This window comes from Narcine bancroftii, chromosome 1, assembly GCF_036971445.1.
Source record: "Narcine bancroftii isolate sNarBan1 chromosome 1, sNarBan1.hap1, whole genome shotgun sequence".
Taxonomy (NCBI): Eukaryota; Metazoa; Chordata; class Chondrichthyes; order Torpediniformes; family Narcinidae; genus Narcine; species Narcine bancroftii.
This window is the reverse complement of record NC_091469.1, coordinates 217937599-218064162: the sequence shown is the minus strand read 5'-3', so window position 1 is coordinate 218064162 and position 126564 is coordinate 217937599. Positions and strand designations below refer to the sequence as shown.

The following is a 126564-nucleotide window of genomic DNA, read 5'->3' as shown; positions in this document are numbered from 1 at the left end:
GCGCTGGCGGATGTTCCACGTTAATAGGGGGGGCTTCTTTCTCTGAGATGATACAGAAATATATACTAAAAAACGTTTCTTGAAGACGAGAAGGCGTTCGGCCAGGGCACGTTTTTTGACTGAAAGCAGGTGTTTGGCCAGAAACAAGTTGATGGAGGGACCTCGTGTTGGCCATGGGCTAGTCTGGAATTCTGAATGTTTGTCCCCGAAGGGCCAGCCCGCTGCAGAGTGGATACTTACTGGGATCGCAGGGTTCCAAAGAAAAGTTGTCCTCTCTCTTCACAATGGTAAAGCAGTATTGCCCAAATCGCTTAAAGTTGTTTGTTTCCTTCTGTCCATGCATTGGTGAAGGGCATTCAGTTCCCGCCATGTGACATGGGTGGATGTGGGGAAGGTGAATAAAGAAAAGGCGTTCAGGCTTGGCGCTGTCAGTGACCCAAGTAATAGATTATATCCACAGAAGGTGTGTGTCCTGTTCACGGGCGACAAGTTGGAGAACACAAACTTCCCATCCTCCTCTTTCCATTTTATGCTTTACTCCTTGTAGGCTACTAGCATCGAACCACACAAGGCAGAGTATAGGTAAAACACTAGTTTTAATAGACTGGTATACATCTAGGGTTTGAGGCCTTGATCTTGCCTCTGGACAAGCCTAGGCAAGAATGAGGGGGATCCCCCGCTTATATACATGTGGTGTAATGACATCATGCATGACATACCACCACACTCCTCTCTGCTCATTATTAACTATATATATATGAACTATTGAGACAGTTTCCATGGCTATATTATTTTGAAATATAACATTTTCTAGTGGACACTCACATTTGGAGATCAGAAAGTGAAATCACTGTGGAGCCCGTGTCTTCTTCCTTCTCTCCCCCCAACAAAAAAACCCATCTGAATGGATTTGAGAGATTCATCAACAGTGTGGCGCACACAAGATCTTCAGCTGTTCAATGAAAGGTCAGGTGAAAGTTCGTTGTCATTCACATTAAGTTCAATGAAATTCTACACGGGTAGGCAAAATACACAAAGAAACATAAACACAAATTAAATGACCACACAAGAGAAAAAAAATAGATGGTAAATAGAAAAGGACTGATACATATGCACTGTTCAACAGTGTCCATTGATTCCTCAATTTGCTTGGGTACCTGATTGATAATTAACATTAGCATTACTACAATTATTAGCCAAGAATTTCTTGATGTATTGTTATGCTTTCATTAGTAACACCTTAAGATTTTGAATGGATTAAAAACAACTTTAAAAATTGATTGCATATCAATTGGAGCAAACCATTTAATTGCCCTTTCAGAAGTGGGAGCATGAAAAGTATATTGCCCTAACCTTCTCTATTTCTTTCTTCTTCATTTTGGCCTGAATATTCTTTTAAATAGAGCAAAAAACAATGGAGGTAGAAGAAGCTGCAGTAGTGGCAAATGAGAGAATGAATGTTATCAAGGGAATACATGAATATGACACAAAGGATGTGAAAGACTGCACAGTTTTCTTTTATACATAGTTTCATTGTGAATAAAGTTTATTTTTGAAAAGAAAAACCCACACAATTACAAGGAGAGGAACACCCTAGATTGAAATGAGCCAAACTGAGTAATGAATGTCAGCCTAACATAAATGAGTCATTGTTATTGACACATAGTCATGTTCAAATGCCATCTCACTGGCTCTACACAAAGCCCTGGTACACCTGGACAGCAAAGATGCACTAATCAGGATGCTTTTTATCAACTACAGTTCGGCATTTAACACCGTCATCCCCTCAAAACTGATCAGCAAACTCCAAGACCTGGGACTCAACACTCCACTGTGTAATTGGATCATGATTTTTTTCATTTCCAGATCACAATAATTGAAGATTGGTGAGAGCATCTCCTCCACAATCTCCACCGGTACCAGAGCATTACAAGGCTGTGTTCTTAGCCCCTAGAGATGACACTTTCCTTATTCTAATATATTCTAATTTTAAAGTTTCTTCTTCCAAAAGCATGAGCTATGATATTCTGAATTTGGATCTGTTTAATCCAATAAATCAAACTCTATGGCTGTAAATTTATGCAGTTTTAATTCATTGATAAAACGTATAAACATTTTGCATAACTTTGCATTAGGACTTTCATAATGATGAATAACAAAGCATTTACTGTATAAAAGAAATATAAAACATATAAAGAAGCTCAAACTTTAAAAGAGATAGATAATGGTATTTAAAGAAATACACAGAAAAGTATTTAAAGAAAATTTTCTCATGTTCACGCTTAACATGTTGTCGAATAATGAGCAAGTCATAAGTCTGGGTGGATATTACAACATATTACATCATAGTCACTATGGTAACACTACAAACAATAGTTCACTTAAAGAGACACACAAAATTAACATGAGTTAGAAAAAACACAAGGTTTTAACCTTTACTGCCCTCTACTTTACTAACTTTACACTTAAAATTGTGTAGCTCGATATACGGTGGTGGGTTGTATAAAGGAAGGGGATGAGTCAGCATAAAGGATGGAGATTGAAACGTAATTTCATGTTGCCTTTCTTCTCAGTTGAGTGCGTGTGTTTGACTGCTCCGTGGCCCCATCGGATGCTGCTGCCAATGTTTGGAATCATTACAGTTGGGGCAAAAGGTAACTTAGAATGATTAATTTTTCGCGTCAATGCGGGTTTGAATCAGCCCAGGGCTTTTCCTTTTGGTGATGTCCCTCCTTTGAGGGTGTGTGGTTCCGGACCCGCGGGGACTCTCTCCTGTGACATAAAGATACACCGCCAGGAGAGATGCTGGGCTCGGGGATACGCCCAACTCAAATCGAGAATGCTCAACGCTCGCCAAATCTCGAATACAAGATGAAATGCCATGGCTAAATTGAAAATACGATGCACCTTGAGCCTTTTGTAACCTCTCTTGGTCAATTATGAAGTGAAGGAGAAGGCCATTTGCACTTCTGTGTTGTAAAACTAGACCCCCCCGCCATATTGTTGCAGAAGAGCTTAGATGTGCAATTATTATACTATATATATTTTTTCTGTTCAAACAAGCTAGTGGATGTGTATTTGGATTTTCAGAGGGCCTTTGACACGGTAGAGCACATGAAGCTACTTAACAAGACAAGCGCCCATGGTATAACAGGAAACATACTAGTGAGGGTAGATTGCTGAATGGTGGAAAAATCATAACCGGGCACCTTTTTAGACTGCAAGTACCTGAGTGCAACTGTCCTGGGGGTTGGACATGCAGTTGATGATGAGCATCAATGAATTTTTCCAGTACAATTTACACTGCAGGCTTCCTCCAAAAAGTTGCAGGATAAATCGCGGTGCAGGAATTGACTCAAACTTCCTGCACATTCCTTTCAAGTCCTCCTGTGTAGCGGCAAAAATTCCTGGATTGTGCTGTTGCATGCCTGTAGTCTTAAAAACCATAACTGGCTGATTGGCAGGAAGCAGATAGGTGGTGTAAGGGATGGGATTATATTCTGGTTGGCTGTCAGTTGCCAGTGGCATTCCACGGGGGTCGGTATTGGGGGCCACCTCTTTTTCTGTTCTACGTTAATTTAAAATAAAAGGCTTTGTGGCCAAGTTTGCAGATGATAGGAAGGCAAGTAGAGGAGCAGGTTGTGTTGCGGAAACAGGGAGGTAGCAGAGGACTTCGGTTGGATGAATAGACAATGTTGAAAAGTGTATGGTCATGGTATGGTAGAGAAAATCAATTGGGAGATTACTTTCTAAATGGGGAAAAAATTGAAAATGCCCAGATGCAAAGGGGCCTGAGTGTCATTGTGCAGGGTACCCTGAAGGTAAACTTGAGTTGGTGATGAAGAAGGCAAATGCAATGCTGGCAATCATTTGAAAAGGAATAAAATATAAGAGCAGGGATGTGATGTTGAGGTTTTATAAAGCACTGATGAGACCTCACGCGGAGTGTTGCGAGCAGTTGGGCTCCTCATTTACAAAAGGATGTGCTGATGTTGGAGAAGATTCAGAGGAGGTTCACAAGGATGATTTTGGGAATGAAAGGCTATTCATTCTAGGAGCTTTTGGCATCTCTTGGCCTGTACCTTTTAGAATTTAGGAGAATGAGGAGGAATCTCATTGAAACATTTTGAATGTTGAAAGGTATGGACGGGATAGATGTAGAAAAGTTGTTTCTTATGGTGGAAGAGTCTAGGACAGGAGGACACACCTTCAGGATGGAAGGGCATATACTAGGAACAGAGTTGTGGAGGAATTTCTTCAGCCAGTGGTTCTCAACCTTTTTTCCCCACTCACATACCACTTTAAGTGATCCCTATGCCATTGGTGCTCTGTGATTAGTAAGGGATTGCTTAAGGAGGTATGTGAGTGGGAAGGTTGAGAATCACTGATCTAGACCTCGATGAAGGGCTCAAGCCCGAAATGTTGGTGATCTTCACCTTTGCGACATAAAGGCACTGTTTGACCTGCTGAGTTTCTCCAGAATTTGTGTTTTTTCACTTATCCATGATGTCCACAGAATCCTGTGTTTTACCACTGCTCTAGACCCAATTGTTAATTAAATATTTTGCTTTAGAAAAATTGTCATTGGCCCATTTCCTTTGGAGTTATGAAATCGTGCACATAATGAGTCAATTAGGTACAATTAAAACAGTGGTTGCCACCATTTTCTTTCTACCCACATAGTAATCCCTTACTAATCACAGAGCACCTGTGGCATAGGGAATACTTAAAGTGGTATGTGAGTGGAAAGAAAAAGGTTGAGAACCACTGAGCCAGAGGGTGGTAAATTTGTGGAATTTTTTGCCACGTGGTTATGGAGGCAAAGTTATTAAGACAGAGTATTTAAGGCAGAGATTGATTAGTTATGCGTAGAAGGCTATACAGTGCGGCTGAGTGGGGAAAATTGATCAGCCTCGTGATTAAATGATAGGGCAGAATCGATGGGCTGAATAGCCTATTTCTGCTTATGCGTCTTATGGTCTGTTGTCATTTAATGTAGACTTTATTCAAGACATCTATCAGATTTAGAGATTCTACCTTTTTATGTTAAATTTGTAGCTAAGAAATATACAATTTAATAAATAAAGGGAATGGCTTTATCCAGCGAATCAACTTTAAACATTTTTAGAATTAACCATCTATTTGCTCCTTTGGATATCAGAATTAAATATAGTTCATCACCTACACTTGATAATTCATTGTGGGGCTGACTTCACAACCAAATTAAATCAAGCAAATCAGATCCTTGTAATTGATTGTTATGACATATGACATCTCTCTCACTTAAAGTACACTTAAAACTCTGGAACATCATAATGCAAAAAAACAATGATGCATTAATAGGGGAGGGGGGTTTATGGGAATCCCATAGCTTTTTGCTGGTCCATCTCTGGCCACACTCTCCCCTTTCTCGATCGCTGTCTTTGTCGCATGAGACAAACTCTCTTACCAACATCTCCTAAATTTCCTGCACATCTGCCAACCCCTAGACATCTGATTCCCCTTGTCCTCACCTTCCATCCCACCAGCCTCTGCATTCAATATTATCCTCTGCAATTTTTGCCACCTACAACATGATCTCACCACATCTTCCCCTCTGTTTTCAGCAGGGACCGCTCCTTCCAGGACTCCCCTGTTGACTCTGTCCCTTCCCATGAATCGCTTGCTCGATAGCTACCCCTGTAATCACAAAATATGCTACACATATTCCCACACCTCATCCCTCACCACCATTCAGGCCCTAAACAATCTTTCCAAGTGAAGCAACACCTCATGTGTGAATCTGCAGGAATCTCAAGCATGCTCATTTTGGCCTCTCTACATCAGAGATACTGGACACACACAGGGAAATTGTTTCATTGGGCACCTTTGCTCTGTCCGCTGCAAATAACAGGGACCTCCCAGTGGCCAACCATTTTAATGCCCACGCTAACATGTTTATACATGGCCTCCTTCACTGCCAAATCAAGGAGGAACACTTGATATTCTGTCTAGCACTCTCCATTAATAAAGGCATTAACTTTGATGTCTCCGGTTTGTTAAATCCCTCCTCTCTCTCCTTCCCTAACCTCTGACTCCAGCTTCACACTCCCTTCCATCTCCATTCTGACAGCTACCCCCTCCCCATATCACCTCAGCTTTTATCTCTTCTACCCTTCCACCTAGATCCACCTATCACCTTTTCCCTTTTGGCCATGCTCTTACCCCTGTCCCTTCCTCCATCTTCTCTCCTTATTATTCAGGGGTCTCCCTGCTTTTTGTTCATACCTTGATGAAGGGCTGAGGCCTGAAATATTGGTTACACTTTACTTCCTATAGATGCTGGGCGACCTGCTAAGTTTCTCCAGCACTTTTGTGCATTACACTACAATCGCAGCATCTGCAGATGTTTAAAACCTTTAAAAAATCCATGATTATTATCAGGAACATGTTTGAGTTGCTGATAGAAAGAAATAACACCTATATTTCTCAAGGTCTATTCTTGATTTCAGCACCTTTTAATGATTTGTGAAGTGGGAAGCAAGGGGGACATTGACTGAAACAGAGGGTGATGGGTATATGGAACAAACTGCCAGAAGGGCCTATAGCCACGGTTTCAATTACAAATAAAACATGCTACATGATAGGAAACATTTGGAGAGATGGCCAAATGCAAGCAAATACAACCAGCTCAGGCAGACAACTTGGATGAGTTGGGCTGAATAGCCTGATTCTGTTCAGAACATTCTTTATATAAACCCTTGACTATGAATCTGTGACTCTTCTACCATGTAGGTGCTTGGTCTCGATGTGAAGAGTAATCAATAAAGTTGTATTTCTCTTCTGGTAGTTGCAATTACAAAATACCATTAATCCTAGTCCACATCAATTTCACGCTTCCCTCCCTCGTAGCCCAAATCCATCTATTTTTCTTACATTAATGCGCCCAATCTGGAGAACTTGTCTGATGAGGAAAGGTTGAACAAAAAAGGGCTTTTCTCTTTGGAGCAACTGAGGATGAGAGATGGCTTCACATAGGTATAAGGAGAGACATGGATAGGATGGGCAGCAATGGCCAATCCCAGAGGGTATGTGTTTATGCTGAATGGAGGAAAGTTTACAGAAGATGTCAGAGATAGTTTGTTATTTTTTTTTTTACACACAGAAAGTGGTGGGTTCCTGGAATGCATTCCCAGTGTTGGAGGTAGAGGCTGATGCAATAGGGACATTCTATTCCTCCAGACTACAAAGAATCTTGCCATTACCCTTAACGTTTGATCTTCCAAAGTTTATCCTTACACACTTCTCTGGATTGAGCTCTATCTGCCTCTTTCTCAGCCCAACTTTACAAGTTCAAGTTTATTGTTATCTAGTAGAATGTGTACATATACTGTACAAATTGATGAAACAGCTTATCTTCAGACTATAGTGAATATAGGCACTGAGAACACCCTGCACAAAAATGACACATGTTCCAGGACATCGCAATCCAATATATATATATATATATATATCTTCTTCTTCTTTGGCTTGGCTTCGTGGACGAAGATTTATGGAGGGGGTAAAAAGTCCACGTCAGCTGCAGGCTCGTTTGTGGCTGACAAGTCCGATGCGGGACAGGCAGACACGGCAGACACAAATATATAAATAATTTAGAGGCTTCTAGGATTGTTCAACAGACGCATCACTTGCAGAAGAAGCTGTTTCACAGCTTGGCAGAACTGATTTTTATGCTCCTGCACCTCTTCTTGAAGGTATTGTCTCAAAAATACAGCGTGGTTAATGGCAAGGGTCCTTAATGATTCTGTGAAGTCCTCTTTAATCACTGGTCCCTGTAGATATTGTTGACAGAGGGAAGGGATAATCCCAGTGATATTCTCAGCAGTTTTAATCACCTTCTGTACTGACCTCTGATTTGATATTTTGCAGATACCACCCCACACTATCATGCAGCCAGCTGGATGCTCTCTTTTGTGCTCCTGTAGACCATTAAGATGGTGGCTGGTAGCCTTTCCTTCCTCAACCTCCTTAAGAAGTGTTGGTGATGTTGTATCTTCTTGACATGTTGTGCATCCAGGATAGGTTGTCCTTTAAATGGATACAAGGAATTTTGTGCTTCCCCATTCTTCTCTACAATTCTATTTAGTGGGGAGTGGTCTTCATCCTCCTGAAGTTCACATTCATCTCCTTTATCTTATCAACTTTGAGTCTTGAGTTATTACTCTTGCACCACTATACAATTCTTTCAAGCTCCTCTCTTTAACCAGACTCCTCATTGTTGCCTGTTACAACATCAAACCAGCAACCACAAAGAAGGCATATCACACAGGGGTAAAGATGAACAATTACTTTATTAACAAAAATTCACCTTCAAACTTTAATTCAAAATCCCTCCTTTTATAACAATGCCCACTGGTTACTATGCAAATTTGTATAACAGCGTAAAACTAATAAATTCCCAGCCTAAATATAACATATGTAATTAAAGACTAAATTATATTTTCAACCAGCCCACAGAAAAACTTAGACACAAAACACACAAGACTCACAAAACTTTGATCTCAACTGAAGCTAAGATCATAAACAAAATTCAGTTTGTTTGGTAAACTGAAGCCAAAAGATCTTTGAGAGAGAGAGAAAAAGAGAGCACAAAATTCGAAGTTGTCTTCTTGCGTTGGTTGCAGAGAGAGGAACAATGGCTTGGTCCGGATTCTTCTGGTTGCCTTCGGAATGTTCATCCCTTTTAAAATGCCCAACATTCTAAACTGCCTCCCTGACAATGACTTATGCTCTGGGCCTCCTTCCACTCCACAGCACCACCAGTGGTGGTTTATCGTCCAAGTCCAGAAATATTTAGATCATTTTCTGCACATGCTCAGTCCGTCTCCCACTCTCTCAGCAGTCCACCTTCACCTTAGCTCTTAAAGGCAAACTGTCACTTTTTAAAGATAAAACCACACAACACATAGGCCAATATACAACACAGAACTCTGTAATATTGCCAATGAGGGCAACCACCATTGTGTCATCTGCAAACTTGATGATTCTGTTGGAGCATGTCCTGGGTAAACTTGTACCTCTCACTTTGTTCTTTTTAGATTGGTCACAGTGTTCGAGGTACCGAAAGAAAATAGACACCCACACTGAGAGCAGTTCAGTTTCTACAAATGTTTATTACAAATTCAAAAGCTGATTTCAAACTACAATATGCAAGCCCTTCCCAATTATACTTCTCAACGCCTGGACTGGTCCCAACTGCCGAAGCGAGGCAATGACCGCACACTTGTAGTAGGTTGTCGGGGCGCTGGTAGCAGCTTCTCCACCTCCCCCAACCGGGATGTTAGCTGGACTCTAGAAGTTCTTCTTGCTGAGAGACATTTCCACTCCTCAGAGTCTCCACTTCAGCAGTGGGGCCATGGCTTATATTACCCAAAAGTTGTTTACTCATAGCTTATCTCTTTGAATAAATGATTTAATTATCTTCAAGGTCTCCTGACAGTCTGCGACCAACAAAAGACAACTGCATCTCTGGGCCCCATTGTGGAATTTAGATGTGTCTACTAATTCATATGCATCCTGGGCCTCATGGTGTAAATTAGATTATGTCTTCCTATATTCAATTGCATCCCTAGGCTCCATGGTAGAATTTAGATTATGTCTTCTGATGCAATTGCATCCCTTCTTGCATAAGCTGGTCTAAATCCTCCATTACAGAGAAGAACCTAGCAGTACAGCTGTGAGTTAGCAGTGTGGAAAGTAGTGGGCTGAGCTTGCAGTCCTGAGGTGCACCAGTAATGGGGCTTGAGGCTGTGTTGCCAACCCAGACAGCCTATGGTCTTTTGATCAAGAAATCCAGAATCCAGTTGCAGAGAGGGATACTGCGTCCCAGTGAAGACAATTTCTCGACCAGCCTCTGAGGTATGGTTATGTTGAACACTGAGATGAAGACAACAGCATCCTGGTTCACGTATTCTAGGTAGGTCAAGACAGAGTAGAGCATCAGGGTTATTGCATTGCCTGTGGATTGGTTTGGCTGATAGGCAAACTAGAATGGGTCCATTGTCATTAGTTGGGGCACTTTGATGTGTCCCATTATCACCAGCTTGTCTTTGGAAATTATCTAGTTCGGTAGGGTCACAGAGAGATAAGTGTGGACATGTGTTACTATCAAAGGTGAACAAATGAGTGACAAAAAGGGAAGCCATCAAATGATACTCCAATACCAGTGGCTGCCTATCTTCTACACGCTCCTGCATGTGTACACACCTCACAGATGGGGTCTTTCAAACACACTCCCGATTTCCAGTTGCGGCAGGGATGTGGCTCTCTGCAAGCATTGATCTATCGCAGTACTATGCCTTGAGTGTAGTTCACACCTTATCTACAATTCATCCAGTGATGTCCACAGTAGTGATTTGGTGTGGAGTGATGTCTGGGACTTGAACCAAGAGACGGAGAAAGAAATGTGGTGTGCATCGATGTTTTATACTGTTTCTGAGCTGGGAATCTGGCCAATGATGGCACTGGATCATTTAAATGAGCCAATGGTAAGGTGTGCACTAATGGGTGGCCAGAGTCTAACCTTGATTGGCAGGTGATGCAACTTCCAAAAGTGTTTCAGACAGGGAAGTCATGTGACCATCTCCAATCCACAATGTTCCAGACAGACAGGGAGGTCACATATTCCCCCACAATCTGCATATAACACTGATCCAAACACTTCATGATTGTGGAGGTCTGCCATTAGACAGTACTCATTTAATCCAGCTACCATCACTTCTCTTGGGCTCCAGGATGATGATACCTTGAATGGACTGCTGGAGTGATGTTGATATCTCTGCATACTTCCATAACAACTCTTCAGCATATCACAGAGCACCTATGGCATAGGGCTCTAAACATGAGGACTCTTCCAACAAGTTTATCACTGGGATCTCCATGACCTGAAAATGTACTTAACCACTTGACTGCTTTGGTTTTTAAGGCAGCAGTAGAGTGCATGTCATTATTTTATTTTGATAATCCACATTAAACTAAAAGAACCCACATTGCTTCTTTTCCCTGGCATTTTCCACTGGATCTCAGTAAGCTACATCTGATGTCCCGCTTCACATAATCTCTTTTTAACTCAAAAGCTGTGATGCTTAAAGCTTTACAATGCAGACCTTGTGAGGTAATTAATCACTTCCTTCCTTCCTTGATGTAGACGTCCCTGTGTTATTCCTGGCTTTTAAATGACTCAGTTTTTCAGGTTATACTCCCAGTGATACAAGTACAAAGTCATACAAATCTTTTTGAATGTCAACATCTTTCAACCCTTCACCTATAAAAAGAGACGTACTTCCTTTTCACCAATCTGCACATTTCATCACACCTTCACTTCCTTGGCCATTCATTTAACCCGTATCTCCCTGAAGCTACCTTCCTCACACTCAACTGCCATTGCCATCAACTTTATATCGTCAGCAAATTTTAACACTTTGCACTACACTGGATTGTGAACAGCTGAGACCCCAGCATTGATCCCACCAATGAGTAACCATTACTAACAGCCTTCTAACCAATTCTAACAGAACTTAATCAAACATGCTTTCTTTCCATAAATCCAAAATGACGGTTCAATCCTATTATTATTTTCTAAGTGCCCTTTTCCCACTTCCTTAATAGATCCCATTTTGCATACATTGATGCACACCACATTTCTTTCTCTCTGTCTCTTGGTTCAAGTCCCAGACATCACTCCACACCAAATCACTACTGTGGACATCACTGGAGGAATTGTATATAAGATGTGAACTACACTCAAGGCATAGTACTGCGATAGATCAGTGCTTGCAGAGAGCCACACCCCTGCTGCAACTGGAAATCGGGAGTGTGTTTGAAAGACCCCATCTTTGAGGTGTGTACACATAGAGGAGCGTGTAGAATATAGGCAACCACTGGTATTGGAGTATCATTTGATGGCTTCCCTTTTTGTCACTCACGTGTTCACCTTTGATAATAACACATGTCCAGCATTTCCATACTGCCGATGCCAAGCCAACTGGTCCATAGTTTTCTATTAGAAAGAAAGAAGAAGAATGGTGAGAAAGAGAATGAAGGGCTTGAAGAGGGTGAATGGCAATGGGGTGACCAGCAAGGGGACGACCTGCAGCAGGAGGCCCAGCAGCGGGTCGGCCTGCAGCAGGAGGCCCAGCAGCAGCAGACACAGCAGCTGGAGGCCCAGCAAGGATACAGAAGCAGTTCATCAGAAAGAGATGAAAATACACAGATACAGAGAAGAGAAGAAGACACAGACATAGATACAGACACAGAAGAAGAGGAAGAAGAAGACCAATAACTTCAAAGAAAAGAAGAAGGTAAAATAGAAGGACAAAATTTAGATAAAGCCTTTTTTGAAGAACAAATGAGGTCATTAAAAGAGTGGCGAATTTAGATCAATCAAAAGAAAAATGAAAAGAACGCCAAGAATGCAAAGCTTAGAGTAGGTCATGACTGAAATAGGGAAAAGAGTAGAAAATGTGTAGGAATGAGAAGCTGCTGTAGAAATGGAGATAAATAATTTAAGAGGGAAGTTGGAAGCGAAAAAAAAATTAAGGAGACACAAGATTTAGTGTCACAAAAAATTGATGTATACAGAAGGCGAAACAACATAAAAATAGTGAGCCTGAAAGAGGGCGAAGAAGGGTCAGATATGAAGGAATTTATAAAAGGATGGATCCCGAAGGTGCTGGGAATGACAGATTTACATGAAGAAATAGAAAATGAAAGGGCGCATCGAGCACTAGAACCGAAACTTCCACCACATCAAAAACCGAGATCCATATTGGTAAAACTTCTAAGATATACGACGAGAGAACATGCTGGAGCAGACAAGAAAGAAAGTTAGAGAAGACAGTAAGCCATTGGAATATAAGGGACAAAAATATTTTTTTACCCAGATATAAGCTTTGAACTTTTAAAGAAGAGGAAGGAATTCAACACGGCAAAAACAATCTTATGGAAGAAAGGTTATAACTTTATATTAAGACATCCAGTAGTACTCAAAGCATTTATTCCTGGGGAACAGAATAGACTGTTCTTGGACCCAAAGAACGCCCAAGATTTTGCTGAACGTTTGCAGGACAGGAGAAGAGAGGAGAAGGAGTGACAAGAAGGAAGACTGGCAAGAAAATATATGAAAATATGCAATAATATAAAATAATGTATAGATAAAGATTTAAAGATGGAAAAGAGAAGGGGAAGGAGGGGAAGAAGGGGGAAAAGAAAGAGAGAGCACTTTGTTATATGTATAGGAGAATAGTGTTCTCTGGGGGGGGGGGGCTGGGGTTGGAGGACAATGGTCACTGCAAAATCGGTTGATGCTTGCGAGTAAGTTCGCAAACCGAATGGAAAGGGGAGTTGTGGTTGCCTGACAAGGGGCAACCCAAGGAAGCGGGGGGGGGGGGGGGGTGTTCATATTGTTTGTGGGGATTGTTGGCATATTTCATGTCTTAAGTGCATTGTCATATATTGAGATGAAAAAGGAAAACTTAGTAATGGAAAAAAAGGGATGGAGGTGGTGAAGAGGTGGAAAAGAAGTGAAAATAAAGATATAAGATGGCCACATTGAACTACATGACTATAAACATGAATGGAATACATAACCAAATTAAAAGGAAGAAGCTACTAAATTTACTGAAGAAGGAAAAAGTGGATATAGCATTTGTGCAGGAAATGCATCTAACAAGTTGAAGAGAGATTGGGTAGGACACATAGCAGCAGCATCATATTAACTCAAAAGCTAGAGGTGTAGCCATATTAGTTAACAAAAATGTACCAATCAAGATAGAGGATGAAATTACAGATCCAGTGGGGAGGTATGTAATGATAAAATGTCAGATATACTCAGAATTTTGGAATTTGCTTAATATATACGCACCTAATAAAGAGGATCTAAAGTTTATACAAGACACTTTTTTGAAGATTGCATATACGTAAGGAAATATATTGATAGGAGGGGATTTTAACTGTAATTTGGATCCAGTATTGGATAAAACTGGAAGAAATACAAGCAAAAAGAATAAAGTAACCAATTTTATATTAACTTACAGACAGGAAATGAAACGTATGGATATATGGAGGAGACAGCACCCAAAAGAGAAGGAATATTCATATTACATGAGTAGGCATAAAACATACTCAAGGATTGATATGTTTTTGTTGTCAGCTCATATTCAAGGGAGAGTTAGGAAAACTGAGTATAAAGCTAGACTACTTTCAGATCATTCACCCCTGCTATTAGTAATAGAACTGGAGGACATCCCACCAAGAACATATAGATGGAGGTTAAACTCCATGCTACATAAAAGGCAGGAATTTACTTATTTTGAAATAAACACAAAATCTGTTAAAGATAAATTTATACTATGGGATGCAATGAAAGCTTTCATTAGAGGGCAGATAATAAGTTATGTAACTAAGATGAAAAAGGACTACAATTGGGAAATAGAGCAGCTGGAAAGGGAGATAGCAAGTCCAGAAAAGGAACTAGTGAAAAGGGGTGATATAAAGATAAAGAGAGAATTGGTGAACAAAAAAATAAAATATGAATCATTACAAACATACAAGGTGGAGAAGAACATAATGAAAACAAAGCAAAAATATTATGAATTGGGAGAAAAAAACATATAAAATATTGGCCTGGCAACTTAAAACAGAGCTAAAAGAACTGTACTGGCATCAAGGAAAAAGGACAAACAAATCACAGATAACCCAACAGAGATTAATGAAAACTTTAAGTAATTTTATGAACAATTATACCAAACTGAGAATGAGGGGAAAAATTATAAAATAGAAGAGTTTTTAGCTAAAATTGAACTGCCAAAATTGCAAGTAGAGGATCAAGACAAACTGATAAAACCATTCGAAATAGAGGAAATACAGAATATATAAAAAAAGCTGCCAAACAATAGAACACCAGGAGAGGATGGATTTCCAATATAATTTTATAAAACACTTAAAGAGTTATTAATTCCTCCTCTCCTGGAAGTAATGAATCAGGTAGAAGAAACACAAAACTTACCAGATTCATGCAAGACATCAATAATTACAGTAATACCTAAGATGGGGAAGGATCCATTAACACCAGCATCATAAAGACCAGTATCCTACTTAATTCAGATTATAAGATAATAGAAAAATTATTAGCAAACAGATTGGCTGACTGTGTACAAAAAATAGTAAAGCAAGATCAAACTGGATTTGACAAGAAAAGACAAACAGTGAACAATGTCTGTAAGTTTATTAATTTAATTCATGAAGCACAAGGGAATAAAAAAAACCAACAGTGGCAGTTGCTTTAGATGCAGAAAAAGCCTTTGACAGGTGTAATGGAAGATTCTAACCTATTTTTTAACACCTATTTTTTTAACCTATTTTTTATTAATTCCCAGCTCTTGGTTCTGTAGAGCTGAGAACCTTTTTTTTAAAACTTGCAGCTTTGGGTTCTGCAAGGCTGAGAACCTGCTTGTGTTTTAGAATCAGCAGACATAAGCTAAATTTCACCAAGGGGCCAGAGATGCTGTTATCTGACGAAAGGACATCTGTGTATCAAGAACATTTAATCTTCCTGCTTGTTTTGGTCACAGACTGTCAGAGCCTAGCCTTGATGTAGAATAAACCATTGTATTAAAAATGATAAGCTGAAAATTATGTTATTCGGTAATTAACCTAGCATGCTAGCTTGCTTGCTTATCTTTCTTGCTGTGCTGAGAATAGGTGCTTGGGTAAGCAGTTCTTGGGTAATATAAGGCATGGTCCCACTGCTGAAGGGGGTGACTCTCCGAGAGGTGGCAACATCTCTCAGCAAGAAGAAGAAGAACTTCTGGAGTCCAGCCAACGTCCCGGTCAGGGGAGGTGGAGAAGCTGCTACCGGCGCTCTGACAACCTACTACATGTGTGCAGTTGTTGCCTTGCTTCGGCAGTTGGGACCAGTCCAAGCATTGATAAGTATAGTTGGGAAGGGCTTGCATATTGTAGTGTGAAATCAGCTTTTGAATTTGTAATAAACATTTGTATAAACTGAACTGCTCTCGGTGTGTGTGTCTATTTTCTTTCGGTTGCTCAAACACTGTGACCAATCGAAAACGAACAAAATGAGAGGTATAAGTTTACCTAAGACAACAGGGTAAAGTCAAATTACTTACTTAAAGTATTACAGAAGTTCAATCTTCCAGAAAAATATATTAACTGGATTAGAGCATTATATAATGGACCATTGGCAAAGGTAGTGGTAAATGGATATGTATCAAACCAGTTCAAACTAAGCAGATCAACTGGACAAGATGTCCATTATCCCCCTCATTGTTCGCCTGACCAAAAGAACCATTGGCAGAGCTGATAAGAAAGGAAAATAAAATAAAAGGGATAAAAATAAAGGAGAAGGAGTATAAAATCAGCTTATTTGCAGACAACATTATAGTGTACCTAACAGAACCAGAAAAATCAATAAAAGAATTACATAAGAAATTGAAGGAATATGGAGAAATATCAGGGTATAAGGTCAATGCAAATAAAAGCGAAGTGATGCCAATGAGTAATGCGGATTATACAGAACTTAAAAAAGAATCTCCATTTAAATGGCAAACACAATCAATCCGATACCTAGGTATCAGGATAGACAATAACTTAAACCACTTGTACAAATTAAATTATCAGCCATTAATAAGGAAATTACAGGAAGACTTTGAACATTGGAAAGAATTACCGCTAATGTTGATAGGGAGGATGAACTGCATTAAAATGAACATGTTCCCACGGATACAATACTTATTTCAAACGTTACTAATTCCCTTAACAGAGAATTTTTTTTGTTGAACTAAGGAGAATAATAAGGAAATTCCTGTGGAAAGGGGGGAAATCGAGGGTAGCGCTAGATAAATTAACAGAGAGGTATAGTCAAGGTGGTTTGCAGTTACCAAACTTCAGAAATTATTACAGAGCTGCACAATTAAGGTGCAGACAAGAGAAAAAAATCAGATTGGACTAAGATGGAACTAGATAAAAAAGGAGAGGAAGTACCGGAACATATACTTTATAAATGGGATGAAAAGCTGGTGCAATGTAACAGCTCACCAGTATTGCATCATTTACTTAATATATTGAAGAAGATACACGTGGAAAGGAAAAAAAAAATGACCAAATACCAAAAATGCTATTGATGCAAAATCCACTATTCCCTTTTACAGTAGATAACCTTTCCTTTAGAGAATGGGAGAGAAAAGGAATCAAGAGAATAGAAAAGTGTTTTTTGGGAAATAATTTATTAACATTTGAACAGTTGAAGGACTCACAATACAATGTTTGCATACCATCAACTGAAAGATTATTTGAAGGACAAACTGGGAAACAGATTGAGATTACCAGAAGGAAGCAGTTTTGAATATGTGATTACAGACACAATGATAATTAAAAGATTTATAACAAATATGTCCATTAAGCTGCAAGGCAAGGAAAATGATGAAATAAGGTATAAACCCAAACAAAAATGGGAAAAGGACTTAAATATAAAGATAAAGAATGAAACATGGGAAAAGTTATGTTCTGGAACTATGAAGAATACAATAAATACAAAGTTACATATGATACAATATAATTGGTTACACAGGCTATATATCACTCTTCAAAAATTAAAAGAATGGGATCCAACATTATCGGATAGGTATTTTCACTGTAAAAATGAAATGGGAACAACAACACATGCAATTTGGGTATGTGCAAAAGTGAATACATTTTTGGGAAGAACTAAATTAGATATGAAATAAAATCACAAAAAATAACATACCCAAAAATCCAGAATTTTTTCTTTTAAATAACATAAGAAGTAAAGAACTAGGTTTCAAATTGGATAAAGCACAAAAAAGATTCATTATGATAGCCTTAGCAGTAGCAAAAAAAATGTATGTCAACTTGGAAAATGGATGAGAGCCTGAGAATACAGCAATGGTACATGGAAATGAATAAGTGTATTCCATTGGAGAAAAAAAATCACATATAATTTAAAAGACAAAATTACATTGTTTGAAAAAACCTGGGAACCATACATTGAACATAACAGACAGAGCCGGCCTCGGACCTCCACCACCTAAGATGATAAGAAGATAAACACGATCAGATTTAATGTATAAGTAGATGACATGTCTTTCTTGTTTGTTTTTCTTTTGTATAAAGATGCTGTTTTATTGTATTTTATATGTTCAATATTTACTGTTTTTGGAGGGGGTGGGAAGGGGGGGGTAGGGATGAGGGAAAAAAGAGAAAATGTCACTGTGTATATTTCAAGAGATGCATCTGTAAATATTTTGGTTGATATGGTTCATAGTGCGATAAATAAAGAATTACAAAAAAGAAGCATAGAGAGAAGACTGAAAACTCTGGTTCTTCCTGAAATGGGGTAATGCAGAGATCATGTTCTTCCAAGACTTTAGTAATGCGGTGATGCAGAGAAGAAAACAATTCGACATGGTCAAGGGGCAACACTGAGAAAAGAACTGTACCCAGTGATGTTGAGAGTGGACATTTCCGAAGGCAAAAGAAGATATTTTAAATCGAAAGAAGAAAGACTGGTGTAAATAAGATATAAGGACATTCTTTGTGTGTGGTGGTCATCTTAATTGTTATGGTGAAATGTTGAAGTTCTATCCTATCTATGTCTCAGAGAGTTTGGAGAATAGAAAGAAGTTTCTTAAGGTACAGCATGGTACAACTCTGGCTTAAGGGGGTAATGCCGTCAAGATAGCACTTTAGGGTGGGGTTCTTTTTCTTTCTCCCTGAAGGCTTTCACGGGTTTTTCTTCGAGGGGCTTAGGGACTTCCTCTCTACGTCACAGCCGGGGATGGAGGTTGCATGATTTTTAGGGCAAGGTCACAGATCACAAAACAGTTTACATACTTGTATATTTGCATAGAATTTTTAATATGTTATTATGGATAAGTCATTGATGTTTTTAAGTTTTAATGTCAACAGTTTGAACAGGTCAGTCAAAAGGAAAATAATACTCTCATATTTAAAAAAAGATCAAAACTGAAATAGTATTTCTCCAAGAAACACATCTTACTAAAGTGGAACATGTCAAATTGAGGTGATGGGGGGGGGGGGGATTGGGGGGCTGGTCTTCTCTTCCTCATTCAATTCAAAAGCAGCAGGCGTAGCAATTTTCATTAATAAGAACGACCCGATTGCGGTAGAAAATGTCTCCATGGACCAAGCAGGTAGATATGTATTGATAAATGGCAAACTTTACTCAGAATCATGGATGTTAATGAATATTTATGCCCCAAACTATGATGATGAGGTCTTTATGAAGGACGTTTTTAAAAGCTGCAGAGGGAAGTAAAAATATATTGATTGGAGTGGACTTTAATTTTTGTTTGGATCTGATCCTAGATAAATTGGCAAAAATGGTAACAAGAGCCAAGGCAGCTAAATTAACTCTCTCATATATAAAAGATTTAAACTGATGGATGTATAGAGGTAGTCTAACCCTAAGGAGAGAGATTATTCATTTTATTCAAAAAAATATGACTCACATACCAGAATAGATTTATTTTTGCTATCATTGCATCTGAAAGATCAAGTGGTAAAAAACTGAATACTTACCTAAGCTGCACTCAGATAATTCGCCGCTAACCTTGGTAATACAATTATCGGAGAAGCAGGAAAATAAATACAGATGGCCATTAAATATGATGTTACTAAAAAGGGAGGATTTAAAACAATTTATACAATAACAGATTGAACTTTTTTGTGAAACTAATTTGGGATCAATGGACAACAGCTTTCTAATATGGGATATGTTAAAGGCATATTTGAGAGGACAAATTATTTCATATACAAAAAAAGATTAGAAGAGAATTTAATGCGGAAATAAATAATTGGAGATGGAAATAGGGGAATTAGAAAAGGAATATCAAAGGACAGGAAATAAAGAAAAATATAGATCATTGGAAAATAATAAAATCCAATACAACACCTTACAAACATATAGAATACAAAAGACTATATTAAATACAAAACAGAAATACTGTGAGTTGGGAAAAAAAGAGTGCATAAAGTATTATCATGGCAAATGAAGGCTGAAGAATCAGTGAGAGCTATAAATACTATACAAAAGGAAAATGGCATGATTACATACAATCAAAAAGAGATACTGAAGCATTTCAACAATATGATAAAAATTTATATAAATCTGACTTGCCAGGGATGAGGCTGGAATAGATAAATTCTTAGATGAAGTGGAACTCTCAAAGTTGAATGATGAGGACAGACAGGAATTAGATTTACAGTTTACCAAGGAAGAAATAGAAAATAACACTGGGGACACTTCAAGCTAACAAAGCGAGGATGGATTTCCGATAGAGTTTTATAAAGAATTTAAAGAGCTGTTAATTCCCCTGTTTATGGATGTAATAGAACAAGCAGTGAAAACCCAGAAATTACTGGATTCCTTCTCAACAGCAATAATTACTGTGTTGCCCAAAAAGAGCTGAGATCCTATGAAACTTAATTTTATTGACCGATAGCTCTTTTGAATATAGATTACAAAATAATAGCAAAAACATTAGCAAATAGATTGGGACAATTTTTACCTAAATTAATTCACGTAGATCAAGTAGGATTTGTTAAAGAGAGGCAAGTGCCAAATAACTTGGCGCGACTATTTTAAATAATACACTTAGCTCATTCATGGAAGGACACCGATATAGTAGTATCTCTAGATGCAGAAAAGGCATTCGACAGATGTGAGTGGCCTTTTTCGTTTAAAACATTGGAAAAGTTAGGTATAGGACAAGGATTTATAAATTGGGTTCAGAATCTATACCAAAATCCACAGGCAATTTTTGATAATTAATAACCAGATATCAGAAATGTTTCCATTAAGCTGTTCGAGCAGGCAGGGCTGCCCTTTTTCTCCAGCACTATTTGTTATGCTGATAGAACCTCTGGCGGAAATGATCAGGGGTGATCCTCAAATTAAAGGCTTTGAAGCCGGACAAGTTCAACACAAGATTAGTTTGTTTGCTGATGTTATACTGCTGTATATGTCTGAACCTGAAGGTTCCATGGAGAAATTACAGGAAATTTTAATAAAATGTGGGAGAGTATCAGGATATAAAATAAATATGCATAAAAGTGAAATGTTACCAATAACAAACCAAAATTATGAGCGCTTTAAATTAAATAGTCTGCTTAAATGTAAAAACGATGGGATTAAATATTTAGGAATTATGCTAGATAACAATTTGAACAATCTAAATAAATTGAATTACTCTCCCTTATTGGCAAAAATAGAAAAAGATTTGCAGTAGTGGAAGGACCTGGCCGCTGACCTTAATAGGAAGGGTTAACTGTATTAAAATGAAGGTCATGCCAGAGAACCAATATTTGTTCCAATTAATAACAATATATTTATAAAATAAGTTTAAAAAAATAATAAGCAATTTTTATGGAACAATAAAGTGCTGAGGATAGCACTGGACAAATTGACGTGGGACGACAAATCGGGGTTTGAGGCTTCCAGATTTTAAGTAATAATATCTGGCTTCACAGCTGAGGTTTTTGGCATTTTTTAATGAATCAAAATCACCGAATTGGGTACATATGGTGCTACATGCGTTGGAGGAAGCATCACCCAAAGATTTTATTCATAGGTGGAACTTGAAACTAATTAAGAAAGTCTTCTATTCCTATATTGATTCATTTGATTAAAATATGGCAAGACATCAACGACATATTAGCAAGGACAAATGGAATTTCTAGAAAGGCTTCATTATGTAACAATCCACTGTTGCCTATGATCATGGGAAATAGGATTTCAAATATTTGGTCCCAGAAAGGGATTAGGTATATTGCAGTTTGTTATAAGGATGGAATTTTAATGTCATTCGAATAAATGAAGCAAATATATGATGTCCTGAATGGCATCTTTCTTTGCTATCTACAATTAAGAGCTTTTTAAAGAGAAATTTGGGAAAACAATATGACTCCTCTGGGGTTGAGTCAATTGGAACACATTTTATGGGTGGGTAATATACCTAAGTTTATTACTCACATTTATTTTACCCTCCAGATGGATGTAAAAAAGCTCGGAATTCATAGGCCCAGGAAAAGATGGGAAGAAGATTTAGCAGTGAACATATCAGAATATTCCAGGGCTGAATGGTGTAAAGAAGGGGTAACGTCGATTATTAATGCGAGGTATGGTTTGGTGTAATAAAATTTTCTTCATCAATTATATTTCACTCCGCAAAGATTGCACAAATCAAAGCCTGAAATATCCAACAGATGTTTCCAATGTGGAATAGAAGAAGGAACATTTCTCCATTCTGTTTGGTCCTGTATGAAAGTAAATGTTTTCTGGCAGGAAGTGTCAGAAGTGCTATCTAAGATTATAGGAGTCAACTTCCCTGGCAATCCAGAATTATATTTGTTGGGGAATTTTATAGACATCAGTAAACATTTAACTGAGTTCCAAATCTCATTTACTATGATTGCATTGGCGATAGCTAAGAAACGTGTTGACATCATGTGGAAATCAGATACACCGATTTCTCTGAAGAGATGGATATCAGAAATGGACAGTAGTATTCCAATGGAAAAGATTACATAATTTAAGAAACAAACACAATATATTCCTGAAGACCTGGCAACCGTATTTGAACTTTATTGGTGCACAAGTGTAATATTTGCTGCTGTAAATACATGATCTGTCCTCAATATTATACTATTTTTAAATTAGTTTGTTTTTTATATGTATATAAATTGTACTTTTTGTATTTTTATAAGAAAAAAAAGAAAGAGAAGGTAAGTGGTTTGTAAGTGGTAAATAGATTATTTTTGTATGTATATGTAAAGAAGTGATATGTGTTTGAAAACCAAATAAAATATTTTTAAAAAAGAATGATCAGTGCAGATCACCTACTGTGAGCTGATCAACTGGATTCATGAGAATCCAATAGCATCAAGGAGGAAGAGGAAAGAGAGTAAGACAATTGAGAGGATCGTTGAAGAGGAAGAGATGGTCTGGTTTGAGCTGGCCTGGGTGGATCCATGCTGGTTTTGGGACCAGTCTAATGCATGTTCCAATAGTAAGCTAACCTCCACCAGTCTCTTGAGGATGGCCATGGTAGCAAATGCCTCGGGAGGACAAAGAATCTGGAACACTGTCAGGGTTGCAGTCTCTATTCACAAGGGCTCCCACCACCCAGGCCATGTCTTTTCCCTCCGCTACCATTGAGAGAAAGGTACGCAGCCTGAAGATGAACATCCAGCAGCACAAGGACAGCTTCTTCCCCTCTTCTAACAGATTTCTGAATGAACAACCACAGACACAGCCTTACTTTGTCTCTTTCTTTGCCTTGTGCTATTTTATTTGAAATGTTGTTTATAGAAATATTTGTACTGTAACATTGCCGCAAAACAACAAATTTCATGTTATGTTCTTGATGATAAATTCTGATTCTGAAGGCTCTCCATTTTCCTAGGACCTCTTTGTCAGGAAGGTGTTAATGGACTGGTGAAGGACATCTACTGCCTCCAGGACATCGTGCATAACAGTCACTGTGATGTGACCTTCAAGACCCTGATGGGATGGCAGAGGATGCTCCAGGACTTCTCGGAGAAGGGGAACATGACTCAATTTTCGCTATTTAAGGAATAATCACTTTTCACCCTTCCAACGCAGAATGAATGAGTGTTAACGGTGCACATGTTTAACCCATATATGCCAGTTGTGGACATGCTGACCTGCCTGTGTCATTATGTCGAGGAGACAGGTTCATGCATGGACATTTGGAATTTGGACTAGTGTTTGCCATTGGAAGGATGTGCAGGAAGCGCAATAAACCTGGGTAGGTGCAGCCCAATGCAGCACAGTCATCTGTAAAAACTGCAAGCAGGAAGGCCATCAGACCAAGGACTATGCAGACAGAAAGTGCTGCAACCTGTGGTGGGGAAACAGGCCACCTATACAGAATGCCCAAAATACATATCCACCTATGTACAGGCAATAAGAGGGCAAATGGCCAAGATCATCGTCCCCAACAAGGTTGCCACCCCTCAACCTTGACAGAGACCCCAGTAAGGTAGGCAAAGGAACTGCCAAGATGGAGGGGTCAGAAAGGAGGACAATGGATTATGAGAAACCCTGACAGTTGGACGTACGACACTCAGTGACCAACCCCCAGCTCCTGGAGACCAGCAACAATGCAGAGGCCATTGCTCCCCAGCTCCAGGTGAAGACGAATATAGACAACCAGGAGACAGAGAAGAAGGAGTACAGCCAGATCTACCCCTAGCAACTCCTTCAGCTTTGGCTGAGGAGACCCCACTCCTTGAGGAAGAACATCTCCTGTTCCTGAACCCGAAATCAGGTTCTGCGGTTCACCAAAGCAGAGGGGAGTAGGGATCCAGTTCATTGACATTGGACTGTAAGGATTCTGAACTGAAGACTCCTATAAACAACAATGGAGATTAAAATAGCCACCCTCAATGTGCACAGTGTCAAACGCACTATGCGATGAGCAAAGGCCTTGCAATACCTTGCCTAAGTGTGGTAGAAATGGTTAAAACTGGTGTATGATGAGATACTTGACCATTTGTAAGCAAGCTGAATTTAAAACTGTTGATGCAAGTTGAGAGTAGCCTTGAGTGATACGTAGGGTGCCAAGAGATCAAAATAAACAAGACTTAAGTCTGTAGGAATTGGGGGTGGAGGTGCCTGGAGTAACTCCTGGAACCTGATAATACAGAATAGAGAGAATTGTCTCTTTCTTTGGCTTGGCTTCGCGGACGAAGATTTATGGAGGGGGTAAAAAGTCCACGTCAGCTGCAGGCTCGTTTGTGGCTGACAAGTCCGATGCGGGACAGGCAGACACGATTGCAGCGGTTGCAAGGGAAAATTGGTTGGTTGGGGTTGGGTGTTGGGTTTTTCCTCCTTTGCCTTTTGTCAGTGAGGTGGGCTCTGCGGTCTTCTTCAAAGGAGGTTGCTGCCCGCCAAACTGTGAGGCGCCAAGATGCACGGTTTGAGGTGTTATCAATGTGGCAGGCACCAAGAGATTTCTTTAGGCAGTCCTTGTACCTTTTCTTTGGTGCACCTCTGTCACGTTGGCCAGTGGAGAGCTCGCCATAGAACACGATCTTGGGAAGGCAATGGTCCTCCATTCTGGAGACGTGACCCACCCAGCGCAGCTGGATCTTCAGCAGCGTGGACTCGATGCTTGAAAATTGATAATTGAAAAATTTATTGGATACTGAATGGGGGCAATGTAAGAAAGGATCCTGCTAGTTTATCTGTTTTCTTATATAAATAAGAACTTTGTTGCCACTACAATTTAGAGTTGTGATGGGAGTGAAGGTGCTGGTGGACTTTCTGTGATATCATGTTAATAAACTCTTGGAGCAAATCTCGAAGTCTCCCTCCTTGAGTTAATATCTTTTTGAATTTAGACATACAGCACAGTAACAGGTCATTTTGGCCCATGAGTCCATGCTGCCCAATTTATACCCAATTAACCTATACCCCTGGTACGTTTCCAATGGTGGGAGGAAACTGGAGCAACTGGGCAAAACCCACACTGATCACAGGGATTCACACAGAGTCAAATATTCAGAACTGCTGGAAGATGAACTCTTTGAAAGATGCACTTTAGTCTGCCTGAAACTTGTTGGTCTTTCAGTACATGGAGATACAGTACAGGAATGCGACCAAGTGGCATTTTCCAAGCTGCAGAGTGAAACACGAAGGTCTGCAGATACTGTGATTGGAGTTAAAAACACACAGAAATGCTGGAGTAGCTCAGCCGGTCTCACAGTATCCATAAGAGGTAGAGATATTTTATTGACATTTTAGGCATGATCCCTTCTTCAAGGTATAAGCAAAAAAAAAGGAAGATGTCCAAGTAAAGACAAAAAAAGGAAGGTGTCCGAGTAAAGACTGGACACTGGAGAGTGGGAGGGGGAGGAATCCAAACTGAAAGGTGTTAATTGGATATGATAAAAGGAAAGGCGAAAATTGCTTTTGGCTCTGTGAAAGGAGGGGTGTGAGAGAGAGAGAGAGAGAGAGAGAGAGAGAGAGAGCAAGCTGAAGGAAAGGTGACAGGGAAAGAAGGGTGGGGTTAAATGGCAACCGGAGATGTTGATGTTAATTCCATCTGGTTGGAGGGTGCTCTGACCAAAGATGATATGTTGTTCCTCCAATTTGAAGGTGGCCCAAGCTACGAGAGTACATGCTGAGGTAAAAATGGAGGCTTGGTGCAGCTAACATAAAGATGCTGTGGGGAAGTTCCTCAAACAACAGGGGAGGAAAGGGGGGAGTAACGACAAGGTGCCACAGAGATGGCAATGCTACTAAATAGAAATTATGTAACAAGGGACAATTACGGATTCAAAACTAAATGGTTTTCTTTTTGTAAATCATTTATTGTGAATGAAGTCCATTTTGCGTTCTAAAAATGTGAGTGGCTGCACTCCATAATACTTGTTGGAGGACCACCTCCTGGCGAATTTAGTGAAACATGAAAGTCTATAGACTGTCGTGTGACAGAGTATTTTGAGGTGGTTTGGGAGGAATTGCTAGAGTAGCTTGCACACACACATTTTAAAACAGAAATTTGGTAAGACTTTTGCAGAGGAGAAACAAAGTATTAATATACAGCTTGCCTAGGACAGCATGTGATTTTTGCAGGCAGGGGCAGAACAGCTTTGCTCTCAGAGAGGAAGGGAGTGAGAGAGAAAGAGTCACAAAAATCAATTCCAGAGGGACAAGCTGGCAAACTTTGGAAGGCTGCCTGGTCAAAGGAGAAGACTAGAGGTCTGAAAGGTGACCTGAAAGAAAGTGGATAATCTGGAGAACACTGAAGGGGACAAGTTTTGACAGCAAGGCTGATTGAGGAGGAATCAGTTGCGGATGTCCTGGAAAAAAAAAATCTCTCTCTGAAAACCAGCAAGAACCATCCTGAGTGGTAACCATTTGCCTGTTTAGCACCAAAGTCTGGTGAACTTTGTTAATGCTAACTTCTGTGCACAGCACAAGAATTGCCTGCAATCAGTGAGATTGGACTGTGATCCAAAGAACTTTTCTAATCTTAAATATACATTACACACACCTGTGCTTAGTATTAGAGGGGGATTAAGTGGGTTAGGTAGATTAAGTAATAAGTTAAAGTTTAATTCTGTTTTATTGTTCAAATATAATTAAAAACTACTTTTGTTTAAGTAAACCTGTGTTGTGGTGCATATCTATTGCTGCTGGTTTCTGGGGTCCTCTGGACTCTGTAACAGTAGTACGAAAACACCAAAATGCTGGAGGAACTCAGTTGCTCTTTTCAGTGTCTATAGGATTTGACAAAGATATATTCACGATGTTTCGGGTCTGAGCCCTTCTTTAAGGAATGAGCAGCAGGGAATGCAGATGGGGAGCAGTGCGAGAGACTCTCATGAGCACCCTTCAAAGAGAGGACAACTTTTTCAGGGAAGGCATCCCTTGAAGAGATTTTTCAGTGGATCAACTGAACGGAGTGAAACACTAAAGTATGCAGTATGACAGTAGTATAAGAAAAAATGCACTGAAATGCTGGAGGAACTCAGCTGGTCTTTTCAGCAAAGATACATTGCCGATGTTTTGGGCTGGAGCCCTTCTTCAAGGATTGAGCCAGAAGCAAGAAATCTCAGAAAGTCTCAGAATTCAGATGATGCTGTCTGGGGGAGAAATCCAGACCAACAAAATGTGTTAATTAGATATGATAAGAGGAGAGGTGAAAATTTATCAAGTTTGTGTGAAAGGAGACCAGGAAAAGGGAGATAGGTTTGGGTGGCACAGTTGGCGTAGCAGTTAGTGCAATGCCTTGACAGGGATTGGGGTTGAAATCCCGCATTGCCGGTAAGGAATTTGTACATTTTGCCCTGCATCTTCATGGTTCCCCCCCCCCCCCCACCCCCCAGGGGCTCTGGTTTCCTCTCAACGCTCAAAACGTACTGGGGTGTAAATTGGGTGGCATGGACTTGTGGGTTGAAAGGGCCTGTTACCTTGATGCATGTCTAAATTTTTGTTAAATTAAAAGGGAGAGAGGCAGAGTTTCGAAGCTGCCAGGTGAGGTGGTGAATGTGGGCTCAATTTTAGCATTTAAGAAGAATTTGGAGAGGTTCACGGATGGGAGAGGGATGGAGGGCTATGGACTGGGTGCAGGTCAGTGGGATTAAGCAAAGAAAATGGCGCTGCACTGACAGGAAGGGACGTGTTTCGGTGCTGTCGTGTTGTCTGGTTCGAAGTGAAGCCATCCAGGGAAGCCGATGTAAAGGCCATCCGGGTGGAGGTGACTGTGATTGGACGCGCAGGGCCAGCTGCGAGCTACCTGTCAGACCGCGGCCGCCGCTGTGCGCTGGGCCATGTCTTCGATCACGGGCACGGAAGCCGACCTTCTGGGGGAATGGTTCTGGTGCCGGGAGGTGGCCGACGGCTTGTACCTGATCCGCGAACAGTTCTTCGAGGCGGCGAAGCGCGCCAACATCTGGCTGGTTCAGGGCTCGCAGCGGGACCTGGTGGTGGACGGCGGCTTGGGCCTGCGGAACCTGCCCAGCTTCCTGCGCGCCCAGGGCCTGATCGGGAACAAGCCCGTGCTGGCCGTCGCCACCCACGTCCACTTCGACCACTCGGGCGGCCTGCACCACTTCGAGAGGGTGGCGGTGCACAGGGCCGAGGCCAGCGCTTTGATGCGGGGGGACAACTACGAAGCCGTGACCTGGCTGTCGGACGCTGAGATTTCGAGGTCTCCTCAGCCGGGCTGGAAAGCAAATGAGTACAGAGTGAAGGCCGTGGAGCCTTCCCGGGTCCTGGACGAGGGTAAATGTCTGCTCACCCTTCTCGAAAATGTAGCACTGCACCGCGTTGTCTTGTCGGGTTTCGGTGAGCACAGCAGGCCTCTATCTTCAGGGAGGTGCCAGGGGCTGGATACCTTCCTTCACTTTGCAGATAAAGCCAGTACATGGGGCACAGGGGGTTCATGTAAATAGATATATATATCTGGATATATATCTAGATATAGATATATATATATATATATCTCTCTCTCTATATATATATATATCTAGATATATATATATCTATATCTAGATATATATATAAAAATATACACATGAAGATGTATAGTAAGTATGAGAGAGAGATGTATATACATATATGAATATACATGGTATGTGCGCGATATATATGAATATATATGGTATGTGCAATATACATTATATATATATATGAATATACATAGTGTGTGTGATATATATGTGTGTGTATATGCATGAATATACATAGGTGTGTGTGGATATACATATGCATGAATATACATTTCTTTTAGTTTCATTTTTGCTGCTTTGTGACTTTTGTCTTTGTACCTGCTGCTCTTCTAATACTTGGGGGACAATATTTTTTGTGTCCTTTATCCAAGAAAGAAAACAAAGATAATCCAGTAAGTTGTCAGGCAGTAAGGCTCACATCAATGCTGGAGAAACATTTAGAAAGGATACTTACAGATATGAATAATGAACATTTGGAAAGTCATGCTCAGATTTAGGGACATTCAACATGGCATTGTGAGGAACAGGTCATGTCTTACAAATTTAATTGAGTTTTTTGAGGAGATAATAGGTGAGGATAAGGCAGTAGATGTTGTCTACATGGTCTTTAGTAAGCCCTTTCACCAGGCCCTTTGTGGAAGTCAGATCTGTAAGGTAGAGATGCTTCTCTGTTATCTAGTCAGTTCTTTTGTTTCCATTCTGTTTATCAAAGTGCAGATGGATCTTCTCATCCAAGCCCTTCGAGAATAACCTCCCAAACAGAAATCTTTAGATCCCTTCTCTTTCATGTACAAGTTGCCTTCTGGTGACCTATCCAGATACATAAGAAATAGGATTAGGCCATCCAATGTTTTGTGCCTTCTGCGCAGGAATGTGGCTGATCTACTTCAGCAGCACTTTCCTACACTACTTTCATTTTCTTTGATCCCTTAATATCTAAAATAATTCAAACTAATTTTTGATACCACAACACTCTTCAATTCCTTATAGATAAATAAACCTGTCAATGTCTGTCCCTTTTTTTAGACTAGGACTTCCTCGTTTTAGTCAATCCAGCCAGGGGAAACATCAGCTCTAAATGTATCCTTTTAATACTTTTGGAAGTTTTGCTGAGCACTTCTCATTCTACTGAACTGAAGAAGGTATAGGCAAAGTTTGCTTAATCTCTCGTACATTAAATCTGCCATCCTTATAATCTATGATGAAAGCACTCCATTTTTCTTTCATATTATCAACTAGTAATTTTGCTAATCAACTATAAGCAGATATTTGCCTTAATTAAAGGTGGCAAGGCCCAAAAAATGTGGAAAGAATTGGGATTCGGAGAAGAGTTTTGAATTAATGTTATCTTTTGTCATTACCAGCAGTGGCTGTAGAAACAGAATGGATGATATTTTTAAGAGTAGGCAACAGTGACATTTTATCATTTGAAAGGGTATGGGAATAATTTTTGGACTAGTTGACACAAGCAACAGGGGCTGGATACCTTGGGTGCAACAGGGGCTGGATACCTTGGGTGCAACAGGGGCTGGATACCTTGGGTGCAACAGGGGCTGGATACCTTGGGTGCAACAGGGGCTGGATACCTTGGGTGCAACAGGGGCTGGATACCTTGGGTGCAACAGGGGCTGGATACCTTGGGTGCAACAGGGGCTGGATACCTTGGGTGCAACAGGGGCTGGATACCTTGGGTGCAACAGGGGCTGGATACCTTGGGTGCAACAGGGGCTGGATACCTTGGGTGCAACAGGGGCTGGATACCTTGGGTGCAACAGGGGCTGGATACCTTGGGTGCAACAGGGGCTGGATACCTTGGGTGCAACAGGGGCTGGATACCTTGGGTGCAACAGGGGCTGGATACCTTGGGTGCAACAGGGGCTGGATACCTTGGGTGCAACAGGGGCTGGATACCTTGGGTGCAACAGGGGCTGGATACCTTGGGTGCAACAGGGGCTGGATACCTTGGGTGCAACAGGGGCTGGATACCTTGGGTGCAACAGGGGCTGGATACCTTGGGTGCAACAGGGGCTGGATACCTTGGGTGCAACAGGGGCTGGATACCTTGGGTGCAACAGGGGCTGGATACCTTGGGTGCAACAGGGGCTGGATACCTTGGGTGCAACAGGGGCTGGATACCTTGGGTGCAACAGGGGCTGGATACCTTGGGTGCAACAGGGGCTGGATACCTTGGGTGCAACAGGGGCTGGATACCTTGGGTGCAACAGGGGCTGGATACCTTGGGTGCAACAGGGGCTGGATACCTTGGGTGCAACAGGGGCTGGATACCTTGGGTGCAACAGGGGCTGGATACCTTGGGTGCAACAGGGGCTGGATACCTTGGGTGCAACAGGGGCTGGATACCTTGGGTGCAACAGGGGCTGGATACCTTGGGTGCAACAGGGGCTGGATACCTTGGGTGCAACAGGGGCTGGATACCTTGGGTGCAACAGGGGCTGGATACCTTGGGTGCAACAGGGGCTGGATACCTTGGGTGCAACAGGGGCTGGATACCTTGGGTGCAACAGGGGCTGGATACCTTGGGTGCAACAGGGGCTGGATACCTTGGGTGCAACAGGGGCTGGATACCTTGGGTGCAACAGGGGCTGGATACCTTGGGTGCAACAGGGGCTGGATACCTTGGGTGCAACAGGGGCTGGATACCTTGGGTGCTGTAAAAGTCAATTTGGTGGCAAGAATTGTAAATTGTAGTTCTAACAATGCAGTTTTGATTTCATTTTTGTAAACTTTGATACACTCAGATTTGTGGACATTTAATTTCCATTGATGTTTCCTTTCATAAAAGTGCATGAGAAACAAAGGGATATTTTTTCTTTGAGGGTGAGAGGACAAGGTAAGGGCTATTGAAATCGTATGAGATCTGTAGTTTTACAAATACGGAAAATTAAAAACCTAATTTCTATGAAATGAATGCATATAGAGAATATTTATTGGAAAGGTATCAGAGGATTTATTTACATGGAAAAACAATGAAGCGTTGGCCTTTGAGAGAAAGCCTTAACAGGAAATTTATTGGAGCTATTAAAACTGAGTAAATGTTTTTGAAGTTTTGCATTATACTCTTATTAATATTAGATCTCCAGTTTGGGGGTATGTGACAATATTGACGAGTATCCAAAACCTTGACAATGGCAAGGCATGTGGCACTGAGGTTGCACAACAATTTAACAAAAATGCATTGGTTATTAGGGCAAATTATGAAGATAAAGATACCAATGGATCCAAGAATATTTTTACTTGGAGATATTTATGAAAATGATATAAAATTGAAATTGGACAAATACCAAGAAATTAAAAAAAAATATTGCAATAGCAACTCCAAAGAAATGTATAGCGACATCATGGAAAGACGATAGAGAAGTGTAATTAAGTAGATGGTATAATGAGATGCAAAATTGTAGACCTTTGGAAAATATTACATATCGTTTAAGGAATTGATTTGAAATTTTTTTATAGTATTTGGAAACCATTTCAGTCCACCTCTTCTATTTTATCCACTCCTCTTAATTAGTAATTTTTAATAACAATGATTGTATATGCTAATATTATTGTATATTAAATGGTAGGTTTTTCTTTTACTTTTGGGTGGGGGGGATGGGGAGAAAAATATAAAAGTTTTTTTGTATCATTGGTTATGGATATTTGATTAATGTTTTATTCATTTTTTTCCTGTAATGATGCAAACAATTAAATTTTAAAAAAACTGCATTGGTAAAGAATATTGGAGCAGGATGAACGCTCAACCAATTTCTAAGTGTTGGCATTAGCACAACATGACTGTGCAACAGTATGTGTGACCAGGAGGGAAGCAAAATAAGCCTATCTATTTGTTTGCACCTGTTCTACATTTTTGCATGGGCTACTCTTTGCTTACTAGTTTCAAAAATATTAACGTATTGTGCAAATAATTATAAAGCCAACCAAGTTAGAGGATTTTTTTTAATGGAGATGACTGGATTACAGTTAACCCTTTTAAAGATTAACAATTAAAATACTTGCATTTTATGTCGAACATAATTGGCAGGAAAATTTCTGTAATCCTTGAGACCTTTATGCTTTTCATGTTAGGTGACGTTATAGATCTTGGAAACCGTCAGCTCACGGTTCTGCACATGCCTGGTCACTCAAGAGGTTCCATCTGCCTTCATGACCAAGAGAACCGCATTCTTTTTAGTGGCGATGTAGTATACAATGGGGCCATGATTGACTGGCTCCCTTACAGTAATGTAAGTGACTACATCCAAAGTTGCAGACGCCTTATGACTCTTGTGGACAATAACCTGGTGAAAAAAGTGTTACCAGGCCATTTTGAATCCTTTGAAGCTGAGCAACTTTACAGGTTGACATCGAGTTATGTTGCAAATGCTGGTACGTACCACAAATTTTCAATGTTTACTGCTAAGTGCATTGCAATCATAGTCTTGTGGTTGAAGAATTTTCAAAGACAAATAGCTCGATAAGATTACTTGTACAAAATTTAGCACTACATACGATTTCAGACTGAAATAAAGTTACTTTGTAAATAAAAGTATTGTAAGTCAAATGATGCTTATTCTTGGAAAGTTGAGATTAACATTTGTGAATGGGGAAATACAGATACACAATCCTTTATCCGAACATCTAAAATCCAGAAAGATACAAAATCTGGCAAGTGGGGAGAGAGACGGCAGCCCGAGTTAGGCGGGCGAGTGGGAGAGACTGGCAGTGCGAGTTAGGCAGGTGAGGGGGGGAGACCGGCAGCGTGAGTTGGGCAGGCGAGGGGGGAGACCGGCAGCGTGAGTTGGGCAGGCGAGGGGGGAGACCGGCAGTGCAAGGGGGGGGGGGGGGGGCGAGGTTGGAAGGAGACAGCAGCGCTGACTGGAAGGGGTTGGGGTTGGATACGGCAGCACAATTCGGGTGGGCTTAAATTTGGCTTTCGGAAATCCGGAAAAATCCAAAATTCAGAACACACTGTCCCCCAAGGGTTCTGGATAAAGGATTGTGTACCTGCACTGTTTTTATAACTATCTGTGAGAAAGGGATGGTAATGTAGCAAACCTACAAGTAATTGGATGAATAAATTGTAATTTTAAATAGTTATAGATGAAAATAAATGAATATTTGATTCAACAAAGAAAAGAAAATTCATATCAAAGATTTTGTATTTTGAGACTACCTTTAAAGTTTACACTGGGCAACACATTTTTTCAAAAAGTTTGCTTCATGAAAATAAATTGGGGATTATGATAGACCACATGAAGATGAAATAGGAGAAATATTTAATTGACTTTTATTGAATTTAGCATGTTTAATAGCATAATGTATCTCTGAGCCAAGTGTTCAGGTTGACTACACATGTTGCACAACAATTGTGAGGATCCCAAGGTCTTGGTCATCAATTTTGTAACCGAAGTAGAGCTCATAAGCCAAACTTGCTTAATGTAAGAGCTACATATGATAAAGTTCTGATGTTTGAAGGCCTCAATAATCACACAATCGTAGGTACGCCCACTAAAACTACCATTGTGAAGCAGTAGCTCATACGATCCCTGTCTCAGCCAATATACTGTATATGATGTTGTATAAGTCAACTCTGTGTAGGATGACCCAGGAAATTTCCACCTAAAATGGTTTTGAGTGATACCCTTTGATTAAGACGATCCCCAACCAAATCTGACATTTACCATTGACTAGTGGATGCTGTAAAAAAACACAAATCACAATATTTTAACAACAAATTATCACTTAATAGTCTAAATTTCATGGATATTTTAAAATAAACTCCAGTTGGCTCCTATAACAGGCTGCTTAGAGCCTGTACAGAGGCGAAAGCAGTTGGACTGGTTTGATAGACCCTGCGAGGAGCTCTGAGACTTCATAAATAACTAATGGGGCATGCATGAGATTGTGCCGGAGCCAGCAGGAAGATGGCAGTGGTGTTGGAACTTCATTGTCAAGGCAAGTATTCGGCCAAACTTGATTTTAAAGTGAGAATTGTAAGTTTTGCAGATCGTCCTATATAGCGGCATTTATGGTATTGCTGTGAACCGGACATTATATGTCAAAGAACTGCATATGGCTCGCAAGCTATGGTTTGGCCACCCCTCTCATCGGCTTTCTTAGTTAGTGCAGTCGTGTTGCGTCTTTGAGCATTAAGGGTATACTCGCCACAAATGTAACAAAATGTGTCACAGCTTTTGCGGCATTGACGAGACATTTCTGCTGTATTGAATCTTCCTTAAGACAATAAATGCTATTATGCTATTGCCTGAAGAACATGTGGAACACCATGTGTTCAATCTATATCATAGTAATGCACAACATCTATATATGTGAGCTGCTTTTAAAGCCTGCCTGCATCTATCCTGACTAAGCATGCCCAGGCCGAAGACAACAGTGCATTGCACCTGCACTGAGTACATGCCCAGGGTTGCTCTGACTGACCAAAACAGTTTGCTTTGTGGGCAATATACAAGTAGACTTAAAGTATGACAGGAAATCACAAAAATAGATTGTATCTAAAAAAAATGGTACATAATTTGGACATTTTAAGGTGATTTTCATGATCAGCAGCCCAAAATCTATAAAATACACTGTTATAAACCCAGAGGACCCCAAAACCCAGCAGCAGTAGAAATTCACCAAGACAAATGGTCACTTAAACAAAAGCTGCTTTTATTTATCTTTAAACATGAAAAGATCAAAATTTTACTTATTAACTTAACCCCCTTCTAATTCCAAGTGCAGGTATATGTAATGTGTATATAAATTCAAAAAAAGTCATTTGATTCACAATCCAATCTCACTTCTCACTCCTCTATTGGTATCAGGCAATTATTATACTGTGCACAGAATTTAACATTTATGAATTTCACCAGGCTTTGGTGCTTGAAAGGTAAATGGTTACCGCTCAGGAAGGTTCTTGTCAGTTTTCAGATAGAGATTTGTTGCTCATTGAACACCCACATCTGATCCCTTTTGATCAGCCACTTTAGTGTCTTGCTGAAGAAACTTGCCCCCATCAGGGTTTCCAGATGATAACCTCTTTCTTTCAGGTCACCACAGAGTTCCTTTTTGTTTCCCTTATTTCAAGTGAAACATTATGCAGCCAGTCCTCTCCTCTTGTACAGACCACAAGGGCTTTGACCAGGCTGAACTAAGAACTCACAACCCATTGTAGTGGCTACTTTAGTAGAGCTACACAGACACACACCAGGTTAGTCAACATAAGACTAATCTATTCAGACTTTACAAGCTTCTTTTATATTCCCCATGTCACGGGCTCCACGGGACAAGGTGGGACGTCACTACGAGTTTGCTACCAATCCACAGGATGGGCAGGTTTAAATTAAGCTTCATGAGTGTCCCGCGCCTTCTGGCAAAAGAGACTCAGCAGATCAACGTGCCATTCCTCGGCACGCTATACCACTCTTGTGCGGTCCATTAGGTGAGTATTTAGCTGTCCGTATTTATGGTTCCGCACATCCGCAGAACTGAGCTGGTGACTGTTCGCGATACCATGTGTGCCTGCTCGGCCCGCTACACCATCTTCAAAATGGGGTTTTCCACAAGTTTGCCAGCTTATCATCTTCCAGTCCCAGCTGCTGCTGCTGAACCGTAGAACTGTATTTTCTCTCTCTCTCTCTCTCTCAGAGAAAACCACATGACCCTCTTAGAACAGCCAACTGCACTCAGACAGAACTGCGGCTTTGGACCTGATCTTCCGAGTTTGTTCATCTGTTGCTTTCCAAAACAATAATAATTACTCCACAGCATGTCCATTAACACCTACTTGTGAAGTCCTTCTGGACATCCTTCAAAGTTTTTGCAAAGACACCCGAAGCCTGGACTGTCTGGCTTGAGATCTGTTTTGAGTGTTTGTATCTGTATGTGACCTAAACTAAAAAAAACCTGTCACAATTTATCTCCTTTAAAACATATCTATATTTGTCACAACATCCAAAAGTGTTCAGGAAGCAAAATCTTCATTGTCCAGTGTTAGCATTATGACATTTTCAGTGTTACCTGTTTTTAATTGGTCTGTTTAATTTTAGAATGCAAGGTCAACATAACTAATTTTCTGTTAAACATACAATTTAAATATTACCCGAGTTTAAAAGAACACAATTTTGAAAATGACTTAATGCACAATTTTTTCAGCTCATGCTCATCACCTTTTCACAAGTGATGGGAAACTGTTCAAAATGAGTTAGTAAATAGTGATGGACGAGCAAATTTGTGTTGGTATTTCAAATGATTCACATCTTTGTGAATTTATGAACTGGTCCCAGAGGCATGGAAAGTCAGAAATGTCACACACTGTTCAAGAAGGGAGTGAGGCAATAGAAAGGAAATTATAGACTGTTTAGCCTGACATCAGTGGTTGGGAAGATGTTGGAGTCGATTGTCAAGGATGAGGTTAAAGAGTACATGGAGGCACATCGCAGACTAAGCCAAAACCAACATGGCTTCTTCGAGGGAAAATCTTGCTTGATAAATCTATTTGAATTCTTTGAGGAAGTGACAAGCAGGCTGGATAAGGGAGATGCAGTGGATGTTGTGCATGTGGATTTCCAGGAGGCACTTGACAAGTTGCCACATGAGGCAACTTAACAAAATAAGAGCCCATGGTGTAACAGGAAACCTACTAGCATGGGTAGAGCAATGGCTGATTGCCGGAGAGTCAGAATACAGAGATCATTTACTAGTTGGCTGCCAGTTGCTACTGGTGTCCAACAGGAGTCAGTGTTAGGGTCACTTCTCGAATAAGTGGCTTTGTGGCCAAATTTGCAGATGTTATGAAGTAAATGGAGAACCAGGTAGTGTAGAGGAAACACTGAGGCTGCAGAAGTACTTGGACAGATTAGGAGAATGGGGAGAGAAGTGGCAAATTAAATATAATGTTAGAAAGTGTATAGTCATGCTCTTTGGTATATAAATATAAATGGACAGACTTTTTTAAATGGGGATAAAATTAAAAATACCAGATACAAAAGGACCTGGTAATCCTCGTGCAGAATAGCCTGTAGATAAACTTGCATGGTGGTGAAAAAGGAAAATTCAATACTGGCATTGATTTCAATAGGAATAGAATACAAGAGCTGGGATGTGATGTCGAGGCTTTATAAGACAGTGATAATACCTAACTATTATTAAAGTACTGTGAGCAGTTGTGGGCTTCTCGCAAAGAAAAGATGTGCTAACATTGGAGAGGGTTCAAAGTTGGTATAGCCAGATGATTCCGGAAATTAAAGGGTTATCATATGAGGAGCATTTGGCAGCTCTTGACCCACATTTGTTAGAATTTAGAAGGAAGGTGGATTTTATTGAAAAATTTTGAATATTGAAAAGCACAGACTGAGTAGATGTAGAAAATTTTGTTTCCCATGGTGGGAGAGTCTTGGACAAGAGGGCACAACTTCAGGATTGAAGGGTGTCTGCTTAAAACAGCGATGCTTAGGAATTTCTTAAGCCAGAGAGTGATAAATCTGTATAATTTGTTGCCACAGGTGGTTGTGGAGGCCTGGTCATTGGGTATATTTAAGACACGGTTTTTTTTATAGGTTTTTGATTAGCTAGGGCATCAGAGGTTATGGAGAGAAGACTAGGTACCGGGGTTGAGTGGGAAAATGGATCAACTCATGCTTAAATTGCAGGCAGACTTGATGAGCTGAAAGACCTATTTCTGCTCCTTTGTATTTTGGTGTCGTGGTCTTATGATTTAAGAACATTTAGATAAATTTAAGGTCAAATTCTTAAAGTGCCAAGAAATACAGATGGGCCTCCATGCACTTAAAGTTTAATTTATGAACACAACATTAACACTGTAAAATTTTGCAAAAATGATATGAAACTGATTCATCCTGTTTTATCTGCTTGGATATGTATACAATTTTTGGATCCGCTGAAGCAAAATTTCACTCATTTATCATTGTCAAGGTGAAGCATCTTAATCAGATCATAATGAGAACTTTACAGTTGCTGCAAAATTGCACTGAAAGCATAAGGATAAAATAACTTTGCTAACGTCATCAGATAACTTTCTAAATAGTGTTCTGGTTATCCATCCCATGAGACCAACAGTGGGTAAAGATGTGTTTTGAGGTTTGGTAAAGAAATGTGGAAAAGAATTAGCTAATGATTTAATTTTTATACTGGATCTGAAAAATTAAACAAAATCAGTTTATATAGACAGTTTATATCTCCCCTCTTTACTCAGTATCATATTTAATTGTTGAAAACAAACCGATTGCAAATAAAACCACTTTTGCAGTTTGCATAGATTCTTTGCATCAATTTTTTAAAACTTAATTATAACCCAATCACATTTTGAAATTGGAATAAACAGAAAACAATTTATTTCCCAATCATGAGATTGTTTTAATTCACTTTATTGCTTAGTCTTTAATTATCATATATCCTGTTCATTTAAGTCAGCTGAGTTTCTCCAGCATTGTATTTTATTTCAACCATTGTGTCTGTAGACTTTCATGTTTTACTACCAATATTTTAAATCTGCAGTCAAAAGATCATGTGGCTGATAACTTTATTAAATTTGCCACAGCCAACAATTTACCTGATGCATTTATGCAGCACACACTTCCTTCAAGATACAAAAATTAAAAGGATTTTCAGCTAAAATAGTTTTGTTGCAACAAAACATGCCAGCCACTTAATTAATGGTCTTGATCAGATCATTAATGAGAACTTTACAGTTGCCTAATTTCCATTTCTTATATAGCTTTTTCTATTAATTTTGCAGTTCATTATCATCTTGCAGATATTGCAGAGACCTTTGTATTTTTACTTGTAATGCTCCCCAAAATGTTATACAGTAATAGTAGTTTTATTGTACAACTGCCACACAAGAAGCTTGGAGATCTTTCTTTTTCTGTCAATATTTAATGTTTAAATTTTAAAAAAATGTAGACATACATCATGGTAACAGGCCATTTTGGCCAATGAGCCCGTGCCATCCAATTGACCTACAACCCCCGGTCCGTTTCAAACAGTGGGAGGAAACCGAAGCCCGCGGGGCAAAAACCATGCAGACATGGGGAGAATGTACAAACTCTTACTGACAGCGTGGGATTCAAACCCAGGTCCTGATAGTTGTTGTAAAGGCATTGTGCTAACCACTGTGCTGCCCTGTGTGGTCTTGTATTTGGACTTGCTTCAACAAAGACATAAGCCTATTTTGATCCTTACAAAGACAACAGTGCTATAGTTGTACACGTATCCCAGTGACAGCAGTGCTGTGGTTCTACATGCATTCCAGAAAATGTTTTTAAAACATTTGCATGGAAACCAGCATAAGAAATGATTTAATGCTACTGGGCTTCAAAATTTATATAAACAATTTTTAATGAGAATCAGTAATTTTATTGATATCTCATACCTACCCAGCTTTGGGTCTTGTACGCCTTCACAGTAGTTAAAACAAGAATAAAATCACAAGTTTTAAATGAAGTTGTTAGGGCAAATTTGTGGCAAGCTTAGCAATTAACAGTGTGAGAAGTTTTCAGTCAAATAAGGCAATCCACTGATATGGGAAAATGTGAAATAGTTGTTATTTTGCTTCTTGAAGTTAAATGATCATAATCAAGTCAATTAGTTTAATCATAAAATTTGATTTGAGTGTTCTATTGGTGTGAAATAAATAATTATGATGATTTGTATCTGACTTCCGTCTTAATTTCCTGATCTGCTTTAAAATTGGAGGATATAAACAGAGTGGAGAGAGTGCAGAGAAGGTTTACCAGAATGTTACCTGGGTTTAAGCATCTAGAGTATAGGGAGAGATTGGACAGATTAGGTCTTTATTCTTTGGAGCGTAGAAGGTTGAGAGGGGATTTGATAGAAGTATTTAAGATTATGAAAGGGATAGACTATTTCTGTTAAGAGGAGGAAAGATTAAAACAAGAGGACATGAGTTAAGAATTAAGGGGCAGAGGTTTAGAGGTAACATGAGGGGGAACTTCTTTACTCAGAGAGTGGTAGCCGTGTGGAATGATCTTCCGGGAGAAATAGTGGCGGCGGAGTCAATTGTATTATTTAAGAAAAGGTTGGACAGGTATATGGATGAGAAGAAGATGGAGGGTTATGGGCATTGTGCAGGGAGGTGGGACTAGAAAGGGGTGTTTGGTTCGGTGCAGACTAGAAGGGCCTAATGGCCTGTTTCCGTGCTGTAATTGTTATGTTATATGTTATGGTATATGAACTAGTACTGTCATGAGTGAATGTTTATGATCCAAAATACATGTCACCCTCTACATTCCTCACAACTGGTAATGTGAATCCCTCTGTGATATCCCTTCCGTGTTCTTCTCAGCAGTAACAAGAGCACCAGCATGGGTCAGAATTCTAAATATGGATTCAAGTGAAATTATTTTGGTGGTCTGTCCAGTGGGAGGATAATGTGTCTCTATGTTCAGCCTGTGATTTATTTTATATTGCTTAATTTTTTTTACTCACCAGTCAAACAAGTAGTTTTTTTTTACCCAAAGATCTTATTTCTGAATTTGTTAGTAGTTTTATCCTGATCCTACGATCTCTCTTCTTAAAATGGATCCTTGTATAAATTTAAATTTTATCCACTAGTTCACTGTAAATGTTGAAATGAAGTTATTAATTTCCTCTGGAAGATGCTGAGCTGATATCATTCAGGGTGGCTGTGACCAAAGACTACAATAGCATTTGTTTCTTCTGGCTACTCCTGAAATTTCAATGTAGTGAACTAGAAATTTGAAGCAACTTCAAATTAGTCCACATCCAAAGCAGCTGACTTCAAAGCCAGTGGCTGTGACGATGTAGTCAACCAGACAAGATCATCAAAGATTTCCAGTTATATGTGCCTTCAAAATAGTAAAATATTTAAAGGTGTTTCACATAATTGTTTAAAATTTTGAGTTGAGTCGCATGACATGAATTGAGGAGATTTTTCAAAACCTTCCTTCTCAAAATTTGAAGAAAAATAGACAAGACTTCAACAGTTCATTTGATTTTCCTATTATGAGAACATATCTTTGGAATACAGAAAGGATGTATCGAGATGGATAGAACAAGACCTTGTGAAAAGAGAATGCGAACTGCAAAGAATGTTTCATCCCATATTATCGATAGCTAACTTCACAAAGCATCTAAGAGTTATGGAATTTAAGGTAATTTTAAAAAGTTCCTTTGATGAATCAAGTTTTCTTGTACTGTTTGCTTCCATTTTAACCCTAAAAATTTAGCATGCCCATGTATTAATTTCTTCTCTCCCCCTATTCTTAAAGGATGAAATGCTGTGATATTTTTCTGAAAATGTGCACAGCACAACCAAGATAGAACGTTTAAACTTCCATCGGTATGTTTTGACCATTAGTGTTTTTATCTTTTGAAATGTTAAGAACCTTGATCAAAATAACAAAATTAAAAAGCCTGTAAAGGGTGTCAGAAAATATTTACAAAAGGTTATAGCACAGTCTTGAATGAAGGTTACTAGAGAAGTAATGAAGGAATACACCTAGCATTATTCTGTCTGCATGTAGTCGTAATGATACTACAGGTACTTATCTTCTTAAACAGCTTCAGACTATATTTAAGAGTCAATGACTTACACATGAAATAGAGAAGATAAAGATGGCAGATTATTCTCTTCTGACGTATATTTTATAATAGTCTTGTAATTTTCTTGTCATTAGTAAGGCTATTTATTCTTTTGAATTCCAGTTTTTTAACCAAATTTAGGACTTGAACTGTGTTCTCTCAATTTCAACCTATATCTCAGAATTATTAATCTGGTCATTTAATCACTTCACCTTTGGTGGTTTTACACATCTTTGGGCCATTATGTGCATGTCAACCATGAATTACCCAACTGTAGTGGCCCGCCACTGTGGTGATCGAGCTGGCTCTCCGGGTGGCGAGCCCATGGTCAGCAGCGCATGCAGTGGCACTGGCTCCAACAAGCAAACCAGCAGGTGAATAGCAAGGGCAGCTTAAAGGCCAGGGGCCCCAAAATGGCACTGGTCTTGCTGCGCAGCCAACAGACAGGGAAGAAGGGCATTATTATGCAGGAAAGTACCCGTGCGTGGGAAACCTGCTTTTGTTATGTATGTTGTGACGTCAGCCAAGGAGGGGGGGGGGGGGCATGGCAGGAACAGTGCAAGTGTAAAAGTCGGGCCTGAACCCTAATAAAACTCAGAGCTTAACCTGACTACACTGTGTGTGTATTTTTCAAGTAGCATGTTGTGACAAATTATGTTGTGTTTGTATTGTATATAGATATGTTTTTGGGAGATAAATTGGGGCAGGTTTTTTAGTGTAGGTCACATACAAACACTTTAAAACAGATCTTATTTAAATACTGGAGCTCTACTCATGCTAAACATGTCGACGCCAAGAGCCTTTGGAAAAGCTTTGGAGAGGGCCCAAAAGACACTAATGGATTGTTGTTTCCAAAAAGGCAACATATGAAAGAATTTGTTGGAGTCGCATTCAGTCTGGGGGGGGGATTTGCTATTCTTAGAGGGTCATGTGGTTTTGCAAGCAGAGAGAGTCAAACGGGTTTTTTTCTGTGTGTGAGAGAGAAACACACACACACACACAGATCAGTTCTAAAGTTTTACAGTCAGCAGCAGCAACTGGAACAGGACAAGCTGGCAAACTTGTGGAAAACCCCATTTGGAAGACGGGTTGTGAGGGCTTTCTTTGGTTAGCCTGGTCAAAGCTCTTGTGGTTCATGGAAGATGAGAAGACTGATAGTCTAATGTTTCACTTGAAATAGGAGAAACAAAAACACTCTGTGGTGACCTGAAAGAAAGAGGTTATCATCTGGAGAACCCTGAGGGGGCAAGTTTCTTTGGCAGGACACTGAAGTGACTGATGGAAGTAAATCAGTTGTGAGTGTCCTGAAACAACAAATTTCTCTCTGAAAACCGACAAGAACCTTCCTGAGTGGTAACCATTTACCTTTCAAGCACCAAAGCCTGGTGAACTTTATAAATGTTAAATTCTGTGCACAGTATAAGAATTGCTTGCAACCAGTGAACTTGGAGGAGTGGAGAAGTGAGATTGGACTGTGAATAAAAGAACTTTTCTGAACTTACACACACATTACATACACTTGTTGATAGTGATAAGTTAAAGAGTGATTCTGTTTTCATGTTTAAATATTAAAAGCAACTTTTGTTTAAGTAACCATTTGTCTTGGTGAATATCTATTGCTGCTGGGTTTTGGGGTCCTTGGGTTCATAACAGCTTGGCGACATAACTATATTAATCCATTTCCTAGGACTCAAAACATGTTGCCTTCTATCCCAAGGTGTTTCAAATGCTCATCTAAATACTTAATAGATGTTGGAGGTGAGCCTGACTACCATCCCTCAGGCAACATTCCTGGTTTCAATCAGTTTCTCAATGAATGTTTTTCCTCAAATCCTTTCTAAATCCACTCCATTTCTTAAATCGGTGCCCTCTGCAGAGGGGTAATTTCTCACACTACTCTATGTCACAAGTTACTTTGATTTCAGATTTATTGTCAGAGTACATTCACATCACATACAACCCTGAGATTATTTTTTTTCCCTGTGGTGTGTAAAACAATCTGTACACAATGTACAAATGAAAACAAATTGCAAGACAGAGAAAAACAATAAAAAGCACAATTAAGAATCCTTAAATGAGTCTCTGATTGAGTTTGTTGTTAAGGAGTCTGATGGTGGAGGGGTAGCAGCTGTTCCTGACCCTGATGGTATGAGTCTGATGATTGCTGCTATCAGCGAGAACAGAGCTTGTGCTGAGTGGTGTGGGTCTTTGATGATTGCTGCTGCTCTCTATCGGCAGCATTCCCTGTAGATGTTCTCGATGGTGGGGAGGGTTTTGCCTGTGATATCCTGGGCTGTGTCCACTACCTTTTGGAGGGCTTTATACTCAGGGGTATTGGTGTACTCCTACTAGACCATGATGCAACTGGTCAGCACACTTTCCACACCTCTGTAGAAATTTGCCAGGGTTTCTGATGTCATACCAAACCTCTGCAAACTCCTGAGGAAGTAGAGGTATTGACGTGGTTTCTTCATAAGATTGTCCGAGATAGTGACTCTCAAGAATTTAAATTTGCTCACCCTCTCTTCCTCTGATCCCACAATGAACACTGGATTGTACACCTCTGGTTTTGTTCCTGAAGTTTACAATCAGCTTCTTGGTTTTGGTGACATTGAGTGTGAGGTTATTGTTGATGCCATCCAGCCAAGTTTCATTGTCCCTCCTGTATGCTGATACATCATCTTTCCTTGTACAACACACTACTGTGGTCTCGTCAGCAAATTTATAGATGGTGATGTTGATGTACCGAGCCATGTAGGTGTATTGCGAGTAGAACGGGGTCAGAATTCAGCCTTGAGGTGCTCCAGAACTGAGATGAAGATTGTGGAGTCGTTCTTACTCATTTTCATTGATTGTGTTCTGGAGGTGAGGAAAACCATGATCCAATTAAACAGTTGGGTGTTGAGTCCCAGGTCTTGGGGTTGATCAGAAGTGTTATATAGAGAATTTAGGTTAAAATGACTTAAGTTAAAATGTGATGATTAATCATAAAAAGGGAAGCCAGAACGGACAGGGAGCTTACTAGCAGCCAAGGACAAAAGGTTCAGCTGGATATGTTTTTTTAAACCTATCTTTTCATGGTCATAGTGAGAGACATGCAGGAGACAAAAGATTGATAAGAAGGGTGAGAAACAGAATTTAGTGTATGTAGAGTTCGCAGCGTACGTAACGAACGTGATAATTAAAAATGCAGTTATACTTAGAATGCTTTTGCAATACTAACCAATTAAAACAGTATTAATAAGAAGGGGAAGGGCAAACAATAAGAGTATAAAAATCAATGCACTGTATGTATCGGGGCTTAACTGGTGAGAAGCCAGTTGAGTCCAACTCTGCAGACTTGTAAATAAAGCTTGTCGTGTCATCAGTTTTAAAGAGACTCATGTGTGAGAAGTTTTATTTCTGACAAATGGGGGCTCGTCCGGGATCTACACTCCGGCCGTGAGGGGAGGCGAGAAGAGGGACATCGGAGATGGTGCACCCCGCTGAGTTCAGCGGCTCCTAGTCCCTTGCTCGTCGCTTCGGGCGGCTTGAGCGAGTGGTGTCCGGACAAGGTGACACGACAAGACGGAGAGGAGAAGGGTGACGGTTCAATCCCCGGGAAGACACCGGTAAGTGACGACTTACGATTGTGGTGTGGAGATTGGGTAACAGGTGTAACGGGATACACCTGTTTGGATAAAAAAAACCTAACGTAATAGATCAGGTATAGAGCTTTTGTCGTGGCGTGAGGACCCTGTCGTGGGACTCTAGGATAGACCCCAGGGAAACCTCGGCGGTAACCGAAGGAGGGACAGCACCTCCGACGAAGTGCCGAGAAGAGAGGGGTCAACCCCAGGGAAACCTCAGCGGTAACCGAAGGAGGAACAGTACCTCCGACGAGGCGTCTGAGAAGAAGGGAGTAGGGTCCAGAACGAGAGGGTCCTCAGCAACGATAAACAGATCTAGGTGGGAAAATGGGAGGATCAAAATCTAAGGGCTCGTCTGAAAATTCAGGACAATTCCTGGGAGTTCCCCTTGACAGCCCTTTGGGGAGAATGTTTGAAAATTGGGATAGTAAAAGATATCGAGACAAAAACAAGAAAAAGATGGTCCAATATTGTCTCCTTTGGTCGAAACAACCTATTAAAGGTTCCTCGGTCTGGTGGCCGAAATTTGGATCTGATGAGGATTGGGTTAGACAAGCATTAAACATATATGTAAATTCGAGACCAAAGGTGAATCAAGAAGAGTCAGCATATGCATTTTGTTGGGTTCCCTGGCCAGGATCCTTAACAAAAATGTTTTAAATTGAGAGTAGCGGGAGAAAAGAAGTGGGAACCTCTGGACAACCTTCCCCCTCCTTATATTCCCCCGGTGCCTACTGCGCCCGAGGAAAGCTCATTACCGGAGGGGAAAGGTGATGAATCTGATTGCCCCGAAAGGGGCCGGGAAAAAAAGAATGAATTAAGGGAGTCGGACCCTAAACTTCCACCGGTAAACCGACCCTGGACAAGATCCCAGACTGGTCCAGGACCATCAAAGTTTTCAGTAAGCCTAAATCCCCTGAAGGAAGTTCCTATGGGAGGACTGGGAGGGGGAACGGGATATGTGAATGTTCCCCTAACTAGTACAGAGGTGCGGGGATTTAAGAAAGAAATGAAAAAGTTATTGGAAGATCCTATAGGACTGGCCGAACAGCTCGACCAATTCCTGGGACCAAACACATATACGTGGGAAGAGATGCAGGCAATAATGGGAACATTATTCTCACCCCAGGAGAGGCAGATGATTCGACGGGCTGCCCTCCTCATGTGGGAATATGAACAACCTGGGGACCCCAGACCCCATGAACAAAAATATCCCTTAAATGAACCCAGGTGGGACAAACGAACACCCGAGGGATTGGCAAGTATGAGACAATATAGAGAGTGGACAATTAAAGGGATACGGGAGGCTGTGCCAAAGGGTCACAATTTCACCAAGGCATTTGGGAACCACCAGGGGAAAGACGAGTCCCCTACTGATTTTTTGGAGAGGGTGAGAAAGAATGTCCAACAGTATGCGGGCGTGGACCCTAGTACACCAATGGGTGAACAGCTTATTCGAATTGAATTTGTTTCCAAATCATGGCAGGACATTAGAAAGAAACTAGAAAAGGAGGAGGACTGGAGCGAAAAACCCCTAAGTGACCTGTTAAAAAAGGCGCAAAAAGTATATGTGCAGAGAGAAGAAGAAGATCAAAAGAGGGCGACAAAGGTTATGGTACAGACTATCCGACAGATGAATGCCGAATCCAGAGGGGAAAGAAAACAAAACCTTCCTCTAAACAATCCAAGATATCCAAGAGAGGGAAGACCCCGGAGGTTCGTTAAGTGCTATTACTGTAATGAGGAAGGACACTTTAAGAGGGAATGCCCCCGATACAAGAGGGAATTGCGTGCCCTCGAACTTATGGAAGATTAGGGGGGTCAGGGGTTCCAAATGTTAGGGACCAAGTATAAGAGGGAACCCCTGGTAAAACTAAAAATTGGTCCCAAGGGAGAAGAGGTGGTGTTTATGGTGGACACAGGAGCGGAACGAAGTAGTGTAATAACTGTGCCAATCGGAACTGAACCTGTAAAAAGTAATTCGACAATTTCTGGGATAGAAGGGGCTCCCAGAATGGTATCAATAATTCCCCAAGTAACAGTGAAACTGGAAGAAAGAGAAGGGGTACAAGACCTCTTGTTGTTACCGTCGGCTGGATTTAACCTCCTAGGAAGGGACTTACAGGCTCTCCTAGGTTTGGGTGCTCTCCCTGTGGACGGAGAAGTGCGAGTCCACCTCTGTGCTCTAAAGGAAGAGGATGAACGGCAGATTGACGAGAGAGTCTGGTATAAGGAGGGAAATCGAGGAGGTCTGGACATACCACCTTTACATGTCACATTAATACCAGGTCATCAGCCGGTAAGGAAACGTCAGTATCCTATTTCTTTGGAAGGGAGAAAAGGGCTACAGCCGGTAATTGAGACTCTAATACGAGACGGACTATTAGAAGAATGTATGTCACCTTATAACACCCCTATACTCCCAGTGAAAAAGTCAGATGGATCCTATCGCCTAGTTCAGGATCTAAGAAGTTTGAATGCTATTGTTCAGACCTGCCACCCAGTGGTGCCTAATCCCTATACTATTATGAGTCGGATTCCCCCAGACCATGAGTGGTTTAGTGTTATCGACTTGAAGGATGCCTTCTGGACGTGTCCATTAGAAGAGGAAAGTAGAGATATGTTTGCGTTTGAATGGGAAAATCCATGGACAGGTAGACGGAGACAGCTTCGGTGGACTGTATTGCCCCAAGGGTTCACTGAATCTCCGAACCTGTTTGGACAAATGCTAGAACAAATCCTGGCGGACTATCCACAATCTGATGATTCCCAACTAATGCAGTATGTGGACGATTTACTATTATCAGGACCCAAGGAACAAGAAATGAGGGGAGATACAATTAGACTCTTGAATTATTTGGGGAAAAAGGGTCTACGGGTGTCCAGGAACAAGTTACAGTTCGTTGAGAGAACTGTGGTATATCTGGGACACCAGATAAGTAAAGGACAGAAACGGATTACCCCTGAACGGATTGCGGGAATCACTAGAATGCAGTTACCCCGTAATAAGAAGGAAATAAGACAATTCCTGGGACTCTTAGGTTACTGTAGGTTATGGATAGAGGACTACTCAGCGTCGGTGAAGTTTATGTATGAAAAGCTGACAAATGAAAATGAATATCCATTGAAATGGATCCAAGAGGAGGAAGGATGGTTTGAGGACTTGAAGCATCGCCTGACGCGAGCCCCGGTACTCACTCTGCCCTCTTTAAAACAGCCCTTCCAGCTATTTGTCACTCATAACCAAGGAACAGCTGTGGGAGTTTTAACACAGGAAAAAGGCGGTCAGCGACACCCAGTGGTTTTCCTTTCCAAAATGATGGACCCAGTATCTTGCGGATGGCCGACGTGTATCCAGGGAGTAGCGGCTGCTGCTCTGTTGGTAGAGGAAGCACGTAAACTTACTTTTGGAGGAAAGATGACTGTGTACACCTCCCATTCTGTGAGTGTTTTATTAACACAAACTGCCCATCGATGGCTGACTGATTCTCGCATATTAAAGTATGAAACCATTTTAATGGTCGGAGAAGATCTACAGTTTGCAAAGATTAATAGCTGCAACCCAGCTCAGTTTTTATACGGCAGTGAAACAGAGAGAGAGGTGGAGCACGACTGTGTCGAGTTGACGGATCTTCAGACCAAGACCCGAGAAGACCTTTGCGATACTCCGCTGGGAGAAGGATATGAATTCTACATTGACGGCTCCGCCAGATGTGTTGACGGAATGAGAAGAAGTGGGTATGCTATAATAGAAGGAAATACTTGGAAAGTAGTAGAATCCACGAGACTACCCGGAAGCTGGTCAGCACAGTCCTGTGAACTATATGCCTTGCAGAGAGCCCTCAGAATACTGGCAAAGAAAATTGGAACGATTTACACTGATTCCAAATACGCATACGGGGTAGTGCATACCTTTGGTAAGATCTGGAAAGAGCGTGGTCTAATTACATCAAGAGGAAAGGAATTGGCACACGAACAGATGATTACTCTGACTTTAGAAGCCTTGACATTACCCCAGGAAATAGCAGTGGTCTACATACCAAGCCATCAGAGGGGAGATACCCCGACAGCAATTGGAAACAGACTGGCTGATGAAGAAGCCAAAAGGGCAGCCATGCAACAAGAAGTCCGTTTGCTGACCTTAATCCCAATAAGGCAAGGCATAAAGAAGGCTCCCATTTTCACTGCTAAGGAAGAAAAGGACATGGCTCAGCTGGGCGCAAGCCAGCTGCCTGATGGAACATGGAAGACACCAGATGGAAGAATGGTTCTAAATAAAGAAATAACTCGCAATATTTTAAAACACCTGCATCATCAGAGCCACTGGGGCACCCAAGCCTTATGTGACACAGTGCTTCGAGAATATGTGTGTAAGGGAATCTACACCCTGGCCCAACAGGAGGTGCAGAATTGTCACCTATGCACAAAAATTAATAAGAAGGTAATGAGGACAGGGACCATGGGAGGTCAACCATTAGCCATACGCCCTTTTCAACGTATCCAGATCGACTTCACAGAGTTACCTCAAGTCCAAAGATGGAAATATCTGTTGGTGGTAATAGATCACTTTACCCGATGGGTGGAAGCCTTCCCAACAGTAAATGCTACAGCCTCTACAGTAGCTCGCCTCCTCCTAGAGCAGATAATCCCCAGATATAGTATAATGGATTCTATAGACTCAGACAGGGGTCCACATTTTTCTTCAAAAATCCAGCAATTGATTTGTAATGCATTACAGGTCTCTTGGAAATTGCATACCCCTTGGCATCCACAAAGCTCAGGGAGGGTTGAACGTATGAATGGAACCCTAAAAATGTAATTGACAAAATTAATGGTGGAAACTAAAATGCCTTGGATAAAGTGTCTGCCCCTGGCTTTATTGAGAATTCGTACTGCCCCACGAAAAGATGTAGGGTTGTCCCCTTATGAAATGATGTTTGGGCTTCCCTTCTGGAGTACAGTTGAGGGGTGTCCCACCTTGGGGGAAGGGGATATATTTGTTAGGAACTATTTACAGGCACTGTCACGCTCTCTTGCAGATTTACGAAAGAGAGGACTATTGGCACAAACACCGCCTTTAGACTTTTCTTTACACAAAGTGGAACCAGGAGACTGGATTCTCATCAAAACCTGGAAAACTGAAAAACTCCAGCCCCAGTGGGAAGGTCCATACCAAGTTCTCTTAACTACAGAGGCTGCAGCACGAACAAGAGAGAAGGGGTGGACGCATGCATCCAGATTTAAGGGACCTGTAGAGGCGCCTCAGGACCCTGATACGAACTCAGATTGGACTTGTGTTCCTGGAGAAAAACCTCTTACCTTGCGATTTCGCAGAAAGACTTGATTCACAATGTTATTGTTATGTTCTTTGATTTTTCTTAGTTTGCCTATGTCTTTATCAGGTGTGAAATGTAACAAATGCAGAGACACAGTGGTCCTGTTTCAGGACCACATTTGGGGAAGAAAGGAGGGTAATTTTATTTCCCATACCTCAGTTCCTGAGAAATGCTGGGCAGAAAATACCACCCAACATCCATATACCCCTTGTGTGGAAAAAGAAGGAAATAATATGGGCCATTATATACAGATTCCTAATACCACTCCTTTCCCTCTTAACGGTTGGAAGGGTGACTCAGGCCCACCATGCCCTGATGGACTCTGGTTTTGCATACACCAGCGTACTGTTCCAATGAAAAGTTCCACTCCACACTCGAAAGTGCCTGCCCCTTTAAGACAGCCGGACTTAGTTCGAGTCCATCCAAATAACCATGAAAGTTTCGGTAATGCAGTTGGGGGAGATAACCTTTTTGTAGATCTTGCAACTAAAATTGCAGGAACTTTTAATGTAACCAATTGTTGGGTCTGCGGGGGTCCACGGATGTCAGAGCAATGGCCTTGGTGGGGGGAGTCCCTCAATTCATTGACCATGATTTCCCGAATTTGGACAACTAACCGAACGAGATCAAGAGAAACTTGGTCTCTCTCTAACGTCCCCTCTGGTTTTTATTGTCTCTCACGAACCGGCAAATACCCAGTAGGAAAAAGTCCCTGCAAGGCTGTATGGATTCGCATTTCACCTGGACAATGGGGAGATAATTGGCCTCCAGAACGCATAATTCAATATTATGGTCCCGCTACATGGGCTCAAGATGGATCCTGGGGTTATCGTACTCCTATTTATATGTTAAATCGCATTATTCGCTTGCAAGCAGTCCTTGAAATTGTTACAAATCAAACAGCTCTAGCCCTGCAATTACTTGCATCCCAGCAAGGTCAAATGCGCTCTGCTATATATCAGAACCGTCTGGCCCTAGACTATCTCCTAGCCACGGAAGGAGGTGTATGTGGAAAGCTTAATTTGACTAATTGCTGCTTACAGATTGATGATAATGGCCAAGCCATTCAAAAAATCGCTGATAATATTCGTACTTTGTCCCATGTACCGGTTCAAACCTGGCATCCTTTTGCAAAATTAAATTGGATGAACAAATGGTTTGGAGGAACCTGGTGGCGTACCTTATTGTGGGTCATCGGAGGTATTTTATTCCTCCTACTTATTTTGCCCTGTATTATTCCCTGTCTACGCAGCCTGGTGATTTCCATGGTCCAACAGGCTATGCAACCAGGGGGACTGGGAGAACCCATTAGAATTTTACTTCAGCACGAGATTAATGTATCATGAAACGTTTCTCTTCCCCAGGTTAAAATCCCCATTCATATCTATATATAATACACACATTTTAAAGAGAGAAAGGGGTGGATTGTTATATAGAGAATTTAGGTTAAAATGACTTAAGTTAAAATGTGATGATTAATCATAAAAAGGGAAGCCAGAACGGACAGGGAGCTTACTAGCAGCCAAGGACAAAAGGTTCAGCTGGATATGTTTTTTTAAACCTATCTTTTCATGGTCATAGTGAGAGACATGCAGGAGACAAAAGATTGATAAGAAGGGTGAGAAACAGAATTTAGTGTATGTAGAGTTCGCAGCGTACGTAACGAACGTGATAATTAAAAATGCAGTTATACTTAGAATGCTTTTGCAATACTAACCAATTAAAACAGTATTAATAAGAAGGGGAAGGGCAAACAATAAGGGTATAAAAATCAATGCACTGTATGTATCGGGGCTTAACTGGTGAGAAGCCAGTTGAGTCCAACTCTGCAGACTTGTAAATAAAGCTTGTCGTGTCATCAGTTTTAAAGAGACTCATGTGTGAGAAGTTTTATTTCTGACAAGAAGCATCGTGATAAATGCATCTTCCCTGTTCAGATGTTCCAGGGCTTTGTGTAAAGCCAGTGATATGGCATCTGCCATAGACCTGTTGCTAATTAATCAAATATCCATCCTATTGGCGAAATCTGCATCATTCTTGGTGTCATCTGCTAATGTCATCTGCTAACCACCCATCTTGCTTGTAGACTTTAAACTGTGAATATTATCAACATTTTTGGACACAGTCTCCTTTTTATTCCCTCAAGGACACCACTGATCCCCACCCCCCGAAATACCAACTAAGCATTTCAGTGCACATTGTAAGTTTGTAACCATTCCGAGACTGGGGATCTGGTTCTATGTTTGCTTGTCCCCACCCCCTTACCATGTGTTGCGTGCATTTTTCCTGCTTAAAGCCGAGTGGACAGTCCAACTCTTCTCGGTGTTTCCATCAACGTGGAAAAGAAGACGGGGCCAGTGGCGCTATCCGAATGCACAAGCTGAGACGACTGACAACACACTCGCCTTGACCGCTGGGTAATAACCATCACCCCTCGAGCCGCGACTGGCGGTTGCCTGACTCGCGACGTAATTTAATGGACGGCTGAGTTGCCCAATGGGAGAGAGGGGCGTCGCTCCGCAGTCAGTTAAGATGCGGCGGATCGGCCAATGAGGGTGGAGGTTTTGTTTGATCGCGGAGGAAAACGGTTGTGATGAGTATGTCTGTGAGGTAGGTGCTGAAAGCGGGGCGAGCCCCTGCCATCGATGTGTACCTTTCGGGACTGTACCCTCTGCGGTCAGCCCCCTTGCTCTCGTCTCCACTTGAGCAGGACGCGGCGGCCTTGCGGCGTGGGGCCGGCTGGGCTGACCGGCGTCGCACGGCTTTCGGGCGCCCACTCGCAGAGCTTCTGCTGCGGTGAGGGCGGGAATGATGCCCCCGCCTTTTGGGGGCATCATTCTGCTGGGACGAAGGTAGGGATAGAGACCCTCACCTGGGTGGCATCATTCTGCTGGGACGAAGGTAGGGATAGAGACCCTCACCTGGGTGGCATCATTCTGCTGGGACGAAGGTAGGGATAGAGACCCTCACCTGGGTGGCATCATTCTGCTGGAATGAGGGCAGGACAGAGACCCCACCTGGATGGCATTATTCTGCTGGGACAAAGGTAGGGATAGAGACCCTCACCTGGGTGACATCATTCTGCTGGGACGAGGGCAAGACAGACCCCACCTTCTGGATGGCATCATTCTGCTGGGACAAAGGTAGGGATAGAGACCCTCACCTGGATGGCATTATTCTGCTGGGATGAGGGCAGGGACAGAGACCCCACCTGGGTGTCATCATTCTGCTGGGACAAAGGAAGGGATAGATACCCCACCTTTTGGATGACATCATTCTGCTGGGACGAAGTTACGGACAGAGACCCCATCTTCTGGATGGCATCATTCTGCTGGGACAAAGGTAGGGATAGAGACCCTCACCTGGGTGGCATCATTCTGCTGGGATGAAGGCAGGGACAGAGACCCCATCTTCTGGATGGCATCATTCTGCTGGGACGAGGGCAGGGACAGAGACCCCACCTGGGTGTCATCATTCTGCTGGGACAAAGGAAGGGATAGATACCCCACCTTTTGGATGACATCATTCTGCTGGGACAAAGTTAGGGACTGAGACCCCACCAGGATGGCATCTTTCTGCTGGGACGAGGGCAGGGACAGATATCCCAACTTATGGATGGCATCTTTCTGCTGGGACGAGGGCAGGGACAGATATCCCACCTTATGGATGGCATAATTCTGCTGGGATGGTTAGGGATAGAGACCCCACCTTCAGGATGGCATCTTTCTGCTGGGGCAAGGGCAGGGGCAGATATCCCACCTTCTGGATGGCATCATTCTGCTGGGTCAAAGGTAGGCATAGAGATCCTCACCTGGATGGCATTATTCTGTTGGGATGAAGGTAGGGATAGAGACCCCTACCTTCTGAATGGCATCATTCTGCTGGGATGTAGGTAGGGATAGAGACCCTCACCGGATGGCAGCATTCTGCTGGGACGAAGGTAGGGATAGAGACTCTCACCTTCTGGATGGCATCATTGTGCTGGGACGAGTGCAGGACAGAGACCCCACCTTCTGGATGGCATCATTCTGCTGGGACAAGGGCAGGGACAGAGACCCCACCTTCTGGGTGTCATCATTCTGCTGGGACAAAGGTAGGGATAGATATCCCACCTTTTGGATGACATCATTCTGCTGGGACGAAGTTAGGGACCGAGACCCCACCTTCAGGATGGCATCTTTCTGCTGGGATGAGTGCAGGGACAGATATCCCACCTTATGGATGGCATCTTTCTGCTGGGATGAGGGCAGGGACAGATATCCCACCTTATGGATGGCAAAATTCTGCTGGGATGGTTAGGGATAGAGACCCCACCTTCTGGATGGCATCATTCTGCTGGGTCAAAGGTAGGGACAGATACCCCACCTTTTGGATGGCATCATTCTGCTGGGGCGAAGGTTGGGATAGAGACCCTCACCTGGCTGGCATTATTCTGCTGGGATGAAGGTAGGGATAGAGACCCCCACCTTCTGAATGGCATCATTCTGCTGGGACAAAGGTAAGGATAGAGACCTTCACCTGGATGGCATCATTCTGCTGAGACAAAGGAAAGGATAGAGACCCTCACCTTTTGGATGGCATCATTCTGCTGGGATGAAGGTAGGCATAGAGACCCACACCTGGATGGCATTATTCTGTTGGGATGAAGGTAGGGATAGAGACCCCTACCTTCTGAATGGCATCATTCTGCTGGGACGAAGGTAGGGATAGAGACCTTCACCTGGATGGAATCATTCTGCTGGGACAAAGGAAAGGATAGAGACCCTCACCGGATGGCAGCATTCTGCTGGGACGAAGGTAGGGATAGAGACTCTCACCTTCTGGATGGCATCATTCTGCTGGGGTGATTGTAGGAATCGAGACCCCTGGGTTCTTGGTGTCATTTTTCTGCTGGGGTGAGCCCAAGGACCGAGACCCTTGGCTTCTAGGTGTCCTCATTCTGCTGGGATGAGGACAGGGACAGTGTGACCCATCTTCTGGTTTATTTGATTTCTGTAAGCTGAATGACAGATTTTTCAACAAAATAAAATCTCATGGAATTTGAAGAAGTTGTCAAATTTCAATGCTGCTTAAGATATGTTCAGTTACTGGAATGAGAGCAAAATGTTAGAAACACTCGGTCACACTGTATTTGTGTAAAGAGAAACTATTAATTTTGAGTTGCAACTAGATATGTGGTGAGGTCAGGTTGCCCTATAGATGAGGTGCTGAAGAAATTGTTATATTATTGCTGGAATTTACGAGAGTTAGCCCAGTGAAATTGTTTCACTTTTTGCTAATCTAGTTGCTAAAGTTTTCACAAAGTTCTGCTGTTCAGCCTGGAAAGAGATTTTCTTTTGGGAAGTCAGAGACAGCACAGCTGTTCCTGACGTCTACACCTGCAATTGGATGAACTGAGGGAAGCAGAGGCTGTGATAGAGAGGAGTTACAGGGAGACAGTCACCCCTAGAAGGCAGGATTCAGGGAATTGAGTGACTGTGAGGAAAGGAGGGAGAGTGCCAGTGCAGAGTACCCCTGTGGAAATGCCCCTCAGCAACATGTATTCGGCATTGGATACTGCAGGGGGGAATAGCCGATCAGGGACTAGTCATGGGGGGTCAGGTCTCTGGCACAGGGGCTGCCCCTGAGGCTCAGAAGGGAAGGAGGGATAAGAATAGGGTAATTGTGGTTGGGGTCTCACTTGTCGGAGGGACAGATAGGAGGTTTGTGGACGAGATCAGGGATCCAGGTTGGTCTGTTGCCTCCCTGGTGCTGGGGTCCGGGATGTCTCTGATCTAGTTCACAGAATTCTGCAAGGGGAAGGTGAGCAGCCAGAAGTCGTAGTCCATGTGGGGACCAATGACTTAGTTAGAAGTGGGGATGAGGTCCTGAAACAGGAATAAATAGAATTAGGCAGGAAGTTAAAAAAACAGAACCTCTAAGGTACTAATCTCTGGATTGCTGCCGGTGCCACGTGCTAGAGAAGGTAGTAATAGGAGGATGTGGAGGATGAATGCGTGGCTCAAGAGTTGGTGCAGGGGGCAGGGGATAAAATTTTTGGATCATTGGGATCTCTTCTGGGGAAGGTCGGACCTGTACAAAAGGGACGGACTCCAATTGAACTGGAGGGGAACCAATATCCTTGCAAGCATATTTGCTAGAGCTGTGGGGGAGGGTTTAAACTAGTTTGGCAGAGCGGTGGCGAGCAGAGTTTGCGAACAGTGTCTAGGGTGCATAGCCACCTAGTTAAGAATTATAAAGATAACAGGGAGGATGGAGGTTAAGGTAAAAGGTAGAAAAGGGAATATATGTGAGGGTCATTCTCTGAAATGCATGTACTTTAATGCAAGAAGCATAGTGAACAAGGTAGATGAGCTTCGAGCATGGATTGGCACTTGGAATCATGATGTTGTGGCAATTAGTGAGATCTCATTGGACTGGCAGCTAAATATTCCAGAATACAAATGTTTTAGATGTGATAGAATAAGGGGTAAAAAAGGGGGAGGAGTTGCTCTGCTTGTGAAGGAGGAAATTACTGCCGTGAGGTGGCAGGATGGTTTGGCGGGATCGTCCAGTGAGGCTGTTTGGGTGGAATTGAGGGGTGGAGGAGGCATGAGGGCACTAATAGGAGTGTATTATAGACCACCAAATGAGCCAAGAAAATTGGAGGAACAAATTTGTAAGGAGATAGCATATATATATAATAAACATAAGGTAGTGATCATGGGAGATTTTAACTTCCCTCACATTGATTGGGATACCCATACAGTAAGCGGGTTGGATGGGCTAGAGTTTGTCAAATGTGTACAAGATAGTTTTCTTAATCAATACGTAGAGGAACCGACTCGGGACGGTGTAATACTGGATCTCCTGTTAGGGAACGAGATAGGTCAGGTGTCTGAGGTTAATGTTGGAGAACAAATTGGGCCTAGTTATTACAACTCTATTAGTTTTAGGGAAGAGCAAAGAAGGGCCTAAAGTTGAGGTTCTGGATTGGAGAAAAGCAAATTGAGTGTTGAGTGGGACATGATTTTTTCAGGAAAGGATGTAAATGAAAAATGGAGAATATTCAAAGAAGAAGTTTTGAGAGTACAGTGTAGATATGTCCCAGTGAGGATCAAAGGAAAGGCTGGAAGTCATAGGGAGCCTTGGTTTTTGAGGAATATTAGAAATTTGGTTAGGAGAAAGGGAGGTGTACAAGAGGTATAAACAGCAGGGTGATGAGAAATTGAAAGAGGACTACAAGGAGTGTAGAAAAAATCTTAAGAAAGAAATTAGAAAGGCCAAAAAGAGGCACAAAGAGGCTTTGGCAGACAGAGTAAGAATAAATCCAAAGGGTTTCTATAGGTACATTAAAAGTAAAGTGAGGGATAAAATTGGACCCCTTGTAGGTAGGGAGGGTAGGCTATGTGAGAAGTCAGAGAAGATGGGGGAAATTTTAAATGATTTCTTTTCCTCAGTATTCACTAGGGAAAAAAAATATATATTGCGCCAGTTGAAGTAAAGGAAAATAGTGGGGAGGTCATGAATCATTTAAGGATAAACGAGGAGGTAGTGATGGCATTGTTAAAAAAGATAAAGGTGGACAAATCTCCGGGTCCGGACAAAATATTCCCAAGGACACTCAGGGAGGCTAGTGTACAGATAGTGGGGCCGTTAACAGAGATATTTAGGATGTCACTGGTCACGGGGGTAGTGCAAGAGGATTGGAGGGTGGCTCATGTTGTTCTGCTGTTTAAGAAAGGGTCCAAATGTAAGCCTGGAAATTATAGACCCGTGAGTCACGTCTGTGGTGGGTAAGTTAATGAAAAGTGTTCTGAGGGATGGCGTTTACAAATATTTGGATGAACAGGGATTGATAGGTAGTAGTCAGCATGGTTTTGTCAGGGGTAGATCATGCTTAATAAACCTTATAGAGTTTTTCGAGGGGGTTACGAAAAAGATTGATAAAGGGAAGACTGTGGATGTTGTCTATTTAGATTTTAGTAAAGCTTTTGACAAAGTTCCCCACAGGAGGTTAGGTTAAAAAGGTAGAGGCATTAGGTATAAATAAGGAAGTAGTGAAATGGATTCAGCAATGGTTGAATGGGAGGTGTCAGAGAGTAGTAGTAGAAAATTGTTTGTCAAATTGGAGGCTGGTGACTAGTGGAGTTCCTCAGGGATTGGTCCTGGGTCCACTATTGTTTGTTATATATATTAACAATTTGGAAGAAGGGGTGGTGAATTGGATAAGCAAGTTTGCAGATGATACAAAGATTGGTGGTATTGTGGACAGTGAGGAAGAATACCATAGCTTAAAAAGAGATATAGGAAAGCTAGAGGAGTGGGCTGAGAAATTGCTGATGGAATTTAATACAGATAGGTGTGAAGTGTTGCATTTTGGAAAGGCAAATCTAAATGGGTCATATACATTGAATGGTAGACAATTGAGGAGTGCAGAGCAACAAAGGGATTTAGGAGTTATCGTAAACACTACCCTCAAAGTTGATACTCAGGTAGATAGAGTGGTGAAGAAGTCATTTGGAATGTTGGCCTTCATAAATCGGAGTATTGAATTCAAGAGTTGAGAGGTTATGATGAAATTGTACAAAGCATTGGTGAGGCCAAATTTGGAGTACTGTGTGCAGTTTTGGTCACCAAATTTTAGGAAGGATATAAACAAAATAGAGAGAATTCAGAGAAGGTTCATGAGAATGTTGACAGGATGTCAGGGTTTGAGTTACAGAGAAAGGTTGAGCAGCCTGGGGCTTTTTTCTCTGGAGCGTAGAAGATTGAGGGGGGATTTGATGGAGGTGTTCAAGATTTTAAAAGGGACAGAGAGAGTCAATGTGGATAGGGTTTTTCAATTAAGAGTGGGGGGATATTCAAACCAGAGGCCATGGTTTGAGATTGAAAGGGGAAAATTATAAGGGGAACATGAGGGGAAATTTCTTCACGCAAAGGGTGGTTGGGATGTGGAATAAGCTTCCGGCGGAGGTGGTTGAAGCAGGAACGTTATTTACATTTAAGGAAAGACTGAATAATTACATGGAGGGGAGAGGATTGGAGGGATATGGACCAGGTGCTTGTCAGTGGGACAAGGAGGGTGGGGATTTGTTTCGGCATGGATTAGTAGGGCCAAACTGGCCTGTTCTGTGCTGTATATGGTTATATGGAATATGACAAGATGTCATGTGTCTACTTAAAGCTTATGATGGGTAGCCTTCATGAAGAGCTGCAGTTTGTCTAATATTGATTAAATTGGGAATCCTGGAATATTTTTCTAATCTTTTTATTAATCATATTTTGGTAATACATGAAGAGAATAAGAGTATGTAATCAAGAAGTAAAAATATCACTATATGACATCATATATAACATATTGCATTGCACCACAATTAACAAATATGTTCTCATCTCAAATCTTCAGAAAAGAAAAAAAATTATTATACAAAATCTCACCTAATGTAAGGAAAAAAAAAATTGGGTAGCCATTCCTGAGAATTTATTAATAAAAATTAATTGTGTGGTCTTCACCAACAAAGAAAAGAAATAAAATGAAATATAGTCCAGAAGGGAAAATAATTATACTAAGTTATGTGGAAATAATTTTTAAAAGGTCACCAAGTCTGTACAAATGTATCAAATGTACAACTCCTAACTTTCTCTAAACTTAAACAATAGACAATAGACAATAGGAGCTGGAGTAGGCCCTTCGGCCCGTCGAGCCAGCACCGCCATTTTACAGATCATGGCTGATCACTACCATCAGTACCCCTTTCCAGCCTTATCCCGATAACCCTTAACTCCTTTGCCCAATAGAGTCTTATCTAACTCTCTTTTGAACATAGTCAGCGAATCCGCCTCTACCACCCTCTGTGGCAGAGCATTCCACAGATTCACACTTCTCTGGGTAAAAAAATGTTTTCTCATCTCCGTCCTAAAGGGCCTACCCTGTATTCTTAAACTATGCCCTCTAGTCCTCATCTCCCCCATCATTGGGAACAAGTAATCCGACTTCACCCTGTCTATCCCCCTGATAATTTTGTATACCTCAATCATGTCCCCCCTCATCCTTCTAAACTCCATCAGATACAAGTCCAGTTTTTCTAGCCTTTCAGCATATGTCAACCCCGCCATCCCTGGAACTAACCTTGTAAATCTGCGCGGCACACCCTCTATAGCTAGTATGTCCTTCCTCAAAATTGGGAGACCAGAACTGGACGCAATACTCCAGGTGGGGTCTCACCAGGGCTCTGTACAACTGCAGAAGGGCGTCTCTGTTCCTATACTCCAATCCCCTCTTTATGAAAGCCAACATGCTATTAGCCTTCTTCACAGCTTTCTGAACCTGCATGCTAGTCTTCAGTGACCGGTGAACAAGTACTCCCAGATCCATTTGCTCCTCCCCACTCCCTAGCTTGTCTCCATTTAAATAATACTCAGCTTTCCTATTATTTTCCCCAAAATGGATAACCTCACATTTGCTTACATTGAACGTCATCTTCCATTCAGCAGCCCACTCCCCCACCCTGTCCAAGTCCCTCTGCATTTTCCTGACATCCTCCTCACACCCCACACCGCCACCCAGTTTCATGTCATCTGCAAATTTGCTCAAATTATTAATAATCCCCTCATCCAAATCATTTACATAAATTACAAACAACTGAGGACCCAATACCGATCCCTGCGGCACTCCACTCGTCACATCCTGCCATCCTGAAAAAGACCCGCTTACCGTTGAGTCAAAGTAGGTGGATTAGAATCTTTCCATTTCAATAAAATGGCTCTTCTAGCCAACAATAGAGAAAAAGTTACAACCCGATGTGTGGAATTGGGAACTTGTCTCACTTCTGGTACTTTAATTCCAAAAAGAGCAGTCAATGGGTTAGGTCACAAACTAAAATCCTGTATAGCTGACAAAGTCTTAAAAATATCTATCCAATTCCTCCAACATGGAGCATGACCATAACATACGAGTTAGAGAAGCCACTTCTAACTTATATTTATCACAAATACGACTAATGTTAGAAAAAATTCAGGAAATTTGTCTTTTGACATTCTTCTTCTTCTTCTTTGGCTTGGCTTCGCGGACGAAGATTTATGGAGGGGGTAAAAGTCCACGTCAGCTGCAGGCTTGTTTGTGGCTGACAAGTCCGATGCGGGACAGGCAGACACGGTTGCAGCGGCTGCAGGGGAAAATTGGTTGGTTGGGGTTGGGTGTTGGGTTTTTCCTCCTTTGCCTTTTGTCAGTGAGGTGGGCTCTGCGGTCTTCTTCAAAGGAGGTTGCTGCCCGCCAAACTGTGAGGCGCCAAGATGCACGGTTTGAGGCGATATCAGCCCATTGGCGGTGGTCAATGTGGCAGGCACCAAGAGATTTCTTTAGGCAGTCCTTGTACCTTTTCTTTGGTGCATCTCTGTCACGGTGGCCAGTGGAGAGCTCGCCATATAACACGATCTTGGGAAGGCGATGGTCCCCATTCTGGAGACGTGACCCACCCAGCGCAGCTGGATCTTCAGCAACGTGGACTCGATGCTGTCGACCTCTGCCATCTCGAGTACTTCGACGTTAGGGATGAAAGCGCTCCAATGGATGTTGAGGATGGAGCGGAGACAACGCTGGTGGAAGCGTTCTAGGAGCCGTAGGTGATGCCGGTAGAGGACCCATGATTCGGAGCCGAACAGGAGTGTGGGTATGACAACGGCTCTGTATACGCTTATCTTTGTGAGGTTTTTCAGTTGGTTGTTTTTCCAGACTCTTTTGTGTAGTCTTCCAAAGGCGCTATTTGCCTTGGCGAGTCTGTTGTCTATCTCATTGTTGATCCTTGCATCTGATGAAATGGTGCAGCCGAGATAGGTAAACTGGTTGACCGTTTTGAGTTTTGTGTGCCCGATGGAGATGTGGGGGGGCTGGTAGTCATGGTGGGGAGCTGGCTGATGGAGGAGCTCGGTTTTCTTCAGGCTGACTTCCAGGCCAAACATTTTGGCAGTTTCCGCAAAGCAGGACGTCAAGCGCTGAAGAGCTGGCTCTGAATGGGCAACTAAAGCGGCATCGTCTGCAAAGAGTAGTTCACGGACAAGTTTCTCTTGTGTCTTGGTGTGAGCTTGCAGGCGCCTCAGATTGAAGAGACTGCCATCCGTGCGGTACCGGATGTAAACAGCGTCTTCATTGTTGGGGTCTTTTGACATATGAGTCTGATAAACCACTTTAAACTGAATCAAAGAATGATGTGAGGTATTAACTAATCCAAAAATATTCTATGATTCCTCTGGAAGATGTAAATGAAGTTCCTTGTCCCAGGCCATTTTAATTTTGTCATTAGAATATGATTGCAATCTTAATAACTTGTTATAAATATTACCTATTAATCTCTTATGAGAAGGGTTCAAATGGGGGGTTAAAAAAAAGTATTAACTAAATCAGGTTGGTACAACATTGGAAAGTTAACCAGTAAACTATTCAGAAAATTTCTAACTTGGAACTATCTTTTTAAAAAAAAAAAAATGTGACTTGGGTACATTGTATTTGTTGGAGGTAAAGCACAAAATTCTGTGGACACCGTGGTTGAAGTAAAACACACACAATGCTGGAGAGATTCAGCAGGTCAAACCGTGTCCTTTATATATCAAAGGCAGAGATATATAACTGATGTTTTGGGCTTGAGCCCTTCATGAAAGTATGAGAAAATGCCAGTGAGTGTCAGAATCACCCCCCCCCCCCACCCCCACCTGTACCCCTCCCACTCTTCTATTCTGATGCTCCCTGGCATTTTCTCATACTTTGATGAAGGTTTCAAGCCTGAAGTGTCAGTCATGCTACATAAAGGACACTGTTTGATCTGCTGAGTCTCTCCAGCTTTGCTTTTATTTGTATTTATTAGATAATTTTTCAAAAGATATTAAACTACCATCTATAAACAAATCTGAAAAAGAAACGATTCCTTTAATTTTCCAAAATAAGAGAAGGCTTGATTAATTATAGATGGTTGATCTGGAGTATTTTTGACTTGCCAAGAAGATCTGTGACAGAGCAGGACACAATTTGGAAGGAAAAAAACATCAATGACAAAAGTTCTTCTTATTGAGCCCTAATTGCTTAATTGGTACCCAATTTTGTTTTATAAGAGAGATACATTATATTATCAATGACTGGATTTTATTATCATTAATATCTGAAGGTTGAAGACAGTTGTGTAGATTGAACCTTTTATTTACCACATTACTTGGTTCTATAATTTTCATATTCCTGGGAGTTGTGGATTACTTGGACATGCAGCAAAGCACAAGCTGAATTATTTTTTTTTCTTTTAAAAAAAATCAACTTGAGCATTCGACGCAGCATCATCCAAAAATAATGATTCAACTAAAATACCATTAATCAAATGGCAAATATGTTGTTTTTGCAAATTTGGAAAATACTGGTATATCTGCAGCATTTGAACTTTTGAGAAAATTTGGGCATTCTGTCTTGACTAAACCTATCTTGAGATTTTGTGGTCACTTAAACAGAAAATGTTGCAAACAAAAATATCAAGTAGTGACTGCAGGGGGAGAGATTTATATTGATGATTGCTCATTGCACATTTAACCTTTATTATTGTCTTTCAGAACAGAGCTTACCCTGGATAAGTTAAAAAAGAAAAAGCGGCGAGAACTGACAGAAGAACAGAAACAGGAGGTTAAGGAGGCATTTGACTTGTTTGATACAGATAAGGATAAAGCAATAGATTATCATGAATTAAAGGTACAATTTTGATTTGAATGCATTCTGATTGTTATATTTAAAAATGTAGCTGTTTATTCATTGCATAACTTATCTTCAGCCATGATCATGAGATGATTGTCATTTGTTTAGTCTGCTGACATATGGATTCAAGAGAAATTAAAAATCCTATGGATGCTGAAAATCTGAAATGGAAATACTTAGCCAGACCAAAATGCAAAATATGTACAGTAAGGGCTGCACTCTATAAATCTTTATGCATCAGCAGTAGATTTACAATTGCTAAAAAGACATTACAGAAAACTGACGTGGGAAAGGAAGAAAAAAAAACAAAAGCATTCCTGCAGAAGATGAAAAAATTACACTGAGGAGGTTGTCCAAAGTTGAATGGTAAGTAAAGAAACAAGTTTAGTCCAGATGAGTGGTTTTCAAACTTTTTTTTTCCACTCACATACCACCTTAATAATCCTTTACTAATCACCAAGCACCTATGGCATAAGGATTACTTAAGGTGGTATGTGAGTGGAGAGAAAAAGTTTGAAAACCACTGTTTTAATCTACCCAATTGATTCCAAAAGGAAATATTTTTCTGAAGCAAAATATTTCAGTAACAATTGGGTCCAGAGCACTGGTTTTCAATGTTGTATTTACCTGAAAGAATAGTTTCACATGATAGGAATAGGGATTACTCTTTATTCTTTTCAAGATGGCGTCTAACTGAACACATATATCGAATGTAACTTATTACATGGCGTCATGCAGATATGTGCGTTCCCATAACACATTTCACCCACAAAATAAAATCATGCTTACTTGTAAATAACTATTTCTTTGGCTTGGCTTCGGGACGAAGATTTATGGAGGGGGTAAAAGTCCACGTCAGCTGCAGGCTCGTTTGTGGCTGACAAGTCCGATGCGGGACAGGCAGACACGGTTGCAGCGGCTGCAGGGGAAAATTGGTTGGTTGGGGTTGGGTGTTGGGTTTTTCCTCCTTTGCCTTTTGTCAGTGAGGTGGGCTCTGCGGTCTTCTTCAAAGGAGGTTGCTGCCCGCCAAACTGTGAGGCGCCAAGATGCACGGTTTGAGGCGATATCAGCCCACTGGCGGTGGTCAATGTGGCAGGCACCAAGAGATTTCTTTAGGCAGTCCTTGTACCTTTTCTTTGGTGCACCTCTGTCACGGTGGCCAGTGGAGAGCTCGCCATATAACACGATCTTGGGAAGGCGATGGTCCTCCATTCTGGAGACGTGACCCATCCAGCGCAGCTGGATCTTCAGCAGCGTGGACTCGATGCTGTCGACCTCTGCCATCTCGAGTACTTCGACGTTAGGGATGAAAGCACTCCAATGGATGTTGAGGATGGAGCGGAAACAACGCTGGTGGAAGCGTTCTAGGAGCCGTAGGTGATGCCGGTAGAGGACCCATGATTCGGAGCCGAACAGGAGTGTGGGTATGACAACATGATTATCCAACTGCACGAAAACCAACAAGGTCAGGTCAGATACAGCAATGAGCTCTCTGAACCCTTCTCCATTAACAATGGCGTGAAGCAAGGCTGTGTTCTCGCACCAACCCTCTTTTCAATCTTCTTCAGCATGATGCTGAACCAAGCCATGAAAGACCCCAACAATGAAGACGCTGTTTACATCCGGTACCGCACGGATGGCAGTCTCTTCAATCTGAGGCGCCTGCAAGCTCACACCAAGACACAAGAGAAACTTGTCCGTGAACTACTCTTTGCAGACGATGCCGCTTTAGTTGCCCATTCAGAGCCAGCTCTTCAGCGCTTGACGTCCTGCTTTGCGGAAACTGCCAAAATGTTTGGCCTGGAAGTCAGCCTGAAGAAAACTGAGGTCCTCCATCAGCCAGCTCCCCACCATGACTACCAGCCCCCCCACATCTCCATCGGGCACACAAAACTCAAAACGGTCAACCAGTTTACCTATCTCGGCTGCACCATTTCATCAGATGCAAGGATCGACAATGAGATAGACAACAGACTCGCCAAGGCAAATAGCGCCTTTGGAAGACTACACAAAAGAGTCTGGAAAAACAACCAACTGTAAATAACTATACAGTTTAACTTAAACATATTAGCACTTGTGGACACTGCAGTGAAACCTAAGCACCACTTCAACTATTGATTTTAACTAAAAGTACCAATCTCACTTGAAAAAGCATTAAATGGGGAAAGCACACGAAGTCTTTAAGTCACTGTACCTAGTCTTTGAGATGTGCTAGAGGGTGTTTTTTCTCTCTTGGATCTCCTCTGGGATGAAAAAGACAGGAGTGCGAACTTCTGACTTTTATGAAGCAGATAACCAGTCATCTCTGGCTTACACTGCGAGCTGTGTGTCCAGTGCTTGGCCTCTTTCCAGCCACAAATGATGGTGTCTCAGTAACCAGTAACGGGGCTATCTCTGGGGCAGCAGAGTTGGGATGTGACAAAAGCAGATCGTCCGAAATCGGTGCTGAAATGGGGCCCTTAATGTGTCGTTTCCATGCCTTGTACAGAATATGAACATGGAATTAATTTCTTGAGAAGCACACCTCTTACCCATGTTTCTTTATGCTCCCTGTAACCTTGTACTTGTTCTACAATCTCCAGAGATCTTTTCGGCTTACTTGGGATGTCAACTGCTGAATACAAAGTCCGATGTTTGGGTACACCGCAACAAATCGGGTGCACAAGTTGCATCCGAACATCGGATCTGCTGGTGTGCATTTTGTAATGGAGTGCAGTGTTGTTCTGTAGAACATAAATTCTGCGATTTTATATTAAAAAAAATTATTATTATGAAAGCAGTTCTATGGGTAATCCATAACTTGCAAACACATATCATAGCCTCTCAGTTGTCTTTTTTTGCCATTTGGAGTGTTCATTGACAATAATCAGAAAATTTTCCCCCATAGATGGACCAATGAAATCAATATGAATTCGGTGTCATGGTTATGATGGCCATTTCCATGGCTTGTGGTGCTTTTGGTTGCATTTCTTGGCAGATGTGGCATCTCAGAACCATCTGTTCAATATCTATGTCAATCGATGGCCACCAGATGCGCATGCGTGCCAGAGCCTTCATCCAGACCATTCCTGGATGATTGGTATGGAGCTCCTTTAGAATGGCCTCTTGCCATTTCTTGGGGGTGATTGTACTTGTCCCCCACAACAGGCAATCCTCTTCAACTGAGATTTTGTTTCACCAAGTATAAAGAAAAAGATTTCAAGTCAGGGTAATTCTGTCGGCCACAGCCCACCCATTCAAGATGAAGTTCAAAATTTTTGATACTGTGTCCTCTTACCTCTTTTCTGATAGCCTAGGCTGTAATGGCCAAGTGGTGTTGTTGTTCCTGAGCTGTGAATTCTGCTGTCCTATTGATGCTCCCTCCCGTCTGTTCTGTTGCAGGAGAGGGAAGCGCAATAATGCATCAGCATGACTGTCCTTGTCTGCAAGGTGATGCTTGAGATGGAGCTGCTAGCTCCATCACCCATTGTTGAATTCTTGTAATGGCTAGCACAGGAATGCCTTTCTTGGGGCCTAAGATCAAGCTCAGTGGTTTATTGTCTGTCACTTTTTGTTCTTCCTACCATGTAATTATTGGTGAAATCGCTTGAGACCAAAGATTATGGCCAGTCCTTCCTTCTCCATTTGCACATAGTTCTGTTGACAGGCCGTCAAAGAGCGGGACGCATATGCAACTGGTTGTTCTCCCTTTCCTGTGACATGTGACAATACCACACCTAAACCAACAGCAAGGGTAACTTCCTTATCTGGGTTGTAGTGAATGAAAACATTGTCGCTTGAAGTCAGCAGTTTATTCAAGCGATTGAAAGCTTTGTCGTTTCAGCATTCCAACACCATTTTGGTTGAGTGGGTTGCCCCGCATTGAAATGTTGGGGATGTGCTTTCGATAATGGTTAACCAAACCTAAGAACGATTGCAACTCAGCTCGATTTGATGCGCAGGGTGCGCTGCTATCGGCTTCAGTGTCAGCTATATCTATCCTGACTCCTTTATGATCACTTGTAAATCCCAAATATGTTATTAAGACTACCATAAATACACACTTATCTTGACGTAGTCGGATTCTAGCTCGTCCTTGCCAGACCAGGATCTTTTCCAAATTTGTTTGATACTCTCTGTTGTCATGACCCGTAATGATGATGTAATCTAGCTAACATCCAACATTCAGTACTTGCAATAATTTGTCCACAACACTTTGAAACATTGCTGGGGTTGATGATATTCCATACAACATCCTGGTTTTAGTGAACAACCCCAGGTGAGCGTTGATAGCAACATACTTCCTCAATTTGGGATACAATTCGACTTGTTGATAACGCTTCTGAGAAGTCTACTTTTGGGAATATTTATCCTCCATTCAGAGCTTAGAATAATTCCTCTGTTTTCGGAATTGGATGTCCAGGGGCATAGTCACCACAAATTCAAATTTCACCGATGGGTTTTATGATTGGTGCAATAGGAGCTGCCCAGTTGCTGTACTGGAGATTCTCCATTATTCCTTCACTTTCTAATCTGCTGAGTTCACCGACTTTGGTGTAAAGAACTTGGGTTTGGCTTCCAGTTTCTCTTTTTTTGAATATTTTATTTATTTAGCATATTTCATGACCAAAATTAAGAACATTACAACATAGTTACATAATTTAAAAAAAAATCAAGTATATGTTGAAAATCTATTTATAAAATCTAAAAACTACAATCTACAAAAAAACCCGAGTGACCCACCCTCCCCCCAAATTAATCTAATCCCAAAACTAATATATAAAATATAAATTGTAAAACTATTACAAATAATTAAATCTAATTGCATCAGTTAACACTCAAAGACCTCAAAAAACATCATAAAGTAATTATATTTTTAAGGAAAACTTCACTGATCAAGAATTAAAAAAAAAATTTGTGGCGGCGGACATCCTCATGGCGAACAGGCCCCGCTTGTATCGCCACGTGGCAGGGCACCATGGGGAAATGGCATCGACAGAGGTTTCTCTCTGATTCCAGCATCCCTTCTAGCGCGCACCCTGGGGTAGCGATTATGATGTCACAATGCACCAGGTGACTGAGCTCATGCTGCCCATAAAGGGGCACGGTGAATTAGAATAAAAACTGTCATTAATGACCCTCAACATGGTGGCTGTGTTTCTTCCACTGCTCACACCGCCACAAATTCATAATTTTAATTTTCTTATTTTTTTCATACAGATCCCAAATTTGCAAAAATAAAAAATATTTATCCCTTAAATTGTACATATTTTATTGTAATGAAATACAACTTTGAATTTCAGCATGCCATCTGTCTAATGTTAATGAAACATCAGATTTCCAAGTTGCAGTGGCACATTTCCTTGCTATTACTAAGACCAACTTTAATTGATAATCTGAAAATAATTTAGGAGTAACACTTTTAAAATTTCTTAACAAAAACAATTCAGGATTTAAAGGAAAATTCACTCCGTTGTAGAAATTTACTAATAGAAACCCAAAAATGATTAACCTTTAAACAAGACCATGTAGAATGAAGGAAAGTTCCAATTTCTGTTCTACATCGAAAAGACTGATCTGGTTAAATCTGACCTCCATCTATCCAGTTTCTGAGGAGTAATATCTAATTGATGTAAAAAAATTATAATAAAGTAATCTATATCGTACATTAATCGTATTTGTCATAACTTCTTTACACAAATTCTGCCAAACTTGTTGATCTGTTATTGTTTCCAAATCTTGTTCCCATCTTTCCTTTGAATTAAACATATCTATTTTAGGTGCATATATATATGCAATTGAAATAAATTTTGTAACCATTCCATCAACCATAATTTGTTCCAAATTTGAAAGATCTTTAAAAATCATTTCTGGTCCAAATTTATCTCTCAAAGCCCTCAATTGAAGATAAAAAAAAATGTGTGATAAGGTATATCATATTTAATCATTAATTGATCAAAAGGCATCAATCTATTATTATAGCAATTGCCTAAATTAGAAATTCCATTGTATTTAAAAAGATTATCTTTTGGAAAAAAGAACAACTGGATTAATTATTGGTGTTTTTAATGAAAGAATATATCCATCAACTTCTAATTTAACTTTATTCCAAATAGTCAACAAATGTTTTAATATTGGAGCTTCCTTATCTATTGCATTAGATTTAAAATCCCATTTATAAATAAACTCGTCTGATTTAACTTCTATCTTATTTAGTTCAATATCCACCCATGATGGTTTAACCAAACAAAGACTGAAAGTTTTAATTGTGCTGCTCGATAATAATTTTTAAAATTGCATAGTTGTAATCCTACCTGTTCATATTTCCATGTTAATTTTTCTAATGACTTTCTTACCATCTTCCCTTTCCAAAGAAATTTTCTAACTTGTTTATTTAAATACTGAAAAAATTTGAGGTATAGATTATAGGTAAAGTTTGAAATAAATATTGAAGATGAGAGAAAATATTTATTTTAATACAAACGCTTCCGGCTTCAATTGCAATTCGACCTGGACTCCCTGAATTTTTCCCAGGTCTTGTCTTAAGAAAGAAGAGTATTAGGTTCAGTATTAGTCTCAGGCAGTACTTTTAAAAGTCAAATTTAGGGAGGAATGAAGAAGAGATGAACAGAAATGTTGACAGTTTATCCATTAGCAAATAGAGTGTGATTTATTTACTTAAAAAATGAGCTGTTTTGAAGAAAAATAAAGTCAAGATTTGACAAAAATGTAATTTTTTTCACTACAATAAAAAGTGTGATGCTTGAAATTGTGTTTAAAAATGAACATTGTAAATGAAAAGTACAGAATACAAATAAATTTGTTTGTGATAAGATTACCTATTGGACTTTAATATATTTAATAACCTACTAATAAAGACGCAAGCAGAGTTAAGGAGACACTTTAAGTGAGTCACCCTAATGGCGAGAGGCATCAACCAGCTCTTCATCCAAGGCGACACCATTTTATTCAAAGACAACTTTATTTAAACTGCTGCTACCAGCAAAGCTCTTCATCCTGCAAGGCTCTTTATCCAGGGATACTTTATTCAAACAGCTGCCATTTTACTCATACACAACTTTATTCAAGCGGCTGTTATGAGCAACATCCTGGCTGATGTTATTTTATTCAAACACAACTTTTATTTAAATGTTTATTTATTCTTATTTATTTTATCTCTTTATTTATTCAATTCCCCCCCCTCCTCCTCCCCGCCTTCCTGGTTACTTGAATTCTGCATAATGGTTTTTACTGTATTCTGTGTGGACAGGTCATGTGCAAGTGGTTCAGGTGTTCATTGTTTTAGGTAGCATTTATTGCCCAGTGAGTGCCTTTTGAGTATTTCACTATTTGTTTCAGTCCAAGTGGTGAAGGTATTTGCACAGTGCTATTGACTACGGAGATCAGTGTTTCTTCCTTGCAATGATGAAGAAAGATGTACAGATCTATCAAAACACGAAGGTGTTCGAGATGGCACTATTATTGTGTTCCTTCTGCACTTGTTGGAATGAGTAGAAACTAGGCATGTGATGTGCTATGACAGAAACATTGTGTAGTTGCTGTGGGTTATCTTGTATGCCTGACTTCAAATCCTATGTTGACATGCTTGATAAATCGTGAAAGTAAGTTTGAAGAAAGCCCAACTTAGTTCCGAATTTGACACAGGAAATTTGTTACCATTGATCTGTACCCTCTTAACAGAGTTGTAAGCATTTTGTTTCAAATCTATTTAGGAAGCAGGTTATTGTTACATAAATACTCTTTTAGTACTTGGCCTGTTTTATTTTGAAGGTGGCATTTGTGCTTGGGGATCCTGCATCAGGTGGTGCAGACTGCTTTGTATACCTTGCTTTGCCAAAGAATAGTTTGATCAATCCAAAGTGGTATAACTGCCTCGTGTTGCTTGGCTTTTGCTCTGGTTCCTTCCATCTGTGGCATCATTATTTTCAATTTGTTTAACATTTCTATAATTTCAATAGTTGGATAGCTTTTATGTTAGTAATACCCAGTACTATAGAAGTGAATGTGAGCAGTTTCTTCAGTCAATTTCTCTTATCATTGCAATGAAATTGATGCCAAATGTCATGAGACATTTGCTATCTCCTCTTTAATATTCTTTAGTGCTCAAGTATGGATATGCTTTGATCTACGATGTGACAATCTCATTTCTGAGGTAGTGATTCATCATGCCTGCTTTGCTTTATGAACCTTTTGAATAATGAAGAAAATTTAAAAACTAATGTTGGCAATCTCCCATCTTGATTTAGAGCTGTAATATTTAGAGCCATGTTTATTGTATTGTTTTCTTTTAATTGAACTGTTAGGTTGCAATGAGAGCTCTGGGATTTGACGTAAAGAAGGCTGATGTCCTGAAGATACTAAAAGATTACGATCGGGATGGCACTGGCAAAATTTATTTTGAGGACTTCAGTGAAGTTGGTAATTATATCCAAGTTATTAAATGTTGGAATGTTTTAAACTTGATCTGTAGTCTACTTGAATATGGAATATAATTTAGATCATATAATTTTGTAAGAATTACATAGAATTTGAAGAACAGGAACAAATGGCCGAACTGGTTCAAGCTGTTGTTTATCCTTCAAAAAAAACTAATTTCACCTGTCTACCCATTTTTAAAATTTTGTTCTTCAGAGTGGTTACATATTCTTGATTGTTTTCATCTAGTTTCTTCTCCATTTTTAAATCCAAAGTATTTTGTTCTTGTTGTGATGCATTTTCAGATTTTCTGTTTAAATCCTGCCTATTGGGAATATGACCAGGTATTCAGGATTCACCCTAGTGAAGATTTTGCTTCCTTGTCAACTTTTGTATGTAATATTATTGCATGACAGTGATTTAACAGAAAATAATCAGAAGTCTTGAGCTTGATGATCTTTTATAAACTGCTCTCTGAAACCTAACCCTAATGCGTGTGAAAGATGCATTCAAAATTAATTATGATATAAGTGATTCCTTCTCTTCTACGTCATTATATTCTTTTATGATTTATGGTGGCAGGCCTCTGTAAAGATCATAGGCTCTAATCTGGTAACCACAGCTTCAAAATTCCCTGTTCTATGGTCCTTGTGCTGCTGTCAATCTTTGGGTCTTTAGACAACTTGAGGTCCCAAGGATTTGAGGTTCTGTGCTCAGCATTAATATTAAATCTGCTTCCTTTATGCAGTTTAGATCGTGCATTTCAGATCATACTTTTTTATTACTTTTAATGTGTGTCTCTTGTCAGTGGGGCAGTCAACAGGGTGGAAGGCAGGCTGTAACAGGGCAGACGACAGGATGGAGTCGACCAGCAGACAGTGAGTGGGGTGGTGGGCCAAAATGTCCAGAGCCAAACTATGGGTGCCAAAATGTCCTAGACCCTTGTTCTTGAACAGTCGTGAGTCAACTGCAGCATGCATACTGTTGTACAAAATAGAAGAACAAATCACAATTTACAGAGTACAGTGTGACCATCGCACGGGCAACATAACATTACTGTTATGATGTTCATCCATGAGCCTGATAGCTGTGGGGAGAGGCTGTCTTTAAGCTTGTTGGTGCATGGTTTTACACTGAAGAGAGAAGAAAGTGTAGTTGTGGTGGGATGGATTCTTTAGTATGTCGGTTACTTTTCCTAGGCAGCAGCAGGTATAAATGGAGTAGATGGTTCTAAGCTGCATTGACCATCTTCTGCAGCTTCTTCCAATCATGGGCAGATCAATTCCCTTACTATGCTGTGATGCATCCAGTAAGGACACTTTCAATGGTACACTTGTAGATGTTAAGGAACATGCTGAACTTGTTTGGCCTTCTAACAAAGTTGTGGCATTAGTGTGCTTTTTTGACTGTGTATCAATGTGCTTGGTTCATGTCAGGTCACAGGAAATGTTTATGCCTGAGAATTTGCAGCTGTCTGCAGTTTCCACTTCAGTACCATTGATAGGGACAGGGGAGTGGGTTCTCACCCACACCCACCAAAGGCTGTGTTCATTGCCTTACTGATGCTGCAAGAGTGTGGTTAATATCTTGGCATTAGATTGAGGAGGAAGATTGAGGAGGAAATGTTGCCCTCTTCTTCACTAGGCCATTTCATGCCAGGTCTCTGCCTGGAGGCTGGCAACAAACATGGAGGGAAAACTTAAAACTCATCCTTCATAGAGCAACCCTAAAAGGTCACTCCTGCGCTGCATTCATATTGAGTGGTGCTTCGTAACGCCCTCCAGAACCAATGGAGGCAGGGCGACTGGTGCCGTAGCGTCATCTGTCATAAATACGCAGCAGAGCAATGGCCGTCTTCCCTCCCCATAATATTCCCACACAGCTGGAACCGCTCTGTGTTTCCCAGAACAGTTCCAGCCTTGAGATGGATTAAGGGTAGGGAAAACAGCCATTGCTCTGCTGCAATTTGAGCCGCAAAGCGGCCCTGTGAGGCTGTCACAGCCCAGACCAGCTGCCCCCCGATGGCCCCCGCTACCTTGATGGCTCTTCCCCACTGCCCCTGCCTTGAGGGTGTCATGGAGGGAGAGGGAAGATGGGTCTAAATTCTGCCTTAAATATTTTAAGATTTGAAGGAATTCCAAAGGCTGAGATCGAATATTGTCATAAAGAGATTCCCGATCTTTGGATCCTCATGCAAGAGACATCTCAGTATCCACCTTATAAAATCCCCTCTTCTCCAGTGGATTGTCAAAACTATCCAATTTTCCATAAACTGTCCATTTTGGACAACAGCTTAATAAACCTTCTAAACTGCTTTAAAAGTCTGCATCCTTTCTTGATCAGTAATAGTGAGTGGACACTTGAATCATTGTAGTCAGGTTTATGTATTCCCATAGTGCTATTTGGCATGAACTTCCAGCAGATTCATTTTAGAACTCTTATTTTGCACATTATTTATTATAGACTGAATACCCCTGAATGCTTGGAACCAGAAGTTTTCCGGATTTTAGATTTTTTTTTGGATTTTGAAACAATGGAGCTAAGCAGCACAGCATCAGTAGAATACCTATATCAGTGGTTAAACAGCAACAATAGGGGCGTGGCAAGATGGCGTAGAAGGAGAACAGTTGGACTTATAAATACCCAATTTTAAAAGTTGTGTAAGTGGTGAAAAATAGTATTTATAGACTTCTGAATAGTGGAGAATCAAAATAGCTGCAAATGTGAAGAAATCAAAAGCTCGGTTACAAAAGAAATGACCTTATAAAAGTGGTTGAATATGTTTGACTAAGTATTTGCGAAAGTCTGACAGTGGGGGGGCAGGGAGGGGGGTGGATGAGACTGACACTTTTGATAGTCACCTGCCACTAGTGGGTTTTACCACATCTAGATTTTTAGGGAGTTACTACTTTTTTGTAGTTCATTGGGGGGAAGCATATTTTTTTTCTTCTTAGATTTTTGGGACTTTTTATATGGGGGGGGGGTTTAGTGTATTAAGGTTAGAAAGGGGAGCAATATTCTATAATAGTGTGAAATTTATTGTTAAGCTAAAGAGATGTCTAATTTGAATTTTGCAACTTTCAATGTTCAAGGATTGAATAATCCAATTAAGTGTAAATGTGTGTTGGCTTATATATAAAATAAATGAAAGTTGATAATGCTTTTTTGCAAGAAACACATTTGAAAAAGAACATTTGAAACTGAAGAGAAAATGGGTTGGACATGTGTTTGCTTCTTATAATTCTAAGGCAAGGGGTGTAGCGATTTTGGTTAATAAGAAATTACCGTTTGAATTGGAATCATTTGAAGGAAATGCTGGGAGGGTTTTGAAGGTGAATTGTAAATTTTTTGCTGAATCATGGACTTTGTTGAATATTTATGCACCTAATGTAGATGATGATCGATTTATATCAGATGCTTTTTTCATGTTAAATCGGGCCAGTGAAAATAATCTGATTGGAGGAGACTTTAACTTTGTTTTAGATCCTTTATTGGACAGATCTCCGAAAAGTATGAGGAAATCAAAGATGGCAATATAACTGGGAGCCTTGATGAAAGATCAGAATTTAGTTGAAATTTGGAGGAGAGTAAATCCAACAGAAAAGGATTTTTCTTTTCATTCATCTCGGCACGATTCATTTTCCAGAATCTATTTCTTTTTGATATTGGCACATTTGCAAGGTAGAGTAGTGCAGACTGAATATAAGAGTAGGGTTATATCCGATCATTCTATGTTGTTTATTTCTTGTGTAAGTTCAGAAGCTTTACAATCGACTTACAGATGGAGGTTTAACACAATGTTATTGAGGAAACCAGAGTTTATTACTTTTGTTTCGGAACAGATTATTTTATTTTTGGCTGAGCATGTTAATTCAGTAAGTAGTAATTTTGTATTGCGGGATGCTTTGAAAGCATATTTGCGTGGACAAGTTATCAGTTACTCTGCGAAAGTTTAAAAAAACAATATTTGGTGGAAAGTTCGACATTGGAGAACTTGGAAAACTAATTTCAGAAAGATGTTACAGAAGATAAGAAAGCAGCATTAACTAAGTTGAAATTACGTTATAATACTTTACAAACATATCAGTATGAGCAATTACTTCAACGATCAAAGCAACGTTACTATGAATTGGTTGAGAGAGCTCATAAAGTATTAGTGTGGCAATTAAAAATGGACCAGGTATCACGAACTATTAATGCTGTTAAAAATAATTCAATAGTTACCTATAAACCTCAGGAAATTAATGATCAGTTTTATTCATTTTATCAGAAATTGTATACTTCTGAGGGAAAGCAGGATGCTGGTTCTATTGAATCTTATCTAAGTTGAAGTTAGCTGTTTTAGGGGAGGAGGAGGTTGTAAACTCCATTTACAGATTTTGAGATTAAAGAAGCTAAACAAGAGATGCCGAATGGAAAGTCAACAGGGGATGATGGATTTTCAGTTGAATTTTATAAAATATTTTATGAAGATTTATCCTCAGTATTTAGAGATGTATTGCAACAAATAACTTGAGGATCAGTCATTACCGGAATCTTGTTCGAGTGCTATAATTACTGTGATTTCAAAGAAAGATAGCGATCCATTAAAAGTATCCTCGTATTTCTTTAGTAAATGTGGATTATAAAATTATAGCTTAAGTACTGGCGAATAGACTTGCTAAATATTTACCTCAGTTGATACATATAGATCAAACAGGTTTTATTAAGAACAGAAATGCTTCTGACAATATCCTTAGATTGATAACATTGGTCAATGCATCAAAACAGCAATCTAACCACCATTGGGTGGTTGCGCTGGATGTGGAAAAAGCTTTTGATAGAGCTTGAATGGAATTTTTTATTTAAGGTGTTAGAGAAGTTTAATTTTGGCTCTTTTTTTATTGGTTGGGTTAAGGCTTTATATAAAAATCCAATTGCCAGGGTGGTGACAAATGGTCAAACTTCTTTACCATTTAAATTAACGCAATCGACTCGGCAAGGTTGTTCATTATCACCTGCCTTGTTTGCATTAGTTATTGAACCATTAGCTCAGACAGTTCAGCAGAATAATAAGATTAAAGGGATGAGAATTGCGGATGTTGAATATAAGATTAATTTATTTGCGCATGATGTGTTGGTGTATTTGACAGACCCAGAACAATCTTTGAAATATTTACAAGATTGTTTATTGCAATTTGGGGAGTTATCTGGATATAAAGTAAATTGGGATAAGAGTGAGATACTGCCAGTTCGGGAAAGAGATTATTCAGAATGTAAAAATATAAAATTAAACTGGTTTGTTAGAATTAAATATTTAGGAGTAATTGTAAATGAAGATTATCAATCTTTATACAAATTAAATTGTGTTCCTTTATTAAAAAAGATTAAAATGGATTTGATTAAATGGAAAGATCTTCTGTTAACATTAATTGGTCAAGTAAATTGTATTAATATGCATATTTTCCCCTGTATCCAATACTTATTTCAGTCAATACTGTGTCTACTTTCAAAGGGCTTTTTTCAGGATTTGAATAAGGTGGTGAGGGAGTTTTTATGGAAGGGAAAGTTAGCTCGAGTCGCTTTGCAGAAACTTACATGGAAATATGCACTAGGTGGACTTCAGTTACCTCATTTTCAAAATTATTATGAAGCTGCACAACTGAAATTTATCAGTAGAATGATGAATATTGACCAACCCCCTAGTTGGGCGAAGGTGGAATTGGCCTGTATTTCTGAAGTTGATGTACATCAGTTTATATATGAGTGGAATATGAATTTATTGCAGGAATGTAATATGCCAGTATTAAAACATTGGTTAAAGATATGGGTTAAAAGAAATGTGGTTCTAGGAACAAAGGGTAAATTATCAATTCGAAATCCGTTATATCAAAATTAGCTTATTCCTTTTTCAATGTTTAATAACCATTTGAAGAGATGGAATTCTCAGGGTATAAAGATGGTTTAAGATTATTTTGAAGAAGGTCAGTTTCTTTTAACCAATTGAAGGAGACATTTGATATATCGGTAGACTATTTGTCTATTATCAACTCAGAGCTTTGATAAAAGATAATTATGGTAAAGAGATGAATTTGCCTAAGTTAACGAAGTTTGAATCTTTGATTTCTTCTATATCAAAGAGAGGTTATATTTTGGATATGTTTCAATTGTTACAAGAAAGTATGGATAAACCGGACTGGGAGAAGTCTAGAAATAAATGGGAAAGTGATTTAACTTATTCCTCAAGAGAATTGGGAAGTTATATGTCATGAAGGTGTAACTAAATTGGCAAATGTAAGATATGGATTGGTTAATTATAATTTTTTTACATCAGTTATATTTGACTCTGGAGAAATTGAAAAAAATATGGATTTAATAATTCAGATTCCTGTTTTAGATGTGGATTAAGTACTGGAACTTTTTTACATGCAGTTTGGTCCTGTGATAAAGTACAACCATTTTGGGAAGGGGTTAGGTTGGTTCTGGAGGAATTATTTAAAATTAAATTACCATAAGACCCATCAATTTTTCTTTTGTGGGGGGGAGGCTAAATGGTTTTTTTTGAGGGAGTGGGTTTGGATAAATTTCAAATTGCATTTGTACGCTTAGTGTTATCTGTAGCACGAAAATCTGTAGCTAGTACTTGGAAGGATAATGTGGAGATTAATATAGTACTTTGGCCTAATGAATTGAGAGCTTGTATTATTATGGGAAATATTACATGTAATTTGCATGATAATTTTTTTTTGTTAAAATGTAGTCTCCTTATTTGGAATATATGAATTTGGAAATACTTTGAAATATTGTATATGCTTTATGTTTTACTTTTATTTTTGGCTCCCCTTAAGGGGGCTGGCTTAGGGGGTGGGAGGGTGGGGAGGGTTCTTTTTTTATAAATAAAAATTGATCTCTTTTTGTTATGTCTGATTGTATGTTGTTTAAAAATCATTTAAAAATAAAGTTTTTTTTAAAAAAAAAGCAACAACAAATAACAGCAGGCTTCTTGAGCGCCGACATGACGCCGCAAGTGGAAAATTCACATGAAATAATGTTTAGGATTTACCAAAAAAGAACTCGATCTCTGCTTTCAAAAGAGAAGACCACCTCCCCACCGCCAGTGGTCCAGACACCTCCCCACAGCTGCCACCGGTCCCTGACTATAGTTCCCACTCCTGCCTGGGAGCCTGAAGCAACTTCTTCAATGTGGATAGCACCGCACCCAATGTTGAGAATGGAGTCACCGACTCCACTGCAGCTGATGCTGAAGACTTGGACCCAGCTCCGTTTGGTATCTTCCCGGCCACAAGCAAAGATTTCATTTTTTGTACTGTTAATTGTCATCTCTTGCTTAATTTATAGATTTGTTAGTTGGTGATTGGGGTGTTGTCTTTGTACCACAGAGCTCTTTTGTTACTAAACTGGTACCAACTGAGCATCAGAGCTCTGCATGGGCAAGTCAGATGTTGAATTTTTTTTTTCCACTTGTGATGTCATGTCAGCGCTAAAATTGTTTTTGGTTTTTGGATCTTTTCAATTTTCAGATAAGAGGTATTCAGCCTGTATTGAATATTTATATTCTGTTTTGCACAGAGTTTGTTTAACTTTTTTTCTTTGTATTTCCCACTTTTGTATATGCATCTTTTCTTGAGAACTGTCTTTTTGCACTACAGATAAGTAGAAATTCAGCCTGGCCTACAGGAAAAAGAGTCTTGGGGTTGTATGTGCTGTCATGTATGTACTCTGACGGGGGCGTGGCAAGATGGCGTTGAGTCTAGATGTGTAATCTCGACCTCTCTGGTCAGACTTTTAAGTACCTGTTTTTTAACTCTTTGTTTTCAAGTTTAAACTTTTTAAATTTTAGTTTAAAGTATTAAGGAATTATTATGGTCACTAATGGTAAAAAGACTAAACCTCAAGTGCAGAAGAAGTTACATTTTCGAAGTGCTGAAGATTTGGGGCCTAGACGACTTGATACAGCCCCAGGCTCAATCTCTTCATTGTCTAAACCCCAAAGACTGCCTGTGGGAGCTGAAAAAAAAATGTCTATTGCTCACCAAGTGAAGGATGGCGCTGGAATCACCCGTTCTCCGGAAGAAGGTGCGTGTTCCCAAGAAGTGGACCCCGATTTGGAAAGCCTTTCAATTTCAACGGAGGGAGCATGCAGGAAGATGACTCCATTGTTGGAAATGCATCAGATAGCATTTCAATCTGAAGAAATAGTTTTTCTTAGCGAATTGATGAGAAAAGAATGAGATATGGGGGTTACCAGCGGCGACCCCCTGAGGAAGTCGGGGTGCCGTCGCTGGGAGTCCAGACCCGCAGTAAAACTTTTTAAAATGCCTTCTGTTGAGTTGCAGCAGGAGCTGCAGTTACCTTGTTCTGCCACTATGTCCGAGAGAGCAGAGTTGAGTTTTACCAATTCACAGTGTATGCAATTGAATGCTATTGTTCAAGCTGTTATAAAACCTGGAATGGATTTGTTGACATCTCAAATGAATGAAATGGTTCAAATGAATGCTGGTATAAGTTCAGAATTAAATATGGTTAAGACACATGTGGATGCATCTTGTGAAGATTTAAAAAAAATTTCAGACTGCTTTTTTGGACTGCAAACAAGTGATTTCTAACAGAAAAAGTGTTGAAGGTGGAAAAATCATTCATAGAACTAGGAGAACATGAGAAGGAGCTAGAAAGAAAAATAGATTACTTGGAGAATCAAAGCAGAAGGAATAATGTGAAAATTGTTGGTTTGCCAGAAGGTATAGAAGGACCAGATCCTCTTCATTTCTTTAAGGATTGGATTCCACAAATATGAGGGCAAGAATTTTTCTCTGGGGGATTGGCACTGGAAAGAGCCCATAGAGCTTTAAGAAGAACACCCTCAGCTGGTCAACCACCGAGACCGGTAATAATTTGATGTTTGAGTTATTTGGACAGAGAAGGAATACTTCAACTTGCAGTACAAAATGCGAGACAATGACAAACCCCATTATTGATTCAGAATAGCAGAGTCTTTTTTAATCCTGATTTGAGTCAAGAGGTCATTCAACGTCGACGTCGATTCAATCCAGTTAAAGAAGTTTTGTGGCGTAAAGGTTATAAGTCTACTTTTCGTTACTCTGCAGTGTTGAAGGTGTTTTATGGAGACTATCAATTTCAGTTTTTTGAAACTGTTCGTGAAGCAATGATTTTTGCTGATTCATTGTCAGATATAAGAGGACAAAAATGTAGTCCACCATTATCTCCTAAAGAAAAATCTGGTTGTTCTGGAAACGTAAGAAATGGCAGAAATGGGAAAAACAGGAATGGAAAGAGTCTACCTCCTTCTGAAATGGGATCTACAAGATTGGAATCTTCTGGATGAAAAGAAGAATTTTCTTATTCTATTTTTTTAATTTTGTTATTATGATATTTTGATGTTATTGACTGGCTGGGGAGGGAGAGACTTGCACTAAGTTCTTTACTAATCATCAGCCACTGGTGAGTGACCCACACCCAATTTTTGTTTAGGGGATTACTACCTTTTGGTAGTTTTTTTTGGGGGGGGGGGAAATTTTCTTTTTTTAAATTATTTTTTTATTTTATTTTCATTTTATTTAGTTTTTAATTTGATTTTTTTTTACTATTGGAGGGCCTATATACGTTGATTTGAGTTTTTATATAAAGATATTATTGGTATTTAGTAATAATGGTAGATATGTCAAAATTGAGGTTTGCTACTTTTAATGTTTGAGGATTAAATAGTACGATTAAGCGTAAGCGAGTCTTGGTATATATTAAGAAAATTAAAATTGATATTCCCTTTTTACAAGAAGCACATTTGAATGTGAAGGAAAGCGTGAAATTAAAAAGGGACTGGGTTGGGCATGTATATTCTTCTTCATTTAATTCTAGAGCTAAAGATGTAGCAATTTTGATACATAAAAATGTATCTTTTGAATTACAATCAATGGAGGAAAAGGCAGGATGTATTCTTAAATTGAATTGTAAGATTTTTAGTGAATTTTGGACTTTCTTAATATTTATGCCCCAAATGCAGATGATAAAATATTTATTTCAGATGCATTTTTATGTTTGGGTCAGGCTAATGATAATATTTTAGTTGGTGGTGATTTTAATTGTGTTTTGGAACCTTTATTAGATAAATCTCCGAAGAAAGTTTAAAAAATCCAAGATGGCAATTCAGGTCCAAGCGTTGATGAAAGATCTTAATTTAGTAGATATTTGGAGATGTCTTAATCCGACAGAGAAAGATATTTCCTTTTATTCATCTAGACATGAATCGTTTTCAAGGATTGACTTCTTTTTAGTATTGGCACATTGACAAGGGAAAATACAACAAATGGAATATAAAAGTAGGGTGATTTCAGATCATTCTCTGTTCTATTTTACATATGAAACTTCTGAGAAAACTCAAATAGCTTATCATTGGAGATTTAATACAATGTTGTTAAAAATATGGAATTAATTGATTTTTTAAAAAACAAATTAATATTTTTTGAAAGAAAATTCTAATTCTGTTCAAAGTAAGTTTGTCTTATGGGATGCTATAAAAGCCTATTTGAGAGGACAAATAATTATTTATACTTCTAAAATAAAAAAGAATCGATTAAATCAGAGTCTTGAATTAGAGAAACAGATCGATGAGTGAGAAAAGGAATTTCAGAAAGATGCTACAGAAGATCAGAAAATAGAATTATCTAGACTGAAATTGAAATATACTTTGCAATCTTATCAATTTGAATGCGTGATTAATAGGACTAAACAACGGTATTACGAATGGGGAGAGAAAGCACATAAGGTATTGGCTTGGCAATTAAAGAACAGATATCGAGGACCATTAATGCTGTTAGACGGAATTCTCTTATTACTTATAAACTTCGTGAGATTAATGATGATTTTTATTCATTTTATAAAAAGTTATATACATCTGAAGGAAAACAAGAAACTGGATCGATTGATTTTTTTAAAATCACAGTTGAATTTACCGATATTAGAGGATGGAGATGTACAGGAGTTAGGAACCATTTACTGATTCGGAAATTAAAATGGCTATGTTGGAAATGCCGAATGGTAAATCGCCTGGTGATGATGGATTTTCGGTTGAATTTTATAAATTTTTTTATGATGATTTATCTACAGTGTTTGGGGATGTATTACGTCAAGTTGGAGAACATTATGAATTACCTGAGTCTTGTTGTAGTGCTTTAATTACAGTAATTCCTAAAAAAATAGAGATCCTTTGAAAGTATCTTCATATAGACCAATTTAGTTGTTAAATGTAGATTATAAAATAATAGCTAAAATATTAGCTAAAGATTGGCTAAATTTTTACCAAAGTTGATTCATATTGATCAAACAGTTTTTATAAAGAATAGATATGCTTCAGATAACATTTTGCGCGTGATTAGTTTGATTAATAGATTTTGACAATCTTTAGATTACCCGATGGTGATATCCTTAGATGCAGAAAAAGCATTTGATAGAGTTGAATGGAATTTTTTGTTTAAAGTTTTAGAGAAATTTAAGTTTGGTCCATCTTTTATTGGTTGGATTAGGACTCTATATAGTAAACCGGTAGCTAGAGTATTGACGAATAGTTTGATTTCGGAATCTTTTAAGTTAACTTGATCAACTCATCAAGGTTGTCCTTTATCACCAGCTTTGTTTGCGTTAGTGATTGAACCTTTAGCACAGTTGATAAGACAAAATACACAGATACAAGGTATGAAAGAGTTAGATGAGGAGTATAAAATTAATTTATTTGCTGATGATGTATTGGTGTATTTAATAAACCCAGCTCAGTCACTTTTGCATTTGAAGGAATGTTTAATACAATATGGATGTCTTTCTGGATATAAAGTTAATTGGGAAAAAAGTGAAATATTACCAATAAGTGAAGGAGATTATTCAGTTTATAAGAATATTATTAATTTGAAGTGGACTGATCAAATTCAACCCCAACCAACCAATTTTCCCCTGCAGCCGCTGCAACCGTGTCTGCCTGTTCCGCATCGGACTTGTCAGCCACAAACGAGCCTGCAGCTGACGTGGACTTTTTACCCCCTCCATAAATCTTCGTCCGCCAAGCCAAAGAAGAAGAAGATATAAATTCAATTATGCTCCGTTAATGAAAAAAAGTAAAACTGATTTGATTAAATGGAAAGATTCAAAATTTAATGGGAAGGATAAATACAATTAAGATTAATATCTTTCTGCATATACAATATTTGTTTCAATCTATTCCGTATTTACTTGATAAAATTTTTTTTCGAGATTTGAATGAAATGGTTAGGGAGCTTTTATGGAGGGGTAAATTTTCGAGAGTAGCTTTGAATAAATTAACTTGGAAATGTGAGTTAGCGGGACTACGTTTACCACATTTTCAAAATTATTATGAAGCAGCCCAACTTAAATTTATTAGTTCATTGATGGATTTGGTACGGCCTCCTAGTTGGGCTAAAATTGAGATGGCAAGTATTTCTGAATTTGAGGGTAGTTTGCAACCTCTGAAAGGTTTGGGATTAGATCAGTTTCAGCTTGCTTTTGTATATTTAGCCTTATCCGTAACGAAAAAATATATTGCTAGTACGTGGAAAGATACAAATATGATTGATATTAATAGATAGCATATTGAGATGAAATATTGTTTAATAATGGAAAAAATTACTTATGTTTTGCATGATAATTATAATTTTAAAATTAACAAGTGGCTGTTATACTCAGAATATTTACATTTCAATTTATATTGACTAGATTTTAATATGTATATTTAACTTTTTCTTTAATATTTTTTTTTATGGCTCTCCTTAGGAGAGTTGGCTGAAGGGGGGGGGTCTTTTCTTTTTTTCTTATATAAAAAAAACATTTATGTTCATGTTTAATTGCTGCATATGTCATATTATTTGTTTTTTTGAACAAAGAAATAAAGTTTAAAAAATTGTATGTACTCTGACAAATAATCTGAACTTTAAACTTTTTGAATTTGATGGAACTACATTCATCCAGGCAAGGAAACAAAATTGCTCCAAACTTCTGTTTTCCAGATGGTGGGAAGATATTGAAATGTTGGTAGGAGGAGGAGGGGTAAAGAGTAAATTTCCCCTCTGGCCTCTCACCTGCTCTTGCAGCCATTGCATTTCTGTGGATAGTTCAACTGAGTTTCTGGTTAACGAGGACCCACTGGATATTGATGCTAGGGAACATGGTAGTAGTAATACCATTAAATAAAATATGTTTAATATTTGCACATTGTGGAACTAATGTTGATAATAATTTAAACTTTGAAAATGTGTATTTGCAATTTCTGAAACTATTTCTCATCTTTTTAATTATGACATTTGAAAATTGTATGAAAACTAGTTACATTCAATGTACACCTGTTCTGTTACTTTAATGGATAGTGACAGATTGGATTTTGGACAGAGATCCAAGGGAAGAAATGCTCAAAGCATTCAAACTTTTTGATGATGATGACTCTGGTAAAATCAATCTTCGCAATTTGCGCCGAGTTGCAAGAGAGCTTGGTGAAAACATGAGTGATGAAGAGTTACGTGCAATGATTGACGAATTTGATAAAGATGGAGATGGAGAGAGTAAGTGAATTTTTAAATCTTTCACTAATTAAAAAAAAATAGTATTGGATAATGACTAACTGTTAATCTTTTCAACCTAATGTATTCTACAAAGTACAAACTTTATATTCTTTTTAAACACTATATTTGGAAATTGAGTCTTCATCCTTAAGGACTACTAAGTAAGAACAATCAGATTCATTTTTGACCAGTTTAACACCTTTAAAATACTTTTTTTGTCACTAGAGTAGTATGTGGTGTGTAGCAAAATCTGGGAGAGCGTAAGAGGAACTGATGGGAAAGTAGTGGAGGAATAGAATTGTTCTGTGAGGTGGGGTAGACTTCAGGGGTTGCAGCAATGACCATGTGGAAATGGCACAGTCTAAAATCTTGTGCTATTTCAATTTTTATCATTTTATAACTAGAATGATTGACAAAATATCAATTCTGCAAGGATGGGTGTAGCAACTTGTTTGTATCCTTGGATCATATAACTTTGCCATGAAACTTTTCTGTTTTACTAAGGTAACTGAAGTGCATTTTAATGATTAGTTGTAATTTCATTTGGAAGTATGTGCACTATATTTATTTGCTCCTATATTCAGTTTCAAATACTTATCAAAACACTTACAAGCAGAAGTCCTTTGATGTTTGCTACTCCCACACTAGGTAAAAGTGTTGGCTGTCTACTTTATCTATGCCTCTCAAAATCTCTCCTCCTTCTTTGGTCCAAAGAGAAACTCTTGGCTCTGCTAACCTTGCCTCATGAGACTTAATTTCCGATCCAGGCAATATTCTGCTGATTCTTCTCTACACACTCTTCATGGCTTCCACATCCTTCCTATAATAGATGATTAGAACTGATCACAATACTTTACCTATGGTCTTACCAGGGATTTGTAGAGATGCAACATGACCTCTTGACTCTTGAACTCTGTCTCCCAACGAATAAAACCCCACATCCCATAGGCTTTCTTAAATTGAGAGGTGTTGGGATTTGGACCCCAGGGTTCCTCTGTTCTTCCACACCATTAACCGTCCAACCAGTAACACTGTACTCAATCTTCAGGTTTGACCTTCCAAAATGCATCCTCACACACTTATCCAGTTTGAACTCCATCTGCCACTTTTCCTCACAATGCTGAATCTTGTCTATATCCTTTTGTAATATGGCAACTTTCAACACTATCCACAACTCTTCCAACCTTTGTATCACCCACAAACTTACTGGCCCATCCTTCCGCTTCTTCATCTAGGTCAGTTTAAAAAAAAAATAACAAAGCTCAGGGCTCCCCATAAAAGATCCCTGTGGAACTCTACTCATGACTGACCTCCAGGCAGAATACTTTCTGCCCACTACTACTCTCTGCTTTCTACAGGAAAGCCAATTTTGAATCCACACAGCTAAAGTTTCATGGATCCTATGCCCATGACTTTCTGAACAAATCTCTCATGGGGACTTTGTCTCATGCCTTATAAAATCCATATACACCACATCTATCGTGCTACCTTCATCAATTTTTTTGTTACCTCTTCAAAATACTCAGTTAGGCTCATAAGGCACAACCTTCCCATCATAAGGCCATGATGACTATCCCTGAGAAAACTCCAAATCCTCATAATTCCTTTTCTTACGAATCCTCTCCAATAGTTTGCATACCACTGATGTAAGACTCATTGGCTTATAATTCCCAGGATTCTCCCTATAACCTTTTTTTAAACATGGGGACCACATTTGTCATTCTCCAATCTCTGCCACCTCACCTGTGGCCAAGGGGGATGCAAAGATAATTGCCAATGCCCAGCTATCTCTGTCACCCCTTCCCACAGAAACCTGGGGCATATCTCACCCGGTTCCAGAGTCTTTTCAATCTTAATGTTTTTAAGAAGATCCAGCATTTCCTCTTTCCTAATCTCATTGTGGTCCAGCACACAAGCTTGTTCTATTCTGATCTCACCTTGACCCAAGTTTTTTTTTCTCTGGCAAATACTGAAGCAAAGTATTCATTTAGGACCTTCCCAACCTCCTCTGCCTCCAGGAACATGTTGCCTCCTTTATCCTTTAGTGGCTCTGCCTTCATTCTTGTCACCCTCTGTTCTTCACATATACATAGAATCCAACTTGGCAAGGCCTTCTCATGTTTCATTCACGCTCTCCCAAGTCCTTTCTTAAGTTCCTTCCTGGCTACAATGTATTTCTCGTGAGCCCTTCCTGTTCCCTGCTTCCTATATCTAATGTATGTTTCCTTCCTTCTTAACTAGCTGCCTCACCTGTTTTGTCAACCACTGTTCTTTACCATCCTTTCAATGTGTCAGTGGGACAAACCAATCCAGAACCTTACGCCAGTCGTCTGTAAACTCCTCTACATTACTTCTGTGCTTTCTCCCATGACCTTTTGCTCCCAGTTTACTCTCCCTAGTTCCTGCCTTATCCCATCATAATTAGCCATTCTCTAACTAAACACTTTCCCATTTTGTCTGCTGTTATCCCTCTTCCCCTTCCCTATCCTTACAGTCACCCAGCTACCTGCCTCTTGCCTTTGGGGGGTGGGGAAGTGATGTCTCCCTAAAGCTCTTTTCTATCACTGCATCTGCCTCTGGAATAAGCCCAGAGTCCATCCAGCTTCAGTTCCCTAAATCGGTCTGTAAAGAGCTGCAGCTGGATATACCTCCTGCAGGTATAGTCATCAGGGACAATTGTGCTGATCCAGATTTCCCACCTCCTGCCCTTGGAGCATTCCACTGCCCTAGTTGCTGTCTCCACTACCTATCCTTGTAAGGTGGAGGAAAACTGATTTGCTGGGGTGGGGGGGGGGGGGGGGAGGGAGGGTCACAGGGAGAACATGCATACTCCTTACATACAGCAGCAGACTTGAACACAGATATGCCCAACTTGATACACTAAACGTGCTGCCCAGACCGATTACTGAGATAGTCTGGTTAGCTTTTCTGTTTAGCCATTTTGATGTCTTATCCTTTTGGCAACTAGAAATGTCACTCAGATTGTTTTTAAATCTATTTAATATCTGAAAGTACAGGATGTTAAATGTATTGGTAGTTTATATATTAACTAATTTGTAATTTGCCTTTATTTTGTATCTTCTTCATGTTTTTCATATTACTTCTGATTCTACAATGATCATGAATGTTTTTTTTTCTTGAAATTTTCGGAGACGACATCCAATCTAATGAGGTCTGTTGTGTATTTGTATGTATAATGTTCAGAGCATTTGCATCTTTTTGATTGTGTCGAATGGCATGTAATTTGGATGTTTAGTGGTTAAAAAAAACTCTTAAAATAAGGTCATGAGGTAGGTAAACTTTTCTGCTGATGCCCTAATCCATTCTATTCTGGATAATCATTTTGGCTGCTTGGAATCTGAGCAAATATATGACAAAATTCAAACGGAACAAATTAAACAACAATTTATAATCTTATGAATGTCAACATGGTCCATGAAGTGACTAGATTGGTATTTAAATGTTGCTTTCAAGTTTAAATAATTTTTGTTGCAATATTATTCAAAAATACTTTCTGTTTTTAGTAAACCAGGAAGAATTCATTGCTATTATGACTGGAGACATCTAATATTTTTATGGGAAAAAGGCCTGCAGAACTTTGAAGTTTGGAGTTTTTTCAATCCACATCTGGCCAAATGGGGAAAAAAGCACATTCAGCATCTTTGATTTTTTTTTATAAAAACATTTGTATTGAATTTTGATTCTAATTGACAAATCTCTGAAATTGTTTTGTATATTTGTTGGCAGTTTGTATTTATAAATTATTTAGGTCAAAACAAGCAACTTTTTATGTCACTTCTTGGTAATTGCATGAACATGTTACATTTTGATACATTGTGTTTCTTTTAATAAAAATTATAATTCCTGTTCAAAAGTTTTATTTCATTTTTAATTTTGTTTTCTCAAAGTAAGGGAAGTTTGTTTAAAATTATGCATTCTGTTGTGTGGCAAATATTGTCTTTGTGAAAACCTATGCCTGGCTTGCAAAATATTTTTTTAAACTCTTATTCAATGATATGCCTCGTGGCAGGATTCAGGAACACAGTCTCTGAAGGGACTTTCTTTTGCGTCTATTCTCTTGGTAGGGTGCTGGCCAAGTAGTGGCTCACAAAAGAAAAGAAATGTACATTTGTGTACATGATAATAAATCCATCAATTTAATTTGGAGAGGAAAATAACAAATTAATGGCAATTAAGAACCAAACTGTGACCACTTGAATGGCAGTATTGGTTCAGATATGAAAGGACATTTAACTCCTCTTTCATCATGCAAGCAGATTTGTAGTTGGAAAAATTCAAGGCAAAAATTATGTGATGGTACATGGATATCAGGATGCATAATACTTAATTAAAATGTTCTTTTACATTGGTCTAGCCCTTGAAGCTGACAATAAGCTACTACCCATTGGTAGGTAAAGTGAAAGCTGTTCTGCAAAACAGTTTGGAAAATGCCAGATCCTAACCTGGAGATGCAGTAAAATCATGTACAAAATCGAACAAGAGAGCTGCTTGGTGTTGGTGTGCATTTGCTGTCCAAAATTTTCAAAACAGAAGTTATGGGCTTCGAACATTTAAGTCTTGGTGTGTTTTAGCATTGCCTGCTATTACAGGTACACAATCCTTTATCTGGAACCCTTGGGGGACTGTGTGTTCCGAATTTCGGTAAGGCAGATTTAAGACCACCCAAATTATACACCTTCCAGTCATGCTGCCGTCTTCCCCCACCCCCACCCCCCACCTGCCCATCTCCCCCACCCCTCTGCCTGCCTGACTTGCGCTGCCAGTCTTTCCCCCTCCCCCACCCGACTCGTGCTGCCGTCTTTCTCCCCACTTGCCGGATTTTGGAGCTTTCCGGATTTTAGATGTCTGGATAAAGCAGGGGTTCCCAACCTTTTTGTTCCTCTGTACCCCTTGGGCATTTTTATAGGTTCCCGTGTACCCCTAAAAATTAAGGATTAAAAAAAACACGACATTGTGCAATCTGACTGCAGATTACGATACCATGTATTGTATAGTAGTGGTTATTCTCTCAGACCCAATGTACCCCCTGAAAAGTGCAAATGTACCCCAGGTTGGGATCCCCTGGGATAAAGGATTGTGTACCTGTAGTACAGTAATATACATAAGCCACCCAGCCATGGTTATGAATGTAAATGGCTGTAAATTCAGTGCTGATATGTAATAAACTTTTGTACAGCTTTTAGACTGAATTATACAACTCACCCATTCATTTACATCTTGTGAATACATTATTGGATTATTTTTAAATGATGTTGGTGAAATGATAGGATCTGCCTTTTTAAGATACAAAACTCCTTTTTAAACTGAATCCATGACAGATTTTCTGTAGAATGAGCAGAAAATTTGCAAATGAAAATTTGCCAAAGTGAAAAGCAGCATGCTTGGCAAATGATTACCATGCTTTGTGGATGTTAAGGGGCTGTCTTGCTTATAGCCTAACATCCTTGGCTTGTAGTGTTTCATTCTACTGAAGTCCTTGAATTTTATTGTGTTTGATTATGTAAATTTTAATCAGGTCGAAAGTCCATTCAAAACTTGTTGGGGTCACTCCTTTCCAATCTTATCACTATGCCACTGCCACATGGGGAAGGAAAACAGGTTCTGATGAAGTCTTGGATGTTGGTTGAAAAGCATGATTGTGTGAAGTTGCAAATCAGCATAACATCTATCCTAATCATTGGAAGGATTTTTTGATAGCAAATGATTCACCTGATCACATCAATGTTTAGCTATTCTGCACCAAATTATGAATGGTGGTGGATTACAAAATAACTAATGAAAAGAGCCAGTATTGGGGAAGATACTGGCAATTGAGTGCAAACGAGAATGCTCAATAATTATAATTTGCGGTCTATTGCTTGTAATGGGCAAAAGGCTGATCCATCTTGACCTTCAATTTTTGAGGCGAAGACTGTCCTTGACAGCAGTTGCACTGAATGGCAAAATGGCATTCTTTATTTGTGTTAGGGATATCAGGCAACACTAATGGCAAATCTGCCTTGCAGCAGGTGAAAGCAATTTTGTGTAATATTACATGTTCTGTACTATTACATGAAAATAAAGGAATCTTGAAATTAGCTTCAGTAAACATGAAGGTAAACAATCCAGTGGCTTGATTTGCATTAGCTTAAAAAAAATAAAGTTTGGAGGTCATTCACTTCAGCCCCATGACATTGACCCAAGGAACTTCTAAAATTTGGCCCTACCCCAGCCATCTTCAGTTGGTAAAACAGACAAATGCTGGAGAAACTCAGCAGGTCAAACAGTGCCTTTATTTAGCAAAGGTCAAGAAACATTGTGACAGTGTGAGCAGTGGGAGAAACACAGCCACCAAGTTGAGGGTCGTTAATGACTTTTTATTCAAATTCAGCATGCCCTTTAAGGTCAGTATGAGCTCAGTCACCTGGTGCATTGTGACATCATAATCGCTGCCCAGGGTGTGCGCTGGAAGGGATGCTGGAGTCCGAGAGAAACCTCTGACGACGCCATTTCCCCATGGCTGCTCAGTTCGCCATGAGGATATGCGTCGCCACAAAATAACCATATATGCCTCATGTTCCAAGGAAGCTGGAAAGAACTCCCTGCTCATCCAAAAGTGGTCCGCGTATGGTTTCACTATTTTTATTGCAGTATGGCAACTAAATATTAGCTATATTTTGTATTTCTCTCTTTTTAATCCCCATCTATCCTAGCTCTGGTTTAAAAGTTCACCAACTTTTTCAAAACATGGAACAATGTACCAATTATGATGGGCATTTCTATCGGGGCCCAGCAATTTGTGTGAACGTCATCCTCAAGGGCAAATAAACAAGATTTCAGGTCAAGATTAAACTGGGGATGTGAGCAGTGGGAGAAACACAGCCACCAAGTTGAGGGACATTAACCACTTTTTATTCAGATTCAGCACGTTCCTATAAGGGCAGCATGAGCTCAGTCACCTGGTGCATTGTGACATCGTAATCGCTGCCCAGGGTGCGCGCTGGAAGGGATGCTGGAGTCCGACAGAAATCTCTGACGGCCATTTCCCCATGGCTGCCCCGTCATGTGGCGATACAAGCGGGGCTGGTTCGCCATGAGGATGTGCACTGCCACAACATCACCATTTCAGGCTTGAGCCCTTCATCAAGGTGTGTTGGAACATGAGAGATGTCTGAACAAAAGTGGGGGAAGAAGTCTAGGCTAGGAGGAGAGAGAAAGAAAGTAGGAACTGGAATGAGGAGGTGTTGGGCAAAGCGATATAATCTGTGACCGGTCTCTCCGATGTAGAGAAGGCCACAGAAGGTGCACCGGATGCAGTAAATGAGTTGGAAATACCAGTGAAGTGTTGCTTCACCTGAAAGGTCTGTTTGGGACCTCTGCTGGAGGGAGGAGATGTGTGCGCAGGTATTACACCTACTACAACCACACTGGAAGGTGCTGGGGGGGGGGGGGCAGTGGGTGCACAAGGAAGTCATGGAGGGAGTGGTCCCCATGGAAGGGTGAGAGGGGAGGAAGAAAAATGTGTCTGGTGGTGGGGTCCTATAGTAAGTACCGGAAATTCGATTGGATAGTTTCTTGGATGCAAAGGCTGGTGGTATTGTAGGTGAGGACGAGGGGTATTCTGTGTTTATTGTTTCTAGGGGTGGGGGGCTCGGGCAGATGAGTGGGAAATGGAAGAGGTACAGGTGAGGACTGAGTTAATAGTGGTGGAGTCAGGCATTTCAGAGGCTCTGGACTGGAAGACCGCATCTTGGGAGAAGATGTGGCAGAGACGAAGAAATTGAGAGAAGGGGATGGAGTCCTTGCAGGGGCAGGGTGTGAGGACGTGTAGTTGTGGGAGTTGAAGGGTTTGTAATAAAAGTCAGTGGAGCAACTGTCTCCCGAGATTGAGATAGAGAGATCCAGAAAAGGGAGTGTGTGATCAATGATGGACCAGGTGAGTTTGAGGTCCGGGTGGAAATTGGCCGCGAAACTGATGAGCACATCGCGGTTGCATGTGGCCACCTTGATGTAGTCGTTGATGTAGCAGAGGAAGAGTTGGGGGGGTTCTTGCCTGATTATTTTTCAAGGTGTGGGGGAACATAAGAGATGCCTGGACAGAAGGGGGGAGGGGGGGGGAATATCTTTACCTCTGCTACATAGAGGCATTGTTTGATCTACTTAGTTTCTCCAGCATTTGTGCTTTTTTTCTCACTTAACCACAATGTCCACAGAATCCTGTGTTTTACCCATCTTCAGTTCGTAGATCAGTTGCCTCTCCTTCATCAAGCAGGTTTAATCAAGATTAAGCAGCAGGTGTGGAAAAGGGGAAGGAGTTGTCAATGTTTTAGGTGGAAACCCTTCGTGAAGACTGTTCAGAGTTTGGAACTGGATCTTGCACTTCCAGTGGATTGAACAGGTCAGTGCAACTGTAGAGGCTGTGGGGAGCTCTGGCGGCCGAATCCACAGCCACTCAGTGACAGAAGGGACTCCTGCTTTTTGTTCCTTACTATAATGGGTGCTGGGCAGCACTAATTTTATATAATATTACATGTTGTGACAGAGTATATAGACATGTTTTTGGGAGATAAATTTGGAAAAGTTTGTTAGAGTAGGACACATGCAAACACTTTAAAACTTATCTATATACTTTAGATCTTATTTGAAATACTGAAGCTCTGCTAATGCTAGACATAGTGGCTTTCAGCTTTTGAAAGAGCTTTGAAGAGTGCTCAAGAGACTTAACTAATGGATTGTTGTTTACCAAAGGCAGGCTGGAGCCACTATTGTCAGAAGGAGAACTTGCTGTTGTAAGAGGGTCATGTGGTTTTGCAACCAGAGAGAGTCTAACAGGCTTTCTCTCAGAGAGAGACATGCACACACACACACACACACACACACACACACACACACACACACACACACACACACACACACACACACAGATCAGTTGTATAGTGCAACAGCCAGCAAGAGCAGCTGGAACTGGAACAAGACAAGCTGGCAAGAAGCCCCAGTTTGGAAGATGGCCTAGTCAAAGTCCTTGTGGTTCATGCAAGAGGAGGGAACTCGTCTTTACGGGGACTCGTCCGTTTAATTTGAAAATTCAAGTTTTTGTGATTTATTAGTTAATGTTTTTTTTTCCCAAGCTAATTTAAAGCTTGTGCGTGGAAAAACAACAGCAATGGATGTTGATAAATCTTTGTCACAACTATCACCTGCAGAGCAAGAGAAAAGAGGAACTGATGGTTATTACTAAGGCATTAAAACTGACTGAAGTTAAGCATTGGATGAGAAAAATAATAATACAGAGGATTATAGTTAAATATATAGGTGAAGGAAAATTTGTTGAGAAAGACTTAGATAATTTTCCAGAGGATAAATCTTTTGAAATACAATTAGAATTGGAGACATGGAGGGTGTTGGAGGCTGACCAACCTGAAAAACAAAGAAGAGGCTGCAAAACAGAGGATATATGAGGCAGAAGCTGAAAGATGGAGGAAATATTTGTTTGAGGGACTGAAAAACAGACGGAAGATGATGAAAGAAAGAAAATATGACTTGGAAAAGATTGAAAGGGACAGTCGGTTTCAATTGGAGAATTGAGATGGAGGAGATAAGAGAATTGAGGCTGTAACTCCTGGGGAGTGTTTTTTGGCTAGTAGAGAGGTAAATATAGTTCCTCCTTTTGATGAGGGGGATATAGATACAATTTTTGAAAAGGTTGCTGAGAGCTCAAGATGGCCAAAAGAAAAATGGTCTCTTATGCTCCAAAGTGTATTGAAGGGAAAAGCACAAATTGCATCCTCTAGCTTGACTACAGAGCGAGTGGCAAATAATGATACTGTTAAACAAGCAGTATTGAAAGCTTTTGAGTTGGTTCCAGAAGCATATAGTCAAAAATATAGGAGTTTGGTGAAAATATGGAATCAATCTTATATGGATTTTGCTCTGAAAAGATCTGTATGTTTTGGCCATTGGTGTGCCTCAAAAGGAATAAATAATGATTTTGAGAGAATTGATGTTAATTGAGGAAATTAAAAGGTGTGTTCCAAAAGTGATTAAATTATACCTGAATGAGAGAAATGTGGCGACAAACGGCGAGATTAGCAGATGAATTTGCCCTAATTCACAAAAATACATCTCAGAATAATAGGCATTTTCAGAAAGTTAATGTGGAACAGATTAATTAGCCTGTTCAGAAGGTTAGTGTGGAGCAGAGTAGTAAACCTGAAATCAAGTCTGGAGAGAATATTAAGAGAAAAGATGAAGGTAAGGTGGAAAAGGACAGAACTTATGGATTTGTGTGTCATTTTTTAAAGAAACTTGGTCATGTGATTGTGAATTGTCTAGTATTGAAAAAGAGATGAGAAAAGGAGGTTTTACCAGAAGCATGTATTCAAACAGTTGAATTTAAGGAGAGCAGATGTTCCAAACCTGATAAGGGTGTCATGGATGTTTTCAAACCTTTTCTGACAGAGGGCTTTGTTTGAGTAAAGGAGGGAGAATCATAGTTCCAGTTAAAATTCTTAGAGATACTGGGGCTGCTCAGTCATTGTTGTTGGAAAGTATTTTAACTCTGGATCAAAGGACTGGCACAGGGGAGACAACTTTGATTAAAGGTGTTGGAGTCGAGGTAGAATCAATATCTCTACACAATATTATGCTAAATTCAGAATTAGTTAAAGGACCTGTTGTAGTTGGAGTAATTACAAAGTTACCCATGCAGGGTCTCATTTTTATTATGGAATTATTTGGCAGAGGATAAAGTTGGGTCAGTTTTGAGATTAACAAATAGGCCTGGTAAGGATGAGGTTGAAGAGGATTGTGAGATATATCCTGCATGTGCTGTGACAAGGTCTGTAACTAAGAAAATGATGAGAGCTGAGGAAGGTTGAGTTGATATAGATGTGCCCAGTACTTCTGAAATAGTTTTGAAAGAACAGGGTCATTGTGAGAGTAAGGATTTCTCTTTGTCAAGGAAAGAGTTAATTCAACAACAGAAAGCAAATACAAATCTTGTTGTCTTAATGGACATAGTAGTAACTGAACAGGAGATTAAAGAAATGGCTTGTGGATATTACTTGAAGAGTGAATTGTTGATGAGAAAATGGAGACCTCTTGATCTTCCTGCTAATAAAAATTTGGGGGTGGGGTGGGCTGATTCTAGAATTTACCAGAATGAAATTTTAAATCTAGCCCGCAGTACTCCTTTGGGTGGTCATCTTGGTGTAAAGAAAACCATGAATAAGATTTTGAGACAATTTTTCTGGCCTGGTTTGAGGAAGGATGTTGTAAATTGGTGCCAGACATGTCACTTTTGTCAGATTATGGGGAAACCTAACCAGGGTCCTCCAGTGGTGGCTACATTGCAACCTCTTCCTGTTGTTGGGGAACCTTTCACTAGGGTTATTGTGGATTGTGTAAGTCTGGGAATCAGTACTTATTAACGTATGTACAGTGTCAGGATTTCCAGAGGCTAGACCATTAAGGAATATTAAAGCCAAAATGGTAAATGCTCTGGAAAGATTTTTCACAGTTTTTGGATTACTTAAAGAGATCCAGAGTGATCAACAATCTAACTTTATGTCTGGGTTTCAGCAGTTGACTTATGAGTTGGGAATAAAACAGACCACTTCATCTGCATACCATCCTGGAACTCGGGGACCTTTGTAAAGATTTCATTCTATTCTTAAAAATATGATGAGGATTTATTGTCTGGAGAATGGGAAAGATTGGGACGAAGGTATTCATTTATTGTTATTTGCAGCAAGGGAGCCTGTGCAGGAGTCATTAGGTTTCAGCCCTTTTGAAATTGTGTTTGGATATCAGGTTAGAGGACCTTTAATGTTGATAAAAGAAGAGTGGGTTAATGAGGATGTGTAGTTGGACTTGCTGGATTATGTTTCTAAATTTAAAGATAGGTTACAAAAAATGTGGACTTTGGCTCAAGTGAATTTAGAAATGGCTCAGCCTAAAATGAAGAGTTTATTTGACAGGAAAGTTCAAGTGAGGAATTTTAAGACAGGAAGTAAAGTTTTGATTTTGTTTCCAACCATGACAATCCTTTGAGAGCTAGATTTTCTGGACCGTACGTAGTTAAATCAAAACTGAATGATGTTAATTATGTTGTTAACACTCCAGATCGAAGGAATAAAATCAGGTTTGTCACATAAATATGTTGAAACCTTATTATGAGGATAAGGGTAGTGGAGAACAATCTGTATCTGAGGTGTTAGCTGTTGACAGGATTGAGGATGTTATGGATCATAAGATTATGGAAACAGAATCTTATGAGGGTAACCTTAAAGAAACCATGGTTCCTGTGTGCCTGTCTAACTCACCAATTTTGGAAAATTTGGAGGAAAAATTAGGCCATCTTAAGTCACAAGTTTAGATGCAGTTGAAAGAATTGATTTTGAAATATACAAATTTGTTCCCTGTTGTTCTAAAAAGGACATCAGTGATTTAGCATGATGTGGATGTAGGAGAAGCAAGTTCCATAAAGCAACACCCATATAGGATAAACATTCAGAAAAGTAAAATCATGGATCAGGAGGTGGAATATATGTTGAGAAATGATATTATTAGACCTCCAAACTCAGATGGAAGTTCTTGTATTCTGGTACTGAAACCAGATGGAACTGTTAGGTTCTGTACAGATTATAGGAAGGTTAATTCAGTAACTAAAACAGATGCTTATCCTATTCCAAGAATAGATAACTATTGATAAGATTGGAAAAGCTCTATTTCTTACTAAGTTGGATTTGTTGAAGGGTTACTGGTGTGTGCCTTTAACTGAAGAGGAAAGAATATTTCTGGTTTTGTAACTCCATCCGGTTTATATGAGTATAATGTGTTATCTTTTGGCACAAAAAATGCCCTTGCAACATTCCAAAGGATGATTAATTCGGTAATCAAAGGATTTACACATACAGATGCTTGTATTGATGACTTGGTCACAAAATGTGACACATGGGAAGAACATTAAGGGAATTGGACAAATTGTTTGCAAGATTATCCAAAGCAAAGTTAACTGTTAATTTAGCAAAACGTCAATTTGCAAAGGCCACTATAACATACTTGGGTCATGAAGTTGGTCATGGCAAAGTTGCACCTATTCAAGCTAAGGTGAATGCAATTTCTGAGTTTCCTATTCCAAATGGCAAGAAAGCAGCGAGAATGTTTTTAGGAATGACAGGATATTATAGGAAATGTTGCAAACATTTTGCTGAGGTTGCTCTTCCTTTAACCTACCTTTTAAAGAAAGGGGAGAAATTTGAGTTGATTAAAGTTTGTCAGACAGTTTTAGAAAATTTAAAGGAGATGCTGTGTGTTAAAATCTGATTTTGACAAACCATTTTCTTTAGCTGTGGATGCCACTGAGGGAGCACAGGTGCAGTTTCATTGCTAAAACATAATGAAATTGACCATCCATTTGCCTTCTTTTCAAAAAAATTCAATGTTCCATTGTTGGAAAAGCACTGTTGTCTATCATATTTGCTGTGCAGAATTCTGATGTATATCTTATTACCTCTCATGAACCAATTGTGATATTTACTGACCACAATCCTCTGGTGTTTTTGAATAAAAACAGAAGATTGTTAAACTGGAGTTTAATATTACAACAATATAATCTGCAAATTAATCATATTAGAGGTGCAAATAATGTGATAGCAGATTGTTTGTCAAGATGTTAAAATTGATCATGGATAAAAATACTGTCAACATTGTTATTTTATTATAACATGTTATATATTGTGCGCTATTATCTCTTTAGTGAATTTAAAGTCTGTTTAGCTATAACTGAATTTTAACTCGAGAGGGGAAGGTGTGACAGAATATATAGAGAATATAGATATGTATTTGGGAGATGAACTGGGAAATGGTTGTTAGAGTAGGTCACATGCAAACACTTTAAAACAGATCTTATTTGAAATACTGGAGCTCTGCTAATGCTAGACATAGTGGCTTCTTTCAGCTCTTGCAAGAGCTTTGAAGAGTGCTCAAGAGACTTAACTAATGGATTGTTGTTTACCAAAGGCAACAGATGAAAGAGCAGGCTGAAGCCGCTATTGTCAGAAGGAGAACTTGCTGTTGTAAGAGGGTCATGTGGTTTTGCAAGCAGAGAGAGTCTAACAGGCTTTCTCTCAGAGAGAGAGAGAGACACACACACACACACACACACACACACACACACACACACACACACACACACACACACACACACAGATCACTTGTATAGTGCTACAGCCAGCAAGAGCAGCTGGAACTGAAACAGGACAAGCTGGCAAGAAGCCCCAGTTTGGAAGATGGCCTAGTCAAAGTCTTTGTGGTTCATGCAAGAGGAGAGGACTGGCTGTCTAATGTTTCACTTGAAATAAGTGAAACAAAAATGAACTTTGTGGTGACCTGAAAGAAAGAGGTTATCATCTGGAGAACCCTGAAAGGACCAAGTTTCGTCAGCAAGACACTGAGGTGACTGATGGAAATACATCAGTTGTGGATGTCCTGAAACAATAAATCTCTCTCTGAAAACCGACAAAAATCTTGAGTGGTAACCATTTACCTTTCAAGCACCAAAGATTGGTGAACTTTATAAATGTTAAATTCTGTGCATAGTATAAGAATTGCCTGCAACCAGTGAAGTTAGAGGAATGAGAAGTGAGATTGAACTGTGAATCAAGGAACGTTTCTGAACTTACACACACATTACATACACGTGGGGTTAGAATTAGTAGGGGGTTAAGTAAGTTACTAATATGTTAAAGTTTGATTCTATTTTCATGTTTAAAGATAATTAAAAGCAACTTTTGTTTAAGCAACCATTTGTCTTGATGAATATCTATTGCTGCTGGGTTTTGGGGTCCTCTGAGCTCGTAACAATGTGGTGTACCTTTATATGACAAAGGGATCTTGAGAAGGGAGATAGCCATTTAAAGTTGGAAGGTGAGATAGGGGACAGTGGAGGTTGATGAACTAGGATGGGGTGAAGTATCAAAAAAAGTCTGGAGGAATTCAGCTGGTTGAGTAGCATCAGCGAGAGAAAAATAATGGCTGGAATCCTTTGTGAAATGAAGGATGGTAGACAGATGGAAGCATTTGTTGGGGAGAGGTGAGGAGTAAATTAGAATTGGGAGTCAGACAAGTACAGACAAAGGGGTGGAGCAGGGGCTGATTGGAGCAAGATGAGCCAGAGGAAGTTGAAGCTGATGAAGGATAATGTTGCAATAATGAACCTCCAGTTTGGAATGCTAGTTAAAGAAGATAGTATGGGAACCAGAAGTGTGGATGGGAATATGGCAATTGAAATGTTGGAATCAAAGTGAATGGAACCAGGAGGGGAATAAAAATGGATGTGGGTAAGAGGAAAAAAGATGGTAGGGTGAGATAATTGGAAGTGAATTGAAAAATGTAAGGGGAACATGGTCAAGGCTTACCTGAAATTGGAAAATTCAACTTCTCCCACCAGATCCCCTTTGCTTCCTCTGTCCTTCACTTCATCCCTTTGGTTCCCATTATCACAGTCCAGCACTGATTGCCATTTTTGTATCTCTCTTTTGTGATCTTTGGCTTTTTATGTTCTAGATATGTTCTTGATGTTACCTTGAGAGATAATAGTTATTCCAGTTTCTTTAAAACATTGTGTGGCTTTGATTCTGGTTCCTTTAGTTAGTATATTGCCCTTGAGATTCCATATAAATCATTCGCACATCTGCTATATTTAGGGGTCAGTACATTGACTTTATTTACTTCACGAGAATGTTGACAGGATTTCAGGGCCTGAGTTACAGGGAAAGGTTGTGCAGACTGGGGCTTTTTTCTCTGGAGCGTAGAAGATTGAGAGGGGACTTGATAGAGGTGTTTAAGATTTTAAAAGGGACAGACAGAGTAAATGTGGATAGGCTTTTTCAATTAAGAAAGGGGGAGATTCAAACTAGAGGACATGGTTTGATTGAAGGGGGAAAATTATAAGGGGAACATGAGGGGAAATTTCTTTACGCAGAGGGTGGTGGGGAAGTGGAATGAGCTTCCGGCAGATGTGGTTGAGGCGGGATCATTGGTTACATTTAAGGAAAGACTGGATCGTTACATGGATGGGAGGGGACTAGAGGGGTATGAACCGGGTGCTGGTCGGTGGGACTAGGAGGGTGGGGATATGCTACGGCATGGACAAGTAGGGCCGAACTGGCTTGTTCTGTGCTGTAAGTGGTTATATGGTTATATGATTTTGTTCTGGAGGGCATTTTGACTGTAATGTTACATTTGCTAAAGATTACTCTCTACTCAATAGACAATAGACAATATGAGCTGGAGTAGGCCCTTCGGCCCGTCGAGCCAGCACCGCCATTTTACAGATCATGGCTGATCACTACCATCAGTACCCCTTTCCAGCCTTATCCCCATAACCCTTAACTCTTTTGCCCACTAGAGTCTTATCTAACTCTCTTTTGAACATAATCAGCGAATCTGCCCCTACCACCCTCTGTGGCAGAGCATTCCACAGATTCACACTTCTCTGGGTAAAAAAGTGTTTTCTCATCTCCGTCCTAAAGGGCCTACCCTGTATTCTTAAACTATGCCCTCTAGTCCTCGTCTCCCCCATAATTGGGAACAAGTAATCCGACTTCACCCTGTCTATCCCCCTGATAATTTTGTATACCTCAATCATGTCCCCCCTCATCCTTCTAAACTCCATCGGATACAAGTCCAGTTTTTCTAGCCTTTCAGCATATGTCAACCCCGCCATCTCTGGAACTAACCTTGTAAATCTGCGCTGCACACCCTCTATAGCTTGTATGTCCTTCCTCAAAATTGGAGACCAGAACTGGACGCAATACTCCAGGTGGGGTCTCACTTTTGAGAGGATGCCTTCCTCTTTTCTCCCAGTTTTTCCAAGAGGCAATACATTCCATGATATCTGAAATGTCTTCCTTTTACAGAGGGCTTGTCTTCTCCTCCACTGTGGTTGATGGAGCCCTCTCCTGCATTTGCTCCATTTCTCAAAGTTCTACTCTCATCCCTTCCTCCATGCAGAACAGAGACAATATTCCCCTGGTCATCACTTTTAATCTCAATCATCTTCTTTAAACACATCTTCCCTCCATGTTTTAAATCTGCCTGCACTGCAAACTTATCCCTGAATAAACAACACAGCAGAGAACCACAGAATCAGTTTTAAAATGCAAACAGTTTTAATACTTCAATTGTAACACCGGTGGGAGAGAGGGGCCACTCTGAAATATCAGTGATATTCCTATACTGTTGATTCCCTTTCTCAAAATTCGTACAGAAATGGGTCAATTCATATAGTCAATTAGATCAATGCTTACGCAGGATTTCACATCATCTAACTAATTGGAAACAGCTTTCACATTTGTTCATGGACTGAGAATTTCTTAGTTCATTTAGTGATGGCTCTCAAAACCTTTATTTACTTCTTTGCTTCAATTACTCATTCAATACTGTCACAGCTAACGTCTCTTACAGAAGTAGAATTATTGCTCTTGACGAATGAAATATGTGACAGCCCTTCTGGGGAGATGTAAATTTAAAAAATTTTTTTAACAGAAACTGAACAAGAGAGTTCACTCTTAGTTAAAAAGTTTTTCTGTAGGTTCCAATCTTTAGCAATAAGAGTTGGCCACATACAATGTAAAAACTCCCAGAATTCTTTACAATGTCACAAGATAATGCTTAATTAACCACAAATCTTTTACACCAGCAGTAAAGAGATTCCACCCCTCTTCACTGTCCACAGGAATCAATATTTCAGGGACTCCTTTGTCCATTCATCCCTCCTTGTATTTGCATTTGTCATGTCTGACCTGCAATTGCAGGATTGGCAAAACCTGCTCTTCCAGCTCCTCCCTTACCTCCAGCTAGGGTCCTAAACAACCCTTGCCGGTGATGCTGATTTACATTCACTTCCACCAATAACACGTGCATTTGGTGTGCCTGATGTGACTGCCTCCACATCAGAAAGACAAAGGGCAGAATGGGTGACCAATCTGCAGAGCACATGCCATTTCACTTTCCCATTCTTGTCCTCCACTGTCAGGGTGAGGCCTTGTACAAACTTGAGGAACCACATCTCATATTCCACCTGTGAAATCTGTATCCCACTGGTATGAACATTGAATTTTCCAATGTAGGTAATGCATCCCCTTTATCTTCCCCACCTTTTCAAATTCACATTTGGTCTTTTCCATCCTCCCACCCCCATTCCATCCAACCACCTCTACCAATACATTTCACTTACTGAATCCCCAACCTGGTTGCCTTTCTCTTAATGGATCCCATTATTACCTCATCAGACACCCAATACATTCTTTTTTTCTGACTCTGTCTGTCTGTCTCATCCTTGATACCGAGGGAGCTCTTGCCCATGGCTAAACAAAGTGGATAATGGGCATTAGGATAGTACTGAGACTCTCAAGTTCCTTCAGTGGAGTACACCACCTATACTTCCCATCTGCCTGTCTCATCAGGCATCTTTTTCTCCACCTGTTGGCCTCATCAGTCTACTGTAGACTACAGGGATACACAAATCCCTTTGAATTTCAGCAACAATCAGTTTTAAAAAAAAAGTACCCTGCTGTTCTTCCTTTTAAATTGAGTAATTTCATACTTATTATTATTCTTTCTTTGGCTTGGCTTCGCGGACGAAGATTTATGGAGGGGGTAAAAAGTCCACGTCAGCTGCAGGCTCGTTTGTGGCTGACCAGTCCGATGCGGGACAGGCAGACACGATTGCAGCGGTTGCAAGGGAAAATTGGTTGGTTGGGGTTGGGTGTTGGGTTTTTCCTCCTTTGCCTTTTGTCAGTGAGGTGGGCTCCTTTAGAAATAATCATTACTATGTCAGTCTCCAGACACGTCTAGGGAATTAGCTGGATGAGCACAAAGGTTTCCTTTTAAATAAATTGCAAACCTCAAAATGTTCAAAAGTTTTTATTTTTTTCCACCACTTGATGGCACTATTTCTCCTCCTCCAAATATCTTGGTGCTCAATGCTATTAAAATATTTCTGTCTCTATTCTTATTATTTCTATTAATATTTAACAATGTAACAATTTATTTTTAAAAAATATTTCTATTGTTACATTGTCTCAGATCATCACAATTTAGTTTCTGAAATTCATAAGCACAAATCACAATTTTGCTTTAACAATCAAAATTAGAATAATAATCAATCAGAGACAATTTAACATAATATCAAATCAACATCACTCATCAACAAAAACGCATCCAATTGAATTATCCCAACAAGTTTGGGGGATGAGAGTTGATGAATTTTTTATGCTTGTTTATTATGACAGCAATTTTGAACATCCAATAATCCTGATATTTAGCAATCACCTGGAAATGTAATGTTTCCTCTATGTGTGTATGGATGAGAGGGAAGCAACTGAAGGAGAAACATTCAACATAGAAGCAATGCAGAAATTTACCATCAAAATACATGGAAACTGATCAACAGCAGGTGACTTGCAGTTAAATGTTAAATGCGTTGTCCTAACCCAAATGTGTTAATAAAATATGGACAATTGGAGATACTAAATTCCTGCCTACAGATAACAGTATTGGGGGAAGGGCCTCACATTTGATAAACAACACTTACTTTTGAAAACTTTTTGCAACTTAATACAAATAGACAGGACCAGTAAGAATAAAAGTGAAAGCTGCTGTGAAAAATAAAGATATTTTAATTCATTATCCTCTAAATGTGCACAGCTGAGAAGCGAGAGATTACTCATTTGTATTCATAAGACCAGGGGCAGCAAAAGGAAACATACCATTGTACAAAATCTTTCTTTGGCTCCTTTGGAATATTAAGTCTACTTCTTTTTCTATTTTGGTAGCTTTATAAAATTCAGAGGAGGTGTACAAGAAGGATTCACAGCTTCCATCCCCATTGTTATTCAAAAACGAAGGTTCTGTATAGCTAAGAGGGAAAGGGGAGGGAAATTTTGCAGAATTCCTTAAAATAATGAAGAGGCAAGATTAAATGCTCACTGATAAATTATTTTCATTGAATAGTTTGCCAAAGATCAGTGTTCATGTTCATAAAAGCAAGGAACAGTATAACAATTCATTGGCTGTTCTTCACCCTACAGCAGTAATCGCATGGAGCAGGCATCTAATTTAATGCTGATTCTTTGAGTTCCTCCAAAAGGTAAATGGACCTCTGCTTAGGGTGAAGGCCATATCATAAAATTAGATGGAACCAATGAATATAAATCAGATTTAATTTTCCAAACAACTAAAAACATTGGACATTTCACAGAATCAGAGAGGAATTCTTCATTTTCCCAAATGTCTTTTGTATTTTTTCTCTTTTCCAGAAGGCTATCTAACATGGGGTTGGGTTGCAGCTGCATGATGGGGAGAAAGTGGAGAGCCACTTTGAGGTCAATGCAGTGAGGATTTAGCTGCGTAATTTGTTTGTATGCTGGTTCCTCCTGTTTGGTGTTTCAGAATTCAGAACATGTCCCAGGAGAGCTCAAAGGCAGGGTCCCCCTGGAGATCCTGGTTTAAATTTTGCTGCAATGCCACATTCAAAAGAGTTCTACAGGGAATGACATAATCACATGCTGTCCCATTGTAGAAATTGCCGTAAGAGTCCCATGGTTGGCCTGACGGGTTAGAAATAGAATCAAAATCAATTTCCTCCAGGTTGTTGGGCTGAAAAAATGGATCAAATTTCAATTTCAAGTGCAATTTTCTAAATGTGATACATTGAGAATGTCGCATTTTTTTTTCAAATCACCTCCAATTACCTTAAGATTTTAGACAAAGCCTCTTTCCATAAAACAATGAGCACTCTCACCTCTGTTCACATGTTCGCTCTAAGTGTTATGTACTTACACTTTTGGTGTCAACATTAATTTAAATTACCCTCTTTTCCATGTTTTTGAATATTTAAAAAAATTTTCATAGACTCGTCAAACAAATAATAATCTTTTTTTAACATTCATGTAGCATGCAAAGTCCTTATTTACCCCCCCACCCTCAGAGAACTGAAACTACCATCAATTAAATTACCTCGATAGCAAAACAAAAAACAATCCATATATTCCCCACTCTTCTTTTCCCCTTCCCAATTTATCTCCCCCCACCCCACCCTCCGCCGGCACCAATAACCAAGCTATTGATCCCAATCCCCTCACTATTTTGAGATGTGCCTAATGCACCCATCTACTACTTGTATCTCCCTCCCTTTCGTTGAACTCCCAGTATTCATTCTTACTTCTAATATGCATTCATCTTTAAACATTAACATTATGGAAAAAAAAATCCCCCTCGTATTCCTCACAATTACAATATTTACTATCCATCTTTCCTCGTTTCCCTCTTTTCACCTTATTTACATTTACATTTAATCTTCAAGTGATGGCGGGGTTCTTACAAAGTCCATGGTCTTCCTTGGATCCTTAAACTTCCTAACCCCGCCCTTACTATCTTTAGAGTTGCCAGGTGAAGGAGGGTAAACATACCTTTTTGTTTTAGGCTCTTTTTAACCAGGTCAAATTCCTTCCTGCATTTCAATAATGTCGCGCTTGTGTCCGAGTAGAATAAAACCTTCTCCCTCATATTCCACTGGAACCCCCCACCCAGCCTTCGCACCCACTGCCACCATCCATAAAATCCTCTCTCTATCATGGTAGTGAAGGATCCTTACCAGGATAGAGTGGGGTCATTGGTTTGGCCCCAGGCGGGGCTCTTTTCCATGTTCATAGACTTTATTTACTTTGGTTCCACCTGGAATGATAGTGATCATGGTTGCAATGTAACTAGCAATGCCTTACTGTTTGATTAGACTTGGCTGCCAGCAGGGGGATGATGCACAGTATGCAGATCTGTAATGGGGACTGCAGCCTCACGGCCTGGCTCATGGTGCTGTTTACAACAACTTTAAAGTAAAGTACCTTTTCTTTCATCCATGTGTTGTCTTAAGAACTCCCACGTATAAAATTAAACATGGTGTCAGAAGTGAGATGAAGGAAATATTTTAAAAGGAAAAATCAAAAGTCAGCAACTGATCAGTGAAGAGAAGCTAACATTGAGAACAATGGAAAGATTACATCCACCAGCGAAACTTCAGTTGACAGGTAATGTTGCTGAAAATTGGAACAGATTTAAACAGCATTTTGGATAGTATTTAGTGGCAGTTGGAACTAATGAAAAAAGTAATAAAGTTAAAGCATCAGTTTTCTTACATGTCATGGGTCATGAAGCCCTGTATAATAACTTCACATTTGTTGCTGAAAGAGACAAAATGAAACTGGAAAAAGTAATGGAACAGTTTGAGGCATACTGCATACCTAAACATAATGTGACATTTGAGAGGCACAGATTTTTTACATTTCCAGAAAATGGAAGAAGGTATTCATAGAATGTGAATGAATTGAGAAACAGAAGTAAAATGCATGAATTTGGTGGACTGACTGATTCGCTGATAAAAGACAGACTTCTGTGTGGTATTCCAGATAATAGTCGAAGGGAAAGGTTGCTAACAGAGCAAAATCTAGACCTGGAAAAAGCCATAGCACTCTGTAGAGCTCCAGAAACTAAAATTGCAGGCAAAAGAGCTGGTCAGTGAAACGAGTTGCAATGTGGATGTAGTGAGCAAGAACAGACATAAACCCATTTAACAAAAAGGAAAGAGAGACGTAGCCAGCGAACAAAAATGAAAGGGACAATCGAAAGCCACGTCTTCAATGCGGTGCACAACACCTGCCAAAAAAGTGTCCAGCATATAATACAGCACATGCTGTATGTGCCACAAATGCAACCATTATATCCATTGTTGTAGGAACCAAGTGCAACAAAGCAAGGTACCTGCAATAGATGAAAGGGAGATAGAGGAATTCTATGTAGACATTGTGACTGAAAACAAGAAAGAAAACATTGGATGTTGAGATTAAAAGTGAATGACATATTCATTTCAGTAAAATTGGATACTGGAGCACAAATTAATGTAATATCAGAGACTGATTTTAGGAAGATTAGACCTAGACCAAAGATGAATAGAACAAAAGTGAAGGTGGCAGGATATTCAGGTGCCAATATACCAGTGCAAGAAGAATGCATGGTCAAAGTGAAACACAAGGACAAAGAGCACATGCTAGCATTCATCATGGTACCAAAGGATGTACAAGTCATACTAGGTTTATCAGCCTATGAGAAAATGAACATGGTAAAAAGCAAAGGAGAGGCAGTCGATGATGAACTCATGAAGGAATACAATGACCTATTTCAGGGTCTAGGCTGCCTTCCAGGAGATCAGAGCGGATAAACATGTGCCACCGATAATACATCCATGCAGAAAAGTTCCATTTGCACTTCAAAATCAACTAAAGGCAGAGTTGAACAGGATGGAAAGACTGAAGGGGATTCAAAAGATAGATGAGCCAATGGAGTGGGTGAGTTCACTCATTGTGGTCAAAAAGAATGGAAAGATTAGAATTTGCCTGGATCCAAGAGATCTAAACAGAGCAATAAAGAGAGAACACTTTAAGCTTCTGACGCATAAAGAAATCACGTCACAATTTGCAAATGTAATGTTTTTCAGCAAGTTAGATGCATCATCAGGATTTTGGCAGTTAAAATTGGACGAACCAAGTTCAAGACTGTGCATGTTCAATAGTCCATTTGACAGATACAGATTCCTAAGGTGACCATTTGGAATTCCCTCAGCTCCTGAAATGTATCACAAAACTATCCACATGGTCTATGAGCACGTGGACGGAGTTGATACCTCAATAGATGACATCATAGTATGGGGAACCATGAGAATGGAGCATGATGAGAGACTAAGGAAAGTGCTGGAAGCAACAAGGAAAGCAAACTTGAAGCTGAATAGAGAGAAATGCCAGCTCAGAGTGACAGAACTAACATTTGTAGGAGATATTATTGGCAGTGAGGGCATCAGACCAGATCCCAGAAAGGTGTCTGCCATTGGGAACATGCCAAGGCCACAATGCAAAATGAATGTACAGAGGTTTAATGGAATGGTCAACTATATGGGTAAATTCATATCCAACCTCTCAGAAAAGGCTGCTCCATTGAGAAGACGAACAGAAAAGAACATTGAATGGGAGTGGGATCATGACCACGAAAAGTCATGGAGGGAACTAAAGAAACTGTTCACAGAGGAACCAGTTCTGAGGTTTTATGACCCAGCGAGAATCAAGATATCGTCAGATGCATCACATAGTGGGCTCGGTGCAGTTCTTCTGCAAAAATATGATGACTGGCAACACATTTCATAAGCATCACGCTCAATGCCAGACACAGAGACATGATATGCTCAAATTGAAAAGGAGCTCTTGAGCATCACATACTCCTGTGAAAGATTTCATCAGTTTGTGTCAGGACAAGCAATCAGTGCAGAGACTGACCATAAGCCCTTGATTGCATTGTTCCAAAAGCCATTAAATGAATGTTCACTTAGAATTCAAAGAATGATGATTAGGCTGCAACGTTATACACTGAATATGGCATACACTCTGGGTAAGCTGATGGACACAGCGGACACATTGTCTAGAGCGGTTGACGCAAGAGACCCCGCAAACACCAAAATGGATGAACACATGAATGCCTTTATGGACATGATCACAAGTGCACTGCCCATATCAGATACAAAAATTGAGCTCATAAAGTCAGAGACAAACAAAGATGAAACACTGAGACAACTGAGAAAAAACATCTTGGATGGATGGCCCATCATGAAGAAGAACTGCTCACCTGACGTTTCAGAGTACTGGAACTGCAGGTCGGGACTGTCAGTGGTTTAAGACATCATCTACAAATGAAGCAAAATCCTTATCCCAAAGAGACTGAGAAAAGAGATGCTAAAAATGATCCATGAAGGACATCTCGGAATCAAAAAGTGTAAGAAAAGAGCACGAGATTTGATGTACTGGCCAAGAAACAACAATGATATAACAAATGAAATGTCAAACTGTACAATATGCTGGAAATATCAAGCAAGCAATCCTGCAGAACCACTAAAGCTACACCCAGCACCATACAGACTTTACCAGAAGGTAGGCACTGACCTATTTAAATGTTAAGGGAAAGACTATCTAGTAGTCACAGACTATTACTCCCTATATCCAGAGGTGTGTAGACTGAACATCACGACTGCAGACGTTGTAATAACAGGTATGAAAGCCATATTCTCCAGACATGGCGTGGCAAGCGAGATCTTCACAGACAATGGACCCCAGTTTTGCAATTTAAAGTTCCAACAGTTTGCCAAAGAGTAGGACTTTGTGCACACCACATTGAGTTCTCATTTTCCACAGTCCAATGATCTAAAGGAAAAATCAGTACAGACAATAAAAAGACTGATGAACAAAACAAAGACAGTGGAATGGACTTCTACCAGAGCATGTTAGTATACTGCACAATGCCGCTCGAGTGTGGTATGTCACTAACACAACTCCTTATGGGACATAGGCTAAGATCAAACCTACCCATTCAGGAGAACTTCCTAAAACAAGAAGAGGGAGAAAGTGAGGAAATTCAAAGAACAACAGAAAGAAAATCAAAAGTATTACTTTTGCAGAGGAACAAAAAACCTACTAGAACTAAAACAAACTTATGGACTTAGAAGGGAACTGTCCTTTGTGAAGTCCAGCCAAGATCATACACCATTCAGACAGATGAAGGTACTGTTCTGCGAAGAAATTGTCGGGACCTTCAAATGGGACCAGCCACAGTAGATGGAAAGACAGATACTGTTGAACAACCTGAATGCTCATCTGAGAAGACATCGTCTGAGGCAACAACTCAGATTCAAGGCCATGAATCAGGAAATCGTCAAGACATGTGAATCCTCCTAAGAGACTCACTGAGCAAATTTAAAGACTCCTGTTATAGAATGAAGTAGTGCCAACCAAGACATCATTCTATCCTAATCTCATTTCCCTGCTTTTGGCCTCTATACCTCAAAATCTTTCTTCTCCATTAAACTATTCAAATGTGTGTGTGTTTTTTTAAAATTTTGTAATTTTTCCTGTGTCAACCTACACCTCTGGCAACTTGCTCAATGTACCCACCACCGTCTGTGTGAAAAATTGCCTTTCGAATCCCCTTTCAATATTTTCCCTATCACTTTAAACCTTTATCCAGTTTTAGAATCCCTAACTTTAGAAAAAAGACTCTGTGGCTATCTACGCTACATTCCAGAAGAAACAGTTCTATTTTATCCACTCAAAACCTCCAGCCTTGTGAATCTTTTTTTTTAACCTTCTCGAGCTTAATCATGTTCTTACAATAGTATTGCAAACAGAACATTATCTCTGATTCTCTTTGTTTCTGAGGTCAAAGAATGGCTAGATGAATTTCACAACCATACCTCTGCTTCTGCCTGCTCCCAGGGCAGCACTCTGAAATCCTCATTTATCCAAAATTTTTAAATTTTCAGATAAATGAGGATATCTCAAACAAATCAGAAATCTTCATTATCCAATTTTTTTTTTGGAACTGAACTGACCTCACAGGTTGGAAAAAGCTTCACCTGATATGAAATTAGAATGATAATTATCCTCATTTCAGCTAACTTCCTCCCCTCTCTCTTTCTTCTTTACCTACCCAAATCTCCCTCTCAAACTGCGTGCCACTGTTTCCTTACTGCAAGCAGTTGGAAGAATCCCTTGTCCTGGCATCATCAAGGAGAGCAGCCTTCCAAGCAGAAGAGGGACCTAGGGCTCAGTAGCATTCCCTCCTATCCCCTTCCTTCCCTCCCTCCCTCCTTGACACGCCAGAGCTCTTGATGCCAAACTCTCCCCTCAGCCTACTATCGCACACACACATACACCAGACACCCTGGTGTGCGGTAGGTCTAGGGAAGAATTCAGAGTCGGGACTCAACTCAGGAGCTCCGGTGACCAGGCAGACCAGAGCCCGCTGACTCCCCAGGGATCAGTAGCAGCAGTCGGGAAATCTCAGTGATCGGCAGTGGGCGGTGGTGTTGTGGCCAGGATTTTTGTGATAAGAATTAAACAATATTTTAATGCTTTAAAAGCCTTCCTTTGTTATTTAATGTTATTTTAAAAACATTCATACAAGTGATTTGCTGTTGCTACTGGGCTGTTTTTAAAAAAATGATCAGTTCTCTGAAAAAAAATGTTTATCTGACATAGGCCCGGTCCCAACCATTTCAGATAAGAAAAATAGTGGATCTAATCTTATGAAGTGGTTGGCCATCGTTACCCAATGCCCAGCCGAATAAGTTAGAGATAACTTCCTGAGTGTGTATCAGGAGGAAGGTGTTACCCAATGTGGATGTATCTCTATAATTTGTACAACAGGAAAAAAAAAATCCAGAAAAAGTGGCCTGTGACACACTTGGCTGGAGATCAGAAAATGCAGACAGGGTGTGTCTCCTGAAAGACTGCATATAACTGTTATAGTGGAAGTTGTGGTCGAGACAGAAAGTCTAAATTACACAGTACCACAGTGGGAATATTCTCCCTTTGATGTTGAAAAATTGCAGAAAGTGCACCGAAGGGGTGACCACCCTCCAACCAAAGTTTGCAGCAGAGATGACTAAATCAGATGTTTCTACATCACAGCTCACTCCCTGCACCCATATAGAAAATGTGGCACTCTGTTGATGGCAGGGTAGAAGTGACTCTCCCCACTCCCCAAACACTATAGTGTACCCTCTGCTCAGCATGCCTCCAACTTAATTTTTCCACTTGACTCACTCATGGAGCCACAGTTTCATCCAACTGTCCCTTTTCCGTAGCCTCGCGCTGAGCTCTTTAAGTTGGAGGCATGCTGAGCAGAGGGTACACTATAGTGTTTGGGGAGTGGGGAGAGTCACTTCTACCCTGCCATCAACAGAGTGCCACATTTTCTATATGGGTGCAGGGAGTGTGCTGAGAAGGACCAAACATGAAGAGGTTTCCAATTGCAAATCATGCTTCTGGACAGGCAACTTGTCCTCTTGCTATTTTGGGTGCAACTTAAAACATAACACACAATTTGGCATGTTACTCATGCAACTTATGGTGGTGGATGTGGAATGTCACTTGAGTCTTTTAAATTCTTGGAAATTTCTCAATGAGCTATCTCTAGATTATTACCCAATGTCTTCTTCTTGGTTAGTAACCACTAATGTATTTAAGTACATTCTAATATTTTGGGGTTGACATTGATCTTGACAATGGCTTTAATATGAATACTTTTCTCATGCAGATCATATCTGTCTTGTTTTCTGATGATCATTGCTTTAAGTTAAAATCTTTCAGCCTTAAGATGGGACATAGAATTGCTAGGAAATGCTGGTGTACAGTGCAAAACAGCAAGAGACAATGATTACTTGAATTTTCAGAAAGGAGAGGCATTCGGCAGAAACCAATAAGGCTGTTAATGAGAGGAATAAGTAGATGAGGTTGGTTAGAATAAAGGAAAAGATGGACAATCCAATCTATACCTTGACCTCAACCAAATCAGGTAGCAAGCAAAGAAAAAAAACTGATATAAACAGGTGTAAAGAATATAAATAGCTTTCAATTGATGTGAAACCATAAAATCTTGTTGGTTGGTGCCTTTCAAATTGCGAGATTTTGAATCAATTTTCTGAAGAGATGCACTTTTACAGAAGAATCTCACACTTGGATTCATCACCTGCAAGCTACTCTGTGGAAAAATAGCAGAATCAGAATCAGGCTTATTGTCATGAACATGTGTCACAAAATTTGTGGTTTTGCGGTAGCAGCCTTGTGCCTTACAGGTGCAACATTGCTATAAATGACAATTCCTTAAATACAAGTTTTGGGAAAAAAAATTTTTTTTAATTATTTCAAAAAATTTAAACATACAGCCCAAGAGCTGGTGGGCCCAATTTACACCCAATTAACCTATACCCCATGGTAAGTTTCGAACAGTGGGAGGAAACTGGAGCCTCTGGGGAAAACCCACGCAGACACAGGGAGAATGTACAAACTCCTTACAGACAGCATGGGATTCGAACCCAAAATTCAACGAGTGCAAAAAAAAACAGAAAAAAATGAGGTAGTGTTCATTCAGAAATCTGATGGAGGAGGGGAAGAAGCTGTTTTTTGTAATGTTGAGTGTGTGTCTTTAGGCTCCTGCACCTACTTGCTGATGAGAGGTGCGAGAAGAGAGCCTGGCCTGGGTGGGGAGGGCGCTTGATGATAGAAGTTGCTTTCTTGAGACATCACCTCTTGTAGATGCCCATGATGGTACTGGCTGAATTTACAACCCTATGTAGCCTTTTCCTGTCTTGTGCATTGGCACCTCTATACCAGACAGTGATGCAGAGTCAGGATGGTATACCTGTAGAAATTTGTCAGAGTCTTTGGTCATATACCAAATCTCAAACTCCTCATGAGGTATAGCTGCTGGCAAGCCTTCTTCATAATTGCATCAATATGATGGGCCTAGTATAGGTCTTCAGAGAAGTTGACATCCAGGAATTTGAGGTTCCTTACTCTCTCCACTGCTGATCTATCGATGCGTATTGGCTTGTGTTCTGATTTCCCCTTCTTGAACACCACCATCAATTAACATTGACATTGAGTGGAGAGTTATTGTTGTGACACCACTCAACTAGCTGATCTATCTCCCTTCTGTACACTTGCTCATTTCCGTCTGTGATTCTGCCAACAACCGTGGTGTCATCAGCAAATTTATGGATGGCATTTGAACTAAGGCTAGTCACTTGGTCACAGGTGTAGAGAGAGTAGAGCAGTAGGTTAAGCAGGAATCCTTGAAATGTGCCTGTGTTATCAGTGAGGAGATGTTGTTACTGAACCAAAATGATCTCAAAATTAGCTCATTATCATTAGACTGCAGAAAATGGATATTTGGTGGTGCTTAACCTTTCAACAGTTAACATTTTGAAGATATATATTAGCCATCCTCTGCAAAGAGGAGAGCAGCACTGTCGCTTCATGCTTGCCCAGTCAAAAATTACTATAGATAATTGCCACTATAGATAAGCTGCTACTTATTTGTTAAAACTAGTGACCAATGCCTACCATTCCATCTTGCATCTGTATTTTGGAAATCAGACCACCAGTCAGTGCTTCTTCTACCTGCTTCAAGTGAAGCTGAGACATGAGGACTTGAGTGAGTAGACTGGCCCCTTTTCAAGCATTTCGCAACCAATCTTAATGAATACATCACCACCATCACTAATGTGTAGAACATGGAACAGAATTGCACAATATGGGCCCTTTGGACCACGATGTTGTGATGACCTTTATAAACCTAGTCCACATCAAATCTAATCCTTCCCTTCCTTACAGACCATAGGGTCATTTAAATGCCCTTATTGTATCAGCCTCTATCACCACCCCCGGCAATGCATGCCAGTCACCTACCTCTCTGTGTAAAAAAAACCTACATCTGACATCTCCCCTAAAGTTTCATCCACTAACTTTAAACAGATGTGTAGAAGATTGTGTGCCAAAGTGAGCAAATTGTGTGTTCCCCAACCAGAAACCAATGTTGATCAGTGAAGTCTGCTCACTACTGAAGATCAGGAATGAGACAGGCGATCCATCCCTTTACAAGAAATCCAGATAGAATTCAAGCAAGGTTATCAGAGATGCCGAGAGGCAGTACCACACCAGACTTGACTCCCAGATGAACCTCATGGACACTAGGCATCTGTGGCAGGGCATGCGTGCCATCGCGGGCTAGAAAGAAAAACTGGAAGAATAACAACCAGCAGTGTATCCATCCCAGATATTCTTCAAGCACGAGGTCAGCAAGCCAGTGGCACACACCTCATGCACATCTGCCCCCACAGTCACTGTCACAGATGTCAGATCTCAGTCTCCAGAGGGCGAGCTCGCGGAGAGTGAACAGTCCAGCCAGAGTCTGTGGATGTGTCCTCTAAGCCTGCACAGAGCAGCTAGGAGAGCAGTCACAGACATCTTCAACAGGCTGAAGTATCCATCAGCTTCATTATCCTCCTGGTGTTGAAGAAGAATGTAGTGACAGGCCTAAATAACTACCGGCCTGTGGCTCTGACGTCCACCAAGAGATTGGCTATGGCTCACATTTACCCAGTCTCCTGGGACACCTTGACTCATTTCAATTCAACTTCTGATTCAACAGATTCATGGTATATCCCTGGCCTTCCACTCAGCCCTGGAACATCTAGATAACAAGGATACAATGGACTATTATTTCATTGACTACAGTTCTACCTTCATAGCATAGTTAGTGTACAGTTAGTGCAATGCCTTCACAGTGCCAGTGAAATGGGTTCAAATCTGGCGCTGTCTGAATGGAGTTTATACGTTCTCCCCATGTCTGCGTGGGTTTTCCCCGGGGTCTGTGGAGGGGTAGTTCTTTGCTGTCATCAAATTGGACATAGAAGGCACTGAGTTCCTCTGGGAGAGGAGCTTTGCCATCTGATACTTGACTGGATTCGGTTTTGTAGCAGGTTATGGCATTTAAGCCATGCCACAGCTGTCTTGTGTCCCTTGTTGTTCCCATTCTCATCTGGAATCTCTACTTCTCTTGGCAGTTGGCTGTCTACAAGGCATAACTGTTCCTTTTGTATTGATCTGGATCTCCGGACCTAAATCCCTGTGATCTGGCTCTCAGCAGGTTCTGAATTTCATTGTTCATTCAGGACTTTTGATGGGACCACACTCATACACAGCTGTTTTGATAAAGTCTGTGACATCTCTGGTGTAATCATTTTGATACTCAGCTGAGTTCTTGAACACTGCCCAATCTGCTGACTTGAGGTAGTCCTGTAACTGTTCTTCAGACTCCTATGACCTCTTCCTATCTGTCCTGATCTCCGGAGCCTCTCTTTTTAGCCTCTGTATGAAATCCGAAGGAGCACAGCCAGGTGATCTGATTTGCACATTGTAGTCTCGGGAAAGAATGGTAGGCCTTCCTTATCTTGGTGTAGTGTGTATGGGACCTTTGGTACAGCAGGTTACATGCTGGTGGTAGTTGGGCAAGCTTTTCTTGACACAGTCCTGGTTAAAGTCATCAACTAAGATTTGTAGAGTGTCGGGCTGAGCCAGCCATCCAGTGAGAATCATTGATGAGAACTCTCCGAGCAGATCGAAGGGTCTGCATTTAATTGAAATTTGCTCCAAGGCAGTAGATCAGGAGGTTGAAATAATGCCATTGTCCATGCACCACCCGAGCACACACCACCCCCACTCCCTTTCCCATGATCTGTGTTCCGATCCAGTCTGTGAATGGTGAAACCCTCTGGTCAGATAGCAATGACCCAAAACCTTTCTTCCCTCCATCCACACCTGCTTATGCCTTGGTAAAGTGGACAATGTAACAAAGGAAAGAACCCATCCCATTTTCTTCTCTCTCCTGCTATCAGGAAGAAAATTAAGAGTGTGAAATCATGCACCAACCAATTCAAGGACAGTTTCTTTTCCACTACTATCAGAATACTGAATGAACCTCTGGTAAAATAATGTTGTCCCTACTTTTTTAAACTGATCTCTCATTGAAACCCAACTGTCTGCTGTGTGTTTTATTCTACTGTATGGATAAACTTGTGAGATAATATTTGAAACAAACCTTTTTGCTGCACTTTGTCACCTGTGACAATGTGAACTTGAATTTGATTCACAGCAAATAATGCATTATCTGTGCTGAGTCATATCATTTCATTTTACACAAGTTAATTATAACTGTATGCTTCTAATCACACCTTGGAAATTCTTTCAACAATTCTCTTGCATTTGCCTCACTGAAACTGGGTAAAGTGTAAGACTTCCACACAGTTGAAATCAACTGCAGTGTGAATGCTTTAACCAGCTAAGAACACATGATGGGCATGGGGAAGGACAGTAGTCACCAGTCCTCACCACTCAACCTATGCTGGAGTATGCATGCTCTCTCTGCGGGTTTTCCCTTGGTGCTTTTGTTTCCTACTACCTCATGAAAGTGTGCTGGTTGGTTGATTGGGCACTATAATTTACTTCTTATTGTAGGTATGTAGTGAAAGAATCAAAGGGGAGTTGATGGATACAAGAAAAATGATTGTAGGTTCAGCGGAAAATAAGGAGAGCATCAATGAGATTGATGATATTGCCCTGCTGTGGGCAGAATAGGATTCAATAATCTGAATGTCTTCCTGCTACAGTGTAGTAAGAGGCTATTGCTTAGGTAAGCAACATAACATTACTTTGTGCCTATTCGATAAATGTACAAGGAGACTGTCATATGGGCTTAGGCTACTCAGTAAGCGTCGGGTTGTACAAAAGCAGAAATTATAAAATAACTTTTTAATGAATATGGTTTCCAAACACCTAACCTTCACAACATTAACTCACCAAGCTGCTAATCAAGCCATTCTAAGATAATAAAGAAAATCCTGCAGAGTATTATTTAAAAGGTTAATTGACTCCATACAGATTAGTTGCTCTTGGCACTTTAAGCAGCTGATTAACTTAGGATGTTTCTTTTCGCAAACCCTAATGAATCCTGACTTCTGGGAACAGGTTTATTTTATTGTTATCTTGATTTTGTTGATTTTGGAAATCATTATGTCAGTCGTAGTGGTCCAATGCAGTTGCCTTTGTAAGTTGAGAGGGAGCAGTGAAGTAAATAGAACACCCAGCTAACTAAAGAGTGTAATGGCATTCACTTCTGGCTTCCCAGGGGTCAACGGTAGATTAAACATGGTCTTGTCTGTTCACTATCACTAGTCTTTATACCCCTCCTTGAATGTATAGCTTGTTTGAGATCATAAGTAGCACATCATTCAGGACTTTGGTTGCTTTCCTATGACAGCTGTGATTCATTGATCCTATGCTCCTTCATGCTTCTTATACACCAATCTATTATTGGTTGATGTTTGACAAGTATTATCCCCTCCAGCAGTGGCACATCTCCTATTGGGAGCTCAGGCACAGCCACACACCCAACTAGAAATAATATCAAGCATTAAATCGAGTGAAAAGAACATTTCTTTGCTGAGATGAAGGATCCTTGTGTTCATTCATGAATGAAGCCCATGGATGGCAGTAGTGTAACACTATTTTTGCTATGAAAGTATGTTATGAGCTAATTGAGGACGGTACAAACCCGGCATATTTTCTTAATCACTGTCTCATGTTGAACTTGGGAAAATGCATCCTCTCATTTTTATTGAATCCTCATCAGCAAGGTTTGAATACTCTTGTCATAATAGCTTTTCATGCAATGGACAGTTTCCTGAAAAGCTGAGCCATTTCGTTTCCTCAGAAAATCATCTTGGATGCAAAATGAAGGCTTCAATATTTGTCTGAATTTGAAAGCCTGCGCAAAAACAGGGATGGTTCCATTCATGGCCACAGGGCAGTGATTTTGTAGATGAAGTGAACATCTTGATTCCCAGATTTTCTGCAATTTCTGGTGCAGGATCTGAATTTTTGCTATATAAGAGTGTGAAAATACAATATTCCCAGCTTTGGAGCTCTTAAAGAGGCACGGAGACCATTGCTTATGGTAACCTGACTGATCTGGCACAGTTTTGGGTTTGAGTGGAAGTGGATGATTCGAGTGGAGACCATAACATGCTGATATTGATATGACCTATTTTGAAGGTGGGCACTGTGGTAATGAGGTCTGTGGTCCCTTTCCAATCCAAAGAAATGCAATTTTACACGCGAGGTGAAAGACATTTGAAGAAGCTTTGAGGGTTCTTGTGTGCTTCACTAATGTGTACTCTTCAATAAGGGGTTGGTAGGTCTGACCCTTCAACATACTCTGATTGACATCTGCTCTTGTATTCCAAGCTCTCTCTTTTGCTGAAATGCACATCTATGCCCCTTTATAATCTCAATTGTGCAACTGTGAATAAATAATTCAAGGACTGTGCATGATATAATATGCTTAGTTAAATGATGTGCTAACTGGGTGGCACGGTTGGTGTAGCACTTAGCACAATGCCTTTACAGAGCCAGCGATTGTGATCAGGATTTAAATCGAGCTGTGTCTGAAAGGAGTTTGTACGTTCTCCCCGTATCTGTGTAGGTTTTCTCCGGGGGTTCCGGTTTCGTCCCACGGTCCGAAACACACTGACGGTGTTGGTTAATTGGGTGTAAATTCAACAGCGCAGACTTGTGACCTGAAATGTCTACATTTAAATTTAAAAATTTAATTTAAATTTAAATTAAAATCTCATGTTAAATTTATGTGCTTCTGTCAATCACTTTAAAGTTCTAAAACTATTGTGTAATGCACAAAAGTCGTCACGTTGTACAATAAAATTTTCATCCAAAGTGCCTTATCTCTGGTCAGCCACGTAACGTCAATCACTACTTTGTAGTCCACAAAGAGCTTCAGTTCAGTTAAATTAGAAAGATCTTTGGCTGACTAAGAAATAGTTAAGTGATCCTTTGGTCAACCAATTAATGGTTACATTTATTCAGTAAATACTATTTTTGTATGTACTTTATGTCATCATTGTGTCAGGAGAGAAATGTTATAATTCATACAAAGTCTCAGTATGGCATGAGCCCAGTGTGGTCTATGTAATCTTACTGTGTAATATTGTCTTGAGTTTATACCAGAACTGTATACAATGAGTATTTAATTTCATCCCACATAGGTATATATCAATCTATTTCAAATAATTATTGCTTTATTAATTTTTTCCAGTGTCACAGATTTTACTCAAATTCAATTCCATCATATCTTTTGATTTTGTCACCAACAGACAAGTTTTATCTTCGCAAAAATCCGGACCCCGATCAACCTTCCCGAAGAACTGCAGGGAAGCAGTTTGGTTGAGCTAGTGGAGTTGTTCTAGTGAACCGGTGCGGACTCGAAAGGTCGACATGGCCTGTTTCTGCTCCGTAAATGGTTATATGGTTAATTGCAGTATGTAATGCTATATACAATGTCTCTCCTTTTAATTGAATTTATCTTATGTTAACATTCAGCTCCCATTTACTTTATTTCAGTTTCTTGTTAAACAATGTAATTTTCTTAAAATTAGTAGGAGCAAATTTTATTATTGGTACATTCCATATTTTCAGCAAATATTTTCTTTTGCAGATGAATACTATGCAATTCAAATTCCTACTGATTAGAAAACCATCTCGGTGAGGATTGATGAGGAAACTTGGCAGGACCAATGGAGGTAGTCTGTGTTGAAACTGAGGCTGATGTGGTTCGGGCCAATTTGGGATTGGGAAGTCAGTGGGCCGACAGAATAAAAGGGAAGATTGGAAACTATAAATGGCTGCTTTATCACTTCAGTCTCAATAGGCCGTAAAAATAAGATCCATCACTCAATCTAATTTTAGGCCAATACAATTAAAACATTAAAATTATAATAGCTGACAAGTGTAGTTCAGGAGTGGGGTAAATGATTTGGTAGAGTTATCAGACAAAGAGACATAGTGTGTCAAAATGTATAGTTTAAAGTGGGATATAAGCAACACACTATTTAATCAGAAGATGGTGGCTTTTGGTAAGCATGTTGTTGAGTTTAGTAGAAGATCTTTTCAAGGTTACATTGGACATGGATCCAGCAGAAAAAGAAACACATTATTGATACTAGTGCTCTTGTGATATGTTGGTGCCCAGCGGAACCTTTGAGGTTGGATTATTTTCTAGTTTATGTTGCTTTCCCAGCAATAATAAGCGAGAAGGTGGAGAAGGAGTTTCGACATGTGCTTTATTAATCCAGGACGTACAAAAGCTTGGATTAGTTTGACTGAACCATTTTACTATCATTTTAAATTTGGAAGGCCAATAAAATACTGTTATGACTAATATCCTGAATTGATAAATCACTGAATAAATTATGCTAAACTTCCATGATAATATTACATCTGATGCTATTTATTGCCATGTAATAAAATAGAAATGTAATATAATAGAAAATTGCTTTCAGTTTGCCATAGACGGACAAAGATTGGGCATTAGCAATGCTGAGCACCCCTTTGAATCAGAGAAAGAGAACCAAAAGAGAGACTCCTCAGAGACACTGAATGTCCGTGCATTTGCCTGCAATATTCTCACAGCCTCTGCAGCCGCACAAGACTCTAGTTCTGTTCAAACCATTGGCAACCCTATCCTAGAACCAAACCTCAACGATGATGAGGAAGGCTTCAGTGCCCAGAACCTTTTGGGAGCCCTTCTTGGACTCTAGCACCTTCTCGAATCCTGGTTCTAATACCTGGTTCCCATGAGCCAGTTTCCAGCAGCCTGCTGTCTGGTCTCAGTCATTTGACCCCAGGTCACCTGCAGGCCGCAGCCTGTGTGGGTTCCTTGGCTGCTTATCCCTTGGCGGATTTGCTGCCATGGTCACTCTCCTACAGGATCATCTCCCGTGCTTTTCCTCAACAGGAATGTTCTACCCATTACTCCTGCCTCATGCCAGTCCGCTGTGCCCCCAGCCTTGCAACTACTTGTGGCTGCTGCCAAACACAGGTGCTGTCATCTTGGGCCTGGACCACACAGTTGCAGGATTTAAAATAAAACCGATGGCTCCTTCAACAGGCTTTTTAAAGCTTCCAAAAGCGCCACCAATTTTTGAATATAAATGAACATGCAGTCACTACAACTATTTATCAGAATTAACGCCCAGGAGGCGTGTATTTGTAGAAACCTGCACTAACTCCCAATATCCAACTTGAGCTGGTGGATTGCTGGAGACTGCTGTCAGGAGACCCATGCTGGGCTGTGGACTACTAGAAACTGGCTGGAGGGGCACAAGGTATTGGAAACAGGATGCAAAAGATGTGCCCAGGGCGCTGAAGGGTTCCTGACTGTGTTGGAGGTTCCGATCTGGAGCATGGGTTGCCAATGGTTTGGACTGGACTCTGCATGGCAGCGGAGGCGCTGGGGGCGAATCTACGGAGACTTGCTGACTCTGGGGGACTCTCGTTTGCTTCTCTCTCGCAGACTATAAGTCTGACTGTAAGACTGTAAGAGACACTTTGGCAATTCCTGCCAGTGGTGAATCTATCTGCCTTGCAGCAGGAATAAAGAAAGTTAATGTAATATGATACTGTTTTATTACTATGATAATAAATTGAATCTTGCTATCTTCTCAATTGCTGAGAACCCAACATAACCTAATAAAAAAAGTCCTGTCTCATGACCCCAGTTAAATGCCTACTCTCTGCCACACTGTTACAATTGATGATGTATGAAATACACACTTAACTTCTCTTTCTATGGAAATTGCATTTATAAACTGAGTTTGACTACAGCAGTTTTCTGACATTCTTCATGACACAATCAGAGACAGCTGCTGTACTTTTGAGGTGTTTGAGAAGATTTGGTACAATATCAAAGACTCTTGAAAACCTCTATAGGTGTACTGTGGAGAGAATTCTGGCTAGTTGCATCACTGTCTGCTATGGAGGCGCCAATTCTCAGGGCAAGAAAAATTCTCCAGAGGGTTGTTAATTCAGCCTGCGGCAACACGGCAGCAGACTTCACTCCATCAAGGACATCTACAAGAGGTCGTGTCTTAAGAAAGCAGCCTCTATCCATAAAGGTACCCAATACCCAGACTATGCTCTTTTCACTCTGCTACCATTAGGAAAAACATGCAGGAGACTAAAGACGAGTACTCAATGGCACAAGGACAGCTTCTTCCCCGCTGCCATCAGATTTCTGAATGATCAATGAACCAAAGACACTGCCTCACTTTGACTTTTCATGCACTATTTTTATTTATTGTTGTAACGTAGTTGATATGAATGTTTTCACACTGACGCTGCTGTAAAACAATGAATTTCACAGCTGGTTCACGATAATAAATTCTGATTCTGAAAACAATGCCTTGGGCAGCAATGGAACTGAAAGTTGTCTTAAACTTCCAACCTTCAAGATGTCTTGGTGCTGGATCTGCTTTCACAGTTTTGAGATTTTCTACATTTCAATACCATGTTCTACACCATGACCTGTTGCAAATAAAGAAAGACAAAATATAGAATGCATGGAATACCCTTTAATTTGTCAAGCAGATTAGTGGTTGTGGCAGGACTGCTTCATCCGTTATGGCTCCAAATCTTCACCCTGTAATCTTTATATTGGTCTCCTGTTTGAAGTTGTCAGATTGAAAATTTTCTTCATGCCAATTCATTTTCTTTCATTTGAGTAGTCCATCCAAGCAGACCATATAATCTATCCTCTTTATTAGTAATGCCCAAGTGAAATGAATGAATTTTCTATTGAGATCAAAATTGGGGATGATCTTGGAGACATTCAGCAGGTCAGAGAAAGAAAAAGTTGTCCTTCAGGATTGTTTATCAGGTTCGGAAAAT

At 40.1% G+C, this 126564-nt stretch overlaps 2 protein-coding genes and 1 long non-coding RNA gene across 7 annotated transcripts; 2 read left to right on the top strand and 1 right to left on the bottom strand.

Moving 5' to 3' along the window:
* Nucleotides 1-28153: 28153 nt before the first annotated feature.
* On the top strand, nt 28154-33628 carry mblac2 (metallo-beta-lactamase domain containing 2). Its single transcript, XM_069890752.1, has 2 exons — nt 28154-28855; nt 33169-33628. The coding sequence occupies exons 1-2, from the start codon at nt 28402-28404 to the stop codon at nt 33558-33560; spliced, it is 846 nt and encodes a 281-aa protein (XP_069746853.1). The 5' UTR covers nt 28154-28401; the 3' UTR covers nt 33561-33628.
* On the bottom strand, nt 29597-54397 carry LOC138739216 (uncharacterized). The gene is made up of 2 exons (XR_011342093.1): nt 53900-54397; nt 29597-29892 (listed from the first exon to the last, which is right to left on the bottom strand). It is a non-coding gene; the product is annotated as an uncharacterized lncRNA (long non-coding RNA).
* On the top strand, nt 54135-123518 carry cetn3 (centrin 3). Of its 5 annotated transcripts, none has more exons than XM_069890812.1 (5): nt 54135-54244; nt 65201-65270; nt 73643-73757; nt 87137-87328; nt 90853-92538. In XM_069890812.1, the coding sequence occupies exons 1-5, from the start codon at nt 54228-54230 to the stop codon at nt 90894-90896; spliced, it is 438 nt and encodes a 145-aa protein (XP_069746913.1). In that variant the 5' UTR covers nt 54135-54227; the 3' UTR covers nt 90897-92538. The 5 variants fall into 5 exon arrangements, with proteins under 5 accessions (XP_069746913.1, XP_069746896.1, XP_069746888.1 ...); XM_069890795.1 differs by having other exon boundaries at nt 65201-65336; XM_069890787.1 differs by lacking the exons at nt 54135-54244; nt 90853-92538 and adding exons at nt 54406-54486; nt 123335-123518 and having other exon boundaries at nt 65201-65336.
* Nucleotides 123519-126564: the final 3046 nt, after the last annotated feature.

What these genes read in the sequence shown, in the direction of transcription:
- cetn3 (XM_069890779.1), top strand. Translation starts at nt 54,443, where the DNA reads ATGATGCCCCCGCCTTTTGGGGGCATCATTCTGCTGGGACGAAG. An exon ending in ATCATTCTGCTGGGACGAAG is followed by an intron (nt 54,487 to 65,200) that starts GTAGGGATAGAG and finishes ATTGTCTTTCAG; the next exon opens with AACAGAGCTTACCCTGGATA. An exon ending in TAAAGATGGAGATGGAGAGA is followed by an intron (nt 87,329 to 90,852) that starts GTAAGTGAATTT and finishes TTCTGTTTTTAG; the next exon opens with TAAACCAGGAAGAATTCATT.
- mblac2 (XM_069890752.1), top strand. Translation starts at nt 28,402, where the DNA reads ATGTCTTCGATCACGGGCACGGAAGCCGACCTTCTGGGGGAATGGTTC. An exon ending in TTCCCGGGTCCTGGACGAGG is followed by an intron (nt 28,856 to 33,168) that starts GTAAATGTCTGC and finishes TTTTCATGTTAG; the next exon opens with GTGACGTTATAGATCTTGGA.